General features: G+C 44.3%; 2 protein-coding genes across 2 annotated transcripts; both read right to left on the bottom strand.

Annotated features, from left to right (window-relative positions):
- Positions 1-2,057: 2,057 nt before the first annotated feature.
- On the bottom strand, positions 2,058-6,456 carry LOC140721331 (uncharacterized). The gene is made up of 2 exons (XM_073036177.1): positions 5,201-6,456; positions 2,058-5,116 (listed from the first exon to the last, which is right to left on the bottom strand). Exons 1-2 carry the CDS (start codon positions 6,209-6,211, stop codon positions 4,502-4,504), a joined length of 1,626 nt encoding a protein of 541 aa, XP_072892278.1. The 5' UTR covers positions 6,212-6,456; the 3' UTR covers positions 2,058-4,501.
- Positions 6,457-28,368: 21,912 nt separating this feature from the next.
- On the bottom strand, positions 28,369-116,911 carry LOC140721332 (uncharacterized). The gene is made up of 5 exons (XM_073036179.1): positions 116,887-116,911; positions 109,473-111,763; positions 105,779-106,257; positions 64,233-64,536; positions 28,369-29,618 (listed from the first exon to the last, which is right to left on the bottom strand). Exons 2-5 carry the CDS (start codon positions 111,350-111,352, stop codon positions 28,385-28,387), a joined length of 3,897 nt encoding a protein of 1,298 aa, XP_072892280.1. The 5' UTR covers positions 111,353-111,763; positions 116,887-116,911; the 3' UTR covers positions 28,369-28,384.
- Positions 116,912-144,179: the final 27,268 nt, after the last annotated feature.

The following is a 144,179-nucleotide window of genomic DNA, read 5'->3' as shown; positions in this document are numbered from 1 at the left end:
TTATTGTTTACTAATCGGAAAATATCTTGGGTGGGACGAGGATCCGGATCCTCACGTCCTTACTTCCAACAATACTTCACATAATACTGCAGTCTTTCCTACTTGATCTTGCCGATGCCGTCCTTTCTACCCGGTCATGGGCCAGGAGGCTCAAAGCGGATCACCCAACGGGTAGCTAACTCGAAGTTGCCATTCCCACCCACAGTTACTCCATCGTTCGAAACCATTTTGTTGGCATCCTGCTTAACTAAGGCAAATTGTCAGAGATGTTAAAGAATCAAGTTCAGTTGGCAAATCTTTTATTTAACATGCTATCACGGAGAGTCCACATGCGTGGAACTCTAAGGTACAAGTATAATGCTTCTCTTTATATCTAGTAGCAGAGAGGTGTGTGAAATCTCAGCAGAACAATGGAGTTAGTTCACAATGTTTATTTTCATGATTTATTGTTAAACTCATGTCATTTGCGCAGCTGTATTATGGTTCTGAGGAACAGCAGTGACAGGCACGATATTATTTCGTGGAAAACGCAGAAGTCCACAATCTCACAAAGCTTAAGCAACATACAGCCCTGTAAACCTTATATTCGGAAATTTCATCCACAGGGATGGCGGTTGGATGTCAGAGAGACAGAGCGAGGGTGATGGTGGTGAATAATGTTCGGAGGGAGGGAGAGCGTGAATGCCGGTTAGAAGGAGTGGCGTCAAGGAAAGGTGTCACAAAGACGGGAAAACTTTGTCCAGACCCGATTCCTGCCTGGGCACAGGCTGTCTAGGTGAGGATATAGACTCTGAGATTCCTCACCTTTCTTTTGTTTGGACATGGTTTGGACAGTCAGTCTATGTTTTTCTCGGAGGTTGGTGTGGCCTAGCTACCTCCAGTCGAGTTTACTGTCATTTAATAACACACATGCACACCGACAAACTAGACAAGGTTTCTCCGAGCCGGGTTGTAAAGAACAGCAGCACAAACAACACACAGAACACACAACTACTTATGAAAGAAAGGACAGCATCCTCCGATGAGCCACGCACAGATAAACAAAGTAAATCAAAACACGTTATTATATTCAGATTCAGTTTATTCGTCATTTAGAAACCACAAATGCAATGCAGTTAAAAAAAAAATGAGACAACGTTCCTCCAGAATGATATCACAAAAGCACATGACAAAACAGACTACACCAGAAAATCCACATAACGTTTGGCAATCCCCAATCCAGGGTCCGGAGAGAATGCTGCGTATTAATATTGCACTACTGTCTTAGCACGTTACCCAGAAAGGAGCTCCAAACCTACCAGACAAAACAAGACCAAAAACTAAAGCTACAAAACCTGCACGAAACCACGTAGTTACAGCAGTGCAAACAATAGCATAATTCATTAAAAAAAAACAGACCATGGGCACAGTAAAAATAGTCCAAAGATGTTAAAAGACTATAAGTTCAAAAGAAACCACCACACAGTTTCCACAAGTCCTCAGGGTCCCGATAGACTCGTCATCCCACGCAGGCAGCAGAAGGGAATACTCCCGCTATGGACTTCCACGGCGCCGCCCGACTCAGCCTCGCAGACACAACACACAGTGAAAGCGACCTGACCGCAGCGGACTCCATGTCCGGCGAACCTCCGCGCCTCCGACCATCCCCTCCGGCACAGCTTCTCCGAGCACCATCCTCTGCCGAGCGTATTAAGACGGCCCCGCCAACGCGACCCAGAGGAATGGGGGCCTGTTCTTCCCAGCTGAGTCCCGGATCTCACAGCAGCAGCAGTAACGAAGAAGGTCTTCCTGGAGATTTCCTGATGTTCCTCCGTGCTCCCACGTCCGTTTTTCATCCGATTCTGATTGCGCACGGCACCCCGCTTCACAAATAACAGATAATCAGCTCCGGAATGGCCGCTGCAAGCTCCGTCGCGCCGCCATCTTGGATTACAGTTGAATTTGAACACGATTCAGCACTCCATATGTGTACATGCAATTGTGAAAAGAAATACAGACCAGAAAACTTAAATGAGATGCTACCTCAGAAAAACAAATCATCACTGTGGAAGAAAACATTAACCAGTGGAATGAGAATGACCTTCCATGGGAGACATCCCAATGATCTGAGCAGAATAGATGTTGACAAGGAAGCACCGAGCACCTGGACTGAGAGTTGGAGACCTCTTCCCAGAAACAGAGGGGTTCCTTGCAGAAATACAGGACAAGGTGGTTAGCAAAAGGGGAAGAAAATCACAAATACATACAATACAAACAAGGCAATCAATGCAGAAAATGCTAAGAGAAACCAGACACAATCCAACACATTCCAGGATCCTGCGACAGTTGAACTCAATCTGATTAATTATACAGCTGCAATCAAGTGGCAAATATCATTCACCAAAATCTTGCTTTAAAATACAAACGGATGAATGACCATGTTAACCTAATTAAGGTACAATAAATTCCAGCCTGATCCACTTAGTCAAAATCTCACAATTTATATGATAATTGATACATTATTACAGATAGGACAATCCATAATAACCATCCGGATATAATATTACAGGATAAACAAGCAAATCCCTCGATAGATATAACAATTCTGAACACACACGTTCCCTGACCAGTGGAGCACCTCACCACAGGTATTGTTTGTGTCATTAGTCAGACAAACAAATGATTTTCTCTGTAAATCAGCTTCCAAATGTTGCTACTCTGTCATTCATTGCCACACCCCGCTGCTGATTTCCTTCTCCTCATCATACGTTCTTACCTCGACCATCGTCCAGAGCCCCAAACTCTGCCCTGTGCAGACTCACCTCTGGTTTCTGACCCTGCTCCTTTGAACATCCAACCAATGTTTTCGCATTCTGCTTTCAGTCTTTAGAGGACAGTGGTGTTTTCTAACAACCCTTTAGAAGCAGGGAAAATGACCCATAATGTGGAAATGAGCCATGAATAAGGAGAGTAAATCCAAATGTCATTCTTCCTCAGCTCAGAGATTTCAGGGGCAAAGAACATCTCAGACAGAACTGCAGTCAGCACAACTTCTTCAGTCTGGAGAAAATTCAAGGGGAACCTTTTCACCCACAGAGTGGTGACTGTTTGGAACCCGTCCCACAGGGGGAACAAGAGGTGAACAACAGGGGAGGATTTAAAAGGACTGTCGTGGGACAGAATCACTGGCAGGGTCCAGCAGGCCTGAGTTGACTCTCTATTCAGTTTAAGATAGTACTTAGGGCCAATATGTCTAAAGATAAATTGGCGCATATATTTCCTAATATAAGCACTATTTGTGACAGATATAACGTAGAAGTAGCTGCTCTAAGAGATGTGTTTATAATATTATCTAAAGTTATAGATGTGGATGTTCAACCCAATTTCTCTTACGGCAATTTTTGGGATTATTCCAGAGGAAATAGGGAGAGTATCTGCTTCTGCTCAACATGAAAAGGCAAATTCTGCCTTTTCAACTTTACTGACTAGGAGTACTATCTTGTTATATTGGAAAGAATCTAATCCTCTACTGTTTTCTATTGGCTCACCTCCATTATGTCATATCTAAGCTTGGAGAAAATTAGAAGCTGGACGTTTGATACATCTTTTAATTTTGAGCAAGTCTGGTGACCCTTTATTCAATATTTTCATATCATTTAATTTATTTTTTCTTTATTCTCTTTAGGGAAAATCCTTATCTGTGAAGGTTTGGAGGTGACTGGAAGGGTGCCTTTACTGTTTGTTTTTCTTCTAATTCTATCCTCAATTGGACTGCCCAATCTCTTTTCTTATTTAGTTTACTGTTTTTTTCCTGCATATAAATAACATTTTCCAATTTTTTTAACGATTTGTTAAGAGTTGTGTTTTTTTGATTACACTGTATATATAACAGCATAACATTAAACCTATCTGACTTTGACAATATATACTTTTCTTTATTGCTGTTTATGTCTTTTGTATTATCTGTTTGCTAAACCTCTCCACTGATTTGTATTTTTTTACTGGAAATCAATAATAAAATTGAAAAAATGAAAAGGACTGTCCTGGAACAGAACCACTGGCAGGATCCAGCCGGCCTGAGTTGACACTCTACTGTACGCTAGGTGTGTTATAAATTCACCAAGTACTGGAGACAGAGTTTAAAATAGAACTGACTTACTTCTCTCAGATCCAGAATATTAAACTCCAGTCCCATTAAATGTGAATGTGCAGCAGAAGAAACTCCTCCCATGCCCAGTGACCAGGGTGCAGAACTGGGTGTGGTGATCAGCAGCAATAATTTATGAGTCACTCTTGAAATTGCATTCAGCAATGGTGATGGACAAATATCCAGCATGCAGCTTATTTAAAGTTTCTCCCCAGTGTGAATCCAGTACTGTGTCACAAGGTTAGATTACTGAGTGAATCCTTCCCCACATTCACAGCAGGTGAACGGCCCCTCCCCAGTGTGAACTCAATGATGCACATAAAGTTGAGATGACTGAGAGAATCTCCTCCCAGAGTCTAAGTAGGTGATCAGCCTCTACCCAGTGTGAACTGACTGGTGTCCCAGTAGGTCAGATGACCGAATGAATCCCTTCCCACATTCTGAGCAGGTGAATGGCCACTCCCTTGTGTGAACTCGCTGATGTACCAGTAGGGTAGATGACAGAGTGAATCCTTTCCCACATTCTGAGCAGGTGAATGGCCTCTCCCCAGTGTGAACTCGCTGATGTACCAGTAGGTCAGATGACCGAGTGAATCCCTTCCCACATTCTGAGCAGGTGAATGGCCTCTCTCCAGTGTGAACTCTCTGATGTACCTTCAGTTCAAATGGCCGAGTGAATCCCTTCCCACATTCTGAGCAGGTGAATGGCCTCTCCCCAGTGTGAACTCGCTGATGTACCAGTAGGTCAGATGACCGAGTGAATCCCTTCCCACATTCTGAGCAGGTGAATGGCCTCTCTCCAGTGTGAACTCTCTGATGTACCTTCAGTTCAAATGACCGAGTGAATCCCTTCCCACATTCTGAGCAGGTGAATGGCCTCTCTCCAGTGTGAACTCTCTGATGTACCTTCAGTTCAAATGACCGAGTGAATCCCTTCCCACATTCTGAGCAGCTGAATGGCCTCTCCCCAGCGTGAACTCGCTGATGTAACTTCAGTTTACATGACCGAGTGAATCCCTTCCCACAGTCTGAGCAGGTGAATGGCTTCTGCCCAGTGTGAACTAACTGATGTACCTTCAGATGGGATGACCGAGTGAATCCCTTCCCACAGTCTGAGCAGGTGAATGGCCTCTCTCCAGTGTGAACTCTCTGATGTACCTTCAGTTCAAACGACCGAGTGAATCCCTTCCCACATTCTGAGCAGGTGAATGGCTTCTCCCCAGTGTGAACTCGCTGGTGTACCAGTAGGGTAGATGACAGAGTGAATCTCTTCCCACAGTCTGAGCAGGTGAATGGCCTCTCTCCAGTGTGAACTCTCTGATGTACCTTCAGTTCAAATGACCGAGTGAATCCCTTCCCACATTCGTAGCAGGTGAATGGCCTCTCTCCAGTGTGAACTCGCTGATGTACCAGTAGGTCAGATGACTGAGTGAATCCCTTCCCACAGACTGAGCAGCTGAATGGCCTCTCCCCAGCGTGAACTCGCTGATGTAACTTCAGTTTACATGACCGAGTGAATCCCTTCCCACAGTCTGAGCAGGTGAACGGCTTCTCCCCAGTGTGAACTCGCTGATGTCTCTGTAGTTTGGATGGATCAGTGAATCCCTTCCCACAGACTGAGCAGGTGAATGGCTTCTCCCCAGTGTGAACTAACTGATGTACCTTCAGTTGGGATGACCGAGTGAATCCTTTCCCACAGTCTGAGCAGGTGAATGGCCTCTCCCCAGTGTGAACTAACTGATGTACCTTCAGATGGGATGACCGAGTGAATCCCTTCCCACAGTCTGAGCAGGTGAATGGCCTCTCTCCAGTGTGAACTCGCTGGTGAGCCATTAGATCAGATGACCGAGTGAATCCTTTCCCACAGTCTGAGCAGGTGAATGGCCTCTCCCCAGTGTGAACTCGCTGGTGAGCCATTAGATCAGATGACCGAGTGAATCCTTTCCCACAGTCTGAGCAGGTGAATGGCCTCTCCCCAGTGTGAACTAACTGATGTACCTTCAGATGGGATGACCGAGTGAATCTCTTCCCACAGTCCGAGCAGGTGAACGGCTTCTCCCCAGTGTGAACTCGCAGGTGAGCCATTAGATCAGATGACCGAGTGAATACTTTCCCACAAATTCAGCAGATGAGCAACCTTTGCCCAGTGTGATCTGACTGGTGTGTCCACAGGTGGGAAGACCGACTGAACCCCTTCTCACTCACAGAACAGGTGAATGGCCTTGCCCAGTGTGAACTTGCTGATAAACCTTCAGATGAGATGACCGAGTGAATGCACTCCCACTGTCTGAGCAGGTGAATGGCCTCTCCCTTGTGTAAAATGATGGGCGTGCCAGTTGGTCAGATGACCGAGTGAATCCCTCTCCACAGTCTGAGCAGGAAGGATGATCGAGTGAATCCCTCGCTCCACTTCTTAAATATCTAGAGCGAGACATCAAAACTGGTGTGCTGTGTTTGAATTTCCATTGACAAATTCCTTGTCATTTTTAACCTGAAAAGATTTAAAAATTCATCAGTGGGTGAAGGACAACATTTCAGATGAGCTCACTTGAGTTGCCAACGTGTGATCTGATATCACACTGTTACAGTGTGGTTCAACCCAAGTTGGAGAGAGAAATCACCTTCTAACTGGGCAAAGTGTTGGTATCTGGAATGACCATCAAACTCTCTGATGCGCTATAAGTATGGGGCATTTCTGCCATCTCCAGTCTGTTACTTGGCTCAGTTTGACTCTCTCCATTGGTAATATTCCCCGTTCCCCCTGAGCGGCATGGGTGCCTAGCCCCACAGTAACTGAAACACTCTCACGCAAGTAGCTTTTTTGTTGACATACAGCTGGGATTTTCTTTTATGTACTATTAATTTAAAGTGCCATAGACTTAATGCCATGTAAATATCTCCTAACCTTGTTTAGTTCCACATTGGAGATAAATGGTTTGTAATTCTGAGATTAGTTAAAACCCGAGCAGAAGGATATAAATAAAGGAATTTAAACCATTGAATAAAATCAGGCCCAAAATTAAATTTTCTGATGTTTTAAATAGATAATTCCATTCAACCCAATCAAAGGCCTTCTCAGCACCTAAGGATGTCACACATTCCAATGTCTCTTTAGAAGGAGAATAAATGACATTTAATAAACAACAAATAGTGAAATGAGAATATTGATCTTTAATAAATCCAGTCTGGTCCTTTGAGGTTGTCCTTTGAGTCCTTTGATCTTTGATCTGGCCTTAGAACACTTAGCTATTGCCTTTAGAGAATCTCACTGTATCGCTGGGATATTAAGGAGAGGTATTATTCACAAAGTTTTGTTCTATGCCGATGACCTACTACTTTATATTTCTAAGGTCGAAACCTCTGTGCTTTCTTTACTTTCTTGTTTCAGCCAATTTTTAGGATATAATCTAAATTTACATAAGACTGAACTTCTTCCTTTGAATAATTTGGTACCCATTCATACTAACCTTCCTTTTAAAACTGTAAGAAATCAATTAACCTATTTTGGTGTAATAATTACTAAGATTTATAAGCTACTATTTAAAGGAAGTTTTTTCACTCTATCGGGTTACATTAAACGGACACTTTCAAAATGATTGCCTCTTTCATTATCGTTGATTGGCCAAATCAATTCTATTAAAATGAATCTTACCTAAATTTATATACCTTTTTCAGGCCTTACCCGTCTTTATTCCTCAATCCTTTTTTGATTCTCTTGACTCTACCCTATCTTCCTATATATGGAAACATAAACTTTCTCGACTAAATAAATTTCATTTTCAAAAAGCAAGAAAGAATGGAGGTTTAGCTTTACCAAATTTTATGTTTTATTACTGGGCAGGCAATATATGGAAACCTCACATTTTGGTCATACTATATTAATCATGAGGACTGTCCTGCTTGGGTTTCTATAGCTAATTCTGTTCATAAATTCTCTATTATTTCTCTTCTTGGATCTTCACTTCCTTTATCTTTAAGTAAACTAACTGACAGTTTGGTAGTTAAACATACTTTGAGGATTTGGATACAATTTAGAAAATATTTTGTTTTAATGAGACATTCTCTATCAAGTCCTATTTTTTCTAGCTATTTTTTAAACCTTTTTGATCGATGTAGTTTTTAAAGAATGGGATAGACTGGGTATTAAATGCTTCCAGGATTTGTTAGTTGGAGGAAATCTTTTCGCTTGAGCAATTGTCAGCTAAATATAGCTTACCAAAAAACTTTTTTTTTTAACTGCAAATTAGGGAATTTCTGCAGTCTCAATTGCATACATTTCCAAAAAGTCCAGATAAGAATTTATTAGATGTAATTTTTAATCTGAAACCTTTTCAGAATGGTTCAATATCCAATATTTATGGCATGCTGTTGAGAATGAGAAATGTTCCTTTAGACAAAATTAAAAATCTCTGGGAACAAGATTTGCAGACTTCAATCTCTGAGGAACCTGGAATGAAATTTATAAATTGGTTAATACTTCATCGTTATATGCCTGCCATTCCCTCCCACAATTTAAAGTAGTCCATAGGGCCCATATGACTAAGGATAAGCTCTCTCCTTTTTATTTGGATATGTCTCCCTATTGTGACAGATGCAACTATGGATTAGCTTCATTGATTCTTATGTTTCGGATATGGCCGAGTCTTCAAAAGTACTGAAAGGAAGTATTTCAAACCTTTTCTGCACTTTTTAAAGTTAATTTTAAGCCTAATCCTTTGACTGCCTTATTTGGTATTGTTGGAGGGCAAGATATGATTTTGGACATACCTGATCAGTGGCTACGTGATGTTACGTCATGCTTAAATTTCGAAAAGATTCGGTGTTCAATTTCTGAATCAAAGACTTTCAAACATAATGGGGACCATTTTTGAATTATTTTCAAAGCATTTGATTTGTTGTTACGTACGGCTGTTGGCTCATATTATCATCTATTTCTTTATAATGATAAGGACGTTTTTCTTTTTTTTTCTTTTTTTTACCAAGCAGCTTTTTGTTGGTAGCGGATTAGATTTTTTTTGTATAATGATAAAATTAGAAGATTTCAATATTATGATTTAAGTCAATTTACATGAATATAGGGTATTCATGATTATAAGTGTGTTTCTAATATACGGTATTTGGTACCATTTTATCATTTTTGATAGTTTATATATATACACACAATCAATAAAAATATTGGAAAAAAATCTCCGGATCTGGCTGGTGGTAACAGTGCCGGACTTCAGGATGAACCTGAATTTGAATCCAGCCGGCTCCCCTGCACACTTTCCATCCATGCCGGGTTACGGGCTGCTGATTTCTTTGGAACCTCTGCTGTAACTTGCCTCGTACGCGGTTGCCCACGACGCCAGAGAGGCTTGGAGGGAAATCGTCCGCTAACCGGAGAAACTCCGGTTGCAGCGTACCCCCACGACGCCAGAGAGGCACGGAGGGAAATCGTCCGCTAACCGGAGAAACTCCGGTTGCAGCGTACCCCCACGACGCCAGAGAGGCACGGAGGGAAATCGTCCGCTAACCGGAGAAACTCCGGTTGCAGCGTACCCCCACGACGCCAGAGAGGCACGGAGGGAAATCGTCCGCTAACCGGAGAAACTCCGGTTGCAGCGTACCCCCACGACGCCAGAGAGGCACGGAGGGAAATCGTCCGCTAACCGGAGAAACTCCGGTTGCAGCGTACCCCCACGACGCCAGAGAGGCACGGAGGGAAATCGTCCGCTAACCGGAGAAACTCCGGTTGCAGCGTACCCCCACGACGCCAGAGAGGCACGGAGGGAAATCGTCCGCTAACCGGAGAAACTCCGGTTGCAGCGTACCCCCACGACGCCAGAGAGGCACGGAGGGAAATCGTCCGCTAACCGGAGAAACTCCGGTTGCAGCGTACCCCCACGACGCCAGAGAGGCACGGAGGGAAATCGTCCGCTAACCGGAGAAACTCCAGTTGCAGTGTACCTTTCCCAAAACCATTGCCTCATCCAATTGACTGTCTCATCTTGAATGCTGAGTGACTGAACCAACCTCCCATATGTGACTTTGTCAAGTGTGGGCCCATGTAGAAAACATCAGCTGCCTTGCCTTCATCCACTTTCCTGATAGCTTTCTCCAGAGACTCTATAAGATTGGCTAGACATGACCTACCATGCACAAAACCATGCTGTCTATCCTTAATCTGTCCACATCTATCCAAATATTTACATATCCGGTTCCTGCACATATGTTCTAATAACTTTCCCACTACTGATGTCAAGCTCACTAACATAAAGTTTTCTCATTTATCCTTAGAGCCTTTCTTGAACAGCAGAACAACCTTGGCTGTCCTCCAATCCTCCAGTATCTCACCTGTCACTAAGGATGATTTAAATATCTGTGCTTGGGCCCCCACAATTTCTGCACTTGTCTTCCGCAGGGTCCTGGGGAACAACTTGTCAGGCCCTGGGGATTGATCCATGATAATTTGCCTTAAGACAGCAAACACCTCCACCTCTGTAATCTGTACAGGGTCCATGAAGTTGATGCTGATTTGTCTCACTTCTATCGACTCTGTGTCCATCTCCTGAGCAAATACGGATGCAAAACAACTATTTAAAACCTCCCCCATCTATTTTGAGTCCCGTATAGGTCACCATTCTGTTTGTCCAGAGTGGGCATGTTTCTGTTCTGACCTTCTCCACGTTTCTGTGACAGAGAAGCTGGCCAAACCTGACTGGAAGGGGAATCTGGTAGGAGTGACGATGGAGCAGCAATGGATGGAGTTTCTGGGAGCAACTCGGGACCTGAGTGATCACTACATCCCAACGAAGTGGAAGCATTGGAAAGGCAGGAGGACTCAACCGTGGCTGAAATGAGAACCCAAAACCAACAAAAAAGCCAAAGAGAGGACAAATAAGCTTTTAGAAACCAGGAGAGGACAACTAAAGAAAGTCAGATGAGCTCAGGGTGTGGAAATATAATATTGTAGTCATTAATGTGTCTTGGTAGCACCCAACAGCCTGAAGAATTTAGAGGAACAAAATATCCAGGGCCTCGATATCTCTTGAAAACAAAGGTTCCCTGCACCAGTTACCTTTCACCTTTTATTTTGGTAGGCACATACAAACTCTACACCCTCAAAATTTCACATCTGAAGAACTCCCACTCACCAAGTACTCCTTTGCCAGAAAACAGCCTGTCCCAGTCCACACCTGTCAAATCCTTGCAAATACCATAAAATTGATATTTCTCCAATTTAAAATCTCAAGAGAGGTCCAGGCCTCTGTTTTTCCATATTTTCTTGGAATCTCATGGCATTATGATCACTAGACACAAGGTGTTGCCATAAACTAATTTCTGTCACCAGCCCTGGATCGTTTCCCAACAGCTTATTGCACACTTCTACGCCGGATGTTTTACGTACTGATTAAGGCTCATTTGACAAACTCGACCCCATCTAGTCCTTTTACAGTATGGGAGTCCCAGTCAATATATGGAAAGTTAAAATCACTTACTATATCAACTATTGTTTCTTGGTGTAGTCTGTGAACTCTCTACAAATTTGTTCCCCTACATCCCTCAGACTGTTGGGTGCAACCAATTCCCAGTAATGCCTACGATATCACAATTCCATGCCCTGGGCTCATCTGGCTTTCCTATGATGCTTCTTGCATCGTGATTTCCACAGCTCAACACATTCATCGCACCATGCTCAAGCATTTGGTGCTGACTCTGTCTGAGCTCTGAACAACATCTGTCTGGTGTCAAGAAAACAACCTCTCCCTCAATGTCAGAAAAACCTCTGACGCTGAATTTTGTGGTGAGGACGCAGGAAAGGTTTTCTTCTGATGACTCTTACATGAAGGTCATGTTTGTGCAGGTGTTGCTGCACAGTAGAACAGTGCACCACCACTCCAGAGGCTGCTAAATCTTCCTGAAGGTCTTTTTACAGTCAAATGGGGGTTTTGGTTTGCCTTTCTAGCAACCCTACGATCAGTTCTCTTGGAAAGTTTTCTTGGCCTTCCAGACATCAACTTGACCTCCACCGTTCCAGTTAACTGCCATTTCTTAATTACATTACGAACTGAGGAACCGGCTACCTGAAAACGCTTTGCTATCTTCTTATAGCCTTCTCCTGCTTTGTGGGCATCCATTACTTTAACTTTCAGAGTGCTAGGCAGCCGCTTAGAGTAGCCCATGGCTGCTGATTGTTGGGACAAGGTTTGTGGAGTCAGGGTATTTATAAAGCTTTGCGATTTGCATAACCTGGCCTGTCCTAACGATGACTGTGAACAAGCCATTGTCCTAACAAGCTAATTCAGGTCTGAGACCTTGGTAAAATTTAACTGAGAGCTCAAATCTCTTGGGGTGCCCAGACTTTTCCTTGGTGCTCCTTTCCTTTTTTTCCCCACTCTAAAATTGTACAAAACAGAAATAATACACTAAACTCCTGATGAAGGGTTTCAGCCCGAAACATTGTCACTACCTCCTCCCATAGATGCTGTCTGGCATCTGTGTTCTGCCAGCATTTTGTGTTTTTAATAATACACTAATCTTGCTTAAAATGTTGAAAAGAATGTTTTGTCTTTAATTTTATGACTTTTGGAGACCAGTTCACCTTCTACTCACTTAACTATTCACAGTAACAGGAAGTTTGACCAGTGGAGCCTAACCATTTGCATACCACTGTATGGGATGGGGTGGAGAGCGCAGGGTGTGATAGGGAGGAGGAGTGGGACTGGCAGTGAGCGAAGAGGGAGAACGCGAGGGGTGAGTGGTAGATTTAGAGGGAGAGAAAAGAGGGGAAGACAATGTGGGATACGGGAGCCAGCAGGGAGAGTGTTTGAGAGAGGGGGAGTGTGGGATGTAGGGAGAGAGATAGATAGAGAGGGAGAGAGCTGGAAATGGAGGAGGTTGCAGAGTGGTGGAGGTGAGTGAGTGAGAGAGATGAGATTGAGTGAGGTGAGAAGGTGCGTGAGAGAGGAGGAGATGGGAAGGTAGAGGGTGACTGAGATGGCGAGTGAGATGGTGGGTGATAGGGGTAGGGACAGCGATTGAGGGATGGAAGAGAGAATGGAAGAGTAAGAGAAACAGAGGGGATAGAAGGGGAGAACGGGAGAGAGTGTGAGAGAAATGAAGAGAGGCATGAGAGAGTGAAGAGATGAAGAGAGACGAGAGGGGAGTACGATTTGTTAATAGAGTAGAGAGAGTGGTGATAGAGAAGCAGAGCGTGAAGAAAGGGGTGAAAGAGAGTGGGAGACTGGTTGAGTAGCAGTGTAACAGGTGGATAGAGAAGAGGGAAGCGGGAGGGGAGAGGTGGGGACGAAGCAAGGATGATTGAGAGGGAGCAAGAAGGGAGGGCTGAAGTAGAAGGCCCTATGAGGAAGAGGAACTGTGAGGAGGGTGTGGTGAGGGAAATGGGGTAAGTAGCTAGGGGTGAGTGAGAAAGGCAAGGAGATTGGTGTATATGATTTGAATTGTTAGATGAACTAATTATTCAGTCCCCAGTTGCAGGGTCATTAATCACATATGTTCACAAGTCATCGGACAAATCCACTGTGGGATTACGGTTCCATGCTGGGAATTATGAGTGTGAGGGCAGCTTGCTGTTCTCGGTGTCGGATGTGGGAGGTCCCGGAGTCTCCTAGCCTCCCGGATGTTCACATCTGCACCAGGTGCACCGAGCTGCAGCTCCTGAGGGACTGAGCCAGGGAACTGGAGATGCAGCTCGATGACCTTCGTCTGGTCAGGGAGAGCGAGGAGTTGATGGAGAGGAGTTACAGGCAGGTGGTCACACCAGGGCCATGGGAGGCAGACAGATGGGTCATGGTTAGGAGGGGGAAGGGGAAGAGTCAGGTACTAGAGAGTACCCCAGTGGCTGTACCCCTTGACAATAAGTACACCTGTTTGAATACTGTTGGGGGGGGAAGACAGCCTACCTGGGGGAAGCAACAGCGGCCGTGCCTCCGGCACAGAGTCCGGCCCTGAAGCTCAGAAGGGTAGGGAAAGGAAGAAGAAGGCAGTAGCAATAGGGGTCTCAATAGTTAAGGAGTCAGATAGGCGATTCTGTGTACGCAGTCAGGAGACCCGGATGGTAGTTTGCCTCCCTGGTGCCATGGATGTTTCTGATCACGTCCATGATATCCTGAAGTGGGAGGCTGAGGAGCTAGAGGTCGTGGTACATATAGGTACCAATGACATAGGTAGGAAAAGGGAAGAGGTCCTGAAAGGAGAATATGGGGAGTTAGGAAGGGAGTTGAGAAGAAGGTCCGCAAAGGTAGTAATCTCGGGATTACTGCCTGTGCCACGCGGCAGTGACAGTAGTAATGGAATGAGGTGGAGGATAAGTGTGTGGCTGAGGGATTGGAGCAGGGGCAGGGATTCAAGTTTCTGGATCATTGGGACCTCTTTTGGGGCAGGAGTGACCTGTACAAAAAGGACGGGTTGCACTTGAAACCCAAGGGGACCAATATCCTGATGGGGAGATCTGTGAAGGCTACTGGGGAGACTTTAAACTAGAATGGTTGTGGGGGTGGGAATCAAATTGAAGAGACTAGGAGAGAAGAGGTTAGTTCACAAATAGAGAAAGCTTGTAGACAGTGTGAGGAAATCTAGGAATAATGGTGCATATTTCCCTGAAGGTGGAATCTCATGTGGTGAAGAAAGCTTTTGGTATGCTGGCCTTTATAAATCAGAGCATTGAGTATTGGAGTTGGGATGTGATGTTAAAATTGTAGAAGACATTAGCGAGGCCAGATTTGGAGTATTGTATACAGTTCTGGTTACTGAATTATAGGAAAGATGTCAATAGAGTACAGAGGAGATTTACCAGAATGTTACCTGGGTTTCAGCACCCAAGTTACAGAGAAAGGTTGAACAAGTTAGGTCTTCATTATTTGGACTGTAGAAGGTTCAGGGAGGACTTGATAGAGGTATTTAAAATTATGACGGGATAGACAGAGTTGACATGGATAGGCTTTTTCCATTGAGAGTAGGGGAGATTCAAACAAGAGGACATGTGTTGAGAGTTAAGGGGCAAAAGTTTAGGGGGTAACACGAGGGGTAACTTCTTTACTCAGAGAGTGGTAACTGTGTGGAACGAGCTTCCAGTGGAAGTGGTAGAGACAGGTTCGATTTTGTCATTTAAAAAAAATTGGATAGGTATATGTACAGGAAAGGAATGGAGGGTTATGGGCAGAGTGCAGGTAAGTGGGATTAGGTGAGAGTAAGCGTTCAGCACCGGCTAGAAGGGCCAAGATGGCCCGTTTCCATGCTGTAATTGTTATATGGTTTTACCGCATACGATTCTGGTCTCCATATCTGACAGCGGGGAGTTTTTACACATACGGGGACAAACTGCAGGTCACCCCAGCTGATACGGGTGTTTCTCCTGTTCAGATGGCGGTGAGGAGGGTGTTGATCTCGGGTTTGTGTAAATCAAGGGCCGGTTACAGTGGGAAAGGGCCGGGACCGAGCCGGACAGCTGGAGGCTCTGGGCTCTCCAGTCTTTCATCCCTGGTTTTAGTTTTGCACTGAGTCAGGATCGCGTGATCAGTTTGCTCTGGTTCCCCAAGCTGGGAGGGTGGACATGGGTGAAGTTGGTGTAGGGTGAATGGTTAGAAGGGTGTGGGGGCACTGGCAGGACGGAGGGTGGTTGGGGTACTGTGGGTTATCAGATGCAACATGACCTGGGTGGATGGGCAAGGGGTAAATTACGTTGTCAAAGAGGGTGGATGTGGTCCACAGGATCAGACAGTTCAGCTCACGTGTCCTTTCAGGAGGCCACAAGTCTCTCTTCATCTTAATCACTGACTAATCTTCCTGTTAACATTGAGTTTGTTACAGAGTCCCAGAGTCTGGGAATGGCTGGGTGGTAGGAGGCACAGGGTGATGGTGAGAGGCTGTTTCTTGGACTCAAGTCCCGTGCTTAATGACGTTTTCTGGGGTTACGCCCATTGCTACTTGTCATCTATGTACTTGAGAAAGTACAGGGTATGGGTAGAGAGTTTGCAGCAAGTTCAAACAAATACTGTTTTTGAAAGACAGTCAGCATAAATACTCCCCTCTCTTTCCCTCTCCCCACTCAGAACTGACCAAAAGCTACATCAGAGGATGCAAGATCTTGAACTGAGTAACCACTGTGAGGGAATGGGAGTGGTTTCAAAGGGCTGGGCTGCTGGAAGCACATTACCAGACCTGGAGTGATTGCAACTGGGTCTGACAGAGGCATAACTGGTACTTCTGGGCACATTCGGTCTCACTCCAACTATTTCCTACCTTCCTTTGTACAGGTATGTAATGTCTAAAGGACCAGTGTTTGAGTAAATGAGACTCACCAAACTTTCTCCCGACTGAATCACTGGAATCTCTGAGTCAGATGGGTTCTCTCCAGTTGAAGCTCTCAGTCCTCGTGCTGGTTCACTTGTTGCTGTTCCCTCGTCTTCAGTCGTGGTTTGCCTCCAGTTGGGGTATTTCTTCAAATAAATCTCTCACCACAGGTCTAACTTTAACCAGAGAGACAATGAAGCACATTAATAATGAAAAGGAGAACTAAACATTTCTGCTTAATGTTACTAAGAACAAAACTCACTGAAATTTAAACGTTGAAGGCAGATTTAATGATCTCAGTGAACAATCTTTTATTGTCCCTCACATGTCACAGAATGATATGGGATAAGAAGGAGCCATCATTCAGTCACGGTAAGACATAAGACACAGGAACAGAATTAGATGATTCGATCTACTCAACCCACCACTCAACCACGGCTGATTTTTATTCCAACACCATATTCCTGTCTTCCTCCTGTAACCCTGAAGCTACTTAGCAATCATGAATATATTAATCTCTGTCATAAATATACCCAAATCGCAGCCTCAGCCAACCTCTGTGGCAACAAATTCCACAGATCAGACATCTTTTGGCCAAATTTTTTTTTTCATCTGAGTTTTAAGGGGAAGCATCTTTATTCTGAGACTCTGTCAGATCACAGACTCTCAGTCTAATGGAAACATCCTCTCCATGTCGACTGTATCCAGGCTTTTCTGCATTTGGTAGGTTTACTTAACCATACATCCTCCACCACCCCCACCGTCCCTCTGAACTCCATCGAGCACAGGTCCAGAACCATCAAATGCTCCTCATGCATAACACCGATCATTCCTGAGATTATTTATGTAAAGCTTGTTAGCAACAACTCTACTGAACACATTTCCAGGAATAACGGACAAATTGGTACCAGGATAATTTAAAGGGAAACGTTGTGCTTTCTTTACTGTTCTACTATCACATGTGTTGGCACGTGGCCAAGTGGTTAAGGCTTTTGTCTAGAGATCTGAAGGTTGCTAGTTCGAGCCTTGGCAGAGGTTGCCTGTGTGTCCTTGAGTGACGACACCGGTGCCAAGCTGTATGGGTCCTAATGGCATTCCCTTGGACAACATCGGTGGCGTGGAGAGGGCAGACTTGCAGAGTCTAACAGAGGCCTACAAACTATCACAGCCAATTTCATTTCCAGGTTAAGACAGGTCCATTTCATGAAATATAAACCAAGAAATAAAAAGAAACTGGAATTACCAGAAACACTCAGCAAGTAAGGAACAGCTTACAATACAATTCAATTAATAACATTTCATCAGAATGACTTCAAATATTTTCAGTTTTTAGTGCAGATCTTTAGCACAGCTGCCTGATTTCCACTGTGTGACAGTGAGGGGGGGGGGGGGGGGGGGATTTCCAAACACAGTTTGAACACCAAACTCAGGGTCTATTTCTACTGTTGTAAACACGGAACAGCCCATTTACTCACAGCCTCTCCCTGTGAGGGATGGAATGGGAACTCATGCTCTCTTCAGATAGGGAGTCATTGCTTCCAAAGGAACTCCAGAAACAAACATCTGATCCCAGACCAGAAATACTCGATCAACACCTCACAAGCCCAAGCAGCTCAATCCCGGGTCCACTTTACCTGGATCAAAAACCGTGATCTCCCAGGACCCAACCTCACAGACTCACACAGCTGAACCTGCCACTCACCGACCCCGAGAGTCTGACACATCGTCCCCACATCTTACACTGGGTAGTGCAATCTAGGATTTCACCACAAACAATGTCCAGCTGCTCGAAATTTCTGCTTCATTGCAGGACGAGCATCCAGCCCCTTCTGTAGAAGCTCAAACCAAAGTCAAAGCCAAAACACCAGCAGTTTCATTTGCCTGGAATGCCAATCACAGGATTAGAGCCCAAGCACCAACTCTCCCAGTACTCTTTGCTGCCAGTAAAATGCTGCAGTGTGTCAGCCCGTCACTGTTCATAAACTAGCACCTCCACACCAATGCACAACACAACTGGGACCTGATGACCCTCTGGCATTCCAGCTAACAATAACCGATTCTGGAAATGACTCAGCGAGGCCAAAGGTACAAAAGAACACTTCACAATGAAGACAAGGGTTGGAAGAAAGTTTGCTGATATATAACATTGAGGAGGTGGGATACAAGGTGGACTGAGGATGACCCAGATGGTTGATGTATATCACTGAAGCGGGGTTGGGTGGTGTGAGGAGACTGGACAGAGGTTGAACAAGATGAGCAGATGGAACCAGGTGGGAGAAGGGATCAAGGACAATCACTGATGGTCCTCCAGCAACACATAGGTACTGAATGAATAGTACATACTATTGTATAAAAGATTCTAAAATGACAGAATTAGCAAAAATAACAAGAACTTTGCCAGATATACTTTGACCCTCACCAAAATTTTTATCAACACACCGTAGAAAGTTTCGCATCCGGACACTTCATGCTTTGCATGGTAACTACTCTGCCCGTGACTGCGAGGAACTGGTAAGACCTTTGGATCCAGATCAGCACATCACAGAAACCATCTTCCCCCCGAGACTTCCCAGTCCCTCGGTAAAGCAGGCAGTGAAATCAAAGATCCCCACAATCTGGGACGTTCTCCTTTCTCACCCACCCCAGTCCGGGAGAAGACACAACCGCCATAAAGCTCCAGGACAAATATGAGGAGCCTCAGGAAGCGAGGCGAGTTCGGGGGAAGTTGACGGGACTCAGTGGCCAACATCAGATTTCCCAACACAACATGGAGGATGCGTGACCACCCACCTGGAGATTGTGAACATGCACAAAGAGATTGTTACATCTGCGGTTAAATGGGAGGGGCAAATGGGATCACGTGACCGGTGGGGTATAACACCCCAGGCATAGACTCCAGCTTCCCAGCATTCTGTGGAAATAAACAGATGCGCCTCACATCTCCTCTCACCTTAAATGTGTCAGACATTTCAAACCCCCAGGAAAAAACATACCCTCTGTCCACTCTATCTATTCCTCTCGTAATCTGATCAACATCCATCCAGCCTCACCCCAGCCTGCGCCGTTCTGGAGAAAACAACACAAGTTTGTCCAGCCTCCCGTTATAGCTCATGCTCTCTAATCCAGGCAGTGTCCTGGTAAACCTCTTCTGCGCCCTCTCCAAAGCCCCGACATCCTTCCGAGAATGGGAGCGACCAGAACTGTATGAAACACTCCAGATGTGGTCTATCTAGTTTTACAAAGCTGCAACACAACTTCATGACTTTTGAACTCAGTGCTTCAACTAATAAAGACAACCGTGCCATTTGTCTTCTTAACCACCCGATCAATCTGTGCAGTCTCTTTCAGGGAGCGATGAACTTGGAGTCTAAGATCCCTCTGATCATCGACACTGTTCAGGATTTTGCATTTAACACTGTACTGTCTCATACATTCAGGGGTGCAGTGCTAGCAAAGCTCACCGGAGCGCTGCGCCGACACCTCTGTAAAAAAGTCAAAATAAACAAGCACGGAATTTAACAACCCCGGATATTAAATAGAGGGAATTTTACGGAAGCGGGGTTGTTGGCTGGTGGGGAAAAATACCACTAATAACATTAGGATATTTGATCGTTTTTGGTGAAATCCTGGAGCTGTGACTGTTTTTAATTTAGGTACTTGTGAAATTCCTTCTCACTCGACCCGTTATCCAAGGAAGCTGGGGAATACCTGTACACAAATGCGAGCATTTTTCCGCTCTTTCCAATTTGTACCATTGGATACCAGGAAGGAGCTATATTAAGCACGGAATGAGCATCGAAACCTATGTTTAAGAGTCGAAAATAATGAAACAAAAATTCACTGCTCGCTCATCTTTGGCCTGATTTTGATGAAATATTCAAGGTAATCATCCAAAATCCTCTTCTACACCTGGATAAATTTAGTTTTGTTTTGGAAGCCAAATGGAAAAAAAAAATTCTAGGCTACAAGCTAGTTTTACGTCATTTCATATCATTAGTAGCTGATTAACTCCTTGGCCTCGCTCCACCAACTGTAGTTGATTGAAAAGAGGCTCTTTTTCTCTTTGTGTTGACAGGAAAAAGAGTAATTTAGTGAGGCAATGAACGAGATGAAATGCATTTCCAAATCTCCCAAATGGTTGTTCTCCTCCCATTAACATTTGCCACTTCCACAATACAATATTTTCTATTCGTATATTGCGATAATAATTTATGTAAAGATTCAAGCTTCTTTAACTTTTTATATATTTAAACACTGAACAGGATGTACAAAGTTCGAACCATGTAACACCTGACGTCAGAGGATATTTTGAGTATCGACACTCACAGGTACACTTCAATATATTCAGAAAGGTATGGAGCAGTGGACCCAGAATGAAGTGATAAGCAGGTGAGAGGACGTACAAAGACAGAGAGGATGAGAGGGAGTGGGAGGGAGGGGTGTGAGGTAAATTTGTTCACCGGAGGGGGAAATCGATATTCATGCCATCAGGTTGGGTGGGGGCACCCAGACGGAATATAAGTTGCTGATCCTGCACCCTGAGGGTGGCCTCAACTTGGCAAGGGATGGGATGACACGTCGGAACGGGAATGGGAATCGGAATTGAAATGTTTGGACATCGGGAAGTCCCGCTCGGAGTGGATAGTTCAAAGGTTAATTTATTACCAAAGCAGGTATTCATAAATAACGCTGAGTTTTTTTCTTCTCCAGAGAAGCACGAAACAAAGAAAGCATGAAAGTCGTTCAGAGAGAAAAAAAATGAAACTCCCTCCACACCCCCCGCATCAAAAAGGACGGCATCCCGATCATCAACCCCCAAAACCCACCACTCCCGCACAAAAGGGTAGAAAAATATCGACACCCGTTATAAAACATTCCTACCCGACACAACTGCGGAGGAGCCGGTGTCACCAGTGTCGAGGCGACCGCATCGGGAGCAGCGGACACAATGGGCGACCCCGGAAGATTCACAGGTGAAGTGTCGCCTCACCTGGAAGGATGTTTGGACAACGGAGAGAGTTCGGCCGTCCGGCCCTTTCACTGTGACACCCCGAACTCCACATCAAATCCGTCCAAACGAATCTGGGCGAACTTTAATGACCAATAAATATAATTCCTCTCAGCGATCAGCTGTCTGAGTGATTCCCTGACTCTGAGAGGAAGGGGTATCTATGGTCCATACTGTCAGGGTGTTGAGTTTACCAGGAGACAAAGACTGCAGGGACGAGAGGTTTTCTGTTGACTAATACAATGTGTGTGGACCCCGCTGGCAATTCTGGTGTTGTGACCCGAATCGAGACAAACACCACGCTGCCCATTCCACTAACACGGCACAGCCGGACACATAACAGGGGACTTTACATCTCACAACACTGGATTCCGTGATTAATGTTTTTGTCTCACCGAAAAGTCCATTAACCCTAGCCCTGCAATATGGTGTAAAATCCCGCTCCCCATATTAACACGGGTTATACAGACCAAAGAACAAACTGCCGGAGGAACTCAGTGGGTCGGACAGCATCTGTGGAGGGAAATGGACCGTCAACATTTCGCGCCGAGACCCTCCCTCTGGACTGAGAGTGGACGGGAAATAGTCAGAGAAAAGAGGTGAGGGGTGGGGATGGGGCAAGAGCTTGGGAGTGAGAGGTGGATCCAGGTGAGGGGGGAGGTGGAAGGTGAAAATAGTGACAAGGGTGGGAGGTGAGTGGTGGGGGCAACACGGGGCTGCAGAAGATGGAAATTAATTCCATAGAGGATGAACAAAGAGGTTAGAGAGTATTTGTTATAGAGAGTGCAATGAAGATTCACCTGACTGATCCCTGGAGCGGTGGGGTCATAACCTGAAGAAAGATCAAATGTGATAACTCTAAATGTCATTTAGAGAGTCGAGGACTGAGAGGTGAACACATCGAAATGCAAAGCATCTTTACCGGTTGAATCAGGGATCCCAGTCTCTGAAAAAGGGAATGGGAATCGAGCCCGTGACTCTGTGACCTGGGGGTGGAGGGAAAGGGATCGGGGTAGATATGGTGTGGAAAAGTAGACATGTATCTGGTGTAAATATGGAATAACGTGGGGAATGCGGCGGATGGGTCGGGCAGTGTGTGAGGGGAGAGGAGCAGAGTCATCGGTTCAGGTCGGAGTCCCTCCACCCGTCACCTGATCCCGTTTCCTGTTCACGTTTTTCTGCAGATCTGCAGCATTTGCGGGTCACTGCTCTACGTGTCCGTGTAGCTTCACCTTTGTCCCCTTCAGACAACGCAGTGAGATCCGGATCAAATAGTTCCACACAATTAGAATAGTTTATTACATTTTTTTTCTATTTTTGTACTATATATATACTTATTTTAAATCACAATTGTTAAAATCTTTTGTTAAGAATTAGGTTCTACTGCTACCGCAGAGACAACGAATTTCATGGCATATTCCGGTGCTATTAAACTTGATTCTGATATTAATATGGGAGACCCACCACCGGTCACCTGATTCCATTTACTGCAGATCGTAATGTGAGATTGAAGCATCTTCCATATATTTGCTTTCCACAGAAATGACAACAGGTCAGTTTCCTTCTGTGGTTCCGGAGCAGAAGCTCAGTCTATCTAATATTTCCACACAGTTAAAATGGGGAATTTGTTTATTATCATCACGTACTGAGCTACAGTGAAAATCTTGCCTGATGTACCATCCACAAAGATCGATCCATTACAACAGTACATTGAGCTGATATACAACAGAAAAATAACTGTAACAAAGCATTATGCTGCAGAGAAAGTGCAGTGCAGATATACATATGGTGCAGGGTCACATCAAGTTACATTGTGAGGCCGAGTCCATTTTATCATTCATTTGGCTTATAACCACAGACAGGAAGTCATTCTTCAGCCTGGTGGTACATCAGGTACACCTTTAAGGCTTTTGTATCTCTCTGCCAATGTGGCAGCGGGTTTGCAGCAAGAATGTCCAGGTTGTGAGGATCTTTGAGTACATAGCCTGCTTTTCCGAGGGAGGGGAAGTGTAGGGAGAGTCCATGGAGTGGAGGCTTGTTTCTCTGATGTTCTCTGCTCTCCAAAGTTCTCTGCAGTTCCTTGCAGTCATGGGCAGAGCAGTAGCCATACAAAGGCATGAAGTATCGACAAGGAGCTCAGAGACCGCGGCCTTCACCCTGCCTTGTGTAGCTGGATCCTGGACTTCCTGTCAGATCGCCGGCAGGTGGTAAGAGTGGGCTCCATCTCCTCTGTCTCGCTGACCCTCAGGACACATAACCCACAGGGTTGTCTCTTTTGCCCTGTCATTTACTTTCTGTGCACCCATGACTTATGTTGCCAGCCACAGCTCCAATCTGCTAATTAAATTTGCTCAGAATACTACATTGATTGGCCTAATCTCAAATACTGATAACAATCGATCAAATGCCTCCTGACAAGGTTCAGTCCAAACAAACTTTTCACCCTTCTTCAGGAGATTAATCAGAGGAAGAGCAATAGCAGCAAAGTTCTTACAGAACTTACGATAATATCCATCCATTCCCAGAAATCTTCTAAGAGCCTTCTTAGCAGTCAGAATAGGAACTTGAGAAATTGCCTGGACTTTTGCCTGAACAGGAGCCAACTTGCCTTGACCTACAACATAGCCAAGACAGGTCACAGAGGCATGGCCATATTCACTCTTAGCCAAGTTAACTGTAAGGCTGGCCTGGGAAAGCCTGTCAAACAGCTTCTCTACTGCAGAGATATGCTCTTCCCAAGTGTCATTCCCTGTGACTAAGTCATCAATATAGGCATCTGTGTGTTCTAACCCTCGAATTTCAAAATCAATCATTCTCTGGAATGTTCCTGGAGCATTTTTCTTTCCAAAAGGCAAAACATTGTATTCATACAACCCAGATGGTGTCACAAATGCAGAACTTTCTCTACCTCTGTCCGTCAATGGAACACACCAATACCCTGTCAACAGATCAATCTTTGTAAGAAATTAGCTATTCCAACCTTATCGATGCAATCATCCGCCCTAGGGATAGCATAGGCATCTGTTTTTGTTACTGCATTTACCTTCCCATAATCAGTGCCTCTGAGACCTACTGAATCTGTTTCCACACTTACAACAATTGCTCAGCCAATTTACATTTTCTACGTTCATGCGATATGGGTGTTGTTTAATCGGTTTGGCTTGACCAATATCTGCATCATGTACTGAGACCGTGATTAGCCTGGGAACATCGGGAAATAAATCTTTGAACTTCAGAATTAATTCCTTCAGCTGTTGTTGTTGCTTTGGCTGCAGATGAGACAACTTGTTATCAATGTTTTCTGGAACTAATGTTTTCATTAGTCTAACTGGGACCATGTTTGGCTTGTGAAAAGTCTCAGACGAGTCAATTGTTTCATTCTCAGGGTTGCCAGATTCATATATTTTGACAACAACACTCACAGATGGTGCCTGATTGTCAAAATAAGGCTTTATCATATTTATGTGTACCAGCTGTGTTAGTTTATGTCGGTCGTGTGTTGTAATAACATAATTCACATCATTAAATTGAGAGACTATTTCATACGGTCTATTGAATTTCACCTGAAGTGGATTCGTCAACATAAGGCAAGCACCTTATCCCCCACCTGGTATTTTCTTTCGCAACCTTGCTTATCAAATCAACACTTCATTTTGTTTTGAGAAGTCTTTAAGTTTTGTTTCGCTAGACTACAGAATTGGTGTAGTTTATTTTTGAACTTTAAAACATAGTCTAACAAGTTAACATGTACATCCCCAGCAATCCACCGCTCCTTTTACAAGGTCAAAGGTCACCTCACTCTGCGACCAAATACGAGTTCAAATGGAGTAAAGCCCAATGATTCCTGAACCGACTCTCTTACTGCGAACAAAAGCAAATGTATTCCTTCATCCTAGTCGTTTCCATTTTCAACACAGTATGTCTTGATCATTTCATGTCTTGAGCGTAGAGTGAAATTTTTCTAAAGCCCCTTGTGATTCCGGATGGTATGTAGATGATGTAATTTGTTTTGCTCCCAGTTCTTAAACTACCTGCTGGAATAACCCAGATGTAAAATTACTTCCTCGATCAGACTGGATTTCTTGAGGCAAATCGAATAAAGTAAAAAAAAACTCGGTAAGAGCCTTCGACACATTTTTAGCTTTAATATTTCTGAGAGGCATTGCCTCTGGGAATCTGAATGCAGTACACATAATAGTTAGCAGTGGGGCCACTGGGATGACCTGATTAGGTTTAGCCACAACTTGACAAGTTTGACAAATCCCAGCATTAATTTCTGGTTTACCCTGGTTATCCCTGCTACTCTTTTCGAAACTCTTATTCAGGGTAAACATAACCTTATGAGTTAAAGCAAACTGATCTGCTAATCTAGCAGACTCCTGCATAGTGGCAGCATCATTTCCATCTAAATACATCTTTATGTCATCAGAGACACACTTTTTGAATTCTTCAATTAAAACCAACTCTTTCAAGCTGTTAAAATCATCATTTACATTTTTATATGTGCACCAGCAGGAAATACACACAAATTTCTCATAAGCAAATTCCATATATGTCTGGTTCACAGATTTCTACAAATGTCTAAACTTTTGCCTGTATGCTTCTGGGACCAACTCATAAGCTCTGAGCACAGCCTGTTTCACTAGGTCATAATGTGTGGTGCATGACCAGCTGGTTAAGGTGTTGAACTAGTGATCTGAAGGTCATGATTTCTAGCCTCTGCCAAGGCAGCGTGAGTGTCTTTGAGCAAAGCAGTGAACCACACACTGCTCCTGCACGTTTATAGCCCAGTGGTGCTGATTGGTGCAGTATAAATAATCAGCTGCTTCATCAACTGTCAAAGCAGAATAGGCTTGCTGAGCCTTCCCCTTTGTTATACTTTATGAGACAATTTTCTGTCTGTTTTTCTGCCTCTCCAGCCTCAAACTGCCTCTGCCTTTCCGCAGCCTCCATCTTTAATTTTTCTCACTTGTACTGGAGCTCAAGCTCACTTGTTTACTTTCAGGAAACACCTCCAACTCCTCCACTTTAAACACACTCTCAGAAACATAATGTTCAGCTATTATCCTCTGCATCTGTGCCCTCCTCATTGTCAATTTCACCTTAGCAAGATGTAACCTTTCAGCAATACTCAACAACTCAACCCTTCTGGCGTCCTCTAATACCTCAGAGGTTGGCGCTTCCTGACATCGATCAACAAATTTTCTGCACAGAAATAAATCAAAAGAGATTTCCCCAATGAAATCGATAATTAATCAATCCTCAAATTTGATCATATCCCAGATGCAGGCCCCATTTTGTTATGAACCGTAACGCTTCAGAAACGAACCAGCAGCAATAGACTACTACTGGAGTCTGTTTTTGATGTGAAAACCACAATGCTAATTATATCCACTTATAATATAGTAACTTAGGCAAGTTAAACAACAATTAACAGTGTTATGTGTATGTATGTGTGTAAATATAACTCCCAAACTATTGAGCTCGGGGAAAACAAGACTTGGAGTCTTCAGATCGTAAAGTATGAAAGTTCAGTTCATCCACAAAATAGGTGATGAGAGAGATATTTGTAATTCAGGGTAAATGTCGAGAGAAGACTGTTATGTCAAACAGCAAGGGAGATAAGGCTGAGTACAGAGCTATGGTGGAAATCTTTGTCACATGGTACGAGCAGAATCATCTGCAGCTTAATGTGAAAAAGACTAAGGAGCTGGTGGTGGACCTGAGGAAGGCTAAGGCACCGGTGACCCCTGTTTCCATCCAAGGGGTCAGTGTGGACATGGTGGAAGATTACAAATACCTGGGCATACAAATTGACAATAAACTGGACTGGTCAAAGAACACTCAGGCTGTTTACAAGAAGGGTCAGAGCCGTCTCTATTTCCTGAGGATACTGAGGTCCTTTGACATCTACCAGACGATGCTGAGGATGTTCTACGAGGCTGTGGTGACTAGTGCTATCATGTTTGCTGTTGTGTGCTGGGGCAGCAGGCTGAGGGTAGCAGACACCAACAGAATCAACAAACTCATTTGTTATGCCAGTGATGTTCTGGGGGTGTAACTGCACTCTCTGGCGGTGGTGTCTGAAAAGAGGATGCTGTCCAAGTTGCATGCCATCTTGGACAATGACTCCCATCCGCTCCATAATGTACTGGTTAGGCACAGGAGTACATTCAGCCAGAGACTCATTTCACCGAGATGTAACACTGAGCATCACAGGAAGTCATTCCTGCCTGTGGCCATCAAACTCTTCTAATCTTCCCTCGGAGTGTCAGACACCCTGAGCCAATAGGCTGGTCCTGGACTTATTTACACTTGCAAAGATAAACTTATTATTATTTAATTATTGATGGTTTTATATTGCTATTTTTCTACACTATTTTTGGTTGGTGCGGCTGTAACGAAACTCAATTTCCCTCAGGATAAATAAAGTACGTCTGTCCGTCTGTCTGTTCTACAGGTTCCACAGTGTTAAAATGAGAGAACAGTTGCTGTAGATTTTATCCGTCATCTTTACAAATCTACATACGAATTTTCACCGAAAGTGACTTGTCATGAGGGGTATCATCTTCAAATGAATGACCACATCACACCCAGGCAAGGGTTAACACATAAGTGGTCTCCATAGGATATCCCAAATCAGATCCACTCCTATGTGTTAAATGAGGTGACAGCCACACATTCGATGTATGGTGAATCGATAATTAGCCCACCCTTGTGGGCAAAGGAAAGTTCCAAACAGTGACCCTTGGCCACTAGTTCCCTGGTTTCGATTCTTCCATTTTTCATCCGTCTCCATCTGACTCTGAGTGTCTGTGTCCTCAGTTAAAACTAAACAAGCTGCACGCGATGTAAACAAGCTGCAAGTCAGACTGATTCACCTTCTTAATCTCTATCTCTCTGTCTCTTAAAATGACAGTCCATATCAAACAAAACCTAGGGATTCATAACAATGGTCACTCCCCACTATGAACTGACTTGTGTTCCAGTATTTGGGATGACTGAGTGAATCCTTTCCCACCGACTGAGCAGGTGAACGGCTTCTCCCTAGTGTGAACTTGCTGATGTCTCTGTAGGTTGGATGACCGAGTGAATCTCTTCCCACAGACGGAGCAGGTGAACGGCTTCTCCCCAGTGTGAACTCGCTGATGTACCAGTAAGGTGGATGACTCAGTGAATCCTTTCCCACATTCTGAGCAGGTGAAAGGCCACTTCCCAGTGTGAACTTGCTGGTGTGCCAGTAGTTGAGATGACCGAGTGAATCCCTTCCCACACTCTGAGCAGGTGAATGGCCTCTCTCCAGTGTGAATTCGCTGATGACTATGTAGGTTGGATGAGTGAGCGAATCTCTTCCCACATTCTGAGCAGGTGAACGGCTTCTCCCCAGTGTGAACTGACTGGTGTTCCAGTAGGTGGGATGACTGAGTGAATCCCTTCCCACATTCTGAGCAGGTGAATGGCTTCTCCCCAGTGTGAACTCGCTGATGCTTCTGTAGGGTGGATGAATCAGTGAATCTCTTCCCACATTCTGAGCAGGTGAACGGTTTCTCTCCAGTGTGAACTCGCTGATGTACCAGTAGGGTGGATGACCGAGTGAATCCCTTCCCACAGACTGAGCAGATGAAAAGCTTCTCCCCAGTGTGAACTCGCTGGTGACTCTGTAGGGTGGAAGAGTCAGTGAATCCTTTCCCACACTCTGAGCAGGTGAATGGCCTCTCACCAGTGTGAACTCGATGATGTCTCTGTAGATTGGATGACTGAGTGAATCCCTTCCCACACTCTGAGCAGATGAACAGCTTCTCCCCAGTGTGAACTCGCTGATGTCTCTGTAGGGTGGAAGAGTCAGTGAATCCCATCCCACACTCTGAGCAGGTGAATGGCTTCTCTCCAGTGTGAACTCGCTGATGACTCAGAAGGGTGGATGGATTAGTGAATCTCTTCCCACAGACTGAGCAGGTGAATGGCCGCTCTCCAGTGTGAATTCGATGATGTCTCTGTAGATTGGATGACTGATTGAATCTCTTCCCACATTCTGTGCAGGTGAATGGCTTCTCCCCAGTGTGAACTGACTGGTGTTCCAGTAGGTGGGATGACTGAGTGAATCCCTTCCCACATTCTGAGCAGGTGAACGGCTTCTCCCCAGTGTGAACTCGCTGATGCTTCTGTAGGGTGGAAGAATCAGTGAATCTCCTCCCACATTCTGAACAGGTGAACGGTTTCTCCCCAGTGTGAACTCGCTGATGTACCAGTAGGGTGGATGACCGAGTGAATCTCTTCCCACAGACTGAGCAGATGAACGGCTTCTCCCCAGTGTGAACTCGCTGATGACTTTGCAGGTGGGATGACTGAGTGAATCTCTTCCCACAGACTGAGCAGCTGAACGGCCTCTCTCCAGTGTGAACACGCTGGTGTGCCATCAGGTCAGATGACTGAGTGAATCCTTTCCCAGAAATTCAGCAGATCACCAGCCTTTGCCCACAGTGAACTGACTGGTGTGTCAACAGGTGGGAAGACCAACTGAATCCTTTCTCACACACAGAACAGGTGAATGGCCTTGCCCAGTGTGAACTTGCTGATGTACCTTCAGTTGTGATAAACGAGTGAATCCATTCCCACTGTCTGAGCAGGTGAATGGCCTTTCTCCTGTGTGAAATGACGGGTTGCCAGTTGGTCAAATGACCGAGTGAATCCCTCCCCACAGTTTGAGCAGCAAGGATGGTCGATTGAACCCCTTGCTCCACTTCTTAAATATCTGGACAGAGACAACCAAACTGGTGTGCCGTGTTTGAACTTCCTGGAGACAAACTCCTTCTTGTTTTTAACCTGTAAAAAGATTTACAAAATCCATCAATGGGTGTAGGACAACATTTCAGATGAGATTACTTGAGTTACCAAGGTTTGATCTGGTATCACACTGTTACAGTGAGATTCTACCCAAGTTGGACACAGAAATCATCTCCTGACTGGGCAGAGTGCTGGTATCTGGAATGACCATCAATTCCCTGATGCTGTTCCTGTTTCTATAAGAATGGGGCATTTCTGCCATCTCCAATTTCTACCTTGGCTGAGTTGGAATCTCTCCATTGGTATTATTCCCTGTTCCTGCTGAGCTGCATGGGTGCCTGGCCCCACAGTAACTGAAACAGTCTCACGCAATTAGTCTTTCTTGATGTGCATCTGGGATTTTCTTTTATGTATTACTAACTTAAAGTGCCACAGTTTTAATGCCATATAAAAAATTCCTGTTGAGGTGAATGGTTGGTCCACACAGCTGTTAAAAAGACAGAGTGAATTTTTGTAATATTTCACATTCTTGTAGAAAATTACAACACAGAAACATGCCCTTTGGGCCATCTAGTCTGTGCTGAACTATTTAATCTTCCCACTCCCATACCCCTACCATGCAGGTACCTACATGAACCTCTGAAATGTTGAAATCGAGCTTGCATGCACCACTTGAGCTGGCTGCTCATTCCACACCCGGATGACTGTCTGTGTGAATGAGTTTCCCTTCATGTTCCCCTTAACATTTCACCTTTCACCCTTAACCCATGGCCTCTGGTTGTACTCCCACCCCATCTCAGTGGTAAAAGCCAGCTTGCATTTACACTATCTATGCCCCTCTATCACAATCAAATCTCCCCTCAAACTCCTACAGTCCAAGGAATAAAGTCTTGACCTGTTCAATCTTTCCTTATAACCCAAGTACTCCAGACCTGGCAACATACTTGTGAATTTTCTCTGAACTCCTTCACAGTCCTTACAGCTTTCCTGTAGGTTGGTGACCAAAACTGCACCCAGTACTCCAAATTAGGCCTCACCAATGTCTTCTACAAGTCAACATAACATCCATCTATTGTTGTCAGTACTTTTGTTCATGAAGGCCATTGGGCTAAAATCTTCCCTTCTGTCTCTATCTAACTGTGATACCACTTTCAGTGAATTAAGGACTTTCTTCTACAACAGGTCCCTTTCTTCTACAACACTCCTCCGTGCCCAACCAGTCACTGTGAAAGACCTCCCTTGGTAGGTCAGACCAAAGTGCAACAACTCACACTTGTCTGCATTAAATTCCTTTTTCCTTTTCTCAAACCATTTTGCCAGCTGGTCCAGGTCGCACTGCAAGTTGAAATGCTTTTTTGGCATTGACTAGATGGGCCAAAGAGCCTGTTTCTTTACTGAGCTTCTCCATGTTTCTATGGCAGAGAAGCTGGCCAAACTTGTTTGGAAGGGAAAGGGTAGGAGTGACAATTGAGCAGCAGTGGCTGGAGTTTCTGAAGCAATTCGGGAGCTGAGTGATTCCACAGAAGTGGAAGCATTAGAAAGACAGGAGGACACAACTGTGGCTAAAATGAGAAGCCAAAGCCAACGTAAATGTCAAAGAGAGGGCAAACAAAAGAACAAAAACTATTCGGAAGCTTTGAGAAACCAAAAGAAGACAACAAAAAAATTCAGATGAACTCAGTGCGTGGAATCATGATTTGTAGTCATTAATGGGTCTTGGTAGCACCCAACAGTCTGAGGCATTTAGAGGAACAAAATATACGAGGCTTCAATTTCTTTTCAAAAGCAAGGTTCCCTGGACCAGTTACCTTCCAACTTTCATTTTGGCAGGCAAATACAAACTCTGCATCCTCAAAAATTCACATCTGAACGCCTCCCACTTACAGGTACTCCTTTGCCAGGAGACAACCTGTCCCAAACCACACTTGTCAGATCCTTTCTGATACCATCAAAAATGACCTTTCTCTAATTTAGAATCTCAACCCGTGGTCCAGACCTCTCTTTTTCCATATTTACTTTGAATCTCATGGCATTATGATCACTAATTTCTGTCACCAGCCCTGATCATTTCCTAACAGCTTATTGCACACTTCTACATTGGGAATTCTACTTATTGATTAAGGGCACATTTGACAAACTCTACCCTATCTAGTCCTTTTATAGTATGGGAGTCTTCGTCAATATATGGAAAGTTAAAATCACTTACTGAATCAACCTTTTTGTTTATTGGCATGGTCTTCAATCTCTCTACAAATTTGTTCCTCTAAATCCTTCAGACTGTTGGGTGTGAACAAGTCCCAATATTGGCCTGTCCTGAGCTCATCTGGCTTTCCTACGATACTTCTTGCATTGTGATATACACAGCTCAGCACATTCATTGCACCAGGCTCAACCATCTAACTGCTGAATCTATCTATGATCTGAACATCTGACTGGTGTCAAGGAAACAAACCCTCCATCATTTTCACAAAAACAAAGGAGCTGATTGTGGACGACAGGAGGAATGGAGACAGGATAACCCCTATTGACATCACTGGATCTGGGGTTAAGAAGGTGAACAGCTTTAAGTTCCTCGGCATAAACATCACCAAGCACCTTACATTGTCTGTACATACCGGCTGTGTTGTGAAAAGAGCACAACAGCACCTCTGTCACTTCAGACAGTTGAAAAAGTTGGGGATGGGGACCAAAATCCTGAGGACTTTCTACAGGGACACATTTGAGAGCATCCTGACTGGCTGCATCACTGCCTGGTATGGGAATTGTACTTCCCTTAATTGCAGGAAACTGCAGAGAGTGTTGCGGACAGCCCAGCACATCCGTAGTGGTGAACTTTCCACTATTCAGTACATTTACACAGACAGGTGTATAAAAAGGGCCCAAAGGATATCAGGGACCAAATTCACCACAACCACAAACTGTTCCTGCTGCTACCATCCAGGAAATGGTACCACAGCAAAAGGAGCAACAGGCTCCGGGACATCATCTTCCACCAGGCCATCAGACTGATTAATTCATGCTGATACAATTGCATTTCGATGTTATATTGACTGTCCTATGTACAAACGATCTGTTATAAATTACCATAAATTACACATTGCACATTTAGATGGAGAGATAACATAAAGTTTTCTACTCCTCATGTTTATGAAGTAGGTATCTAATAAAGTCAATTCAATTCAATTCACCCTCTCCATTATCTGTTTGGTCATTCTGGCTCCCATTCCCCTTACAGCTTATTTTAACCACATCACCCGCTCCACCCCTACTAGCACTAGCATGCCTTACCACTTGGATATCAGTCCCCTCTTGTTCTGTTCCCCTAACTAATGAATCCCCTATCACCCCTTTGACTTTTCTCTGTCAGGTAATCCCCTTCACCACCAGTTTCTAAAGTGGTCTACCTTTTGTTGTGTTTGATGGGCACAAGAGTATTCTGCAATGGCTATTTAACCTCATTCCCCTTCCTGACTCTCTCCCGGTTTCCTGTGTACGGCACCTTGGGTGTAACTCACCTCTCTTCATGTCATATCTATCACCCCCTCCAACTCCCGGATGATCTGGAATTCATCCATTTCAGGTTCCAACTCCTTAACGTGCAGGGTGCACATCTTGTAGGTGAGGGCATCAGGGACACTGGAGGTCTTACCATCTTCCCACCAATGTCCCCTGTAATCTGTAATGACCAGTGTGCACATAAATCATGTACTGTGCATTTTTTTTTTTAACTCAGTGACATGTGCACAGTGAATTTTATACAGAGAGGTAATCGTTTTCACGGCTAGCAAATCACTGTTGATAAGTACTTTGATCTCCCCTGGGTTTGATCGAGTTCATCTGCACTCTCACACAACCTATGTAGCGGGCCTGTAACGGATAATGAAGGATTTTCTCACCAAAGCTTTTGCATATTGTCCATATGTGGTTTGCTTGCTAAACTATGCTTTAAAAAGTCAGATTTGCAAATATTACTCCACTTCTTCCCACTTACAAATTCTCCAGCACCTCTTGCATTGCCAGAATACACACAGGTAACACCAGGTTCTATATTGGGCATAAATATTTCCCCTGAACCCTCCTGACGAATTGAGGGTATATAAAAAAATTCATTTTGAACCTGTGTAACCTCTGGCTAAAAGAATAATTGGGAGTGAATAGGAATTTTGAACTGAAGTGAACTCAGTCTTCAGCGTTTAGCTAAGACAGACTCATTACCAGTTCTCTGTGGCTTGCAGAGAGACACATTGAGAGCTGATAATATTATACATTGTATCCTCGTTTGAGTAAAGGGAGGAGGACTCACTGATAAGGACAGGAATAAACATCTGTTTGTAATTAAGTCAGGGCCTTGCAAAGGGAATAACTGATAAGGACTGGACAGTACATCCATCTATAATTAAAACCATTTAGCAAACTCTGTTATCTAAGTAATTAAGTTTTGCACCAACACACTTAGTGGGCGTGCCAGTTCAAATAACAACTTGCAATATTAATATATGGGATGTACTATGTATAAATATACGGCTGTAACCCAAGTCATTCGACTTGTCAGAAGGTGGCAGTGCTTACGTGCCTTCCCTTTGACAACTGGGACTCAAACTCCTGCAGGCATTTGAATGCACAATAAACCATGGTGTCGATAAGAAGCTGGTCTCCTGAGTTTTATTCAGATTCAACTTTAACATTTGGCATCACGAACAGGGTCCCAATATAGGGAGTGCCAAGCAGACGGGCTGAGCAAGCAGCTGGACCACTCTGGGGACTGCGGAGACCGAACGGAAGCCCAATGGGTATTTTAAATTTGTCACTCACCGTTAGTTCCTTTGGACATACGGTGCCTCACCCAAGGCTGATCACATACCTTGACAGGATTGGGAAAGAAATTGTTGGGAGATTTGTATAAGGTAGGCAAAATTTTACTAAGTGGCCAGGAGGCAGACATGCCAGGTAAATTCATCATTTAAGCAGGAGGTGCCAGCCGGGTAAATTTATCTCATTGTTAATTGAGCAGGAGACTTTGAGCCCAATAAATTACTTAGAGACCATCGGTCAATTGCAGTCGATTGATACAAGTGGGCCAGCAGCAGCCCGACACAATTTGTGTGAGAGTTCTCCAGACAAGGAAAAATATTTGTGAATGTTGAGTGCAGTGCTGAATAAGAAATTGGGGAACAAAATGTGGCCACGGATGGGAGAGGGTGCAGGAGCCTGGGTTATTACCTCATGAGAACAAGCAGTAAATTTGATTTGGAAAAAGAACTGAGGAAAGAAGTGGAAATTGTTGAAAAGGGAATGGAAGGGAAAGGCAGATGTAAAATGGAACTTTGCCGGCTATGCCACTGGTGGCCTAGTGGCTTCAGTGTTGGACTTCGAGGTGAGAGGTCCCGAGTTCGAATCCAGCCGACTCCCTTGCACACTTTCATCTGTGCTGGGTTAGAGCTGGTGAACAAAACAACTCACCCAGCAGAAGGCAATGGCAAACTACTGCTGTAACTTGCCTTGTACATGATTTCCCAACACCACACAGCGGCGTGGAAGGAAATCCTCGGCTAACCGGAAAAAATTCTGGATGTGACCTACCTTTAAAGTGGAACAGTATATTATCAGCAAGTTGGAGGAATAATGCATGTGATAAAGGGATAGAGTAGCGGTCACCAACCATTTTAAGCCCAAGTTTCCCCTACCTTGGCCTTTGTAAAATGCAAGATCGACCCAGATCAATTAGTTACACGCATGCGCACCAGGGCAGAAAAGACCGGAAGTAAAACCCCACAACCTGGAAGTAGAAATAATGTATAAACACTGGGGCACCCGCCCCTTTTTTGCACCGCAGACCGGTTTAATATTGACAATATTCTTGCGGACCGGCCGACAGGGGATGGGGTGGGTGGGGTTGTTAAACACGATAGGAATACAGTGATACGGGAAGCAGGTTCCTTATGTCCAGTCTATTCTGTAAATTAGTTTATGTGGCTCTCGGCACTTAGCTTCTGTCCCGCGCTGCTCATGTTTTCTCCGCTGAAAAAACTCAACACATTTGCATTTGAGTGCAGGGTGCTTGGACTAGGGGTACCGAAGCAGTTTTGAGGGCTTCATTGCCTCACTGGACAGCCTCCTGCCCGCCCACCGCCAGATGCCTTGGCTTGGTTTGGTTGGTCGTGGGTCGGGTGAGAGGACAACGTCAGGGCCGGAGGTCCCTGTGCCGGGGCCGCGGCAGTCACAGTCCGGAGAGAGTGACCAACCGAGCAAGGAGTGTGACAGGGCACGAGCCCGCCCCCTCTTGTAGGACCTATCAGCCGACAAAAGTTTGTTTCAGTAGATCACAGCACGGTAGCTGCTCTGATACCTATGAAACACTGAGCCCGAATTAGGTCGTCTGCGAATATTTTAGCACCGGATTCCCCACAAACATTCAGTGTGCTAAACAGGTTTAGAGGCAGCACTCCAGGCCAGTAGTGACGGCACTTCCCACCGGCCGCCCGAGGCCAACTGGCGATCTCTGGCATGAGGGTGTCACTGCGGTTAGGCGACTGATGACCTCGCGTGCACTCAAGTTCAACAGTGGGCTGACAGGGAATGAGGAAAGGTGCAGCTGACTCATGTTGTTTCCTCGTGGCCCAGTGGTTGGGGACACTGTGTAGTTACACGCATGTAGAAAGAATGGAACTAAAACCCCACAATCCAGAAACAATCTTTCAACAGTATTTGTGTATTTATTTTTCTTAGTTTTTGGGATCTACTGGAAAAGTCTCAAAGATAGACTAGTCGATCGCAATCGACAGGTTGGCGACCACTAGGATAGAGGTAAGTACTGCAGAAGGAACACCAAAGGTTGGGAGACGTTAAAAACAGAGCATGAATGGATGGATGGGCGCCGAAAACGACAGCAGGAAAAACAACGTAAGCAAACCAAGGCCGGTCTACATAGGAGAGAAGGGCAGGAATGTGTGTCTAAAGTTAGAACTGATAGGGAAACATGGGATCCCAAACCCGTGTCTGGCATATCGACCCTGTATGAGTTTTGTGGCCTGCTACAGCACTTTCGCAGGAGACCAAGCCTTTAATGATGGGAATCTGTCCCCCCAATTTATTGTCTTACTGCTCCAATGCTTACCAACTAAGTTAGCCAACATCATTAACAAATAATATGGATTGGCCTGACAATGACCAAAATCGAATGCAACGAGCTTTGACATATCATTGGAACAGGGCTTTCGAATGCCAATCAACCCCGAAGGGAACTAATAGTACAGGTGAATGGAGACTCCCTCTGTCTGTCGATGGAGTAGCACTAATTCTGTGCTGCTCTTAGTTTTCTCTCCCGCCCACAGCTTAAATGTTGAATTTTAAGTTTTTAATTGCTGATTCTTGAAGGAGAGTGATATGTCTATGTCTACGAGAAGTGGAAGAATCTGCATGAATCTACCTGCTATTGAAACAGCACACAGGCTGTCTACTTCGAAATTTAAAGACTCAGCCAGACCAAGATTTATTTTGGTTTGTTTTCATCACTTTAAAATTAAAGATCAAATAATGCGACAGGCAAGAAAACAGAGTTTTCAGATTCAATGAGTCTGAGCTCCGTTTTTATGAAGATTATCCAAGAGAAGTAATGGAACAAAGAGCAAGATTTGCTTTGGTAATGAAACAAGCATATGATAAGAAACGATTTCCCTCTTTGAGTTACCCGACAAGAATGAAAGTTTTTCCTCCTAATTCTTCCCCATGTACTTTCTTTGACACAAAAGTCGAGCTGGATTTTGTCCAGGCTATACCTGTCACCACCACTGACGTTACTACTGAATAAACTATGAAAAGCTGTTTGATTATCTGTATATTACTCACACTACGAAAAGAAGATATATGAAGGCTATTTGGATATTTCATTCACAAATTAATAAAAGAAGAAAAGAAAACCTGCTCATCATTACATCCTATTGGATTTTTTTTTGGAAAGAAGATTTACGGATCAAGTTTGACTATTTAAATGGTTAATTACATATTTGACTGAGAAAAGAGGATAAAAGGATTTGTTCCTTTTATCCAATATTTGGTTTAATTTTTTTTTGTTGTTTCTTAAATTACTAACTGGTAGTTTTTTTTTCTACCAACAGGGTTTCTTTTTATATATTTATCTGAGAGGGTTAAGTTACTATGATTTTACTAATTAATATTTCCATCAATTTAGTTCAGTTAAGTATACTATTAACTTTTTTTATTCTGTTTTATTATAGTGCCCTGTAACTGAATTTAAAGTTTTCTTAGGGATTTAAAGCTAAACTTAAGATGGGGCTGGTTTTTCTCTATAAGAGATTATATTATTTTGGTTCTTTTTCGTTTAACACATGATAGAATGTAAACACTCCTTTGTTGAGACTTTACTGTCTTTCTTGCAAGGTCATTTTATTTATTTTATGTTCTGGCTCGGGGGAGGTAGAGAGGAGAGGCAGAGTGGCCCATGTCTTCGCATCTATCTTAGTTCACTTGCCTTTTTTTTAGGCTTTTGGGAGGGTGGGTGGGTTTAGAGTTAGGAGTTTTTTCCCATTGGGTGGTTCTGGAGCATGTGTGTTTTCTATATGGCTTTATTCTTCATTACTGCCATCTTTGATAATTCCGTATTGGTATGTGTTCTGCGGATGTATAAAGTAAATAAGAATAAAATTATAGTATGGCAGTTAAATGGATTAATGTAATAATTTGGAATATATGTGGTTGGAATTATCCTATTAAACAAAAAAGACTTAAAATTATTAATCGATTCCAATCTGATATAATTTTTGCTCAGGAGACGCATATCAAGGTAGGAGATCAAAATAGATTTTTTTCGCTGGCGGAATGGAAAACAACTCCATGCTACTTCTCAGAGCAAAACTAAGGGTGAGTCTATCTTTATTAAATCTAATATATTTACTCAAGAGGATATTGAGTCAGATTCTAATGGTAGATTTTTAATTGTTAAAGGAGTGATTTGTAATAGAAAGGTTGTTCTGGTTAATTTGTATGGTCCTAATTTCGATGATCCTGCTTTTTAAAAAAAAAAATATTTGCTTTACTGCCAGATTTAAATGAGTATATGTTGTTAATGGGTGGGGATTTTAACTGTTGCTTAAATCCTATGATTGATAAGAGCTCAACTAATCAACGACTTCCAAATCATTTTGCGTCAGTTATATGGCCTCATATGGAGCCAGTGATCATTAATGGAGAATGTGTGGAGCAGGTTAAGACCTACAAGTATCTGGGAGTACAGTTAGACGAGAAGCTAGACTGGACTGCCAACACAGATACCTTGTGCAGGAAGGCACAGAGTCGACTGTACTTCCTTAGAAGGTTGGCGTCATTCAATGTCTGTAGTGAGATGCTGAAGATGTTCTATAGGTCAGTTGTGGAGAGCGCCCTCTTCTTTGTGGTGGCGTGTTGGGGAGGAAGCATTAAGAAGAGGGACGCCTCACGTCTTAATAAGCTGGTAAGGAAGGCGGGCTCTGTTGTGGGCAAAGTACTGGAGAGTTTAACATCGGTAGTTGAGCGAAGGGCGCTGAGTAGGCTACGGTCAATTATGGAAAACTCTGAACATCCTCTACATAGCACCATCCAGAGACAGAGAAGCAGTTTCAGCGACAGGTTACTATCGATGCAATGCTCCTCAGACAGGATGAAGAGGTCAATACTCCCCAATGCCATTAGGCTTTACAATTCAACCGCCAGGACTTAAGAACTTTTTAAAAGCTATTATTAATGCTTTTTGAGATAGTGATTTAGATGCATATCATATTTTTTTTTACTGAGTTAAGTATTGTATGTTATTAGTTTTGCTACAACAAGTGTATGGGACATTGGAAAAAAAGTTGAATTTCCCCATGGGGATGAATAAAGTATCTATCTATCTATCTATTAACTCTTTTTTGACCAATTTTGGGTTGATCGAATTATGGAGGCATTTACACCCTGATAACAGAGAATATTCTTTTTTTTTCCATGTTTATAAAATATATTCAAGGATTGATTATATTATAGTTGATCCCTGTCAATTGCCTAATGTTAAAAACTGTGAATATGACGCTATTGCTATACCTGATCATGCGCCTTTGAGTTTGTCCTTTGAATTTGACGATGACATTTTTGGCCGTCCACCATGGCACATGTCTCAGACTTTATTGCAAAGCTCTGACTTTATTAGTTTTATCGAAAGCCAGATAAAATAATTTTTTACTTTTTAATGATATAGGAAGTATGTCTAAATTAATTATATTGGATACATTCAAAGCATTTTTATGTGGTCAGATTATTTCTTATTCAACTAAACTTAAAAAACAGACTAAAGCAAAATTAGATAAAATTTCAAAACAAATTAAAGATTTAGATAATATCTATGTGACTTCCCCTAATATTGACATTTTAAAAAAGGGTGGAACTTCAATCATAATATAACCTATTATTAACTCATTCAATTGAAGGTTATCTACTTAAGATAAAGACCCAATTTTATATGTTTGGAGATAAAAATAATAAACTACTTGCATCTCAATTAAAATCAGCTGGAGCCAAGATGCAAATTTTGAAAATTCGTAGAAAAGATGGCACCCTGGCTCGGGATTATGAAGAAATTAATAAGATTTTTCAAGACTTTTATACTGAACTTTATAAATCTCAATGTCCAGTGAGATTGAGATCATTTCAGTCTGATCTTCTGAAATGACTGTTGTTGTTGTTTTTTTTTTACGAACGATTGCTTTTCCTAAAATTTCTGTTGAGGATCAAAAAATTCTAGATGCCTAAATTACTGAATCCAAAATTCATAAAGCTATTTTCTCAATGCAATCTGGTAAGGCCCCAGGACTTGCTGGTTATCCTGTAGAATTTTACAAAAAATTTGGAAAATTGCTTTCTCCATATATGTTGGAGATGTTTAAAGAATCTTTTGTGAAAAGTGATTTACCCTCTACTTTTTATGAAGCTTCTATTTCTTTAATTCTCAAAAAGGATAAAGATCCTTTTGATTTTGCCTCATACAGACCTATTTCATTATTGAATGTTGAAGCTAAGATTCACTTAAAGATGATGGCCAATCCGTTGGAGAGTATTTTGGGTAAAGTCATTTTTAAAGATCAAACAGGCTTTATAAAGGGTCATTTTTCTTTCTCAAATGTTCGGAGATTATTTAACATTATACATTCACCTTCTTCTAAAACTCCACAATGCCTTATATCTTTGGATGCTGAAAAAGCATTTGATTGAATCGAATGGAAATATTTATTTAATACTTTAGAAAAATTTTGTTTTTGTATTAATTTTAATAATTGGATTAAAATGATATATAAAGCTCCTATTGCTACTGTTGTCACTAATAACTGTAGGTCTCCTTTTTTCAGCTATCACGGGGACCAGCCAAGGTTGCCCATTAAGTCCTTTGTTATGTAACTTAAGATTAGAGCCCCTTGCTATTGCTCTTTGTGAAGCCGAAAATATTCATGGGATTTTTGTGAATGAGACCATGCACAAGATCTCTCTTTACACTGATGATTTATTGATATATATATCCAAGCCTGAATAATCTATTCCTGCTTTGCTAAAATTATATGACAAATTTGGAGACCTTTCAGGATATAAAATAAATTTTAGTAAAAGTGAATTACTTCCTTTAAATGAATCTGTCTCTATATATGATAATATTCCTTTTAAAGTTATGGATTCTTTTAGATATTTAGGTGTTATAATTACTAAAAAATATCAGGATCTTTATAAAGCCAATTTTCCTCCTTTAGTGGACTTTTTAAGATTTGTTTTTACAAGAGTGTTTAATGTCTTTTTCACAGTTAATGGACAAATATGATATCTCTAATACACATTTTTCAAATATTTACAGGTTGGGAATTTTTTACGTGATTTTTTACCAATTTACCCCTCAGCCTGCTCTATAAATTTGGCTTATGCTATTTTTCAGTTTAAACCTTTTCAAAAACAATTCATAGCAATCCTTTATAAACAGTTAATGAATGCTCGCATGTCGCCTAATGATAGGGTTCAATGCACCTGGGAAGTACAACTTCAACATTCACTTTCAGATAATCAGTGGAGTAAAATTTATTATTTAGTCAATAATTCACCTATCTGCACACGCCATATCTAAATTCAGATTAAGATAGTACACAGGGCCCATATGTCCAAAGATAAATTGGTGCATATTTTTTCTAATATAAGCCCTATTTGTGACAGATGTAATGCAGAAGTGGCTACTCTAACTCATATGTTTTGGTCATGTGTAAGTTTAAACAATTTTTGGAGGGATGTGTTTGGAATATTATCTAAAGTTATAGATGTGGATGTTCAACCTAATCCACTTACAGCAATTTTTGGGATTATTCCAGAGGAAGCAAGCAAAGTGTCTGCTTCCGCCCAACAAAACTTTTATATTTATTTCAGAATATTCCTGTTTTTGTTTACTAAGAAGTTATTTGATCGGATTGATTCTATTATTCTATCTTTTATTTGGGATAATAAAAGACCAAGAATTGGTAAATGTCATTTGCAAAAGTTGAAAAAGGATGGTGGTCTCACTTTGCCTAATCTATGAATGTATTATTGGGCTGTTAACTTCTGGTATGTCCTTCTGGTTATATTGGGTTGATAGGAATGAACAGCCAATCTGGGTAGACCAGGAACTGAGAGCTGTGAAACAGTTTTATTTAACTTCGTTATTAGGAGTTACTCTACCTATACAATTAGCTAAAGTTGCTAATTTAAACCTATATCCTGTGGTTAAGCACTCTTTACAAATTTGGAACCAGTTCCGCAATTTTTTTTAATCGTAAAAAAGTTAAACTTTGTAGTATAATTTACCATAATTACTTTTTAAACCTTCTTGGAGTGCTCCAATTTTTTTTACTTTGGGAAAATAAAGGTATTAATTCTTTTTTGGATTTATTTAAAGAAGGCAGATTGATGTCTTTTGAACAATTTGTCGATAAGTATTCTCTCTTATATTCAAATTTTTTACAATATCTTCAAGTTAGAAATTTTTTACAAAAATATTTAAGTAATTTTCCTTACATATTGGAGGCTGATTTGTCAGATACTATTATGAATATGAACCCCTTGTTGAAAGGTTCTATTGGAAGAATTTATCATTTATTATTACAAAGGGATAAGCGTCCTTTACTTAAGATTAAACAGGATTGGGAGAAGGAACTCAATTTCCCTTTTATATGGGAGGATTGGACATGGATTCTGAAGCTGGTTAACTCTTCTTCGATCTGTGCTAGTCATTCACTGATTCAATTTAAAATTGTACATTACCATTTGACGAAGGAGAGACTTCCAAAAATATTTCCCAATGTTGACAAGTATTGTGATAGATGTAAAAATGAGATAGCCACACTGACACATATGTTCTGGTCATGTCTATATTAAAACAGTTTTGAAAGTCAGTCTTTTCGACAATTTCTAAAGCACTCAGAATCAATTTACAACCTAATAAATTGACTATGCTTTTTGGAATAATTCCTCAAAATATCCATGGTATTTCTGTGGCTGACCAACATGTTTGTTACATTGATAGCTAGGAGGGCCACCTTGTTGAAATGGAAGGATATATCAGCTCCTACTTTGTCACAATGGCTCTCTCAGGTGATGCTGTGTCTTGGAGAAAATTAGAAGTCGAACCTTTGTACCTTTATTTGATTTTGAGAAAAGATGGGGATCATCTGCTCATTATTATCATTTCAGTTAACTGATAGATTTCCTCCACGATCTAAATGTAAATTTTTTTGATATATCTTTTCTTTCTTTTTGGTGGTTTGATGTTTATTTTTAGAAGCTTTTTGTATGACGCTTGGCTCTGGGGTTGTACCTCCAATGGGTTTCTTCTTTTTTCCCCTCACTTTTCTTTTTAGTTTAATTCACAAAATTTTCAATCCTCAAGATAATTTCCTCTTTTATGAGGCATTGTAAGTGTTGTTACTTCGATGCACTTGTGCTATTTTTGAATAATAATAATAATAATAAAAAGATATGAAAAGAATATTAAAGGTGAATATGTTCAGTGGGAAGGAGGATGCGAGCGGGCTATATCTGCGGATCAGAAATGGGAACAACAACCTACCAAGGGACAGGTGGGGACAGCAACCCGTTTAGAAATTGACAAGCAAAGATGCTTCCTACCATGAGTACCAGCCCTCAGGAAGAGCCCAATGTAATATTGACAGTTGCTGCTATTCCAGTTCCGTTTATGATTGATATGGGGGCAACTACAACCACTCTAAATCGGGAAATAGTATCGGAAAAGGGATTGCAGTTATCAGACACAACATTCACTCTGTCTGGGTTTGAAGGCACGGAACGTACGTATTCACATAACAGTCGGGGGTGTAATCCAGCAGGGAGAGACTTGCTCTGTCTGTTGGAAGTCGAGATTCTCTGCACAGGCAATGGTGTCACCCTGTGACAGGTGAACAACTGATAGCTTCCCCAATTTCCGACCTCCCAGTGGTGGGCATTTAATCTGGACTCCACTGCGTCTGAACCCCTTCTGCCAGTGGTCGACCCCCATGAGACTCTGTGCTGTGACATTACGGGGTGCTCAGCTAAGGAAAGTCAATATTATGCACCCCTCGAGGGACAGAAGTTCCCAGTCATGATGATTGGAGAGATCCCCAATCCACTGTTAGTGTTTGCCCTGGGTTCAAGCCAAAGAGCCCAGAGTTCATTGCCTACACCTTGCTGAAACAAGCCTCCAGCACCGAGGGAGACTGGCAAGACTTGGCTGCGGTCCAACTCCGATACTGGAAGGAGTCTGAGGTGAAGGCGGGACATTTGGTGAGACACACTTTGAATATTGACCGATCCCAAGACGCTGTACCCCATCTCTGAGCAAATTCAGGCCATGAAGTCGGTCGCACCAACTATCCCCCTGTCCGGATCACCGTGAAGGAAGGACAGACTCTCCCATCCATTCTGCAATATCCCCCTCTAGCCCGAAGCAATTTTATGAGGATGGAAGCTCTTTTGTGGATCCAGCAGGGAAACGATGCGATAGTGACGGACAGTGAAGTAATTGAACAGGCCTCTTTTGAAGCAGCTGTCTCCGCCCAGAAGGCTGAGCTGTTTGCTCTGACTCGTGCCTGTATCCCAGCAACAGACTAAAGTGGGAACGTTTACACAGACTCCCGTTATGCATTTGGAATTGTACATGACTACGGAGCTCTCTGGGAACATGGGGATTCCTGACTTCCTCTGGCCATCCCATTAGCAATGCCACCTTTGTAAACAACTTACTCACCGCTCTGCAGCTACCTCGCGTTCTGGCTGTTATTAAATGTGCGGCCCACACGCATGTCCGACTGTGTCACTAAACACAATGCTCTAGCAGATCAGACAGTGAAAAGTGCGGCACAATCCTCAGTAGTTGTAGCCTCCTCGCGTTCCCGTCAAGCAACCCTCCATGACTAAAGCAGAACGGGTTTGCAGGACATGTGGGAGGTACGTAATTTTCAGGGGGACGCCTCTGAGGAGGAGCACAAACTGTGGTCCCCGATGGGGTGCCAGAAAGACCCCGACCTAGGTTTTTGGATCACCCAGTGGGACAGGTTTGTGTTCCCACACAGTTTTTATGAATATTGGCCAATTATATACATAATTGTACACACCTGGGAAAGGAGGGAATGGTTGGTAACCTGTACCCTGCACACCGGGTACAACTCCCTTGACAGGTGGATCCTTTTCTGTGTCTACAAGTTGATTTTATTGAATTGCCTAGAGTACATTGCTATAGATACTGCTTAGTTATTATAGATGTGTTTAGTAGATGGATTGAAGCTATTCCAACTACCATTAATACTGCTATGACTGTTGTGAAGGTATTATTATGGGATATAATTCCCAGGTACAGCCTGCCAGAGATGCTGAGCTCTGACCATGGCCCACACTTTGTGGTGAAAGTAAACAAAGGAGTACGTAACGAACTAGCTATCAAGCAACAATTCCACTGTCTACACCACCCATGGGCCGCTGGCAGAGTGGAAAGAGCCAATGGCACTCTGAAGAGTAAACTGGCCAGACCAGCAGCGGAGACTGGACTCACTTGGTTGAAGTTCCTACCGTTTGCCCTATTCCATGAAGGATACCCCATAGGGGAAAGCGGGGTTGTCACCAGTTTAAAACATTTATGGATGGCCCATGAGGATATCCTTGCGACCAAGACCTTGTGCACCGTTGCTCCCAGAAAGCCTACCAGCAAAATTAGATATTGGAAGAGATGGGGAAATAAATATGCCAACTAACCAAAATTTTCCAAGCGTTACATTCATAGGTATGACAGGCTTACAAGGAAGAGAACTACCCTGCAAAGAGGAGTGACTATCCCACCATAGAACCTGGGAATTTATCCTGATCAGGAACTGGGATTGAGGGAAACTCAGACCTCAGTGGAGAGGACCATATCAAGTGTTACTGACCACTCCGACAGCTGTGAAACTGAAAGGGCAATCTCGGTGGATACATCGAACAGACTACAAACGTGTTACTGAAGGAAATGAGTAGAAGGAATCTCTCGGACTAAAGGAAATTGTATTGGTTGATAGTAGAGAGTGATGAACCTCTCGGTTTCTTGCTGTGGACTGTCATTTTAACAGATATTGCCTGAGTGATGTCAGCCACCAGCTTTCTCAGCTCCTGTTTGATTCTTACAAAGAGAGAGAGAGAGGGCTGGAACTATTTGACCATGCAGTGTGTTTACACTTGCTCGCAGCTTGTGTTTACATAGCTCAAAGTTTGTTTTATTTAAGCAAGGACACACAGTCAGCCAGAGAGAAAGAAAGAAGATGGAAAGTTCGAAACAAAGGACCTAGTGGCCAAAGGTCACTGTTTGGACTCTCCTATGCCCACAAGGGTGGGTTAATTATTGATCCATTGTATACCGAATGTGTGATTGTCACTTTGTTTGATCCATTGGAGTGGATCTGTTGGTTTGGGAGTATCCTGTGAGGACCACTTGTGCTAACCCTTGCCTGGGGGTGGTAATCACTTGAAGAGGATACCCCTGTGACCAATCACTGTTGGTAATAATTTGTATAATGCAAATGGGGATTTTGTTGGAGTATCTCGTGGCTACCACTTTTGTTAACCTTTAGCCGGATTCGGGTGTGTTATATGGTAAACACTTGTGAGAAGGGATACTCTGTGGAAATCACTGTCAGTAATACTTTGTGTGTTGGATCTGGATTGGGAGTACCTTGCGGAATCTACCTGTGTGTTAACCCTTGCCTGGGTGGTAGTTCCTTCTGAAGACAGTACTCCTGTGATAAGCTACTTCTGGTGATAATTCGTATGTGGATTTAGAACAACGACGGATAAGACCTACGGCGACTGTTATCCCGTTTTACCACCGTGGAATTTGTGGAATTCAACGTAATTGTCTTCTCTCGACATTCACCTTGGATTACAAATATCTCTCTTGTCATTTATTCCATGGCTGAACTGAACTTTCATACTTCACCATCTCAAGACTTTAAGCTCGGTATTCCCTGAGCTCAGTGGATTGGGAGTTATATTTACACATATGTGTACTCATAACACCTTTAACTTTAGATTATTTTGCTTAAGTTGTTATACAAGTAGATACTAATAAAGACAGTACTTTTAATATCAAAACCAGACTCCAGGTGTGGTCTATTGCTGCAGGTTCATTTAAACCATTACAGTGGTGTTTGTGTTTATGTCTTTGAGAGGGCTCACCCCAGCATCCAGTTACGATCTTTCTGTCTCTGTCACACTTATGCCACACGGGTAGAACTAGGGGCCCTGACAGACACAGTGTTTTGACAGATGTATCTCAGGCTCCCACCAAACAGAACTTCCTACACTGGGTAACATGCATCGTGGCCATACTTGCAGGTGCCCAGCAGCGGAGAGGAATAACTGAGACTGAGCGATCTTTGATGATAGTTTTTCTCTCCTACGAAGTAGCCGGGAATTCACGAGAGATAATCAATTTGGCTACAGCACTTGAGCAGCTGGCCACAATACTGCAGGGGCCCTGACAGAAACACAGGCCCAAGTAACAGAAAAATCCACTGAAATGATTGCAATCTGGCAAACAGTCCTATAGAATCTTACGGCTTTATATTTTATCCTAGCTGAGAAGGGGGAACCTGTGCTGTTATTGACACAGAATGCTGCACCTATATCCCTGATGAGTCTACTAATGTTACATCCCTCTCCGAGCACACTGCCAAGGAGACTGACAGCATCAAGAGAGTAGGGCAGGATTTACACGGGTTCACCGAAGGGTCGAAATGGTGATCTTTGAAGGCCTGTTTGGTAATATGTGGGGCATGATATTGTATTATGTCCTAATAGTTGTACATATCATTGTTATAGTTACTGTTGTATGCCGTTTTTACCCACTGATAGGTCAAAGCTGTACTCGATTGCTTTCTCTGTAAAAAAATACTGTTTTGTTGCTCATGTAACAATCAAAAAAAGGGAATGATGAAGTATGGTTTCACACTTCGTTAAAAAATAGCAGCCTGTTTTTCTGAAAGAAACTGATGATCAACAGATGTACTAAGCCATGCTGAGCCATATTTCTTCTTGAGGGTAGCTAGCTAGGGTTTCAGGACGCTCATTGCCTTGTGTGTTCATGCATACAGATAGGACAGCTTCAGTCTGTTGTGTGTGTGTAAGCCATTATGACTATTTTGTAGTTTGTCTTTAGGGGCTCCAGCCTGTCATGTAGTAAATATCTTTGGCTCCAGCCTGTCTTGTGTGGGGGTATCTGGACTGATATATCTGTGGTGAAGGGGAATTGTTAGTCAGTTAGTGGATTGGGTGGGAACAATCATTGACTGTTCCTGTTTGAGCGACTAACTGAGTAAGCCCCGGGTGCTTGGAATACAGAGTTTGTACCGTACGGTCTCTGAGTGACTTTATCCAGATTCGACTTCCACAGAATGGGAGTGGTTTTAAAGGGCTGGGCTGCTGGAAGCACAGTACCAGACCTGGACTGATTGCAACTGGGTCTGACAGAGGCATAACTGGTTCTTCTGGGCACATTCAGTCTCACTCCAGCTGTTTCCTACCAGTGTTTGTGTAGATGAGACTCACCAAACTTTCTCCTGACTGAATCAATGGAATCTCCGAGTCAGAAGGGTTCGCTCCAGTTGATGCTTTCAATCCTCAGGCTGGTTCACTTGTTGCTGTTCCCTCGTCTTCAGTCGCGCTTTGCTTCCAGTTGTGGTTTTTCTTCCAATAAATCTCCCACCACAGGTCTAACTTTAACATGAAAGATAATGAAGCACATTAACAATAAAAAGGAGAACCAAACATTTCTGCTTAATGTCACTAAGAACAAAACTCACTGAAATTTAAACGTTGAAGGCAGATATAATGATCTCAGTGAACATCTTTTATTGTCTCCACCATGACACAAAAGAATATGGGAGCCATCATTCAGTCATGGTAAGACATAAGGAACAGAATTAGGTGATTTGATCCATCTGGTCTGCTCCACCATTCAAACATGGCTGATTTTTATTCCAACACCATATTCCTGCCTTCCTCCTGTAACCCTGAAGCTACTTAGCAATTAGTATATTAATCTCTGCCATAAATATACCCAAATGACACCCTCAACCAACCTCTGTCGCAACAAATTCCACAGATCAGCCATCTTTTAGCTGAAGAAATTTCTCTCATCTCAGTTTTAAAGGGAAGCATTCTAAGACTGTGCTGTCAGATCACAGACTCCCCGTCTAATGGAAACATCCTCTCCAGGCTTTTCTGCATTCGGTTGTTTACTTAACCACCCCGTCCCCTTTCACCCCTGTCTGAACTCCATTGAGCACAGCCCCAGAACCATCAAATGCTCCTCATACATAAAGCCGATCATCCCTGAGATTATTCACGTGAACCTTGTTACTAATCCCTCCACCACCCCCACCGTCCCTCTGAACTCCATTGAGCACAACCCCATAACCATCAAATGCTCCTCATACATAAAGCCGATCATTCCTGAGATTATTCACGTGAACCTTGTTACTAATCCCTCCACCACCCCCACCGTCCCTCAAAACTCCATTGAGCACAGCCCCAGAACCATCAAATGCTCCTCATACATAAAGCCGATCAGTCCTGAGATTATTCAAGTGAACCTTGTTACTAATCCCTCCACCACCCCCACCGTCCCTCTGAACTCCATTGAGCACAGCCACAGAACCATCAAATGCTCCTCATACATAAAGCCGATCATTCCTGAGATTATTCACGTGAACCTTGTTACTAATCCCTCCACCACCCCCACCGTCCCTCTGAACTCCATTGAGCACAGCCCCAGAACCATCAAATGCTCCTCATACATAAAGCCGATCATTCCTGAGATTATTCACGTGAACCTTGTTACTAATCCCTCCACCACCCCCACCGTCCCTCTGAACTACATTGAGCACAGCCCCATAACCATCAAATGCTCCTCATACATAAAGCCGATCATTCCTGAGATTATTCACGTGAACCTTGTTACTAATCCCTCCACCACCCCCACCGTCCCTCTGAACTCCAGTGAGCACAACCCCATAACCATCAAATGCTCCTCATACATAAAGCCGATCATTCCTGAGATTATTCACGTGAACCTTGTTACTAATCCCTCCACCACCCCCACCGTCCCTCTGAACTCCATTGAGCACAGCCCCATAACCATCAAATGCTCCTCATACATAAAGCCGATCATTCCTGAGATTATTCACGTGAACCTTGTTACTAATCCCTCCACCACCCCCACCGTCCCTCTGAACTCCATTGAGCACAACCCCAAAACCATCAAATGCTCCTCATACATAAAGCCGATCATTCCTGAGATTATTCACGTGAACCTTGTTACTAATCCCTCCACCACCCCCACCGTCCCTCTGAACTCCATTGAGCACAGCCCCATAACCATCAAATGCTCCTCATACATAAAGCCGATCATCCCTGAGATTATTCACGTGAACCTTGTTACTAATCCCTCCACCACCCCCACCGTCCCTCTGAACTCCATTGAGCACAGCCCCATAACCATCAAATGCTCCTCATACATAAAGCCGATCATTCCTGAGATTATTCACGTGAACCTTGTTACTAATCCCTCCACCACCCCCACCGTCCCTCTGAACTCCATTGAGCACAGCCCCATAACCATCAAATGCTCCTCATACATAAAGCCGATCATCCCTGAGATTATTCACGTGAACCTTGTTACTAATCCCTCCACCACCCCCACCGTCCCTCTGAACTCCATCCAGCACAGCCCCAGAACCATCAAATGCTCCTCATACATAAAGCCGATCATCCCTGAGATTATTCACGTGAACCTTGTTACTAATCCCTCCACCACCCCCACCGTCCCTCTGAACTCCATCCAGCACAGCCCCAGAACCATCAAATGCTCCTCATACATAAAGCCGATCATCCCTGAGATTATTCACGTGAACCTTGTTACTAATCCCTCCACCACCCCCACCGTCCCTCTGAACTCCATTGAGCACAGGCCCATAACCATCAAATGCTCCTCATACATAAAGCCGATCATCCCTGAGATTATTCATGTGAACCTTGTTAGCAACAACTGCACTGAACACATTCCCAAGTATAACAGACAATCAGGAAATTTCAACCATTCCAGAGTGAATGTGATAAAAAGAAACTGGAATCACCAGAATCGCTCAACAGGTAAGGAACTGCTGTGGGAACAGCAACAAATTTAAGGATTCAGGTTCACAATCTTTTATCCGAATGGATTCAGAATTTTTCATTTTTAGTGCAGATCTCCAGCCACTTGAGTTTCTGTTTGATTTCCACTGTCTGACAGACAGGTGACAGTGAGGAGGAATTTCCAAACACAGTCCGAACACTGAACACCCCCCCAGGTTTATTTCTACTGGTTCAAACACAGAACAGCCCATTTACTCACAGCCTCTCCTTGTGAGGGATGGAATGGGAACTAATTCTCTCCTCAGACTGGCAGTCATTGCTTCCAAAGGAACTCTAGAAACAAACATCTGATCCCAAACCAGAAATACTCACTCAACACTTCATACACCTGGGCAGCTTGATCCCCGGGTCCATTTTACTTGGATCTAACAGGGGTGCAGTGCTGCCAGAGCTCACCGGAATGCCACTCCAGCACCTCTGTAAAAAACAGTCAAAATAAACAAGCGGGGAATTTAACAGCGGCCGCATATTAAATAGATGGAAACTTACAGAAGTGGGGCTTGGGGAGAGGGGGTGGTGGCTGGTGGGGAAAATACCACTAATAACATTAGGATATTTGATTGTTTTTGGTGAAATCCAGGAGCTGTGACTGTGGTGATCCGTGGATTACTTGCTAATACAAAACTAAATTTATCTCACAAACAACCCTATGGCTTCTAAGCAAACGTTAACTTGCTTGATAATTATATTTTGTGATAATTAGTGAATGTAACCATGTGCTACTTTGTCATATTATTAAATTAAGTATTATATGTTTTATTGTACCAGTTATATACTTAAATGTTGTGATTGGCTATAATCTTAACTTATGTCTTAACTATCACTATATTTCTGTGGAGCTCTGGAAATCATATATATTTCTTTCATCTTGGTATAGTGCTCGACATTATAAAAAGGCATATTCTCATATATTTGTATATATACACACACACACACACATATACGTGTGTGTGTGCGTGCGTGACACCCAATTTGTGTACCTGCTCATTACATATATGTTACGTGAATGGGGCAAGGAAGTTGTTCAGTACATGAAATGAGCAGGTACAAAAATTGGGTGTGACATACAAGGGGTGATTGATAAGTTCGTGGCTGAAGGTGGAAGAAGTGAATTTTACAAAACCTTTCCAGCATCTGCAGATTTCCTCGTGTTTACAAAAACCTAGCTATTTTCAATTATCTGAAACAGACATACCACAAAAGTTATTAATTTCAAACTTTCTGCATAATCACTCCTCGAGTTGAACGACACGTGCAGGTACCGAGAGCTGTATAACTTCAGGCCTTCTAACTTAGGCCACGAGCTTATCAATCACCCCTCGTACAGCTCCGGCAGCAAAAATTTGGCAATGCACCCCTGCTCCAGCCGCAGAGCTCAATGCAACCGGCCCAGATTCACACAATCTCGGAATCAACTCCGACTCACCCCCGCTCGAATCGGAGAACCGCCAACAACAGATGCAGTGAGCAAACCGCATGCGTTTAGCAGGATGTTCTCCGCACCGCCACCGGTGCCCGGAGGTCTTCACATCGTCGCCGGTGGCCGGAGGTACTCACAGCGCCGCCGGTGGCTGGAGGTCTGCACATAGTCGCCGCTTTTCCGGAGGTACACACAGCGCCACCGGTGCCCGGAGGTCTGAACATAGTCGCCGGTGGCCGGAGGTACGCAGAGCGCCAGTCTCTGGAGGTCCATGCAGCGCCACCAGTCTCTGGAGGTCCATGCAGAGCCACCACTGGCCGGAGGCGGGAGGGACAACGGAGAGGTAAATCACAGCCACGACAAAGTCTGAAGATGCTGGAAATTCAGAGCAACACAAACAAAATGCTGGCGGAACTCAGTAGGCCGGGCAGCATCTATCGTAAAGAGTCAACAGTCGACGTTTCCAGTTGAACCCTCCTTCAGGACTGAGATGGAATGAATAAAATCGGGGCGGGCGAGGAAATGTCTCGCTGGAAGGTGATAGGTGAAGCCAGGTAGGTGGGAAAGCTCAAGAGCAGAAGAAAATAGAGTCTAATAGGAGAGGAGAGTGGAGAATAGGAGAAAGGGATGGAGCAGTGGACCCAGAGAGCAGAGATAAGCAGGTGAGAGGATGTAAAAAGTCAGAGAGGGAGTGGGAGGGAGGGGTGGGAGGGAAATTTATTCACAGGAAGGTGTAATCGATACTTATGCTATCAAGTTGGGGAAGGGGGTACCCAGACGGAATATGAGGTGCTGATCCTGAACCCTGAGGGTGGCCTCATCTTGGCACAAGAGGACACGACGGGTTGACATGTCGGAACTGGAATGGGCATCGTAATGAAAATGCTTGGACACTGGGAAGTCCTGCTCGGAGCGGAGTGTTCAACGGTTAATTTATTATCAAATCAGGTATCCATAAACAACTGCAAGTTTTTTTTTCTTCTCCTGAGAGCCACGAAAGAAAGAAAAAACATGAAAGTCTTTCAGAGAGAAAAATCAAATTCTCACCTCACCGCCCGCATCAAGAAGAACAGCATCCCTATCATCAACCCCCAAAAAACACTCCTACCCCGCACAACTGCGGAGGAGCCGGTGTCACCAGTGTCGAGGCGGCCGCATCGGGAGCAGCGGTCACAACAGGCGACCCCGGAAGATTCATGGGTGAAGTGTCGCCTCACCTGGAAGGATGTTTGGACAACGGAGAGAGTTCGGCCGTCCGGCCCTTTCACTGTGACACCCCGAACTCCACATCAAATCCGTCCAAACGAATCTGGGTGAACTTTAATGACCAATAAATATAATTCCTCTCAGCGATCAGCTGTCTGAATGATTCCCTGATTCTGAGAGGAAGGGGTGTCTATGGTCCACACTGTCAGGGTGTTGAGTTTACCAGGAGACAAAGATTGCAGGGACGAGAGGTTTTCTGTTGACTAATACACTGTGTGTGGACCCCGCTGGCAATTCTGGTGTTGTGACCCGAATCGAGACAAACACCACGCTGCCCACTCCACCAACAACACGGCACAGCCGGACACATAACAGGGGACTTTACATCCCACAACACTGGACTCAGTGATGAAACCCGTGATTAATGTTGTTGTCCCACTGAAAAGTCCATTAAGGTGCTTTTAAATGCCAGCGCAATCCCACAGCTCCTCCCCACACGCGCCTGACGTCACACATGGGCTCCCCCACCGGGATCTGAACCTCACGTGCGCGGTGTCTTACGTCACTCACGCGCTGCTGTGCTCGAGCTTTATCGGTTTAACGGCTGGGCTAATAATCACGTGACCAGCCCCTCCCGCACCGCTGTCAACAGAGGATTCAGGAGCTGCGCTATTCCCATTGGTGCGAAGCGATGTCAATCACTGATTACAACCAGTCGCGGAGGCGGACAAGCCGAGTGGGCGTTACCCCGCTCAAGTGACAATTATTTGTGTTTTGTTGAGATTGTACCTGGAATATGGTGTAAAATCCCGATCCCCATACTAACACGGGTTATACAGACCAAAGAACAAACTGCCGGAGGGTCGGGGCAGAGTGACAATTATTTGTGCTTTGTTGGGATTGTACCTGGAATATGGTGTAAAATCCCGATCCCCATACTAACACGGGTTATACAGACCAAAGGACAAACTGCCGGAGGGTCGGGGCAGAGTGACAATTATTTGTGTTTTGTTGGGATTGTACCTGGAATATGGTGTAAAATCCCGATCCCCACACTAACACGGGTTATACAGACCAAAGGACAAACTGCCGGAGGGTCGGGGCAGAGTGACAATTATTTGTGTTTTGTTGGGATTGTACCTGGAATATGGTGTAAAATCCCGATCCCCATACTAACACGGGTTATACAGACCAAAGAACAAACTGCCGGAGGGTCGGGGCAGAGTGACAATTATTTGTGCTTTGTTGGGATTGTACCTGGAATATGGTGTAAAATCCCGATCCCCATACTAACACGGGTTATACAGACCAAAGGACAAACTGCCGGAGGGTCGGGGCAGAGTGACAATTATTTGTGTTTTGTTGGGATTGTACCTGGAATATGGTGTAAAATCCCGATCCCCACACTAACACGGGTTATACAGACCAAAGGACAAACTGCCGGAGGGTCGGGGCAGAGTGACAATTATTTGTGCTTTGTTGGGATTGTACCTGGAATATGGTGTAAAATCCCGCTCCCCACACTAACACGGGTTATACAGACCAAAGAACAAACTGCCGGAGGGTCGGGGCAGAGCGACAATTATTTGTGCTTTGTTGGGATTGTACCTGGAATATGGTGTAAAATCCCGCTCCCCATACTAACACGGGTTATACAGACCAAATAACAAACTGCCGGAGGAACTCAGTGGGTCGGGCAGCATCTGTGGAGGGAAATGGACCGTCAACATTTCGGGCCGAGACCCTCCCTCTGGACTGAGAGTGGACGGGAAATAGTCAGAGAAAAGAGGTGAGGGGTGGGGATGGGGCAAGAGCTGGGGAGTGAGAGGTGGATCCAGGTGAGGGGGAGGTGGGAAGGTGGAAACAGTGACAGGGGTGGGAGGTGAGTGGTTGGGGCAACACGGGGCTGCAGAAGATGGAAATTAATTCCATAGAGGATTAACAAAGAGGTTAGAGAGTATTTGTTACAGAGAGTGCAATGAAGATTCACCAGACTGATCCCTGGAGTGGTGGGTCATCATATGAAGAAAGATCAAATGTGATAACCCTTTCATTTAGGAAATCGAGGACTGAGAGGTGAACATATTGAAATGCACAACATCATTACCGGCTGAACCAGGGATCCCAGTCTCTGAAACAGGAATGGACTGTCTGGGACTGAAATGAGGGGAAATGTCTCCACTCCAAGGGCGGTAAATAGAAAGAAACATGTGGATAAGAGCAGCCGCCATCTTGTTGATGGTTACAGGGGCCGAATGGCCACCTCCTGCTGTTTCTCACTTGAGGTTTCAGTGTTCCTGTCCACTGAGTCCGGAGGAATGTGAACAGAAATTAGTGTTTATAAACACAGAACTGATTTAAATGAAACGTGAACATTTCCTGTTTGGGTCTGAATTATGTTTTGGACCTGGATGGGAATTGAGCCGGTGACTCTGTGACCTGGAGGTGGAGGGAAAGGGATCGGGGAAGATATGGTGTGGAAAAATAATCATGTATCTGGGGTAAATATGGAATAATGTGGGGAATGTGGTGGATGGGTCGAGCAGCATGTGAGGGGAGAGGAGCAGAGTCACCGGTTCAGGTGGGAGTCCCTCCACCCGTCACCTGATCCCCTTTCCTGTTCGTGTTTTTCTGCAGATCTGCAGCATCTGTGGGTCACTGCTCTATGTGTCCGTGTAGCTTCACCTTTCCCCATTCAGACAAGTCAGTGAGATCCGGATCTGTCACGTCCTCTCGTTGTGGGTGGACAATGTTTTTTTTTCTGCAATAGTTTCTGTTGTTTCATTCCACTGTTTTGAGGTGCTGAAGTGCAGCCAATGTTTCTGGGTGTCTGACCCTTTATGTGAGAATTTAGCCATTTGTATTTATCTGAGCTTCTCATAAATGTGTAAAGTTTAGTTCAGCTTCACTTCAGAATTTCCAAAGCAACACCCAGTCAGTCAAATTGCTCCACACAATTATAATAGCTTATTACATTTTTTTTTTCCATTTTTGTACAATATATATGTATATTCTTATTTTAAATCACAATTGTTAAAATCTATTGTTATGAATTAGGTTCTACTGCTACCGCAGGGACAACAAATTTCATGACACATGCCGGTGCTATTAAACCTGATTCTGATATTGATATGGGAGACCCACCACCGGTCACCTGATCCCAGTTACTGCAGATCGTAATGTGAGATTGAAGCATTTTCCATATATTTGCTTTCCACTGAAATGACAACAGTTCAGTTTCCTTCTGCGGTTCCAGAGCAGAAGCTCAGTCTGTCTAATATTTCCACACAATTAAAATGGGGAATTTGTTTATTATCATCATGTACTGAGCTACAGTGACAATCTTGCCTGATGTACCATCCACACAGATAGATATATTACAACACTACATTGAGCTGATATACGACAAAACACTCACTGTAACTAAGCATTGTGGCTGCTGTTACGAACCCGTAACTGGGTCACTTACCAACAAAGATAGAGAGGTCTGTTGAAGTCTGATGGCACTATTTTTAAAAGTCTTTATTCATAAAGGGGAACAAAAATAGGATTAATACAAATAATCAGATAATATATGTCGTCAATACTCAATCTAAAGCGCGGGTATAATCATAATCATCAATAAGAAATAACTCTATCGTTTGTCTAGGGGTTACTGTATTGTCCGATGAAGAAATAAAAGTCAATTGTCATTAAAGATGCAGCTCTTTTTCGGGTTGGGGAGAGAGACTTGCCCGGGTCTTTTGATGAGGCCAATCCGTTGAGTCGGGGGAGTTGGTTCCCCGTTGTTAGTTCAAAGTCGTTTTCTGTGGTATCAGCCACCGGTTCCCAGACAAGGGAACCGAACGCATGTGGCTTCCTTCAAATGGCTTCCCGCTATTACGGGATCGCTAGCGTTTCTTCTGGTGCGTCTGAGGGGCCGTCTTTACAGCCCCTCTTTATCTTGACTCGCAGGGTAGTAGATGTCAATCAGGATGGGGGTGATGCAATCTCTCTCTCAACCAGCCCACTTTGCCCGAGGGCTTGCACGTATCCTAGTCCCCAATCCATAAATGTGTCTCCAAGAGACAATGGCCAATGTTGCGTCATTTTGCATCGCTGGGGAACGAGGCATTCAGCACGTCTCTCTCTCATTTCCTGGGTCCACTGACCCAACCCACTAGTGCCCTTGCGATTCTCACAAAGGAGGGGGCTGCGGGCATAACACTGCAGAGAAAGTGCAGTGCAGGTAGACATATGGTGGAGGGTCACGTCGTTACACTGTGAGATCGAGTCCATTTTATCATTCATTTGGCTTATAACTGCAGACAGGAAGCCATCGTTCAGTCTGGTGTTACGCACTTTAAGGCTTTTGTATCTCTTCCCCGATGGGGGAGCGGGTTTGCAGCAAGAATGTCCAGGTAATGAGCTTCATGACCTGCTTTTCCGAGGCAGGGGAAGTGTAGGAAGAGTCCATGGAGGGGAGGCTTGTGTCTCTGATGTTCTCTGTTTTCGAAGTTCTCTGCTGTTCCTTGCAGTCATGGGCAGAGCAGTAGCTATACGAATTACATTGTTGTGATATGAAGGCGTGAAGTATCGACAAGAAGCTCACAGACCTCAGCCTTCACCCTGCCTTGTGTAGCTGGATCCTGGACTTCCTGTCAAATCGCCAGCAGGAGGTAAGAGTGGGCTCCCTCACCTCTGTCTCTCTGACCCTCAGCACACATACCCCACAGGGTTGTTTTTTTGGCCCTCTCGAATACTCTCTGTGCACCTATGACTTGTGTTGCCACCCACAGCTCAAAATCTGCTAATTACATTTGCTGACAGCATTACATTGATTGACCTAATCTCAAATAATAACTTTCAATCGATCAAATGCCTCCTGACAAGGCTCGGTCCTAACAAACTTTTCACCCTTCTTTAGGAGATTGGTCAGAGGAAGAGCGATAGCAGCAAAGTGCTTACAGAACTTAAGATTACATCCATCCATTCCCAGAAACCTTCTAAGAACCTTCTTAGCAGTCAGAATAGGAACTTGAGAAATTGCCTGAACTTTTGCCCGAACAGGAGCCAACTTGCTTTGACCTACAACATAGCCAGGACAGGTCACAGTGGCATGGCCAAATTCACTCTTAGCCAAGTTAACTGTAAGGTTGTCCTAGGAAAGCCTGTCAAATAGCTTTTCTACTGCAGAGATATGCTCTTCCCAAGTGTCACTCCCTGTGACTAAGTCATCAATATAGGCATCTATATGTTCTAACCCTCAAATTACAGAATCCATCATTCTCTGGGATGTTCCTGGAGCATTTTTCCTTCCAAAAGGCAAAACATTGTATTCATACAACCCAAATGGTGTCACAAATGCAGAAATTTCTCTACCTCTGTCCATCAATGGAACACACCAATACCCTATCAACAGATCAATCTTTGTAAGAAATTAGCTATTCCAGCCTTATTGATGCAATCATCCACTCTAGGGATAGGATAGGCATCTGTTTTTGTTACTGCATTTACCTTCCTATAATCAGTGCAAAATCTAACACTATCATCAGGTTTGGGCACAATAACGCAGGGTGAGCTCCAAACTGATGCTGAAGGACTAATAATATTATTTTCCAGCATATATTCAATTCCTGCTCATCCAATTTACACTTGTCTACGTTCATGCGATATGGGTGTTTAATCGGTTTGGCTTGACCAATATCTACATCATGTACTGCGACCGTGGTTTGCTTGGGAACATCAGGGAATAAATCTTTAAACTTCAGAATTAATTCCTTCAGCTGTTGTTGTTGCTTTGGCTGCAGATGAGCCAAACTGTTATCAATATTTTCTAGAACAACCGAGTTCATTAGCCTAACTAGGACCATGTTTGGCTTGTGAAAAGTCTCAGATGAGTCAATTGCTTTATTCTCAGGGTTGCCAGTTTCATATGTTTTGACAACAACACTCACAGATGGAGCCTGCTTGTCAAAATAAAGCTTTATCATATTTATCTGTACCACCTGTGTTAGTGTACGTTGGTCGGGTGCTTTGATAACATAATTCACATCATTAATTTGAGAGACTATTTCATACAGTCCATTGAGATTCACCTGAAGTGGATTTGTCAACATTCTTTAACATAAGGTAAGCACCTTATCCCCCACCTGGTATTTTCTTTCGCAAGCCCTCGTATCAAACCAACACTTCATTTTGTTTTGAGAAATCTTTAAGTTTTGTCTCGCTAGACTACAGGCGTGTTCAAAACATAGTCTGACAAGTTAACATGTACATCCCCATCAATCCACTGTTCCTTTAACAAGGTCAAAGGTCTCTATGACCAAATACAAATTCAAATGAAGTAAAGCCCAGTTAATCCTGTACCAACTGTCTTATTGGGAACAAAAGCAAATATATTCCTTCATCCTAGACCTTTCCATTTTCAACACAGTATGTCTTTTTTTTGGTATGTGCATGCGTGCGTCCGATGATGTCTTTTTCAAGCCTTTACAAGGCATGGAGTGAGAGAGAGAGAGAGATTGTGTGGTACACAGTTTGTCTTAATCATTGTTTTGAGGGTAGAATGAAATCTTTCTAGAGCCCCTCGTGATTCTGGATGGTATGCAGACGATGTAATTTGTTTAGCTCCCAGTTCATAAATTACCTGCTGGAGTAATCCAAATGTAAAATTGCTTCCTTGATCAGACTGGATTTCTTTAGGAAAACCAAATAAAGTAAAATACTTGGTAAAGCCTTCGCCACAGTTTTAGCTTTAATATTTCCGAGAGGTATTGCCTCTGGGATTCTGGATGCAGTACACATAATAGTTAGCAAATACTGATGGCCAGCTTTAGTCTTTGGCAATCGGCCAGCACAATCCACTATAACTTTCGGAAAGCTTTCACCGAATGCAGGTATAGGCCGCAGTGGGGCCTCCTATCAAACTGACACCGACTTGACAAGTGTGACAGGTTCTGCAAAAGGTCACAACATCTTTCCCCAAATTAGGCAAGTAGAAGTATTTCATAATCCTGTTTACAGTTTTATTCACTCCAAAATGTCGTCCTAAGGGCATACTGTGGTCAAAGTTAACATTTCAGTCCCATAAACCTTAGGAACTACAACTTGGTGAACAATTGCCCATTCATCACTCGCAGGTATAGCCGGTGGCCTCCACTTCCTCATTGACACTCCATCCCTGAGATAATACCCTACTGGCACTTTCTTAATCTCATCATCTGAGAGAGTTGTTTCTTTTAAAGCTTCAATCTCAGGGTCTCAGTTCTGTTCTGCTATAAACTCCTTCCTAGACAGGGATAGATCTTTCTCATCAGACTTACTACCTGAATCCTGATGAAACAATGAAGGCAGAAAAGTCCCTGACAAGTCATCATAACCTGAATCCTAATTTTGGCTATCATGGGTGTCAGTCATGCTGCACAGAACTGTCTGCATCGGCAGACTTTTTAGCCATACTTCAAGTTACTGTGCAGGAAGGATAAATGTTAAAATCCATCTGCCGGTCGTCAGTGGTTGGCTTAGTTGTCAACAGCACTGCAGGAACAACGTTACCATCTGCCAGGTTATTCCCTAATAGCAAGGTAACATCTTCCACCAGGAAACTGGAGAATAATCCAATTTTAACAGGTCCCGAAACCAACCCTGACTGTAAAGTTAACTTGTACAATGGCACGGAAACCACACCGCCCCCAATGCCTTTAATAAGATTTACCTCACCATTTTCAGTCTCATCACCAAATTTCTAAACTTTTGTCTGTATGATTCTGGGACGAACTCATAAGCTTTGAGCACAGCCTGTTTCACTATGTCATAATCAGCTGCTTCATCAACTATCAAAGCAGAATAGGCTTGCTGAACCTTCCCCTTAATTACACTTTGTAAGAGAATAGGCCTTTTTTTTATTTGTTAAGAGGAGTTGTGGTTTCTTGATTATATTTTTAACAGCATAACATTCTACTTCAAGTCCAGTCAAGTCACTGTTATTGTCATTTCGAACATAACTGCTGGCACAGTACATAGTAAAAATGAAACAACATTTTTGAGGACCATGGTGTTACATGACACAGTAAAAAGAAACTTATCTGATTTTCACAATATATAGTTTTTTTTTGCTGTTTACACCTCTTTTGTGTAATCTCCTCTGATTTGTATTTTTTTATTGGAAAATCAATAAAAAGATTGAAAAAGAATGAAATGAGAATAGGCCACTTTAAACTCTGAGCAACCTTCTCAAAACGCTGAAAATATTTAACAACCTCTGCCTCGTCAAACGCAGGTACCAATTTAACTTCCCGACTGGCCTCAAACATCACCAGAGTACCTTTCCTGCAATTTTTCTATCCTTTCCAGCTCGAGCAGCCTCTTTCTTTCTGCTTCCTTGCTGTTTTTCTGCCTCTCTACCCTCAAATTGCCTCTGTCTTACTGTAGCTTCCATCTTTAATTTTTCTAACTTCTACGGGAGCTCAAGCTCATGAGGTTTACTTTCAGGAAACACCTCCAACTCCTCCACTTTAAGCACACCCTCAGATACATAATGTTCCGCTATTATCCTCTGCATCTGTGCCCTCCTCATTGTCAATTTCACCTCACAAGTTTTAATGTTTTAGCAATACTCAACAACTCAATCCGTCTGGCATCCTCTAATGCCTCAGAGGTTGGCGCTTCCATAAACCTATCAGCATCCGCTGCTGATTTTCCACACACAAATGAATCAAAACGGGATTTCCCCAATGAAATTGATCATCAATCAATCAAAACGCCCCAAATTTGTTCATATTTCAGATGCAGGCCCCAATTTCATTACGAACCATAACACTTCAGAAACAAACCAGCAGCAAATAGAGTTCACACTGGAGTCTGGCTTTGATGTGAAAACCCCCCTCTTTATTAGTACCTACTTACTATGTAGAAACTTGTGCAAGATAAACAAAAGTTAACAGAGTAATGTGTATATATGTGTATAAAGGTAACTCTAAAACTATTGAGTTTAGGGGAAACAATGGTCTTGAGATGGTAAAATATGGAAGTTCAGTTCATTCATGGAATAGGTGATGAGAGAGAGATATTTGTAATCCAGGCTAAATGTTGAGAGAAGGCAATTATGTCGAATTCCACAGGTTCCATGGTGGTAAAATGAGAGAAAAGTCACTGTAGATTTTATCCATCGTAATTCCAAATCCACATACAAATTATCACCGAAAGTGACTTGTCACAAGGAGTATTGTCTTCAAGTGAATTACCTCACCACAGCCATGCAAGGGTTAACACATCAGTTGTCTTCACAGGATATCCCAAATCAGATCCACTCCTATGGATCAAACGAGGTGACAAACACACATTCGATGTACGGTGAATCGATAATTAACCCACCCTTGTGGGCATAGGAAAGCTCCAAACAGTGACCCTTGGCCACCAGTTCCCTGGTTTCAATCCTTCCATTTTTCCTCCTTCATCTCCGTCTGACTCTGAGTGTCTGTGTCCTCGGTTAAAACTAAACAAGCTGCGAGCGATGTAAACAAGCTGCAAGTCCAACTGATTTGACTTCTTTATCTCTCTCTCTTAAAATGACAGTCCACGGCAAATGAAACCTCGGGATTCATAACAATGGCAACTCCCCATTGTGAACTGACTGATGTGCCAGTAGTTGGGATGACCGAGTGAATCGCTTCCCACATTCTGAGCAGGTGAACGGCTTCTCCCCAGTGTGAACTCGCTGATGACATTGTTGGTTGGATGACTGAGTGAATCCCTTCCCACAGACTGAGCAGGTGAATGGCTTCTCCCCGGTGTGAACTCGCTGATGTCTCTGTAGGGTGGAAGATTGAGTGAATCGCTTCCCACATTCTGAGCAAGTGAACGGCTTCTCCCCAGTGTGAACTCGCAAGTGACTCTGTAGGTTGGATGACTGAGTGAATCCCTTCCCACAGTCTTGGCAGAGGAATGGCTTCTCCCCAGTGTGAACTCGCTGATGTCTATGTAGGTGGGATGACTGAGTGTATCCCTTCCCACAGTCTAAGCAGGTGAACAGCTTCTCCCCAGTGTGAACACGCTGATGTACCAATAGAGTGGATGACTCAGTGAATCCCTTCCCACAGTCTGAGCAGGTGAATGGCTTCTCCCCAGTGTGAACCTGCTGGTGTCTCTGCAGATGGTGTGACCGAATGAATCCCTTCCCACACTCTGAGCAGGTGAATGGCCTCTCTCCAGTGTGAATTCGCTGATGAATCTGTAGTATGGATGACTGAGTGAATCTCTTCCCACAGACTGAGCAGGTGAACGGCTTCTCCCCAGAGTGAACTCGCTGGTGTCTCCATAGTGTGGAAGAGTGAGTGAATCCCTTCTCACAGTCTGAGCAGGTGAATGGCTTCTCCCCAGTGTGAACTGACTTGTGTACCAGTAGGACGGATGACCGAGTGAATCCCTTCCCACAGTCTGAGCAGGTAAACTGCCTCTCCCCAGTGTGAACTCCCTGATGTACTTTTAATTTAGATGAGCAAGTGAATCCCTTCCCACAGTCCAAGCAGGTGAACGGCTGCTCCCCGGTGTGAACTCGCAGGTGAGCCATTATGTCAGATGGCCGAGTGAATCGTTCCCCACAAATTCAGCAGATGACCAGCCTCTGACTGGTGTGTCCACAGGTGGGAAGACTGACTGAATCCTTTCTCACACACAGAACAGGTGAATGGCCTTGCCCAGTGTGAATTTGACTGATGTATCTTCAGTTGAGATAACCGAGTGAATCCACCCCCACTGTCTGAGCAGGTGAACGACCTTTCTCCTGTCTAAAATGACGAGTGTGCCAGTTGGTCAAATGACCAACGTAATCCCTCTCCACAGTCTGAGCAGGAAGGATGGATGATTGAATCCCTTGCCACACTTCTTAAATATCTAGACAGAGACAGCAAAACTGGTGTGCCGCGTTTCAGATTCCCGGCGACAGATTCCTTCTCATTTGTATCCTGTGAAAAGATTTACATAATTCATCAATGGGTGTAGGGCAACATTTCAGATGAGATTACTTGAGCTGCCAAGGTTTGATCTGGTATCACACTGTTACAGTGAGGTACAACCCAACTTGGAGAGAGAAATCATCTCCTGACTGGGCAGAGTGCTGGTATCTGGAATAACCATCAATTCTCTGATGCTCTTCCTGTCTCTATAAGAATGGGGCATTTCTGCCATCTCCAATCTGTGACCTGGCTCAGTTTGACTCTCTCCATTGGTATTATTCCCTGTTCCTCCTGAGATGCATGGGTGCCTGGCCACGCAGTAACTGAAACAGTCTCACGCAAATTGTCTTTCTTGATGTGCAGCTGGGATTTTCTTTTATGTCTTATTAACTTAAAGTGCCACAATTCTAACACCATATAAAAAAATCCTGTTGATGTGAATTGCTGGTCCGCACAGCTGTTAAAAGGACAGAGTAAATTTTTGTATTATTTCAGGTTCTTGTCACAGTTATAGAAAATTACAACACAGAAACAGGCCCTTTGGGCCATCTGGTTTGTGGTGATCTATTTAAACTGCCCACTCCCATACCCCTATCTTCCAGGTACCTATACAAGCTTCTTAAATGTTGAAATCGAGCTCACATGCACCACTTGTGCTGGCTGCTCATTCCACACCCGGATGACCATCTGTGTGAAGAAGATTCCCCTCATGTTTCCCTTAACATTTCACCTTTCACCCTTAACCCATGGCCTCTGGTTGTAGTCCCATCCCCAGCTCAGTGGAGAAAGCCAGCTTGCATTTACACTATCTATGCCGCTCTGTCACAATCAAATCTCCCCTCAATCTCCTACAGTCAAAGGAATAAAGTCCTGACCTGTTCAATCTTTCCTTATAACCCAAGTACTCCAGACCTGGCAACATCCTTGTGAATTTTCTCTGAACTCTTTCAAAGTCCTTACATCTTTCCTGTAGGTTGGTGACCAAAACTGCACTTAGTATTCCATATTAGGCCTCACCAATGTCTTGTACAAAGTCAACATAACATCCATCTCCTGTACTCAGAACTTTGGTTCAAGAAGGCCAATATGTCAAGATCTTTCTTTCCGTCCCTATCGAACTGTGACACCACTTTCAGTGAAATATAGACCTGTATGTCCAGATTCCTTTACTCTACAACACTCCTCCATGTCCGACCAGTCACTGTGTAAGATCTACCCTGGTAGGTCCTACCAAACTGCAACCCCTCACACGTTTCTGCTTTAAGTTCTACCTTCCATTTCTCAAACCATTTTTCCCGCTGGTCCAGATCTCACTGCAAGCCATGATAGTCTTCCTCGCTGTCCATTAGACCACCAATCTTGGTGCTGCCCACAAATTTGCTGATCCAGTTAACCACACTATCATCCACATTACTGATATAGATGACAAACAACAACAGATCCTGCACTGATCTCTGTGGCAACCACTAGTCACAGGCCTCCAGTCAGAGAGGCAACCATCTGCTACCACACTATGGCTTCTCCCAAAGACAGTGTCTCATCCAATTTACTGTCTCATCTAGAATGCTGAGTGACTGAACCTTCTTGACCAACCTCCCATATGAGACTTTGTCAAGTGCCTTGCTAAAGTCCATGTAGACAGCACCTACTGCCTTGCCTTCATCCACTCTCCTGATAACTTCCTCGAGAGACTCTCTAAGATTGGTTAGACATGACCTACCATGCACAAAGCCATGCTGTCTATCCTTAATCAGTCCACATCTATCCAAATACTTATATATCAGGTTCCTGCACACACATTCCAGTAACTTTTCCACTACTGTTGTCAATCTCACAAATGTAAAAACACCTCCACCTCTGTAATCTGTACAGGATCCATGAATCTGATGCTGCATTGCCTCACTTCTACAGACTGTGTTCATCTACTGCAATAATAGGAAGCAAAAAAAAATCTCCCCCATCTATGTTGCCTCCTCATATGGATTACCATTCTGATCTTGCAAAGGATTAATTTCATCCCTTGCAATCTTTTCACTCTTAACATATCTGCAGAATCCCTGAAGATTCTCCTTCACCTTGTCTGCTGGGGCAAACTCATGCCTTCTCTTATTTCTTCATAAGTGTTCACTTGAATTTCCTGTATTTCATAAGGACCCCATTTGTTCCTATCTGCCTGCACCTGGTATGCACCTCCTTTTTATTGATCTGGGAGAGGAAAGCCAAAGGGGTGATAGAGCTGCATGGTGGGAGGTGGGGGTAGAGGGGTTAATCGAAAGTTGCAGGGGGAACGGGAGCCTGAATAATGCGAAGTTAACCAAAGTTGTTTTGCTCCTTAACATATAACAGTGATACCTACAGCACATTACAGGCACTTTGGCCCACAGTCCTGTGCCGACCATGTAACCTACTCTAGAAACTGCCTGGAACTTCCCCAGCACACAGCCCTCTATTTTTCTGTGTACCTATCTAAGAGGCTGTTAAAAGACCCTATTGTATCTGCCTCGAACACGGCTGCTGGCAGTGCATTACGCACATCCAGCACGCTCTGCGTAATAAACTTACCCCTGACATCCCCTCGCTATCAATTTCCAAGCACCTTAAAAGACTGTATGCCCCCATATTAGCCATTTCTGCCCTGGGAAAAAAAAACCTCTGGCTATCCACACAATCAATGCCCCTCATCATCTGATACACGTAAAAAAAGGCTCTGAACATAAACAAGGAAATAATACATTGCTTTGAGGATTTGTTTGAGGTATAGAAGATAGTTTTTTTTTTCTCACACAGAGAGTGGTGAGTGCATGGAATGGGCTGGCAGCGGCCATGGTGGAGGCGGAAATGAAAGGGTCTTTAAGAGACTCCTGGATGGATACATGGAGTTTAGAAAGTTAGAGGGCTAGGGTTAAGCCTAGGTAGATCTAAGGTAAGGATATATTTGAGCCAAAAGGTCTGTATTTTGTTGTAGGTTTTCTATGTTTCTGTGTACACAAAATATAACGGTACAAAATGGGTAAATGCAAGCAGGCTTTTTCAACTGATTTTAAGTGTGACAACAACCAGAGGTGATGGGTAAGTGGGGACGTGAAAACTTATGGGGAACAAATTATTGGCCATGAGGGTGTGGAATGAGATGCCAGCACAAGTGGTGTATGGTAGCTCGATTTCACAATTTAAGAGAAGTTTGGATGGGTATCTGGATGGTAGGTGTATGGAGTGCTATGGTCCTGGTGCAGGTCATTGCGTTCCACAGCTTGAATGTTTTTCCAGCATTGAGAAGATGGGCCAAATGGCATGTTTCTGTACTGAACTTCTCCATGTTTCAATGACAGAGAAGCTGGCCAGACTTGATTGGAAGGGATACTGGCAGCAGTGACAATGGAGCAGCAATGGCTGGAGTTTCTGGAGCAATTTGGGAGCTGAGTGATGGATACATCCCCAAGTAGTGGAAGCATTGGAAAGGCAGGAGGACACAACTGTGGCAAAATGACAAGCCAAACCCAACATAAAAGCCAAAGAAAGGGCAAACAACAGAGCAAAAACTATTGGCAAGCTTTTAGAAGCCAACAGATGACAACTAAAAAAAAAGGTCAGATATGCTCAGGGCATGGAATGATGATATTGTAGCCATTAATGCATCTTGGTTGCACCCAACAGCCTGAGGCATTTAGAGGAACAAAATATATGGGACCTCGATTCCTCTTGAAAACAAAGGTTCCCTGACCCATTTGCATCTCAATTTTTATTTTGACAGACACACACAAACACCACACCCTTAAAATTTCACTTCTGAAGGCGTCCCACTGACTAAGTACTCCTTTGCCAAAAAACATTCTGTCCCAAATCACACTTGTGAAATCCTTTCTGATACCTTCAAAATTGACCTTTCTCCAACTTAGAATCTCAACCTGTGTTCCAGACCTCTCTTTTTCCATATTTATTTGGAATCTAATAGCATTATGACCTCTGGATACAAAGTGTTCCCATACACTAATTACAGTCACTAGCCCTGGATCGTTTCCTAACAGCTTATTGCACACTTCTACATCAGGAATTCTACGTCCTGATTAAGGGCACATTTGACAAACTTTACCCCATCTAGTCCTTTTACAGTATGGGAGTCCCAGTCAATATATGGGAAGTTAAAATCGCTTACAATCTCAACCTTTGTTTCTTGACATAGTTTCATGTTTCTTGGTATAGTCTGTGATCTCTCTACAAATTTGTTCCTCTAAATCCCTCAGATAGTTGGGTGTACTCTGCTCCCTGTAATGGCTATAACATCATAACATAACATGCCCTGGGTTAATCTGGCTTTCCTACAATGCTTCTTGCATTGTGATATACACAGCTCAGCACATTCATATCACCATGCCCAACCTAGAAAACAACATTGTCACAAAAACAAAGGAGCAGGTTGTGGACGACAGAAAGAATGGATACAGGATAAACCCTTCTAACATCAATGGATCTGCTGTTCAGAGGGTGAACAGCTTTAAGTTCCTCAGCATACACCTTACCGAGGATCTCACCAGGTCTGTACATACCGGCTGTCTGGTGAAAAAGGCACAATAGCGCCTCTTTCACCTCAGACAGTTGAAGAAGTTTGGAATGGTTCCCCAAATCCCAAGAACTTTCTACAGGGGCAACTTGAGAACATCCTGAGAGTTTGCATCACTGCCTGGTATGGGAACTGTACTTCCCCAGTTGCAGTTCTCTGCAGAGAGTGGTGTGGACAGTCCAGCCCATCTGTATATGTGAACTTCCCACTATCCAGGATATTTACATTATTGTGTAAAAAGGACCTGCAGGATCATTGGGGAGGTCAGTCACCCCAACCACAGACTGTTGCAGCAGCTGCCATCCGGGAAACAGTACCACAGCATAAAAGCCAGGACACCAGGATCCGGGACAGCCTCTTCCACCAGGCTATCAGACTGATTCATTCATGCAGATACAATTGTATTTCTGTTATCTTGAATGCCCTGTTGTACATATTGTTATAAATAGCTAGAAATTGCACATTTAGATGGAGACATAACTTAAAGATCTCTACTCTTTAGATAGATAGATAGATACTTTATTCATCCCCATGGGGAAATTCAACTTTTTTCCAATGTCCCATACACTTGTTGTAGCAAAACTAATTACATACAATACTTAACTCAGTAAAAAATATGATATGCATCTAAATCACTATCTCAAAAAGCATTAATAATAGCTTTTAAAAAGTTCTTAAGTCCTGGCAGTAGAATTGTAAAGCCTAATGGCATTGGGGAGTATTGACCTCTTCATCCTGTCTGAGGAGCATTGCATCGATAGTAACCTGTCGCTGAAACTGCTTCTCTGTCTCTGGATGGTGCTATGTAGAGGATGTTCAGAGTTATCCATAATTGACCGTAGCCTACTCAGCGCCCTTCGCTCAGCTACCGATGTTAAACTCTCCAGTACTTTGCCCACGACAGAGTCCGCCTTCCTTACCAGCTTATTAAGACTTGAGGCGTCCCTCTTCTTAATGCTTCCTCCCCAACACGCCACCACAAAGAAGAGGGCGCTCTCCACAACTGACCTATAGAACATCTTCAGCATCTCACTACAGACATTGAATGACGCCAACCTTCTAAGGAAGTACAGTCGACTCTGTGCCTTCCTGCACAAGGTATCTGTGTTGGCAGTCCAGTCTAGCTTCTCGTCTAACTGTACTCCCAGATACATGTAGAAAAAGAGTATGAAGGATGTACATAATAAAGTCAATTCAATTCAACCTCTCCACTATCTGTTCTGTCATTCTGGCTCCAATCCTCCCTGCAACTTTAGTTTAACCACCCACCCCACAGGGGAGCACTAGCAAGCCTTACCACTAGGATATTAGGCCCTTTCTAGTTCTGTTCTCCTAACTAACAAATCCCCCATCTCCCCTTTGACTTTCCCCCATCAGGTAATCCCCCCCCACTGCCGTTTCTAAAGTAGTCCACCTATTCTTGTGGGGGATGGCCACAACAGTACTCGGCGATGGCTATTTAACCTCATTCACCTTCCTGACTCTCACCCAGTTTCCGGTGTCCTGCACCCTGGGTGGAACTCACATCTCTTCATTTCATATCCATCACCCCATCCGACTGCCAAATGATCTGGAATTCATCCATTTCAAGTTCCAGCTCCTTAACGTGCAGGGTTACAAGCTGCAGCTGGATGCACATCTTGTTGGTGAGGGCATCAGGGACACTGCAGTCTCCACACCTTCCCACCAATGTCCCCTCTGATTTGAAATATGTGTGCAAAAACCTTGTGCTGTGCAATATTTAGCCAATGACAACAATATGGTGTGCACTGAATTTTACATTTTGAGGTATTCATTCAACAATTAGCAGATCACTGTCAGTAAGAACTTTGATCTCCTCTCAGTTCGATCAAGTTCATCTGCACTGTCACACAGCCTGTAGCTGGTAATGAACGATGTTCTCGTCAGAGCTTTTGCATACTATCCATATCTGATTTGTTTGCTAAATGATGATTTAAAAACTCACATTTCCAAAGATTACTGGACTTCTTCCCACTTGCAAATTCTCCAGCAACTTTTGCATCATCACAATACACACAGGGGACTCCACTTTCTGTATTGTACATATATATTCCCCCTAAACCCTCCCCCAGGGGACTGACGGTGATGAACTCAGTGATGGTAATCCCAATGAATATGAAGGGAAGGGCAGTAGACTGTCTCATTGGAGTCTGGCACATTTGTGATCTGAAAGCTAGTTGTTGGCCAGGACAAAGGTGTTTGATATCATTATGTAACCAGAGAGAATGGGTTGAAGCATGTTCTCACCGGTAGAAAATTCCAGAACAAGAGGTGGTAGAACAAGGCACACACACAAAATGCTGGAGGAACTCAGCAGGCCTGGCAGCATCTATGGAAAAGAATATTATTGCAGTAGTGATATCACGTGTCAGAACGTAATGTTTCAGAGTTCCGAGCATGCACAGTAATGAAAAATGATCGAAAAGCATGGTAGCGTAAAACGTGGTTTTGTTTCTGTTAAATAGAAGGTCAACTCTTCTAGAATATTATTTGTTATGAGTAACCCACTGTACGTATAAAGCACACAACACCCCTGACATCTCCTTCCAACCGGCTTCCAAGCACCCTAAAACTGTGCCCTTTCCATAGATTTTCTCTTTTTTTATGAGTGGAGGTAGAACAAAGGTGATTTTCTCAACTGCTGCTGTAAAAGGTTTTGTTCCCGTTCTCCAAGTTCCTAATCCTTGCACTTAGATAGCTGGAGCTCAGCTCTGTCTGAGAGATCCATCGGTTCCCATTCCCTCATCGGCCGGAATCTCCCTGGGGCTGAGAGAGAGGGAAGAGAGCAGGACTGTGCCGGGATTGCGGGTCACAGTGTCCGAAGCTCAGAGAAATTTCCCTAAATCGGTGTTGCAGACTTCACGTGGCGAACACTCTTACCTTATGCTGATCCTTCCGTTTGTGCACTGCGCGCATGCGTGATATCCGGGTAAGTGAACAACGCTGACGCCTGCGCATTCAATCGGTCCTTCAGTGAAAGCGAAATTTTTAACGCACAGATTTATGGGTAATTACTGTGCCATTGAAAGTTTCTGCAAACACCGGTTCCATGACAATACTTGTTTTTTTTTGTGTGGCGGCTCCCATAAACAATATATTCCATATCAGCAGGCACTTTGTGTAAGAAAAAAAACCCACCACACTAGTGCTGTCATCATCTCTGTACCAACTTCCACGCAACTTAAACTTAAACCTATGCTCCCTCGTGTTAGCCGTTGCAGCCCTGGGGAAAAGCCTCTGACTATCCACACGACCAATGCCTCTCATCATCTTATACACTTGCATGTTTTTCTCCAGGCTGAATAAGATGATGGCCAAACTGTGGTTCTCAAGTTCTTCAGTGCTCCGGGCTAAGGTGGTTAAACTACTTCTTCCCTGCTCTTTTGAACGGTTTGGGTCACTTCACTAATTTCAAAGGACTGTGCCTCAGACAGCTGGGTTGTTGCAATGTGCCTCTAAAGCCTGACAGCAGACTAGCAAGTCAATCTTCGATGGAGAAGAGTCAGAAACCAGAGTTGCCAGCCTGAGTCAGCGCTTTGTGGCTCCAGAAACAAATGAGGCCTGGAGTTTACGATGAATAGGAGGAAGAGGAATCACACCAGCAGGATGTGGCTGCAAATGAAAGATCAGAAACATTGTGAAAATGTTTGATTGAAAAAAGGTGGTTAATTTCTGCAAAGTACTGGAGGAAATCAACAGTTCAGGCCGCAAATGTGGAGAGGAATAAATAGATTACGTTTATACCGAGCCCCTTCAGCATGCCTAGACTGTGTGCTCCTCTGCTTAGTTGCTGCCTGAACTGCAGAGTTCCTCCAGCATTGTGTCTGTGCATCTCTCTATCTCCAGCAACTGCAGAATCTCTTCTGTTTCATATCTGAATTTGCAAGAGGATTCTACTTTGGCATTAGATACACGGATTTCCTGTTAGTATTGACGATTTTGTTTATGGGAGCCGCCAAACCAAACAAAACTGAGCTGTGGACATGCAACTGGTACTGCAGAAACTTTCAATGGCACCGTGATTACCTATAAATCCATGCGTCAAAAATTTTGTGGTCGCTGAAGCACCGATGTAATGCGCAGGCGTCAGCGTTGTTAATGTACCCGAACATCACGCATGCGCGCAGTGCACAAACGGAAGTATCAGCATCCAGTAAGAGTGTTTGCCACGTGGAGTTTGCAACACCATTTTAGGGAAATTTCTCTGAGCTTCGGACACCGTAGTCCGCAATTCCAGCACAGTCCTGCTCTCTTCCCTCTCTCTCAGTCCCATGATCCGTACACGGGCCCCGGGGAGCTTCCGGTTGATGAGGGAATGGGAACCGATGGATCTCTCAGACAGAGCTGAGCTCCAGCTATCTAAATGCAAGGATTAGGAACTCGGAGAAAGGGAACAAAATCTTTTACATCACCAGTTGAGAAAATCACCTTTTTTTCTACCTCCAATCACAAACAAGAGAAGACCTGTAGGGAGGGCACAGTTTTAAGGTGCTTGGAAGCCTGTTGGAAGGAGCTGTCAGGGGTGTTGTGTTCTTTATACGTACCGTGGGTTACTCATAACAACCATATTCTGGAAGAATTGACCTTTTATTTAACAGCAACAAAACCACGTTTTACGCTACCATGCTTTTCGATCATTCTTCATTTCTGCGCATGCTCGGTACTCTGTACCATCCCTTTCTGACACGTGATATCACAACGAGGGGGGGAGTTTTTTTTTACGCAGAGTGGCGAGTGTGTGGAATGGACTGCCGGCGACTGTGATGAAGGCAGATACGATAGGGTCTTTTAAGAGGCTCCTGGATAAAAACATGGCACGTAGAAAAATAGGAGGTTATGGGGAACTCTAGGTAATCTCGAAAATAAGTAATGTTCAGCAGAGCATTGTGCACCAGGCCTGTATTATGCTGTAGGTGTTTTCCAGGGGGGGTGGTTTCTATGTTGGAGATCCAAGAAACACAAATGCTGGAGGAACTCAACAATAATATTCTTTTCCATAGATACTGCCCGGCCTGCTGAGTTCATCCAGCATTTTGTGTGTGTTCCTTGTTGTTCTGGAACCTCTTGTTCTGGAATTTTCTACCAGTGAGAACATGCTTCAAGCCATTCTCTCTGGCTACACAATGATATCAAACACCTTTGCCCTGGCAACAAGTAGCTTTCACATCACAAATGTGCCAGACCCCAATGAGTCAGACTACTGCCCTTCCCTTCATATTCATTGGCATTGCCATCAATCAGTTCACCACCTTCAGTCCCCTGGGGGAGGGTTCAGGGGGAATAATTATGTACAACACAGAAGCTGGTGTTACCTGTGTGTATTGTGGTGATGCAAAAGTTGCTGGAGAATTTGCAAGTGGGAAGAAATTGAGTAATACTTAGAAATCTGACTTTTCAAAGCATCATTTAGCAAGCCAATCAGATATGGACAGTATGCAAAAGTTCTGGTAAGAAAATCCTTCATTACCTGCTACATAGGTTGTGTGAGAGTGCAGATGAACTCGATCAATCCCAGAGGAGATCATAGTTCTTATCGACAGTGATTTGCTAGCTGTTGAAATGAATACCTCAAAATATAAAATTCAGTGCACACAATATTGCTGACACGGGGTAAACATTGCACAGCAGAAGGTATTTGCGCACATATTTCAAATTGGAGGGGACATTAATGGGTAGATGGGGAGACCTCCAGTGTCCCTGATGTCTTCACCTACAAGATGTGCATCCAGCTGCAGCTTGTAATCCAGCACTTTAAGGAGTTGCAACTTGAAATGGATGAATTCTGGATCATCCAGCAGTTGAATGGGGTGGTAGGTATGACATGAAGAGAGGTGAGTTCCACCCAAGGTGCAGGACACAGGAAGGAAGGAAGAGTCAGGAAGGGGAATGAGGTTAAATAGCCATCACAGAGTACTGTTGTGGCCATCCCCCACGAGAATAGGTGGACTATCTTAGAAACTGTTGGTGGGAATTACCTGGCAGAGGAAAGTCAAAGGGGGTGATAGGGGATTTGTTAGTTAGTGGAACAGAACTAGAAGGTGACTACTATCCTAGTGATAAGGTTTGCTTGTGTTTCCCTGTGGGGTGGGTGGTTAAACTAAAGTTGCAGGGAGGATTGGAGCCAGAATGACAGAACAGATAGTGAAGAGGGTGAATTGAATTGAATTGATTTTATTACTTACATCCTTCATATACTTAAAGAGTACAAAATCTTTACGTTATCTCTCCATCTAAATGTGCAATTGATAGTAATTTATAATAATTAATATGTACAACAGGACATTCAATTGTATCACCATGAATTAATCAGTCCAATGGCCTGGTGAAAGAAGCTGTCCCGGATCCTGTTGGTCATGGCTTTTACGCTGAGGTATCGTTTCCCGGATGGTAGCAGTGGCAACAGTCTGTGGTTGGGGTGACTGAGCTCCACAATGATCCTACGGGTCCTTTTTACACAATAATGTAGATAGATAGATAGATAGATACTTTATTCATCCCCATGGGGAAATTCAACTTTTTTTCCAATGTCCCATACACTTGTTGTAGCAAAACTAATTACATACAATACTTAACTCAGTAAAAAAAAAATAATACCCTGTATTAATGTAAATGTAAATACCCTGGGTAGTGGGAAGTTCACATCTACAGATGAACTGAGCTGTCCACACCACTCTCTCAGTTCCCTCAGACTCTCAGGATGTTCTCAAGTGTGCCCCTGTAGAAAGTTCTTGGGATTTCGGGAACCATTCCAAACCTCTTCAACCGTCTGAGGTGAAAGAGGTGATGTTAAATCGAGGGATAGACTTTAAGAAATGTGATGTAATGATGCAGCTCTGTAAAGCTCAGGTTAGGCCACACTTGGAGTACTGTGTCCAGTTCTGGTCGCCTCACTATAGGAAGGATCTGGAAGCATTGGAAAGGGTACAGAGGAGATTTACCAGGATGCTGCCTGGTTTAGAGAGTATGGATTATGATCTGAGATGAAGGCAGCTAGGGCTTTACTCTTTGCAGAGAAGGAGGATGAGAGGAGATATGATAGAGGTGTACAAGATATTAAGAGGAATAGACAGAGTGGACAGCCAGCACCTCTTCCCCAGGGCACCACTGCTCAGTACAAGAGGACATGGCCTTAAGATAAGGGTAGGGAAATTCAAGGGGGTTATTAGAGGAAGGTTTTTCACTCAGAGAGTGGTTGGTGCATGGAATGCACTGCCTGAGTCAGTGGTGGAGGCAGATACACTAGTGAAGTTTAAGAGACTACTAGATTTAAAGTGTTTAAGGAATTTAAGGTTGGGGGTTATATGGGAGGCAGGGTTTGAGGGTCGGCACAACATTGTGGGCCGAAGGGCCTGCAATGTGCTGTGCTATTCTATGTTCTATGTACACGTGTATTGTGATGATAGAGTTTTAGTGAGAAAGAGCCCAGTGAACATACCTGTGTCTATTATGACTCTGACTGTTGTTGGTCGATTGTCGTCTTCTTGTCTGCCCTCCGGGTAGAAGAAAGCACCACCTGCTGGCGATGACCTGAATTACACAATAAACCAGAGCGTGTCAGTTACTCTGCCCTTCATAATTTAAAACACTTCTGTAAGATTGCTGCTCAGTCTCCGACATTCCAGGGAGTAAAAACATAGAGTGGACATTCTCTCCCCAGAATGGAGATCTCTGACCCTGACAACAGACTCACAAATCCCTGCACTCTTTCCACTTTAACCAAGCCTTTTCAAACATATAGCGGCCAGAACCATACTTTGTACTCCAAACACAGTCTCACCAACGACTTATACAATGGCCTAAGCCTTTACAGTTTGAACGACCTGGATGCAATCCCCCCCGCTGCCAGTAAGAGTTTGCAGGTTCTCACTGTGATCGCATGGGTTTCCTCCGGGTGATCCGGATGCCTCCGTCCCCACACAGTAGGCAGGTTATTTGGCCATTGTAAATTGTCCTGTGACAAGACCAGGATCAAATCGGGGGACTTAACAAGCAGCATGGCAATAGTCGGGCCATAGCATCACCGCAAATCCTTACAAACGTGCTGTGTCTCCAGTGCTACCTAATGCCATGATCGGGCTGGAGATAACCGGAGGCCCCGTGACTCAGCCCCATTCGGCTGAGCCTGATCCCGCTTCCAACGGCATGGAGCCACTCACAATGTTTCTTATGAATCCGTATTTGTTGCACAAAAGGAGAAAACCAAAAATAAAATTTTCCTGCAGAGGGCTATAATGTACACTCTAAAAATATTGTGACATATTGCGATAGCCTTGTCAATTGGCTCGTCTCTCAATACGTAGCTGCAAAACTTCAAAAGATACTTACCTTCACCCAATTGACAGATCTTATTCTGGGGTCTATGACACTGTACCCATAACAACCACAAAATGCTGGCAGAAATCATAGGTCACACAGCATCTACGGAGAATAGGCAGACGACGTTTCTGGTCGAGAGATTCCTCTCCATCGATGATGCCAGGCCTGCGGACTTCCTCCAGCATTTCGCGTGCGAATCTCTTTTTTCCACATCTGCTGGATCTCTATTGTTTACGATCTCCGGATCCCCCTTTTCACTGCTGTTAAGTATATAAAATCACACTTATTGTGCATTAATACTACCTCTATATCTTGAATTAAGAACATTCGGATTCCTTAGTTAACATCTACGCAGATTTTTCCCCTTTGAGCTGCTGTTCTTTCACAACACTGTGTAATCTGTAATAATGGACATCTAGACCCGGTCTTACAGTCACATCTCTGTAGCACTGTTAGGCTGGTGTCATGGAGAGTGGAATGCCTGCCAGGCAAGAGACAACATGTGGGAATAAAAGGGGGCTTTTCTGGCTGCCTGCCCATGATTACCGGTGTTCCTCAGGGGTCAGTAATGGGATCGCTGCTTTTCACATTGTTTGTTAATGATTTAGATAATGGAATTGATGGCTTTGTGGCAGTGTTTATGGATGATAGGAATATAGCCGGAGGGGAAGGTGGTGCCGAGGAAGCAATGTGATTGCAGCAGTAATTAGACAAATTGGAAGGATGGGCGAAAAAGTGGCAGATGGAATAAACTGTTGGGAAATGTATGACAATGCGTTTTTGGTAAAAGAAACAATAGCACAGACTATTATCTAAATAGGGAGAAGTTTCAAACATCAGAGGTGTAGGGGGATTTAGGCGTCCACGTGCAAGACTCCCAGAAGGTTAATTTACAGGTTGTGTCTTTGGGAAAAGGTAAAAACAATGTTGGCAGTTATTTGAAGAGGAATAGAATATAAAAGCAAGGAGATTGTGCTGAGTCTTTATAAGAGACTAGTCAGGTCGCATTTGGAGTATTGCCAACAGTTCTGGACATATCTCAGCATGGATGTGTTGTTATTGGAGAGTCCAGAGGAAGTTCACGCATATGATTCCGGGAATGAAGGGGTTAACATAAGAGGAGCGTTTGACGGCTTTGGGCCTGTACTCACTGGAATTTGGAAGAATGTCTGGGGATCCAATTGAAACCTACTGAAAGTTGAAAGGATTAGTTAGGATAGGATTTTTCTGATGATGGAGGTATCCTGAACTAGAGGGCACAGCCTCAAAATTGAGGGGCAACCCTTTAGAACAGAGGTAAGGAAGAGTTTTTTTCATTGCTAGAGAGCAGTAAATCTGTGGAATACTCTACCATGGACTGCAGAGGAGGCCAAGTTCATGCAGATATTTATGGTGGAAGTTGATCGTTTCCTGATCGCTGTGGGTATTAAAGGATTTGGCAAGAAGGCAGGTGTGTGGGGTTGAGTGGAATCCGGGATCAGCTATGATGGACTAGCAGAGCGGACTCGATAGGCTGAATGGCCTGATCCTGCTCTTCTGTCTTATGGTCTGAGGTTCAGGGGCTTGGAGATGCTGGATGTGGTGATACATTGGTTTGGCCATCGGCTTCGCGGGAGAAGCCAGCAAATGCTGAAAGATGGTTGAACTCTCTGACTGGAGACCAGTGGGTAGTGGGATGCCCCATGGACCGGTGCTGGGTCTATTGTTGCTTATCATCTATGTCAACACCCTGGATGATTTAATTGCGGCTTTAGTTCGGCGACAGGTAATTTACATGTGTTATGGGCCGTTTGCATTAAATTGATTTACAATGACTGTAGTCAGAGCTTTTGTTGTGAACATACCACGCAGAAATTGGCCACTCAGCCCATCGGGCTTTCTGCGCACACAGTGAAATCATGGTTTTCGTTTTGTAATACCACCTGCCGCTTTCTGTAACTGTTTCCCCACCCCCACCTCCAAATGTTCTCTATGTATCGAGGCCTGAAGCAAAATCAAAGTCTTTGCTTCTACATGACGCTGAGGAGATCAGCTCGAAACACCCAGAATAAACACAGTCACAAACAGGAAAGAACACACATTCATCTGAAATGACAAGTTTGGAAACGGAACCCGTGTTGGCAAAACAGCTTTTCACACGCTGGCTTTGAAACCGTAACCTCTGGTTCGAGAACTGTTTTTAAGCTGGGCATAAACTGTGTAAAATCTCACCCGTGCAGACGGCAAACTGCAGGGTCACTGACACCACCACCGCCAGAGGAGGGTTACTATAGAACTGATGACTTCTTGATCAGCGATCCAAAACACAGACAACGCGCTGATTGGGAATAAAGATCCGGGGGAAAAAAAACAGAAGCTGAGTTAGTCTCACCTCAATTCAACAAGAATGTTCTGTCTCCGTGTCGGTATATTTTCAAGTCGTTTGCTGCTAACTTCAGTCCAACCAGTCCAGCGACAGATATTTAGAAGCTGCGGGGGAGGGGCTGGTGTTGCTGTTCAGTGAGACTCACAGCGCGATTTTCCGTGTACAAGCTGCTGCCTGTCCGCAGGGCGGATTCTCTGCTGAAACCACACAGACCAGTTCGACACTCCACTTCAACTGTGCAAAAAGGTGGATTAATGTTGTATTTAAGTATTTCTGTTACAGGAAAATAAAACAATAAACACACGTTGATATATAAAAGAAAGTTCCCCAGTGTCTGCAATCTGAATGACTACTGGTTATAATTGCTACCAGACTTTGTGAGATTCCAATATTTAATTTTACTCCAAACTCTCTACATTTATAGTTTTAATATCATTTTTTTGCAATTTATTTAAATAAATTGATCTTTGACATTCTCCAGAGCGACTGTCCGAGTAGTAAAACAGCAAAATCTCACGGTCGCTCTGTTATTCTGAGTAGTTAGTTTTTATTTTGTGTGAGTGCGTGTGTGTCTCTCTGCGTGACAGAGTGAGAGAGAGAGGGCGGGAGGGGGAGAGAGGGAGAGAGGGAGAGAGGGGGAGAGGGGGAGAGGCAGAGAGTGAGAGAAATCGAAGAAGGGACCTGTGGGACATTTTAGATGTCATTCTCCGTGGGCAAGGTTCATCTGCACTGACTCAGTAGAAACCACCGTAGAAAATGTGTATGACAGAAGGGAACGTCGTCGTTTCTTGTAACGGATCTGGTCAACAATTAATTTGTTAACTTGACCGTCTCCCTTCTCCCCTTGTATTCCCTCCCGACCCCGACAAAAGCCGAGCCCCGCTGTAAACGCTCACTGATTTGCAGAATCGGAGACAACATTTACCTCTGATGTTGATACCGGACGGGGTACAGTGGCGGTCCCAGATGACAAACATGCCGACCATGCACCGAGAATTCAGTCTGTACTGCTGCTGCCGATGCTGTTATACAGTGTCAGTCGCTGATTACAGATCCGGATGAGCCGGGGTTAATGAGGCTGTCCGCAGTTCTGATCCCTCACCTGCTCGCCGGTCTGGTACAGGTCGGTCAGCGGGAGGAGAGGGAACCAGGACAAATGCAGCAAACACAGACAGAACTACAGAGACTTTGTGAACCTTCCCTCGCGGTCGCATATAGTTTCTGTCTGGATTTCCGTGCAGATCTCACTTTTCCTCCTTAATCCTCTGACGCAACCAGCGGGGCGGAGATTCTCTGTTTTATTCGGCCAGTCTCAGGCTGTGAGTTTGATCCTGCTGGGTTGAGGCTCCACCCTGTGTGTGAACGGGACTGTCCGGCGCAGGGCCAGAGAAAATGTCACGGCAGTGCTCCGTCAGGACAGACTGCAAACAGGACTAGTGAGGCGTCCTGTGTGGAACTGGGAAATAAGAAAGGTATGGCCACTTTAACGGGACTGTGGCGACCCATTTCCTAGCACACTCGAACCGGCTCACAATTAGCCAGCGTGCAGGCACAAAGGCTAGGTCCGCAACAAAGGGAGAAAAGCCTGCGGGGGTTTGTGAGTACGTGTCTCTTGGAGCATCCGCGCCCGGGGAGGGCGGGATGAGGGAGGCTTTAAAGCAAGGCTGTGGAGTTCGAATAAAACAAGGGTGTCAAACTCATTTTAGGTCACGGGCCGGATTGAGCAAAATGCAGCTTCATGCGGGCCGGATCAGTCGGACGCGTGCGAACGCAGCTTTCGTTGCCTCCGTTTTTTCAGCCTGCTCTCATGTGTCTCAGTCTCTGCTATAACTACAAAGTGTTTCACTTTACAAATTCCGTTTCTTATGAAGAAGACTGCCGTATAAACACTAAAAACCCTGAAAACCTGGTACCTGATTAAACTCAGCATTAGCCATATCATACGCCATAGGCTCTTCGATTACTGGGGCCAGCTTTAATAGTAACTAGATATTATCTCGCGGGCCAAAGATAATTCCACCGCGGGCCGGATTTGGCCCGCGGGCCTTGAGTTTGACCTATATGCAAATGGACAAGGGAGGATAGAGTTTGTCAAATGTGTCGAACAACTTTTCCTTCATCAGTACCAAAGGTCCCAACAAGCGAGTATACAGTATTGAATCTGTTATGAAGGAATGAGGCAGGGCAGGGGACAGAAGTTTGTGCATAGGAACACTTTGCATCCAGTGACCACGATGCCAAAAATATGCACTTAAATATGCAAAACTTAGGCCTGATCCGTGCGTTGAGATTCTGAATTGGAGAAAGCGCAATTTTGATGGTATTGGAGTGGATCTGGCAAGTGTGGATTGAGACAGGCTGCTGCTTTGTGGCAAAAATGTACTTGGAAGGTGTGAGACCTTCAAAAACAAAATTTTGAGACTACAAGCTTGCAAGTGCCATGCAGAACTAAAGGTAAGAATAGCAAGTCTAGGAACGCTGATATGCAAGAATTATTGAGGCGCCCGTTAAAAGAAGAAAGGAGGTGAATGGCAGAGAATGGCAAGTAGGATCAAATGAGGTCCTTATGGAGTCTAATACATGCAAAAGAACGCTCAAGAGAGAAATCCGGGCGGCTACAAGAAGGCATGAAGTTCCTCTAATAGACAAGGTGAAGAGAAGTATTGAGGATTCGCTGGAATTCAGAAGGATGAGGGGGAATCTCATTGAATCCTTTCAAAGCTGAAAGGGCTAGACCGAGTAGATGTGGAAAGGACGTGGAAGAGTCTAGGACAAGAGGACACAGCCTCAGATAGAGATCGGTGCTTGTCCCTTTGTTGTTTGTCACCTATATCAATGATCTGGAGGATAATGTGGTTCACTGATGAGCAGATTTGCGGATGGCACCACCTTTGGGGCTGTAGTGCACAGTGAGGACAGTATCATGGCTTGCAGAAGGATCTGCATCAGTTGTAAAGTGGGCTGAAAAATGGCCGATGGAAATTAATGCAGAACAGAGCAAGGCTTCGCACTTCTCTCAGACCTACCAAGCTATGTCTCACACAGTGAACATTGGGGCACTGAGGACTGTGAATAAACAAAGAGATCTAGGGACACAGGTACATAATCCAGTAAAAGTTGTGCCACAGGTAGATAGGGTCCTAAAGAAAGCTTTTGCCACGTTGCCATTCATACGTCGATGTATTGAGTACAGGAGACAGGCTGTTATGTTGAAGTTGTATAATACGGTGGTGAAGTCTAATTAGGAGAACTGTGAGCAGTTTTGGTCACCTACCTACAGGAAAGGTGTAAACAAGGTTGAAGGAGCACAGAAAAAATACCAGCATGTTGCCAGGTCTGGGGGACCTCTGTAATAAGGAAAGATTGCGAAGGGTAAGACTGGATTCCTTAGAGAATGGAAGATTGAGAGGGGATTTGATAAAGTTAAACACAATTGCAAGGGGCATAGATGTGGTAAATGCAAGCAGGCTTTTTCTATTTAGGTTGGGTAGGGTTACAATCAGGGTGAAATGTGAGAAGTTTATGGGGAAAGTGGAGGGAAATATAGAAACATAGATAACCTACAGCACAATACAGGCCCTTCGGCCCACAATGCTGTGCCGAACGTGTACTTACTTTAGAAATTACCTAGGTTTACCTCTAGGCAATTCGTCTTCATTCAGAGCGTTGTAACAGTATGGAATGAGCCTGCAGTACAAGTGGTGCGGGCGAGCTTGATTTCAATGTTCAGTTGAAGTTTATATCAATACATGGGTAGTAGGGATATGGAGGGTTATAATCCCGGTGTATGTTGGTGGGGGTAGGCAGTTTAACCGGTTTTGGTATTGACTAGATGGGCTTAAGGGACTGTTTCTGTGCTGTCGTTTTATATGACTCTAGGATCCGGGGCACGCAATTTCATCCTTTCTACTGGAAACAATCAAAATCCGATCTGCCCATGTACAATTCAGGGATGTTTATGACTATTCATTTATTGACTCCAGCATTAACTGATTATTGTATTTCCATCCGGGCAATTCTTGCCACAGAAAAATCTTCACCCTCGGTTAACCAGCGGGTTGTTGAGTCTCACGGCGTCCGAAAGATTTGAGAAATTTATTTTTCTTAACAGACGCCCATTCTAAATGGCCAGAAATTTTGCCCATGTCGGGAGTTAGAGGTTGTTTGGAAATAGGCGCTATTGAGGGAGTGACGCATGAACTTGAGATGGGCGTCCTCGCTGTTATTGGAATGGCCGTCGGGGAGAGAGAGACGGAGAAGCTGACTATCTTCACCGCAGTTAACCCGGCGGTCAGGGTGGGAATGACTGATTTATTAAAAATTAGAACCAGCCAGGGAGTTGTGTGGTAGGAAAAATGGGAGTCAGGAAGGGAATCATTTCCAATTTTAAAATACTTAAGGGAGTGCAGACAAAAGCGCTGATGACATTCGCAAACTGATAGGCTATGGTCTATGGCAGAGAGAGTGAGTGGAGAAGACAGGGACTGTGGTGAATGGAGAGAGTGGGGGAGGGAGAGAGAAAGGGAGGAGAGAGAGACACACACACACACATATAGATGGAGAGTGAGGAACTCCCGGAATTGGTGACAGAAAGCAAGAGGGGGAGTAGCTGAAACAGGAAGGGAGAGAGGAAGAGAACGCTGGGGAGAGAGAGGGCGAGAGATTGGAAAACAGTTAGCTTCAAGGAAACAGTTTGCAGCATGGGATACGGAGACCTATACTGGGCGTAGGAAACCCCCGTTGTGGCGTAAGGAACAGAGAAGAGGTACACACAATTCTGAAGGGTATAGATCGGGTTAATTCAAGCAGGCTTTATCAACTTAGGCTGTGTGTGACTGGACCTAGAGGTCATGGGTTAAGTGTGACGTGGAAGGTGAAATATTTAATATGAAAATAAGGGGAAACTTCTTCGCTCAGAGGGCGGACAGAGTGGGAACTAATGGAAGTTGGATTGGGTTTGATTTCCGGTAACGAGACACAGATTCACAGAGACATAGAAGTACAACACAGAAACAGTCTGTTCGGCCCATCTATTCTGTGAAAAAATCTGCCTATTCGCATCGACCTGCCTCGGACCACAGCTGTCCATGCCCCTGCCATCCAGGTACCTATCCAACCTTCTCTGAAACGTTGAAAACGGGCTCGCATGCAACAACTGCAGTAGCAGCTCGTTCCACACTCTCACGATCCAGTGAGTGAAGAAGTTTCCCCTCACTTTCCTCTTCAGCTTTTCAAATTCCATCCATCACCCATGACCACTGACTGTAGTCTCGCCCAACCTCAGTGGAAAAAGAAACACTAGAAAATCTGCAGATGCTGGAAGTCAAAGCAACATGCACACAATGCCGCTGGGACTCAACAGGCCAGGCCGCATCTATCGAAATGAGTTAGCTTTATAAAGATCTTTTTTTTCCTTTTCCATCTTTTTATTATCATTGTTAATAACAACAAAATAAAATTGATACATAGATAATGAGATTACACGCATATATATTTCAACTAACTATAAAAGATTACAAGAGCAATGATTACAGTATAAATGAGTATTCCCACTTCGTAAGTGATACAATATACAAATAGATAAGGCAAACCTAAGTGTATCATAATATAAAATGAAAAAAGAAAAAGAAAATAAGAAAAAAAATTATTATGCAAAAAACTAATCTAAAAATCTAATAATAGAAGAGAAAAAAAAGAGAAAAAGAAAAAATAGAAAAGAGGAAAAAAAAGGGCTGTTTATAATATCTCACACAAATACAAAACATCAGTGTCGTCTACTCCGATCCTCTTGACATATATGCAATCAAAACTGGAAAATCAAATAGGCCTGGAACAGGGTCCTATTACATCATATGAAAATATTGAATAAATGGTCTCCATATCTTTTCAAATTTAGTAGAAGTGTCAAATACACCACTTCTAATTTTTTCTAAATTTAAACATAACATAGTTTGAGAAAGCCAATGAAATACAGTAGGAGGATTAATTTCCTTCCAATTCAACAACATTATTATTCCTATTGAGAATTGGGATAAAATTCTTCAATTAGTTAATACATCATCTATACGTGCTAAACATTCATTAATGCAGTTTAAGGTTGTACACAGGGCTCATATGTCCAAGGATAAATTGGCTCATTTTTATTCCTATATCAATCCTATTTGTGATAGATGTCAATCTGAAATAGCGTCTCTAACCCATATGTTCTGGTCGTGTCCGCTTTTGAAAAAATATTGGAAAGATATTTTTGATATTATCTCTGCGGTATTGAACATTGATTTACAACCCCATCCTATTACCGCAATTTTTGGTTTACCAATGATGGACTCACTTCATTTATCTTCTTCCGCTTGTCGAATGATTGCATTTCTTACACTAATGGCTAGAATTCCCCTTTATTGAAGTTTATATCCTGAAAATTTACCAAAATCTTTTAGTGATTCCAAAAGATTAGGAATTGATTCCACAGGGTTTGAAATAAAAACCAAAAGATCATCTGTGTAAAGAGAAATCTTATGTACGGTTCAATTCATAGAAATACTATGAATATTTTTAGCTTCACAGAGTTTTATGGCCATAGGCTCCAGTACAAGATTAAATAATGAAGGGCTTAATGGAAAACCCAGTCTTGTGCCATGTAAAAGTGAAAAAAAGAGGACCTGAAATTATTAGTAATAACTGTGGCAATAGGATTCTTATAAATCAGTTGAATCCACCTATTGAAATTATTACCAAAATCAATTTTTTTCTAAAACTTTAAACAAATATGACCACTCAACTCTATCAAATGCCTTTTCTGCATCGAAAGAGATAACATATTGGGGTTCCTTAGGTAGTGATGAATATATAATGTTCATCAATCTCTGAACATTGGAGAAACAGTAACAGCCTTTAATAAAGCCTGTTTGATCCATCGAGATAATTTCAGTTAACATATTATCCAAGCGGTTAGCCATTATTTTAGAGAGAAATTTTGAATCCACATTTAATAACGAAATAGGTCTATATGATGAACATTCAGTAGTATTTTTATCTTTCTTAAGGATTAAGGAAATAGAAGCTTCATAAAAAGGTGAACTACCCTTCTCAAAGGATTCATGAAATATTTCCAAAAGGTATGGAGAAAGTAACCTTTCAATTTTTATGTAAAATCCTACCAAATACTCAAGTCCAGGAGCTTTACCTGACTGCATTAACAACATAGCTTTCTGAATTCCATGCTCAATAATTGGAGCATCAGGCATCTGCTGATCTTCAACAGTAATTTGAGTAAATTTAATCTTATGTTTAAAAAAAAGCCTTCATTTTGGAGGAATCTGCAGAAAGTTGAGATCTATAAAGATCAGAATAAAAATCCTGAAAAGTATTATTGATGTCTTCATCGTTACTTGATATATCTCCATTATTTTTACGAATCTTTAAAATTTGTCTTTTAGCTCCAGCTGCCATTAATTGGGAAGCGGTGCTTATTATTTTAATCCCCAAAAATATAAAACTGACTTTTCAATTAAGCAAATATCCTTCAGTAGGATATGTTAGTAATAAATTATACTGTGATTGTAATTCCACTCTTCTTTTAAACAAAACAACACTTGGAGAGGTAGCACTGATTCTTTAATTTGTTTAGAGATTTTCTTTTTCAATCTTTTTATTAGTATTAATAATATTATGAACAAAATACAATTGATATATTAACAAAGGGATTACACACATACAAATTCCCATTACACATGAAAGAATACATAAGCAATGAATACAGTATAAATAAGTTTTCCCGAAACATGAACCATATAGTATATATATGAACAAGGTAAATCAAGATATTTCATAATATATAATATAAAACGAATATATATATATGCAAAGTTGACTAATCTACTAATCTAGTATCTAAGGGAAAAACGGAAGCAAAAAAAGAAAAAAAAAGAAAAACTAAAAAAGAGAGAGAAAAAAGGGCTGTTTATATTATCTTACAAGAATACATAAACGTCAATGTCGTCAACTCCGATCCTCTCAACATAAATACGATTAAAGCTGAGAAAACCAATAAGCTTGGAACGGGGTCGTATTACATCATATGAAAATATTGAATAAATGGTCTCCATATCTTTTCAAATTTAATAGAAGTATCGAATACACCACTTCTAATTTTTTCTAAATTTAAACATAATATAGTTTGAGAAAGCCAATGAAATACAGTGGGAGGATTAATTTCCTTCCAATTCAACAAAATAGATCTTCTAGCCATCAAAGTGAGAAAAGCAATCATTCGACAGGCGGAAGGAGATAAATGAAGTGAGTCCATCATTGGTAAACCAAAAATTGCGGTAATAGGATGGGGTTGTAAATCGATGTTCAGTACCGCAGAGATAATATCAAAAATATCTTTCCAATATTTTTTCAAAAGCGGACATGACCAAAACATATGAGTTAAAGACGCGATTTCCAATTGACATCTGTCACAAATAGGGTTTATATAAGAATAAAAATGAGCTAATTTATCCTTGGACATATGGGCAAGGATGTACAACCTTAAATTGTATTAATGAATGTTTGGCACATATAGATGATGTATTAACTAATTAAAGAATTCTATCCCAATTCTCAATAGGAATAATAAGACTGAGCTCTCTTTCCCAATCCTTTTTGGTCTTATCAAGGGGCACTGAACGTATCTTCATAATTATATTATAAAGTTTTGATATAAGCCCTTTTTGAAAAGGGTTTAATTCAAACAAACTCTCCAAAATATCTGAAGACACCAAAATTGGAAACGTAGGAAGTACCGTACTTAAAAAAATGCCTAACCTGTAAGTATCTAAAAAAATGAAATCTAGGCAAATTATATTTATTAGATAATTGCTCAAAAGACATAAAACAATTGTCCGAAAATAAATCAGAAAATCTTAATAAACCCTTAGTTTTCCAAGCCAAAAAAGCTTGATCTATAATTGAGGGGTGGAAAAAACAATTAGATACAATAGGAATATTTAAAACGAATTGAGTCAACCCGAAAAATTTCCGAAATTGAAACCATATACGTAAGGTATATTTAACTATCGGGTTGTCAATTCGTTTCGGCAATTTAGAAAGAGCAAAAGGGAGAGAAGTCCCTAAAATAGAACCCAAAGCATAACCTGGTACCGATTTAATTTCCAAACTCACCCAATGAGGGCCAAACGGACCATCCCATTCTTTCAACCAACATAACAAATATCTAATATTAACTGCCCAATAATAAAATCTGAAATTGGGTAATGCCAACCCACTTTCCTTCTTTGTCTTCTGTAAGTATGTTTTACCTAACCTGGTATTTTTATTCTGCCATATATATGAGGAAATTTTTGAATCAACATTAGTAAAAAAGGATTTCGGAATAAAAATTGGTACCGCTTGAAAAATATATAAAAACTTAGGTAAAATAACCATCTTAATAGCATTCATCCTACCTATCAGAGATAAAGATAATGGTGACCACTTAGTAAACAAGCCATTAATCTGATCAATTAAGGGTAGAAAATTAAACCTAAATAATTCTTTATGGTTTTTTGTAATTTTAATCCCTAAGTAAATAAAAGAGTCATTAACTAATTTAAAAGGTAAATTACCATAGCTTGTCTATTCAAAGGAAACAATTCACTCTTATTAAGATTTAACTTATACCCAGAAAACTCACTAAATTGAGCCAACAATGATAAAACTGCTGGAATAGATTTCTCAGGGTTAGAAATGAATAATAATAAATCATCTGCGTACAAAGATACCTTATGAATATCTGTTCCACTGTTAATACCCAAAATATCCTGTGATTCTCTGATGGCAATTGCCAAAGGTTCTAAAGCAATGTTAAATAGTAATGGGCTAAGAGGACAACCTTGTCTAGTGCCCCGAAATAAACGAAAGAAGGGAGATCTTTGATTATTAGTAAACACCGAGGCTACTGGAGTTTGATAAATCAGTTTAATCCAAGAAATAAAGGTCGGACTAAAATTAAACTTCTCCAGCACATAAAATAAGTAAGGCCATTCAACTCTATCAAATGCTTTCTCCGCATCTAATGAAATAACACATTCTGAAGTGCTATGTGAAGGAGTATAAACAATATTCAGTAATCTCCTAACATTGAAAAAAGAATAGCGATTTTTAATAAAACCGGTTTGATCTTCCGAAATAATTTGGGGTAATACCTTCTCCAGCCTGGAAGCCAGTAGCTTGGAAAAGATCTTGGAGTCCACATTCAATAAAGATATTGGTCTATAAGATGCAGTCAGTAGGGTCTTTATCTTTCTTCAGTATTAAGGAAATGGAAGCTCTATAAAAAGATTGTGGCAAATTCCCCAATCTAATTGCTTCTTCAAAAACCTTGCATAACCAAGGAGAGAGAGTAGCAGAAAAACATTTTAAAAATTCTGCTGTATACCCATCTGGACCTGGTGCTTTCCCAGAATTCATTGAGGAAATAACCCCTTTAATTTCCTCATCCGTGATCGGAGTATCTAATACTGAAAGTTAATCGGATGATAATTTTGGAAAATTCAATTTCCCAAGAAAATCACACATGGTATTATGATCCTGAGGGAATTCAGATTGATACAGGGAGGTATAAAAGTCTTGAAAAGACTTATTTATATCATCATAGTTAACTGTCAAATCACCATTCTGCTGACGAACCTTAGTGATTTGACGTTTAACCCAAACATTCTTCAGCTGACTAGCTAACAGTTTTCCCGATTTATCAATATGTGTATAAAAATCAGATCTGGTTTTCATTAATTGATTTTCAATCGGAGATGTAAGTAATAAACTATGTTCCATTTGAAGTTCAACCCTTTGTTTGTAAAGCTCCCTACTAGGAGTGGTCGAATATTTCTTGTCAATCTCTTTAATTTTATCAACCAATAAAAGAGTTTCCTTCTTAATGCGTTTTCTCAGACCAACAGAGTAAGAGATAATCTGTCCACGTATATACACTTTAAAAGTGTCCCAAAGGGTTCCGCAAGAGATATCTTCTGTGGAATTAGTTGAAAAGAAGAAATCGATCTGCTCCTTCATAAATTTAATAAACTCCGGATCTTGCAATAAGGTAGAGTCAAATCGCCATTGTCTAGCACTTGAAGCTGTATCCGTAAAAGTAATAGAAAGTTTTAATGGAGCATGGTCAGAAATAGCTCTAATATGATAATTACAACCAATTACCGATGGAATAAAACAAGAGTCAATAAAAAATAATCAATTCTCGAATAGGAATGATAAACATATGAGAAAAAAGAAAACTCTTTGTCATTAGGATGGCGAAATCTCCAAATATCAAAAACTCCATTATCAGTCAAAAAGGAGTTAATACAAGTGGCCGACTTATTGGGTAAAGTCTGAATAGATATAGATTTGTCCATCAAAGGATTCAAACAACAATTAAAGTCACCACCCATTATTAACTTATATTCATTTAAATTAGGTAAAGAAGTAAATAAGGACTTAAAAAAAATCAGGACAATCCACATTTGGAGCATAAACATTAACCATAGCAACCTTTTTATTACAGAGTAAACCCGTAATTAACAAAAATCTACCATTCGGATCCGAAAGGATATCATGTTGAACAAATGCAATAGAGGAGTCAATAAAAATTGAAACTCCCTTAACTTTGGCATTCGAATTCGAATGATACTGTTGATCCTGCCAAGACCTAAAAAAGCGATATTTGTCCTCCTTCCTCACATGAGTTTCTTGTACAAAAATGATATGAGCATTAAGTCTTTGGAATACTTTGAAAATCTTTTTTCGTTTAATCGGATGGTTTAAACCATTAGTATTCCAAGACACAAAGTTAATGGTTTGAGCCATGCTTCTAAAGTCAACCCTTTGGTATAGAAAGGGTTAACCAAATTATAAACTCATGCACCCGGAAGAGTAACAAAAATAAAGAGCGGACCCGGAAGTGACGACATCGTAGACATATTTGTAGTTCAAAAACAGCCCGAATGAAAAAACTGAAACAAACTGATAAAAGAAAAATAAAAAAGGAAAACAGACCAACCCCCACCCCCACAAGAAAAAGAAAAAAGCCAAAATATGGCTAGAAAAAGGAAAAAATGAGACTAATTCTACCCCCATATCAGCGGCACACCACTCCGTATTTAAAGGATATATAAAAAAAAACCACACCAACTTTAAAAATTATGATTACAATACTAAAATCTACGCTTCTTAATATGCTTAGTTGTAAAAAAAAGAATACAATCACTAAAAGTTTATAAATCGGGATATAACCCAAACAAATCAAGAAGTATTTAAACTATGATAAGCGATGCATTATAGGAAGAAGACGAAAGAAGAAACAATAACGCCATCTTAAACAAAACCAAGAATATTTTTGCAAAAAACCACCATCTTGATAATAAAAAAATATCCATTCGAAAGGTTAAAAATATACCTTCAAGGGAACAAAAATAATAGTCAAAAATATAGTATAGTGGTTAAAGTGTATAAGACAGAACGGTTAATATAACGAAAACACACTTTAACTTAAATATGAAGTATAGGATAAACCTACACCAATAACCAGAGACTAACCCTGGTTTGAGGAATCGAAAACCATCTTACACAATCAGAATCACTCATTTATTAGGGATTAGTGTCTATAGCAGTAGGGAAGTTCTCCTCCAGATACTTTCTCGCTTCAAATGTAGAAAGAAAAACCTGGCGTGGAGCATTCGACGGAGATATTCTAAGCTTCGCAGGGTATAAGAGCGCAGGTTTTAGTTTTTTCTCATAACATTCAGACATCAGAGGTTTAAAAAGAAGCCTTTTTTTCATAAGTTCAGGACTAAAATCTTCCACCAAACGGAAGTAGTAATTTTGAAATGTAATCATCCCAGCCCTCCGAGCCTCACGAATAAGTTGTTCTTTGTCGTGTACATAGTGAAACCGGACAATTACCACCGGGGGTTGAGCTGAAGCACTCGATGAACGACTCCAAATTCTATGTGCTCGGTCAAGTAATGGGGGGGGGGGGGGGGGGGGTTCTCTGGAAAAACAGACGGAAACGCATCTTTTAAAAGTTGAGCAAAATATTTCGAAGGATCGCCTTTTTCTATGCCGTCTGGGAGACCAAGTACACGTAGGTTCTGTCTTCTGGACCGATTCTCCAAGTCGACAATCTTGGCTTCAAATGTTTCCACCAGTTTATTGGTCGAAATCAAATCCTGTTGCAATTTTTCGATTGTCAAATCTCGTTTCCGAGCTTCTTCTTGCAGAGACGCGATAAGAACTTGCTGCTGGTTAATTACTGAATCCGTCTTAACCATATAATCTTGAAAAGCCTTTATATCTTGTTTAAAAACTTGTAGTTCATCGAATTTTTTTAATCCAAAACCTCCATAAGCAGTTCATAAGTTAACTCAGTGCGTTGCGGTTGAGCTTGCTTCTTTCCATTACCGTTCGGGTTACGCCCCGGTTCTCGTCCTTTGGATCTAAGAGCCATTTCTGTTTGCATATCTTCAAAAATTCACAATAAACTCTTAACGATAAGCCCGAGAAAATAGCAAGAATCTTTTGGTGTAAGCGTAGAGGATGCATATAGTGCATCCCCGCTGCCTGCACTGGGGAAAGCTGATCACAACCTGGTTTTGTTACAGCCCAGATATAAATCAATTGTGATGAGGCATCCCACTACCACACGCTCTTTTAGAAAGTGGACTCCTGAAGCTGAACAGGCCCTGAGAGACTGCTTCGGTACTACTAACTGGGATGTACTGCAAGGGGGGCTCTGTGGGGGCGTTGAGGAGGTCACTGAATGCACAACGGACTATATTAATTTTTGTGTGGATGCCGTTGTTCCTGTTAGAACTGTTCGCTGCTATCCCAATAATAAGCCCTAGATCACTAGTCACATCAAAGGCCTCCTAAACCAGAAGAAGAGGGCCTTTAAAGATGGTGATCGGTTGGAGCTTAAAAGAGTTCAGAAGGAACTCAGAGTACAGATAAGGGGGGCAAAGGAGCAGTATAGGAGGAAGCTAGAACAAAAGCTGCAGAAAAAAAGCATGAAGGAGGTGTGGGATGGGATGAAGATCATCACCGGATGCGGTGCAAAGCGGGGGGCAAACATAAATGGAGATGTGGAGAAAGCGAACCAGCTGAACAACTTCTTCAATAGGTTCGACAGCACAATCTCATCCTCACCGCAGAACTCCACACCAGGCTTACTTCCCTCACAGGAAAATAGCCACTCACAGGAGACCTTGCCCACGCCCAGGATTACGGCTGCACAGGTGGAAGGTCAACTGAGGAAGATCTGTACCAGCAAGGCGGCTGGACCGGATGGAGTTTCCCCACGATTACTGAGGGCCTGTGCGACTGAGCTGGGAGAACCACTACAGCGCATCTTCAACATGAGCCTAGATCAGAGAAGAGTACCCAGACAGTGGAAAACATCCTGTATTGTCCCGGTACCGAAGAAACCACAACCAAAGGAGTTGAATGACTTCAGACCTGTTGCCTTGACGTCGCACGTGATGAAGACCATGGAGCGGCTGATAATACAGAATCTGAGGCCACAAACCAGGCACGCCCGGGATCCGCTTCAGTTTGCGTATAAGGAGAAGGTGCGAGTGGAGGATGCTATCACGTATTTGCTGCACAAATCACTCTCTCACCTAGATGGGGTCAGTTGTGCTGTGAGGATTACATTCCTTGACTTCTCTAGTGCCTTTAACACCATCCAGCCCAAGATCTTAAGGCACAAACTAACGGAGATGGGAGTAGACTCTCACATGGTGGATTGGATAGTGGACTACTTGACAGATAGCCCTCAGTATGTGTGGTTGGGAGACTGTAGGTCTGACTCGATGGTCAGCAGCACAGGAGCGCCGCAGGGAACTGTACTCTCTCCGGTCCTGTTCACCCTGTACACATCAGACTTCCAATATAACTCGGAGTCCTGCCATGTGCAGAAGTTCGCTGATGACACGGCCATAGTGGGGTGTGTCAGGAATGGACAGGAGGAGGAGTATAGGAAACTGATACAGGACTTTGTGATATGGTGCAACTCAAACTACCTGCGTCTCAATATCACCAAGACCAAGGAGATGTTGGTGGACTTTAGGAGATCTAGGCCTCATATGGAGCCAGTGATCATTAATGGAGAATGTGTGGAGCAGGTTAAGACCTACAAGTATCTGGGAGTACAGTTAGACGAGAAGCTAGACTGGACTGCCAACACAGATGCCTTGTGCAGGAAGGCACAGAGTCGACTGTACTTCCTTAGAAGGTTGGCGTCATTCAATGTCTGTAGTGAGATGCTGAAGATGTTCTATAGGTCAGTTGTGGAGAGCGCCCTCTTCTTTGTGGTGGTGTGTTGGGGAGGAAGCATTAAGAAGAGGGACGCCTCACGTCTTAATAAGCTGGTAAGGAAGGCGGGCTCTGTCGTGGGCAAAGTACTGGAGAGTTTAACATCGGTAGCTGAGCGAAGGGCGCTGAGTAGGCTACGGTCAATTATGGAAAACCCTGAACATCCTCTACATAGCACCATCCAGAGACAGAGAAGCAGTTTCAGCGACAGGTTACTATCGATGCAATGCTCCTCAGACAGGATGAAGAGGTCAATACTCCCCAATGCCATTAGGCTTTACAATTCAACCGCCAGGACTTAAGAACTTTTTAAAAGCTATTATTAATGCTTTTTGAGAGAGTGATTTAGATGCATATCATATTTTTACTGAGTTAAGTATTGTATGTAATTAGTTTTGCTACAACAAGTGTATGGGACATTGGAAAAAAAATGTTGAATTTCCCCATGGGAATGAATAAAGTATCTATCTATCTATCTCTCTATCATATTCACATTTCTGAACATTAAATAGAAATCGGGGGTCGACTATAAAATAGTCGATTTTCGAATATTTATTATGAACATGTGAGAAAAAAAGAGTATTCACTATCACTAGGATGCATATCCCTCCAAATGTAATTATGCCATAATCAATTGAAAAGGAATTAATAAGTGATGCAGAATGATTAGGGAGTTGATGTTCGGATGATAGAAACATAGAATATAGGTGCAGTAGTAGGCCATTCGGCCCTTCGAGGACGCACCACTATTCAGTATGATCATGGCTAATCATCCAACTCAGAACCCTGTACCTGCTTTCTCTCCGTACCCCTGGTCCCTTTAGCCACAAGGGCTATATCTAACTCCTTCTTAAATATAGGCAATGAACTGGCCTCAACTGCTTCCTGTGGGAGAGAACTCCACAGATTCACCACTCTCTGTGTGAAGAAGATTTTCCTCATCTCGGTCCCAAAATGCTTCCCCTTTATCCTTAAACTGTGACCCCTCGTTCTGGACTTCTCCTACATCGGGAACAATCTTCCTGCATCTAGCCTGTCCGATCCCTTTAGAATTTTACACGTTTCAATAAGATTCCCCCTCAATCTTCTAAATTCCAGTGAGTATAAGCCCAGTCTTTCCTCATATGAAAGTCCCGCCATCCCAGGAATCAATCTGATGAACCTTCTTTGTACTCCCTCTATGGCAAGAATGTCTTTCCTCAGATTAAGGGGACCAAAACTGCACAAAATACTCCAGGTGTGTTCTCACCAAGGCAACTGCAGGAGAACCTTCCTGCTCCTGTACTTGAATCCTCGTGCTATGAATGCCAACATACCATTTGCCTTTTTCATCGCCTGCTGTACCTGCATGCCCACTTTCAATGACTGGTGTACAATGACACCCAGGTCTCATTGCACCTCCCCTTTTGCTAATTGGCCACAATTTAGATAATAATCTGTTTTCCTGCTCTTGCCACCAAAGTGGAGAACCTCACATTTATCCACATTAAATTGCATCTGCCATGAATCTTCCCACTCACCAAACCTATCCAAGTCACCCTGCATCCTCCTCACAGCTAACACTGCCACCCAGCTTCATGTCATCTGCAAACTTGGAGATGCTGCATTTAATTCCCTTGTCTAAATCATTGATAAATATTGTAAACAACTGGGGTCCCAGCACTGAGCCTTGCAGTACCCCACTAGTCACTGCCTGCCATTCTGAAATGTTCCCATTTATTCCCACTCTTTGCTTCCTGTCTGCCAAACAATTCTCTATCTACATCAATACCATACCCCCAACACCGTGTGCTTTAAGTTTGCACACTAATCTCCTGTATGAGACCTTGTCAAAAGCCTTTTGAAAATCCAAATATACCACATCCACTGGTTCTCCCCTATCCATTCTACTGATACATCCTCAAAAAATTCTGAAAGAGTTGTCAGACATGATTTTCCTTTCACAAATCCATGCTGACTTTGTCCGATGATTTCACCGCTTTCCAAATGTGCTGTTATCACATCTTTGATAACTGACTAGCATTTTCCCTACCACCGACGTCAGGCTAACCGGTCTATAATTCCCCGGTTTCTCTCTCCCTCCTTTTTTAAAAAGTGGGGTTACATCAGCCACCCTTCAATTTTCAGGAATTAATCCAGAATCTAAAGAGTTTTGAAAAATTATCACTTCCCTACTAACATGTATTTCCCTCAGTTCCTCCATCTCACTAGACCCTCGGTCCCTTACTATTTCCGGAAGATTATTTATGTCCTCCTTCGTGAAGACAGAACCGAAGTAGTTATTCAATTGGTCTGCCATATTCCCCATGATCAATTCACCTGTTTCTGACTGTAAGGGACCTACATTTGTCTTAACCAATCATTTTCTTTAAAAGCCTATAAAAGCTTTCACAGTCAGTTTTTTATGTTCCCTGCCAGCTTTCTCTCATAATCTTTTTTCCCTTTCCTAATTAATCCCATTGTCCTCCTCTGCTGGACTCTGAATTTCTCTCAGTCCTCAGGTGTGCCACATTTTCTGGCTAATTTGTATGTTTCTTCTTTGGAATTGATACTTGTCAGAAACGAGCCACGCTCCCGAATAATGGCTTCAAGACAAATTCAAGGAAACAAAGTTTATTAACAGTTCTGCAGAGCTGGGCCCCTTCAGAGAAGGGAACCCTGAACCTTACAGGGCAGCAGGTTTTATCCTTCTTCCTTACCACCCCTCCTCCCTGACTCGGGAGGTACATAGTCTTATCCCATTCCATATTTGGAGTTGTTTTTTTACACGTTTCTGTAAAACAATAATCCATATCTCAGGACTTCAATGATTCCACAAACAGTTAATTTTGTCAAGGCTTCTGCATTCATAATTAGATCACACTTGTTTACAGACTTTAACCCAGACATAATTAAATCACAGTTGTCCTTTGACTTTAACCCGGACCTGTCAGAAACGCACATCTTAATTTTGAATCTTACAATACCACCCTTTTTCTTTTTAAGATGTGCGTTTCAGCTAGCATTTCTCTCACTCCCAGGGGGCCCACTTTCTTCTTTAATAGCATAAGTTTTAGCTCGTTTGTCCCATGATGGGGTATCGCTACTGCCTGGAGCTGGAATATACTGCGCCTGATCAGTGCTCGTATACAAGGAATCAAACACGGCAAAAGTAAGAGAATCATTAGACCCCCGCCTGCTACTAGGAGAGCGGTGTGCCACCAACTACCTCCCAGTAGCCCGTCTAGCCAACTCATGTTCCCCAGGGATCTCCAGGTTTGTACTGGCACGTGGGCCAGTTTCCGAATTTTGTCGGATATTTTTAACACGGCCTTTCCACTGTCGTCTATCTTAAGGCAACAGTTTGTAAGATTGAACTTCCCACATACCCCGCCTTCAGAGGCCAATAGGTAATCCACAGCCAGTCTGTTCTGGTATATTGCTGTTCGCATCTGACTCTGCTGTTTTGCCAACAGCTCCAATGCCAGTGCCGTTTGATTGGTTATCACTTCCACCACCGCCTGCAGTCTAATAATTCGGTTTAACATGTAGACAGGAGTGCGATACCCCCAAGACCCATCCTGGGCCCAGGTCGCTGGCCCATAGTATTCAATGATGCGAGCCGGTGGCCACTCATCACCCCACTCGCCCACCTTTATCTCCCGTGTTTCTCTCCTTAATGAATCAAACAGCTTAATTCCCAGCTTCCGGTCACCCTCCTGATGCAGGAGGAAGAACTCCGGTCTTTCCTGGGACAGCTGAGACTTCTCATGGTCCCCCCCGTCCCATGTATCCTTTATTATAGACTTGGTAATAAGGTTTACTATTCTCCCAACATGTTTCTCTCTTGCTTAGATCATAGCATCGATCATTCACATGCGAGTGGGACACAAATGATCCTGGGAACACCCTCTGCCCCACTCGTACCACGGTTCTGCACTTGTCACATTTCCCTTCAATTTCCCCGACATATAGAATCAAATATATTACAGTCAATAATGTTACAGTCCACATAGAGTTCATTTTGGCTGCCTTTTTAGCCTCACCACCATCGGTTCTTCACCGGGAACACAGGTCCACTCAGTGCGGCTTTCGGGCTTCACCGGTCCTTTTACCCTGGATGCGTGTGTCCACCCTTTTTCTTTTGTCCGTACAGCCGCCTCTGTTGTTAGCAGGACCTGGAAAGGGCCTTCCCACTGTGGCTGTAACTTCTCCGGATTCCAGGTCATTACCAGAACCCAATCTCCAGGCACGATCTGATGTAAAGCAAAATCGAGCAGCGGAGTCTGGGCCAAGAGACCCTTTTTCCGCAGTTCTGCAAAGGAACGGGACAGTGCCAGTAAATTGTTCTTTACAAATAAATCACCCCCCCCCCCTGTAGTGTGGGATACCCCTCTATTTTATTCCAATATGGCAGTCCAAAGAGCATCTCATAAGGAGATATTCCTATATCCTTGCGGGGTGCAGTTCGTATTCTCAGGAGAACGATCGGCAAACACTTGGTCCATGGTAGCTTGGTTTCCAACATCAACTTGGTTAGCTGTGCCTTCAGGGTGCTGTTCATTCGTTCTACTCTTCCCGAACTCTGGGGATGCCACGGGGTATGGTACTTCCATTCGATATCAAGTGCATCACAAATTAACTGGTGCGTATCTCCTTCTTGGTACGTGGTAGTGACATTCCCGTTATTCCAGCTATCCTTTCTGGAGTAAAGGACCGCTGTCCTTTACTGACCCGGTGTCCCAGATACCTTACTTCCTTTTCTACAAATTGTAACTTTTTCTTTGAGACCCGTAGCCCCTGCTTCCCCAGGAAGTTCAGTAGTCTGATGGTGTCTTCCTGCACCCCTTCCTGTGTTGGCCCGGATAGTAATAGATCGTCCACATACTGTAGCAGTTGGCTCTCTGGAGCACATTGGAATTCTGCTAGTACTTGCTCCAAGACCTGCCCAAATAGGTTAGGTGATTCGGTGAACCCCTGTGGCAGGACCGTCCACCGGAGTTGTCTTTTCCGCCCCGTCGTAGGATTTTCCCATTCGAACGCAAACATGTCACGACTGCTCTCTTCTAGCGGGCAACTCCAGAAGGCGTCTTTTAGATCTATTACACTGAACCATTCATGGTCAGGGGAGATCTTACTCATCAGTGTGTAAGGGTTGGGCACTACCGGGTATCGGGTTTGGACTACTGCATTTAGGCCCCGCAGGTCTTGTACCATCCGATAAGTCCCATCTGGCTTTAGCACCGGGAGTATTGGGGTATTATACGGTGACATACATTCATCCAGTAGTCCGTCAGCGATCAGTCCTTCAATCACCGGCTGCAGCCCTTTTCTTCCTTCCATTGAAATAGGGTACTGTTTTCTCCGCACTGGTGAACTGTTAGGTAATAGTGAGATTTGCAAGGGGAGACGTTCAAACCCCCCCCGGTTCCCTTCCTGGTACCATACCTCCGGGCTTATTTTCCTATCGTCTTCTTCCCTGAGGGCAAACAGCTGTACCATTATCTTCCCGTTCCTGGGCACAGTCCCGATGCCTAGCCTGACTTGCAGATCCCGCCCGAGCAGGTTGAATCTCGCAGAGGGTAACAAAAGTAGGTCCTGTCCCGTTACCCTATCCTCATGTTCAATTTTCACGTTTTCTATAATAGGTACTTGTATTATTTTGCCTCCAATACCGGATACTCCCATTACCTTTGTTCCGGTTCGGGCGCGGGAGGTATCTGGATTATGCTAGATCTTTCGGCACCCGAATCTACCACAAAGGTTGTATCTGACCCTTGGGGACCTACTTTTAAATTTACCAGGGGTTCCTGCCGATAATTCATCCCCAAGGGGTGGAACCCCCGACCTCCCTAGTCTTCATCTTCCATCATCCCGGACGAGCCCCCAAGTTGTCAGAAACGAGCCACGCTCCCGAATAATGGCTTCAAGACAAATTCAAGGAAACAAAGTTTATTAACAGTTCTGCAGAGCTGGGCCCCTTCAGAGAAGGGAACCCTGAACCTTACAGGGCAGCAGGTTTTATCCTTCTTCCTTACCACCCCTCCTCCCTGACTCGGGAGGTACATAGTCTTATCCCATTCCATATTTGGAGTTGTTTTTTTACACGTTTCTGTAAAACAATAGTCCATATCTCAGGACTTCAATGATTCCACAAACAGTTAATTTTGTCAAGGCTTCTGCATTCATAATTAGATCACACTTGTTTACAGACTTTAACCCAGACATAATTAAATCACAGTTGTCCTTTGACTTTAACCCGGACCTGTCAGAAACGCACATCTTAATTTTGAATCTTACAATACTATCCCTAATTTCCCTTGTCAGCCACGGGTGCACTACCTTCCCTGGTTTATTCTTTTGCCAACTGGGATTAACACTTGTTGTAGTTCATCCATGCGATCTTTAAATGCTTGCGATTGCATATCCACCATCAACCCTTTAAGTATCATTTGCCAGTCTATCTTAGCTAATTCCTGTCTCATACCTTCAAAGTTACCCTTCTTTAAGTTCAGAACCTTTGTTTCTGAATTAACTACGTCACTCTCCATCTTAATGAAGAATTCCACTATATTATGGTCACTATTACCCAAGGGGCCTCGCACGACAAGATTGCTAACAAACCCTTCCTCATCGCTCAATAATACTCAGTCTAGAATGGCTTGCTCTCTAGTTGGTTCCTCAACATTTTGGTTCAGAAAACCATCTCACGTACATTCCAAGAAATCCTCTTCCTCAGCACGCTTACCAATTTGGTGCAGCCAATCTATATGTAGATTGAACTCACCCATTATAACTGTTATTCCTTTATTGCACACATTTCTAATTTCCTGTTTAATGCCATCCCAAACCTCACTACTACTGTTAGGGGGCATGAACACAACTCCCACCAGCGTTTTCTACCCCTTAGTGTTATGCAGCTCTACCCATATTGATTCCACATCCTCCAGGCTAATGTCCTTTCTTTCTATTGTGTTAATCCCCTCTCTAACCAGCAACGCTACCCCACCTCCTTTTCTTTCCTATCTATCCCTCCTGAATATTGAATATCCCTGGATGTTGAACTCCCATCCTTGGTCACCCGGGAGCCATGTCTCTTTGATCCCAACTATATCATATTCATTAATAACTATTTGCACATTCAATTCATTCACCTTGTTACAAATGCTCCATGCATTGACCCACAAAGCCTTCAGCCTTGTATTTAAACACTCTTAGCCCTTATACAATTATGTTGAAAACTGTCCCTTTTTGATTTTTGCCCTGGATTTGCCTGCCTGCCACTTTTACTTTTCACCTTACTACTTTTTGCTTCTACCCTCAGAAGTGTGAGGCTTTGGAAGGTGAAATCTCCAAGGCAGAGTACAAAGTAAATGGTAGGATACTTGGTAGTGTGGAGGAGCAGAGGGGTCTGGGGGTACATGTCCACAGATCTCTGAAAGTTGCCTCATAGGTAGATAGGGTAGTTAAGAAAGCTTATGGGGTGTTAGCTTTCATATGTTGAGGGATAGAGTTTAAGAGTCGCAAGGTAATGATGCAGCTCTATAAAACTCTGGTTAGGCCACACTTGGAGTATTGTGTCCAGTTCTGGTTGCCTCACTATAGGAAGGATGTGGAAACATTGGAAAGGGTACAGAGGAGATTTACCAGGATGCTGCCTGGTTTAGTCAGCATGTGTTATGATCAGAGATTAAGGGAGCTAGGACTTTACTCTCTGGAGAGGAGGAGGATGAAAGGAGACATGATAGAGGTATACAAGATATTAAGAGGCATAGATGGAGTGGACAGCCAGCACCTCTTCCCCAGGGTACCACTGCTCAATACAAGAGGACGTAGCTTTAAGGTAAGGGGTGGGAAGTTCAAGGGGGATATTAGAGGAAGGTTTTTTTACTCAGAGAGTGGTTGGCGTGTGGAATGCACTGCCTGAGTCTGTGGTGGAGGCAGATATAGTGCAATTCAAAAGGCTACTAGACAGGTATATGGAGAAATTTAAGGTGGCGGGGGGGGGGGGGGGGGATATATGGGAGGCAGGGTTTAAGGATTGGCACAACATTGTAGGCCGAAGGGCCTGTACTGTGCTGTACTATTCTATGTTCTATAATCAGCTGCTTCATCAACTGTCAAAGCAGAATCGGCTTTCTAAGCCTTCCCCTGAATTACACTTTGTAAGAGAATATGCCAACCCTCTCTTGGCCACTTTAAACTCTGAGCAAACTTCTCAAAATGCTGAAAGTATTTATCAACCTCTGCCTCGTCAAATGGAGGTACCAATTTAACTTCTTGACTGGCCTCAATTTATCACCAGAGTCCAACGCTAGACCCCTTTGCTGCAATCTCTATCTTTTCCAGCTCAAACAGCCTCTGTCTTTCTGATTCCTCCCTCTGTTTTTCTGCCTCTCTAGCCTCAAACTGCCTCTGCCTTTCCACAGCCTCCATCTTTAATTTTTCTCACTTGTACTGGAGCTTAAGCTCACTAGGTTTACTTTCAGGAAACTCCTCCACTTTAAACACACCCTCAGATACATAATGTTCAGCTATTATCCTCTGCATCTGTGCCCTCCTCATTGTCAATTTCACCTTAGCAAGTTTTAACCTTCTGGCAGTATTCAACAACTCAATCCTTCTGGTATCTTCTAATGCCTCAGAGGTTGGTGCTTCCAGACATCTATCAACATCCATTGCTGCTGATTTTCCACAAAAAAATAAATCAAATGGAATTTCCCAAATGAAATCGATAATTAATCAATACACCCCCAAATCTGTTCATATTCCGGACACAGGCCCCAATTTTATTCTGAATTGTAATGCTTTAGAAACGAACCAGCAGCAATGGAGTCTGTTTTTGATGTTAAAACTATCTTTAATAGAATCTACTTATAATATAATAACTTAAGGAAGATAAACAAAAGTTAATAGTGTCATGTGTAAATATAACTCCCAAACTATTGAGCTCGGGGTCTTGAGATGGTAAAGTATGAAAGTTCAGTTCATCCACAGAATAGGTGATGAGAGAGATATTTGTAATCCAGGGTAAATGTCAAGAGAAGGCAATTATGTTGAATTCCACAGGTTCCATGGTGGTAAAATGAGAGAACAGTCACTGTAGATTTTATCTGTCGTCATTTCAAATCCACATACGAATTATCACTGAAAGTGACTTGTCACAAGAGGTATCGTCAAGTGAATTACCACACCACACCCAGGCAAGGGTTAACACATCAGTGGTCTTCACAGGATACCCCAAATCAGATCCACTCCTACGGATCAAACAAGGTAACAACCACACATTCGATGTACGCTGAATCGATAATTAACCCACCCTTGTGGGCATAGGAAAATTCCAAACAGTGACCCTTGGCCACTAGTTCCCTGGTTTCGATCCTTCCATTTTTCCTCCTTCATCTCCGTCTGACTCTGAGAGTCTGTGTCCTCGGTTAAAAATAAACAGTCTGCGAGCAATGTAAACAAGCTGCAAGTCAGACTGATTCACCTTCTTAATCTCTCTCTCTCTCTCTTAAAATGACAGTCCACAGCAAACAAAACCTATAGGGATTCATAACAATGGCCACTCCCCATTGTGAACTGACTGGTGTGCCAGTAGTTGGGATGACTGAGTGAATCCCTTCCCAAATTCTCAGCAGATGGACGGCTTCTCCCCAGTGTGAACTTGCCAATGTCTCTGTAAGCTGGAAGAGCGGGTGAATCTCCTCCCACATTCTGAGCAAGTGAATGGCCTCTCCCCAGTGTGAACTCGCTGATGAGTCTGTAGGTGGCTTAACTGAGTGAATCTCTTCCCACAGTCTGAGCAGGTGAATGGCTTCTCCCCAGTGTGAACTCGCTGATGTCTCTGTAGGCTGGAAGAGCGGGTGAATCTCCTCCCACATTCTGAGCAAGTGAATGGCCTCTCCCCAGTGTGAACTCGCTGATGACTCTGTAGGTGGCTTAACTGAGTGAATCCCTTCCCACATATTGAGCAGGTGAATGGCCTCTCCCCAGTGTGAACTCGCTGATGACTCTGTAGGGTGGATGACTGAGTGAATCTCTTCCCACAGTCTGAGCAGGTGAATGGCTTCTCCCCAGTGTGAACTCGCTGATGTCTCTGTAGGCTGAATAACTCAGTGAATCCTTTCCCACATTCTGAGCAGGTGAATGGCCTCTCCCCAGTGTGAACTCGCTGATGACACTGTAGGTGGGTTAACTGAGTGAATCCCTTCCCACAGACTGAGCATGTGAATGGCCTCTCCCCAGTGTGAACTCGCTGATGTACCAGTAGGGTGGATGACTCAGTGAATCTCTTCCCACAGATCGAGCAGATGAACGGCTTCTCCCCAGTGTGAACTCGCTGGTGTTTCCACAGGGTGGAAGAGTGAGTGAATCTCTTCTCACAGACTGCGCAGGTGAATGGCCGCTCCCTGGTGTGAACTCGCTGGTGAGCCATTAGGTCAGATGACAGAGTGAATCCTTTCGCAGAAATTCAGCAGATGACCAGCCTCTGCCCGGTGTGGTGTGAACTGACTGCTGTGTCCACAGGTGGGAAGACCGACTGAACCCCTTCTCACACACAGAACAGATGAATGGCCTTGCCCAGTGTGAACTTGCTGATGTACCTTCAATTGTGATAACCGAGTGAATCCATTCCCACTGTTTGGGCAGGTGAATGGCCTTTCTCCTGTGTAAAATGATGGGTGTGCCAGTTCGTCAAATGACCGAGTGAATCCCTCCCCACAGTCTGAGTAGGAAGGAAGATCGATTGAATCACTTGCTCCACCTCTTAAATATCTAGACAGAAACAGCAAAACTGGCGTGCCGAGTTTGAGATTCCTGGAGACAAATTCCTTCTCATTTTTAACCTGTAAAAAGATTTTCAAAATCCATCAATGGGTTTAGGACAACATTTCAGATGAGATTACTTGAGTTGCCAAGGTTTGATCTGGTATCACACTGTTACAGTGATGTACAACCGAACTTGGACAGAGAAATCATCTTCTGACTGGTCAGAGTGCTGGTATCTGGAATGACCATCAATTCCCTGATGCTCTTCCTGTCTCCATAAGAATGGGGCATTTCTGCCATCTCCAATTAGTTCCTTGACTCAGTTTGACTCCCTCCATTGGTATTATTCCCTTCTCTTGTTGAGCTGCATGGGTGCCTGGCCCCACAGTAACTGAAACAGTCTCACGCAAATAGTCTTTCTTGACGTGCAGCTGGGATTTTCTTTTATGTATTATTAACTTAAAGTGCCACAGTTTTAACGCCATATAAAAAATTCCTGCTGAGATGAATGGTTGGTCTGCACAGCTGTTAAAAGGGCTTAGTGTGAATTTTTGTAATATTTCAGGTTCTTCTAGAAATGTACAACACAGAAACAGACTAAAATAATAGATAGGGATGGGGGTAAGGGTGGGGGGGCAGGGGTATCAATGGAGGTCAGTGAATTGGACATTCATCCAGCAGGAAGGAGGCTGCCTTGGCGGGAGATAAGGTATTGCTCCATCGATCTGCGTGTGGCCTCATCTTGACGGTAGAGGAGGCCATGGACAGACATGTCAGAGTGGGAGTGGTCTGTGGAATTGAAGTGTGTGGCCACAAGGAGATCCCGCCACTGCTGGAGGACCGAGCGCCGGTGTTCCGCGAAACGGTCTCCCAGTCTGCGGCGGGTCTCCCCAATGTATAAATGGCCACATCGGGAGCACCGGATACAGTATATCACGCCAGTTGACTCGCAGGTGAAGTGGTGCCTCACCTGAAAGGACTGTCTGGGGCCTTGGACTTCATTAACTTCGCCTCCAACTTTCACCCCACCCTCAAATTCACCTGGTCTATTTCCGACACCTCCCTCCCCTTTCGAAATCTTTCTGTTTCTATCTGTGGAGACACCCTATCCACCGACGTCTACTACAAACCAACTAACTCCCACAGCTACCTAGACTATTTCTCCTCCCACCCTGTCTCCTGCAAAAATGCTATCCCTTTCTCTCAATTCCTCCGCCTCCGTCGCATCTGCTCTCAGGATGAGGCCTTTCATTCTAGGACAAAGGAGATGTCTTCCTTTTTTAAAGAAAGGGGCTTCCCTTCATTCACTATCAACTCTGCCCTCCATCGCGTCTCCCGTATTTCATGCACCTCTGCCCTCACCCCATCCCCCTGCCAGCCCACCAGCGATAGAGTCCCCTGGTCCTCACCCATCACCCTACCAGCCTACAGATCCAACGTATAATCCTCCACAACTTCCGCCACCTCCTACGTGATCCCACCACCAACCACATTTTCACCTTCCCCCTTCTCTCGGCTTTCCGCAGGGATCGCTCCCTACGCGACTCCCTTGTCCATTCATCTCCCCCATCCCTCCCCACAGACCTCCCTCCGGGCACTGATTCCTGCAAACTGAAGAAGTGCTAAACCTGCCCCCACACTTCTTCCCTCACCACCATCCCGGTGCTCCCATTGTGGCCATTTATACATTGGGGAGACCCGCCGCAGACTGGGAGACCGTTTCGCGGAACACCGGCGCTCGGTCCTCCAGCAGTGGCGGGATCTCCCTGTGGTCACACACCTTCTACCTGCCGGCATGAACATCCAAATCACTGACCTCCGTTGATACCCCTGCCCCCACCCTTACCCCCATCCCTATCTATTATTTTAGTCCGGTTCTCTTTCTCTCTCTTTTCCCCCCTCACTATAATCTCTCCCCCCAGCCCTAACTTTCTTTCTCTTTTATTTCCCATAATTCTCCACCTTCCCCCAGCCCATCACTTCCAAGCTCTCTACTTCATCCCTCCCCCCACTTCTTATCCTCCACCGACCATCCCACGTTACTTCACTCCTGATGAAGGGTTTCGGCCCGAAATGTCATTATTACCTCCTCCCATATATGCTGTCTGGCCTGCTGAGTTCTGCCAGCATTTTGTGTTTTTTTATTTATTTCCAGCATCTGCAGATTCACTCACATTGAACACAGAAACAGGCTATTTGGGCCATCTGGTTTGTGCTGAACTATTTAAACTACCCACTCCCACACCTCTACCATCCAGGTACCAACACAAACCTCTTAAATGTTGAAATCGAGCTCGCATGCACCACTTGTGCTGACTGCTTAGTCCACACCCGGATGACTGTCTGTGTGAAGAAGTTTCTCCTCATGTTCCCCTTAATATTTCACCTTTCACCCTTACCCCATGGCCTCTGGTTGTCGTTCCACCCAAACTCAGTGGAGAAAGCCAGCTTGCGTTTACACTATCGATGCCCCTCTATCACAATCAAATCTCACCTCAATCTCTAACATTCCAAGGAATAAAGTTCCTGTTCAATCTTTCCTTATAACCCAAGTCCTCCAGGCACACAATACTTCAAATTAGGCCTCACCAATGGCTTCTCCCCAGTGTGAACTCGCAGATGACTCTGGAGGTTGGATGACTGAATGAATCCCTTCCCACAGACTGAGCAGGTGAATGGCCTCTCCCCAGTGTGAACTCGCTGGTGACTCTGTAGGTGGGATGACTGAGTGAATCCCTTCCCACATTCTGAGCAGGTGAACGGCTTCTCCCCAGTGTGAACTCGCTGATGACTCTGTAGGTGGGATGCATGAGTGAATCTCTTTCCACATTCTAAGCAGGTGAACGGCTTCTCCCCAGTGTGAACTCGCTGATGACTCTGTAGGCTGGATGACTGAGTGAATCCCTTCCCACATTCTGAGCAGGTGAATGGCCTCTCCCCAGTGTGAACTCGCTGGTGTCTCTGTAGGGTGGAAGAGTCAGTGAATCTCTTCCCACATTCTGAGCAGATGAACGGCTTCTCCCCAGTGTGAACTCGCTGATGAATCTGTAGGCTGGTTGACTGAGTGAATCCCTTCCCACAGTCTGAGCAGGTGAACGGCTTCTCCCCAGTGTGAACTCGCTGATGACTCTGTAGGTGGGATGACCGACTGAATCCTTTCCCACAGACTGAGCAGGTGAATGGCTTCTCCCCAGTGTGAACTCGCTGATGTACCAGTAGGTGGGATGAATGAGTGAATCTCTTTCCACATTCTGAGCAGGTGAACGGCTTCTCCCCAGTGTGAACTCGCTGATGTACCAGTAGGGTAGATGACAGAGTGAATCCTTTCCCACATTCTGAGCAGGTGAACGGCCGCTCCCCAGTGTGAACTCGCTGATGATTCTGTAGGTGGTATGAATGAGTGAATCTGTTCCCACAGACTGAGCAGGTGAACGGCTTCTCTCCAGTGTGAACTCGCTGATGTACCAGTAGGTTGGATGACTGAGTGAATCCCTTCCCACAGACTGAGCAGGTGAACGGCTTCTCCCCAGTGTGAATTCGCTGATGACTCTGTAGTTGGGATGACCGAGTGAATCCCTTCCCACAGACTGAGCAGCTGAATGGCTTCTCCCCAGTGTGAACTCGCTGATGTCTCTGTAGGGGGTAAGATTCAGTGTATCCCTTCCCACATTCTGAGCAGGTGAACGGCTTCTCCCCAGTGTGAACTCGCTGATGTCTCAGTAGGTGGGATGAATGAGTGAATCCCTTTCCACAGTCTGAGCAGGTGAACAGCTTCTCCCCAGTGTGAACTCGCTGATGTACCAGTAGGTGGGATGACTGAGTGAATCCCTTCCCACAGACTGAGCAGGTGAACGGCTTCTCCCCAGTGTGAACTTGCTGATGTACCAGTAGGCGGGATGACAGCGTGAATCCTTTCCCACAGACTGAGCAGGTGAACGGCTTCTCCCCAGTGTGAACTCGCTGATGTACCAGTAGGGTAGATGACTGAGTGAATCCTTTCCCACAGACTGAGCAGGTGAATGGCTTCTCCCCAGTGTGAACTCGCTGATGTACCAGTAGGTCAGATGACTGAGTGAATCCTTTCCCACAGACTGAGCAGGTGAATGGCTTCTCCCCAGTGTGAACTCGCTGATGTACCAGTAGGGCAGATGACTGAGTGAATCCCTTCCCACAGACTGAGCAGGTGAACGGCTTCTCCCCAGTGTGAACTCGCTGGTGTCTCTGTAGGTGGAATGACTGAGTGAATCCCTTCCCGCAGACTGAGCAGGTGAACGGCTTCTCCCCAGTGTGAACTCGCTGGTGTCTCTGTAGGTGGGATAACTGAGTGAATCTCTTCCCACAGACTGAGCAGGTGAATGGCCTCTCCCCAGTGTGAACTCGCTGGTGTCTCTGTAGGTGGGATAACTGAGTGAATCCTTTCCCACAGACTGAGCAGGTGAATGGCTTCTCCCCAGTGTGAACTCGCTGGTGAGCCATTAGGTCAGATGACTGTGTGAATCCTTTCCCAGAAATTCAGCAGTTGACCAGCCTCTGCCCGGTGTGGTCTGAACTGATTGGTGTGTCAACAGGTGGGAAGACCAACTGAACCCCTTCTCACACACAGAACAGATGAATGGCCTTGCCCAGTGTGAACTTGCTGATGTACCTTCAAATGTGATAACCGAGTGAATCCATTCCCACTGTCTGAGCAGGCGAAAGGCCTTTCTCCTGTGTAAATTACAGGCATGCCAGTTGGTCAAATGAGCGAGTGAATACCTCCCCACTGTCTGAGCAGGAAGGGTGGTCAATTGGATCCCTTGTTCCACTTCTTAAATATCTAGACAGAGACAACAAAACTGGTGTGCCATGTTTGAGCTTCCTGGAGACGAATTCCTTCTCATTTTTAACCTGTAAAAAGATTTACAAAATCCATCAATGGGTGTAGGACAACATTTCAGATGAGATTACTTGAGTTGCCAAGGTTTGATCTGGTATCACACTGTTACAGTGAGGTTCAACGAAAGTTGGACAGAGAAATCATCTCCTGACTGGGCAGTGCTGGTATCTGGAATGACCATCAATTCCCTGATGCTCTTCCTGTCTCTATAAGAATGGGGCATTTCTGTCATCTCCAATCTGTGCCTTGGCTCAGTCTGACTCTCTCCATTGGTATTACTCCCTGTTCCTGCTGAGCTGCATGGGTGCCTGGCCACACAGTAAGTGAAACACTCTCACGCAAATAGTCTTTCTTGACGTGCAGCTGGGATCTTCTTTTATGTATTATTAACTTAAAGTGCCACAGTTTTAACGCCATATAAAAAATTCCTGCTGAAATGACTGGTTGGTTCGCACAGCTGTCAAAAGGGGATAGAGTGAATTCTTGTATTATTTCAGGTTCTTGTCACGATCAAAGAAAATTTCAACACAGAAACAGGCCCTTTGGGCCATCTGGTTTGTGCTGAACTATTTAAACAGCCCACTCCCACACCTCTACCATCCAGGTACCAACACAAACCTCTTAAATGTTGAAATCGAGCTCGCATGTACCACTTGTGCTGGCTGCTCATTCCACAGCCGGATGACCGTCTGTGTGAAGAAGTTTCCCCTCATGTTCCGCTAACATTTCACCTTTCACCCTTAACCCATGGCCTCTGGTTGTCGTCCCACCCAATCTTCGTGGAAAAAGCCAGCTTGCATTAACACTATCTGTGCCTCTCTATCACAATCAAGTCTCCCCTCAATCTTCTACACTCTAAGGAATAAAGTCCTGATTTGTTCAATCTTTCCTTCTAACCCAACTCCTCCAGACCTGGCAAAATCCTCGTGAATTTTCTCTGAACTCTCTGAACTTCTTTTACAGCTTTCCTGTAGGCAGGTGACCAAAACTGCACAGAATTCTCCAAATTAGGCCTCACCAATGTCTTCTACAAGTCAACATAACATCCATCTATTGTCAGTATATGGTTCATGAAGGCCAATGAACTAAAATCTTCCCTTCCGTCACTATCTAACTGTGATACCACTTTCAGTGAATTAAGGACTTGTATTCCAGGGTCCCTTTCTTCCACAACACTCCTCCGTACCCGACCAATCACTGTGAAAGACCTCCCTTGGTAGGTCATTCCAAAGTGCAACAACTCACACTGGTCTGCATTAAATTCCATTTTCCATTTCTCAAACCATTCTCCCAGTGGGTCCAGATCGCACTGCAAGCCATGATAGTCTTCCTCGCTGTCCACTACCCCCAGTCTTGGTGTCACCCACAAATTTGCTGATCCAGTTAACCACACTATCATCCAGATTACTGATATAGATGACAAACAACAACAGATCCAGCACTGATCCCTGTGGCAACCACTAGTCACAGGCTTCCAGTCAGAGAGGCAACCATCTGCTACCACACTCTGGCTTCTCCCAAAGACAGTGTCTCATTCAATTTACTGTCTAATCTTGAATGCTCAGTGACTGAACCTTCTTGACCAACCTCCCATATGAGACTTTGTCAAGTGCCTTGCTAAAGTCCATGTAGACAACATCCACTGCCTTGCCTTCATCCACTTCCCTGATAACTTCCTGGAGAGACTCTATAAGATTGGCGAGAGCCATGCTGTCTATCCTTTATCAGTCCACACCTATCCAGATACTTACAGTATATACTTGGTTCCTGCACACACATTCCAATAACTTTCCCAGTACGGATGTCAAGCCCACAAACATATAATTTCCTAGTTCATTTTTACAGCCTTTCTAGAACAGCAGAACAACCTTGTCTGACCTCCAATCCTCCAGTACCTCACCTGTCACTAAGGATGATTTAAATATCTGTGCTAAGGCCCCAATAATTTCTGCACTTGTCTTCTGCAGGGTCCTAGTGAACAATTTGTCAGGCCCTGGGGATTAATCCACATTAATTTGCCTCAAGACAGCAAACCCCTCCTCCTCTGTAATCTGTACAGGGTCCATGAAGTTGATGTGGCTTTGCCTCACTTCTATAGACTCTGTGTTCATCTCCTGAGTAAATACGGATGCAAAAAAAATCTCCACAAGTCTATGTTATCCCTTCATATGGATTACCATTCTGATCTTCCAGAGAATTTTTTTTTTCCTTTGCAATCTTTTTGCTCTTAACATATCTGCAGAATCCCTGAGGATTCTCCTTCACCTTGTCTGCTGGGGCAACCTCATGCCTTTATTTCTTTCATAAGTGTTCACTTGAATTTCCTGTATTTCATAAGTACCCCATTTGTTCCTATCTGCCTGTACCTGGTATGAACCTCCTTTTTATTGATCTGGGAGAGGAAAGCCAAAGGGGTGATGCTTTGAGGTGCATGCTGGGAGGTGGGGGTAAGGAGGGTTAAACTAAAGTTGCAGGGGGAATGGGAGCCTGAATAACAGAACAGATATTAGAGAGGTTGTGGAGACAGATGTTGTTCAGGCCTCAGACAAAGTCAGGAATGAAAAAGTTGAGCATGGTGCAGTGAATATGCTGAGCCCTGTATATTTCAATACAAGGAGCAGCGTAGGAAAGGTGGATGTGTTCAGGGTATGGATCAACACCTGGAATTAAGATACTAGGATCTGGCAACTGTGGATTGGGACAGGCTGCTTTATGGCAAAGGTGTGCTTGGTAAATGGGAGGCCTTCAAAGCAAAATTTTGAAAGTAGTAAGCGGGTATGTCAGAATAAAAGGTAAAGATAGAAACTGTAGGGAAACTTGGATTGCAAGAGATATTGAGACCCTGGTAAAGCACAAAATGGAATTGCATAACAGGGATAGGCAGTCAGTTTCTTATGGAGTATAAGAAATGCAAGAGAACACATAAGAAATAAATCAGGATGGCTAAAAGATGGCATGAGGTTGCTGTCACAGAAAAGGTGAAGGATAATCCTCAGGGATTCTAGTGATAGGTTAAGAGCAAAAGGATTGCAAGGCACAAAGTTGGTCCTCTGGAAGACCGGAATGGCAATCCATGTGTGGAAACAAAGCAGATGGGAGAGATCTTAAATATTTTTCCATCTCTATTTATTCAGGAGATGGACAAAGGGTCTATGGGAGTGTGGAAAAGTGGCATTAACCATTTCAACCCTGGGAAAATAAAAAAACACTACTCTGGCCACTCACACGCTCAATACCCCTCATCATTTTATACACCAAAAAATGTCTCTAAATATAAACAAGGAAATTATACATTGCACAATCTACTTTCCACGATTCAGTACATTTACACGGACAGGTGTGTAAAAAGGGCCCAACAAATATCGGGGACAAACAGGCCTAATTCACCAGAACCACAAACTGTTCCTGCTGCTACCATCCAGGAAACGGTACCACAGCAAAAGGGCCCACAGGCCTCGGGACATCATCTTCCACCAGGCCATCAGACTGAATAATTCATGCTGATACAGTGGCATTTCGATGTTATATTGACTGTCCTATGTGGAAACTATCTATTATAAATTACTATAAATTACACATTGCACATTTAGATGATGTAAGGTAAATATTTCTACTCCTCATGTTTATGAAATATGTATCTAATAAAGTCAATTCAATTCACCCTCTCCATTATCTGTTCTGTCATTCTGGCTCCCATTCCCCCTACAACTTATTTTAACCACATCACCCCCTCCCCTGTTCACTACCACTAGCAAGCCTTACCACTAGGATATTCCTCCCCTCTTGTTCTGTTCCTCTAACTAACGAATCCCTAATCAGCCTTTTGACTTTCCTCTGCCAGGTAATCCCCCCCAACAGTTTCTAAAATGGTCCACCTGTTGTTGGGGATGGCCACTAGAGTACTCTGCGATGGATATTTAACCTCATTCCCCTTCCTGACTCTCACCCAGTTTCCTGTGTCCTGCACCTTGGGAGTAACTCACCTCTCTTCATATCATATATATCACCCCCTCCAACTGCTGGATGATCTGGAATTCACCCATTTCAGGTTCCAGCTCATTGAAGTGCAGGGTTACAAGCTGCAGCTGGATGTACATCTTGCAGGTGAGGGCATCAGGGACACTGGAGGTCTCCCCTCCTTCCCTCCAATACCCCTCTAATTTGTAATAATCTCCCCTCTAATTTGTAATAACCAGTGTGCAGATAAATCTTGTACCCAATTTTTACCCAGTGACAAGATGTGCACAGTGAATTTTATATAGAGAGGTATTCATTTTAACATCTAGCAAATCACTGTCAATAGGAACTTTGATCTCCTCTGGGTTTGATCGAGTTCATCTGCACTCTCACACAACCTATGTAGCAGGCCTGTAACAGGAAATGGAGGATTTTCTCACCAGAGCTTTTGCACATTGCCCATATGTGGTTTGCTTGCTAAATTACGCTTTAAAAAGTCAGATTTCCAAATATCACTCCACTTCTTCCCACTTGCAAATTCTCCAGCAACTTTTGCATCACCCAAATGCAAACAGGCATCACTACTTTCTGTATTCTACATAAATATTCCCTCTGAACTCTCCCCCGGGTGACTAACGGTGGTGAACTCAGTGAATGCAATGCCAATGAATATGAAGGGAAGGGCAGTAATCTGTCTCATTGGAGTCTGGCACATTTGGGATGTGAAAGCTACTTGTTGCCCAGGGCAAAGGTGTTTGATATCATTACGTACCCAGAGAGAATGGGACAAAACATGTTCTCACCGGTAGAAAAGTCCAGAGCAAGAGGAGGTAGAGGAAGCAACACACACAAAATACTGGAGGAGCTCAGCAGGCAAGGCAGCATCTATGGAAAAGAGTACTAATGCCGATTTTCTGAACTGGTGATGTAAAAGATTTTGTTCCCTTTCTCCGAGTTCCTTATCCTTGCATTTAGATAGCTGGAGCTCAGCTCTGTCTGAGAGATCCTTCGGTTCCCATTCAACCGGAAGCTCCCCGGGGCCCGTGTACAGATCGTGGGCCTGAGAGAGAGGGAAGAGGGCAGCACTGTCCCGGGATTGCTGGTCAAGGTGTCAGAAATTCAAAGGAATTATCCCGAAGTCGGTGTTTAAGATAAAAACACAGAGAATCGCTCTTACCTGCAACCGACATTTTGAAAGTCTTCTGTGTACTGCGCGCATGCGTGATACTCGGGGACGTCCTCAGCCTGACGCCTGCGCATTTCATCGGCGCTTCAGCGCCGGCGAAATTCTTAACGCATGGCCCTATGGGTAATCACGGTGCCATTAAACATTTCTGCAAGCACCAGTTGAATGTCCATACCTCATTTTTTTTTAACCGTGTGGATAGAAAAATCTGCAGCTGTTTTAACGCAGAAAGCGGCTCCCATAAGCAACATACTCAATATCAACGTGTATCTAATGCCAAAGTAAAATGCAGATATAAAACACAGGAGATTCTGCAGTTACTGGAAATACAGAGACGCACACACACAAAACGCTAGAGGAACTCTGCAATTCAGAGAACAACTAAGCAGCGAAGTACACAGGCTAAGCATGCTGAAGGGGCTCTGCCTAAACGTTTTCTATTTATTCCTCTCCAAAATTTCTTCCTGATCTGTTTATTTCCACCTGTGTTTTGCAGAAATTAACCACCTTTTTTTCGATCAACCAGTTTCCAAATGCTTTTAATCTTTCACTTTTGACCACATCCTGCTGGTCTACACAGGTTGCTATCGATGCAATGCTCCTCAGAGAGGATGAAGAGATCACTACTCCCCAATGCCATTCGGCTTTACAATTCAACCGCCAGGAGTAGGATATGTTAAAGTGCCGGGGTTAGGACTGAGCTTAAGTTACCATTCAATGTATTTAAATAGTTAAGTATTGTATGTAATTAGCTTTGCTACAATAAGTGTATGGGACATTGGAAAAAATGTTGAATTTCCCCATGGGGATGAATAAAGTATCTATCTATCTATCTATCTATCTTATTCGTCCTCCTGCTCTGAACCCCATCTCTCTCTGGAACCCCTGACCCAGGCTGGCAAATCTTCGGTTTCTGACTCTGCACTATCGAAGATTCACTCGCTAGTCTGCTGTCAGACTTTAGAGGTGCTTTGTGTTACGAGACCGCAGGTTCGTTGACTGTGAGTGTCGCTTTAAGTGCCTGAGTAAGGCGGGGCTCTGACGTCAGACACAAGCTGCGGCAGCCTGAGGGAGCGGGAGAGGGAGAGGGAGACAAGCTGTTGGAACTTCAGCGTGTGACTGCTATAGGCTGCAACTCTTCCATGCCCAAAAGGTTGGGTTGATCTGATCATCGGCACGCAGTGCACAACGGATGTGTGACTGTCACTTCGTATCATCCATATGTGTGGATTTGCTGGAGTATCCTGTGGTATCACTTTTGTTGGCCCTTACCTGGAATCGGGGTCTTCTGTGGTAACCACTTGAAGACGATATTCCTGTTACCGTCACCTGGTGATATTTCTAAGTGGATTTCGGAACTAATCGACGGATAAGATCTTCGGCGACAGTTATTTCGTTTACCCAGCGTGGAATGTGTGTGGAATTCTTCGTAATTGCCTTCTCTCTACATGTTCGTGTGGATTTACAAATCTCTCCTCTCACTCACTTATTCCGTGGATTACTGAACTTTTCCACTTTACCATCTGAAGACTTTAAGCATTGTTTCCCAAGCTTGATAGTTTGGGAGCTATATATAGGCAATACACTGTTAACTTCTGTTTATTTCGTTTAATCTTTTATATTTGGAGTAGATACTGTTACGTACCCCGTGACCGGTCAAAGAACCAGCAGAAATAGAAAACATCGTGGAGTCTGGTATTGCTATAAACTAATGCTATTTATCAGTAACTACGCGATACAGCAAGATAAATGCAGATATATCAAACAGGTTAGCAATTTTTGTGTGTGTGTGTGTGTGTGTGTGTGTGTGTGTGTGTGTGTGTGTGTGTGTGTGTGTGTGTGTGTGTGTGTGTGTGTGTGTGTGTGTGTGGAAATAGGAAAGCCAAGCTTCTTCACGCCTCGGGGTGAATGGATACCGTCTTACGGAGATGAGTGAAGTTCAGTTCAGTTCGTGGGATTGAGTCGAGTAGTGATGGAGAGAGAGAGAGGGAGAGGTTTGAGTCTTCAGGTAAGCTGACGCCGTCAATAGTCCCGTCCTCCTCCGAAATCCTTTGGAAGTCACCGACTGTGACACTGCAAACGGGACCGTTCTTCTGTGGTGGAGTTATTAACCCAGGCGAGGGATGGGCATACGAATAACTCCCCACCGGTCACAGCCTTTTCACACTGCGAGAGCCACTGATCGATCTTCCAAAACCCACCTTTTTCTGTGGACACAACAAAGATCATTCAGTGTCCAAAACCATGTGTCTGGAGGTCTATCAGCGGACCTCCTACTTATCTCACCGTGCTGAGCCCCAGCTGTCCATCAAACAGTTCCTCCCTTCTCTCTCTGTAACACAGAAGCTGACAGTGTCCTTGTAAAAGTGTAAACAAGCTTGCAGAGAATCTCTCTCCCTCTCTCTCTCTCTCTCTCTCTCTCTCTCTCTCTCTCTCTCTCTCTCTCTCTCTCTCTCTCTCTCTCTCTCTCTCGCTCTCTCACTCTCTCTCTTCCCCCCCCCTCCCCCCCCTCTCTCCAACAAGGTGTTCGGTGTTGAACAACAACTCCCTCTCTCTTTTCAAAAACACAGTTCATAGGGGTAATTCAGGACCCCGTTACAATACTAATGAAGATAGTCGTTTTCACATCGAAACCAGACTCCATTAGTGATCTAATGTACTGGTACGTAACAATTGCAACAACCCAGCTGTCTGAGACACAGTCCGTTAAAATTGGTGAAAATGACCCAAAACGTTGAAAAGAGCAGGGAAGAAGGAGTTTAACCAACTTCATCCAGAGCCCTGAAGAAAGTCACAACCACAGTGAGCTCATTGTCTTATTCAGCCCGGAGAAAATCATGCAGGAAATTCATGCAGGTGTATAATATGATGAGAGACATTGGTCGTGTGGATAGCCGGAGGCTTTTTCCCAGGGCTGAAACGGTTAACACGAGGGGGAATAGGTTTAAGCTGCTAGGAAGTAGGTACAGAGGAGATGTCAGAGCTATTTTTTTTAAGCAAAGAGTGGTGTGTGTGTGTGGAATGCACTGCCAGCGACGGTGGTAGAGGCGGATACAATAGGGTCTTTTAAGAGACTCTTAGATAGGTACATGGAGCTTATTAAAATAGAGGGCTTTGCGGTAGGGTAATTCTAAGCAGTTTCTTGAGTAAGTTACATGGTTGGTACAACATTGTGGGCCAAAGCATCGGTAATATGTTGTAGATTTCTGTGATTCTATGAAATTCAAGGGGAATCTCCTATCCCACGGAGTGGTGACTAGTTGCAACCTGTCATCTCAGGGAGGATGAGAGGGGAATGGCAGGGATAGATTTTCATATACTGATATGGAACAGAAACATGGGCAGGGACCAGCTGGGCCGAGTGGCCTCTCTAGTGTACATTGTGAGTGTGGTAGAGACAGTAAGTACCTGACACATGGGATTTCATACAGAACTGATTTATCTTTCACAGCCCCACAATATTAAACACCAGTCTAGTTTAAGGCTAACATCAGCAGAACAGACTCCTCCAATGCTCAGTGACCAGGGTTCAGTCCTGGGTGCGATGAGCAGCCGCAAGAACTGCAGAATCTGACAGTAACAGTCCCTCATGAACCTGCAGCTGCCTTCAGTCACCGTGATGGTTAAACATTTAACACAGAGCTGATTTGAACTTCCTCCCTGATGTGAAGTTGCTGGTGTTGCAGCAGCTGGGATGATTGAGTAAAACTCTTTGCTCACTCCGGACAGAAATGTGGCCTCTATTTATTGTGAACTCACCGGAGCATCACAAGGTGGGTTAACTGAATGAGTCTCTTCGCACAGACGGAGCAGGTGAACGGCCGCTTCCCAGTGCGAAGCTGTTGGTGTATCTGCGATGACCGATGGAATCCTTTCCAAAATGCGAGCCAGTGAATGACGTCACAGTGCTCTGAACGTCATGGCGATGTATCCAATCAGATCACGGACATTGTCACGTGTTCGGGCTCTCCTTGTAGCGAGTGAGGCGCTGTCTTCTCCAGCATCTTCGCCCCCACATTCAAGGATCGGTGGCATTCAAACGCTGGTAAAGGCAACACGTACAACACACTGGAGGAACTCAGCAGGTCGGGCAGCATCCATGGAAATGTTGCGTAGAGGGGGTTTCTTATTAAGGGAAAGGGGTTTCTTCTTTGTGAGGTTTCTTTTCTTTTTTGTTACTCTATATGTTAATCAAAATGGCTTCTTTGTTTTGTTAAAAGTAGGAATTGCTTCTTTGTTGCAAAAGAGTGCTGGAAGCTTGTTTGGGTTAAATTTACTGATAACGAGAATTGTATTCATTTGTTAACCAATTGGAATTAATGTTATTCTCTCTTCTGGGTCTATAAGCTATTGTTGGCGGGCTTTTGGGGAGTCGGCGAGAGGGGCTGAGAGAGAGAGGACGCGATGCTGTAAACTGGGTGAGGAACGGACCCCGAGTGGGGGTCCGAGGCCAGGATGTTCGGCGAGGAGAAGAGACGAGGACAGATGTGCTTGGTTGATCACTTCGGGTGGTCCCGAACTACGAGTCGAGGAGTTCGGAGGGGATCAAATGGTGACCAGAAGATTTTGTTAATTGAGCTCCAACAGTTGTGCACGAAGTGGTTTGGACTTTGATAAGTTTGGCGCCTTTTCTTTATTTTCTTTTCCTTCATGTATACTGTATCGTTATAAATCACTTAGTTATAGTAATATCTATAAACTGTAATCATTTAATCGCATATGGTGTACTGTCTGTTATTTGGCGGGGTGGGGACATCGCACAGCATCCACACAGGTTGGCTACCCAGTTTGGCGGGGCCGAAGGCTGCTCCCCCTAGACGGAAGCGAACTGAACGAGCCTAAGGCCTGCCAGGGGACTACATTGTGGGGGCTCCTCCGGGATTGAAATTAAGCGGGAGCTGTGTGATCCCCCTTCTTTAACCTATGCGTGCTGCGGGGATGGAATGCTGTTGTGCCTCTGCTGGTGTGCGATTGCTGGTTATCACTGTGTGCATGTTGGGTGGGGTGGCTTTTTGTAGCCTGGAGATCATTGTTCGAGTTCAGACTAGCGCTGACGAAATGGTGGTGGGACCATGGGCTGTCCATACTGTTAGGAGAGTGAGGAATGACAGGTTGGGATGTTTCAGCTATGGTAGGCTCCGCCCGGTTGTTGGAATAATATCCAGCCCTAAAATGGCGGAGGCGTGGGTGGAGCGGACCTCTCAGATGTTAGGCGAATGGCAGTGCTTGGCTGAGGGAAAGCGACAGGGATTGGTTGAGAGTTTGAGTAGGCGGGCTTGTGACGTTGTTAGAACTGTCTGTTCCAATTACCTGGAGGTGACAGCTGCCAGTTATGGGAAACCGGGGGGATATGCGTTTGGTTCGACTAGAATTCAAATGCCACAGCTGGGGCGCTTACCATATCTGTGGCGGGAGATTGGTGGAAAGTTTCCAGAGTACCTTCTTTGGCTGGGGGGGGGGGGGGCAGATAAATTGCTTGCGGTGCCAGGGGGATCTGTCAAGGGGATCAGCTCCTCCCTCAATTGTTCAGTTGATCCTAGATTGTCGAGAAACTTAGAGGCCCAGTGGGGGAACGGCTTGGGGTCTCTGGGGGAGCACGTTCCCAGCAATGTACCAAGGAACTCCCGAAAGGAACAGACCCTATTCCTGAAGGCTTAGAGGGACCACGCACTCAGGTGTCGTTACGGATGGATGGAAGCCAAGTTAAAGCCATCCTCGACACCGGGGCGCAGGTCAAGTTGCTCTACAGTTCGTTTTACAACCGGTATTGGAAGCATTTACCCTTGACGACGATGAGGGCACTGGAGATTTGGGGTACCAGTGCCGGTGATTATCCAGACGACGATTATTGTTCAGTGAAAATGGAGTTCTTAGAGGCCAATGCGGGGTGACTGAGGTTCGTGAAATGTTAATGCTGATGTGTTGGGACATTGTTGAGACGGGTTGCGTTTCGATTCTGGAGGGGACCAACACCCTGCTGGTGTGCAGGCGCCTGGGGGCCTGCCCGGAGGAGGCAGGTGAGAGCTGTTTGGAGGCATTGTCGATGCACCCAGAGTTTCGAGCTGCTTGTGAGGACTTGTGTAATAGCATTAGGCCGGTACCGAATTCAAACAAGAGCCGGTGGTGGTACGGCCTGGGGGAAGTATCTGAGGGTGAGACCCTCTTAGTGGACGCTGCGAAAAACCACGAGGGAGGGGAGTTGACCGCTGAAGACACCTCGGTGAGAGAGAGAGAGGTCACGGCGACTGGGCCCTGAGGCCGTAGGAGACGTAGGCAGCGTGTGTGTGGATTATATTGCGCTGAAGAGGCGCACTGTCAGTGACCAGAATACGGCCCTGAGGGCCGAAGAGACGATGGCCTGTCTGAGTGGTGCGAAGTGGTTTAAGGTGCTGGATCTGAGGAGTGGATGTTGCCAGATCCCGATTAGTGAGGCCGACAAGGAGAAGACGGCCGTTATAGGTCCCCTAGGATTCTTCCCGTCCGGAAAGATGCCACAGGGCATATCCGGAGCCCTTGCAACCTTCCCGCGGGGCATGTGGAAGACCATGGGGGATGTGGAGGTGTCTGGAGTTTTGGCGTATGTGGATGTTCTCCTGGCATTTGGAGTTGCCTCGGGAGAATCTGAAGCGAGACTGTTGCAGGAGCGACTGAGAACTAAAGAGGTAAAGCTTTCTCTGGTCACGTGTCAGGTCTGGCGAAGGTCGCAGCTCGTGAGTGACTGTCTCTACGGAATCAAGTTTGATGTGGAGATGCAGAGGACAAATTCTCATTAGAGACCGGAGAAAGTGATCCGGAATCAGTTGGAAGACCAAGAAAATTATCTGATTAAGAGTAACAGCAAACCGAGAGCCCGGAGAGGCGGAGTGTGAGGAGGTGAAGCAATTGCGGACAGATCTTGGAAGAGGGAAGCGGAAGTTTGAAGGGAACCTGAAGATGACCATCGACAGTCCAAATGAAGTGGAAACCCTGAAGGTTGACCTTGAAGAAGTCATCAGGAAGGAAAAGCTGGAGATAAGTGCAGTGAATACAGAATTGTTGAGACTGTGGCGGGAGTTGGAGGAGCCAGAGAGGAAGCTGATGTCTCGATTGCGGGAGGCTGAAGAGGCTGGGGGAGCAGTGCAGGCCACGTGCTTTCATTTGGAGAAGATCACACAGCAGCTACTGATCGCAGAAGTGAGGAAGAATACGGATTCGAACGATGATGCGCTGGATGTGTGGTACATGCTGACTTTTGCTAACTTCCCCTCGATTGAGGAAGAGAACTTTAGCCCTTCTACCGCTGAGTCAGGTGTAGTGGGGAGGGTTAGCTGTGGACAGCAGGGGGCTCAGAGTTTCAAGGGGTTATGAGTGAGAGATTGAGAGAGGAGTTGGCAAGCGGACCCGAGGTATCCCCGGTTGTGTCCGGGCCTGGAGGGTTTTGCTGAAGGGGTACGGAGGTCTCGGAGGGTTAAGGAACTCCCAGATAAGTTGACCTATGTAGCGCCTGAGGAACAGGGCGTGAGGTCTACTGTTTGGGGAGCAATGTCACTGTTTGTGCCTGGGTTAGGATGTGTATTGACAGGAATGGTTGGGGAGTTATTTAGAAGTCATGAGGACATGACTTTTATCTGGAAGCTTGTTTGGGTTAAAATTTACTGATAGCGAGAATTGCATTCATTTGTTAACCAATTGGGATAGATAGATAGATAGATAGATAGATACTTCATTCATCCCCATGGGGAAATTCAACTTTTTTTTTCCAATGTCCCATACACTTGTTGTAGCAAAACTAATTACATACAATACTTAACTCAGTAAAAAATATGATATGCATCTGAATCACTATCTCAAAAAGCATTAATAATAGCTTTTAAAAAGTTCTTAAGTCCTGGCGGTTGAATTGTAAAGCCTAATGGCATTGGGGAGTATTGACCTCTTCATCCTGTCTGAGGAGCATTGCATCGATAGTAACCTGTCGCTGAAACTGCTTCTCTGTCTCTGGATGGTGCTATGTAGAGGATGTTCAGAGTTTTCCATAATTGACCGTAGCCTACTCAGCGCCCTTCGCTCAGCTACCGATGTTAAACTCTCCAGCACTTTGCCCACGACAGAGCCCGCCTTCCTTACCAGCTTATTAAGACGTGAGGCGTCCCTCTTCTTAATGCTTCCTCCCCAACACGCCACCACAAAGAAGAGGGCGCTCTCCACAACTGACCTATAGAACATCTTCAGCATCTCACTACAGACATTGAATGACGCCAACCTTCTAAGGAAGTACAGTCGACTCTGTGCCTTCCTGCACAAGGCATCTGTGTTGGCAGTCCAGTCTAGCTTCTCGTCTAACTGTACTCCCAGATACTTGTAGGTCTTAACCTGCTCCACACATTCTCCATTAATGATCACTGGCTCCATATGAGGCCTAGATCTCCTAAAGTCCTCCACCATCTCCTTGGTCTTGGTGATATTGAGACGCAGGTAGTTTGAGTTGCACCATATCACAAATTCCTGTATCAGTTTCCTATACTCCTCCTCCTGTCCATTCCTGACACACCCTACTATGGCCGTGTCATCAGCGAACTTCTGCACATGGCAGGACTCCGAGTTATATTGGAAGTCTGATGTGTACAGGGTGAACAGGACCGGAGAGAGTACGGTTCCTGCGGCGCTCCTGTGCTGCTGACCACCGTGTCAGACCTACAGTCTCCCAACCGCACATACTGAGGTCTATCTGTCAAGTAGTCCACTATCCAATCCAACATGTGAGGGTCTACTCCCATCTCCGTTAGTTTGTGCATTAAGATCTTGGGCTGGATGGTGTTAAAGGCACTAGAGAAGTCAAGGAATGTAATCCTCACAGCACAACTGACCCCCTCTAGGTGAGAGAGTGATTTGTGCAGCAAATACGTGATAGCATCCTCCACTCCCACCCTCTCCTTATACGCAAACTGAAGAGGATCCTGGGCGTGCCTGGTTTGTGGCCTCAGATTCTGTATTATCAGCCGCTCCATGGTCTTCATCACGTGCGACGTCAAGGCAACAGGTCTGAAGTCATTCAACTCCTTTGGTTGTGGTTGGGATTAATGTTATTCTCTCCTCTGGGTCTGTAAGCTAGTTTTGGCGGGCTTTTGGGGAGTCGGCCCGAGGGGATGAGGGAGAGAGGACGCGATGCTGTAAGCTGGGTGACGGAACCGAGGCCAGGTTGTAGATGTACATCTGTACAAAAATGACAGGAAGAATATAAATGGACCGTGAGCAATGGCTACAACCGCGACAGCGCAGGGATCTACCTGCAAATTCACTGTGATTGTGTAGGTAGCTCATTGCATTAGTTTCCATTCAATAGTACCGATTACAGAAACAACATACCATCTCGATTTCAGACAAAACCTAGGTTCAGCAGCAGATTCTATTGGTGCCAGATATTGTTTCAATCAGAAACTATTTCTGCCCAATCAATTCTAAGTGCTGACTATAGACAGCGCAATGCGACAGATTATGTGAACACAGGACAGGGCCTTTCTGTGAAGTTTCTGTCCATATTCCACTTCAATCGACCGCTTAAACGTCCAAGTTTCGCAATTCCCGCGATGTGCTCTTCGGTCAGATTAAAGAATGTTTCAGTGTCGTCAGGGACAGTGAATATGGAGCACAGAAACAGATATAACGGCGGTCTGAAGTTATTTATTTATAAGTCAATTTGCCAGATATTTAAAATATCCATTTTAGAAATGCAGTGAATAATGTTCCATGTTTCCCGGAGCATAGAGAGCAGGTGTTACTGAGGTTAAAGTAATGGAGAGCCCCGTCTGTTTACCTATGTCAGTCACCGAGGGATATACTATGCCCATGATTGTAAGCAGGTTCCTCAAAGTCGTTCTGCACAGCAGCCGCTTCATGTGACGTCACCGCCGACTGTGCGGTGAAGCTCCTGAAGTTTTGAGAGGTAGTTATGTTTCTCAGAATGCAGAATTCTGAGCAGCGCCAGTGTGACCACGGAGTTAATGTTACAATCCGCAGCCGCTTGCCATACTACAATTACCTATCATGGAGCATGAGAGTCTGTGAAACGCTCTGCTACAGTCTGCGGTGGAGGACAAGTCTTGCTTACATCTCAAGCGCAAGTCTATCGTTTCCTGAACGGTCAGGGCATCAAAGGATATAGTGTGAAGACAGGTGTATGGGGTTGTGTGGAATCCGGGATCAGCCATGAACTGGCGGAGCAGACTCGATGGGCTGAATGGCCCAATTCTGACATTTCGTCTTCTGATCTTATGGTCCTCTGGAGCTAGAATTGGAATATGGAGAGTCCTTCATATCCCTCCCGTCCATGTGTATTTGGTATTAGATTAATAAATCGGGAAGATGGGGAGTTAGAATCTCTGCTGAAATTAGAGAAAACACGTTCGACAATTTACTCCCACTCAACAGGAACAAATGTTGTCAATTATTTTCTCAGTGACTCTAGAACTAAAGGAGTCTATTCACGTTCATTATTTAATACAAACATTAAGAGATTATTGCCATACCATCCGGACAACTGCTGTCGCAGGAAACCCCCTCCTCCGCGGTAAACAGCGGGTTTCATTTCACAAGCAGGGGTTGTTGCCCCCACCCAACCGGAATCATTTGTGGAATTTGTCTCCCTGAAAGTCCACAAGACAAAATGACCATGAGACAGGGGTGTCAAACTCATTTTAGGTCACGGGCCGGATTGAGCAAAATGCAGCTTCATGCGGGCCGGATCAGTCGGACGCGTGCGAACGCAGCTTTCGTTGCCTCCGTTTTTTCAGCCTGCTCTCATGTGTCTCAGTCTCTGCTATAACTACAAAGTGTTTCACTTTACAAATTCCGTTTCTTATGAAGAAGACTGCCGAGCAAGACTGCCGAATAAACACTAAAATCCCTGAAAACCTGGTACCTGAATAAACTCAGCATTAGCCATATCATACGCCATAGGCGCTTCGATTACTGGGGCCAGCTTTAATAGTAATTAGATATTATCTCGCGGGCCAAAGATAATTCCACCGCGGGCCGGATTTGGCCCGCGGGCCTTGAGTTTGACATATATGCCATAAGACATCGGTGCAGAATCAGCCCATCAGATCCATCGAGTCTGCGCCGCCATTTCATCATGACTGATTCCGTTTCCGTCTGAGCCCCAGTTTCCTGCCTTCTCCGTGCATCCATTCATGCCCTGACCAATCAAGAGTCGATCAAACTCTTCCTTAAATACACATAAAGATTTGGCCTCCACAGCAGCCTGTAACAAAGAATTCTACACATTCACCGCTTCCTGGCAAAATAAATGCCTTCCAGAAGGACGCCTCTCCATTGTGAGGTTGTGCCCTCTGGTCTCAGACTCTCCCACCAGAGGAAACATCCTCTCCGCATCCACTCCGTCAAACTCTTCAGTCAGGCTTCAATGACGTCACCTCTTATCCTTCTGAAATCCAGTGCATACAGGCCCAGAGTCAAACACTTTTCATATGACAAGCCGTTCAATCGCAGAATCGTTTTCGTCAACTTCGTCTGAACTCCTTCCAGGTTCACAGCACTTTTTCTAAGGTAATGGCCTGAACTGCTGACAGTGCGGCCTCACCAGTGCTTTACAAAGTCCCAACAGGACATCTTTGCTTTTATATTCTATTCCTCTTGAAATGAATGCTAATATTGCACCTGCCTTCCTCACCACGGACTCACCCGGAAATCTCACCTTTAGGGAATCCTACACAAGGACTCCCAAGTGCATTGGCGCCCTCGTGTTTTTTCGTAATTTCCCTCCGTTTCGAAAATACTCAATCCTTCCACCTCTTCAACCAAAGTGCCTGACAGTACATTTGCAGACACTGTGTTCCAACTGTCATTTCTTTGTCCACTCTCCTAATCTGGCTGTCCGTCCCCCTGTACCTCCTCAACTTCCTCAAAACTACCTGTCCCTCCACCCTTCTTCATCTCACCTGAAGCTTTTCAACAAGGTAATCAGTTACCTGATTCTGGTGTACAACGCAAAAAGAAGCAGTCCCAACACCTTTCCCCGTGGAACACCACTAGCCATCGCCAGCTAACCAGAACAGGTTCGATTTATTCCCGCTCTTTGCCGCCTACCAATCAGCCACTGATTTATCTATGCCAGAATCTTTCCTGTAATACCACGAGTTCATAACTTGTTAAGCAGCCTCACTATAGGAAGGATGTGGAAGCATTCGAAAGAGTACAGAGGAGATTTACCAGGATGCTGCCTGTTTTAGAGAGTATAGATGATGATCAGAGATTAAGGGAGCTAGGGCCTTAGTCTTTGGAGAGAAGGAGGATGAGAGGAGACATGATAGATGTGTACAAGATATTAAGAGGAATAGATAGAGTGGATAGCCAGCGTCTCTCCCTCGGGGAACCACTGCTCAGTACAAGAGGACATGGCTTTAAGGTAATGGGAGGGAAGTTCAAGGGGGATATTAGAGGAAGGGTTTTCACTCAGAGAGTGGTTGGTACGTGGAATGCACTGCCTGAGTCAGTGGTGGAGGCAGATACACTAGTGAATTTTAAGAGACTACTAGACAGGTATATGGAGGAATTTAAGGTGGGGTGTTATATGGGAGGCAGGGTTTGAGGGTCAGCACAACATTATGGGTCGAAAGGCCTGTAATGTGCTGTACTATTCTATGTTCTATGTATGGAATCTTGTCAAGGGCTTTCTGAAAATCCGAGTACACAGTTTCGATCGATTCTCCTTTGCCTCTCCTGCTTGTTATGTCTTCAGATAATTCCAACAGATTTATCAGTCGAGATTGTCCTTTGAGGAAACCATGCTGACGACGGCTTATCTTATCACGTGCCTCCAAGTACCCTCAGATTTACTTAACAATAGACTCCAACACCTTTCCAACCCGAGGTCAGCCTAACTGGCCTACAATTTCCTTTCTTCTGACTCTTTCCCTTCTGGAAGAGTGGAGTGACACATGCAAACTTCCAGTGTTCTGGAAACTTTCCAGATCCTAGTGCTTCCTGAATGATCATCACTAATGCTTCCACAATCTCTTCAGACACCTCTTTCAGAATCCTGGGATCTACACCATCTGGTCCAGGTGGCTTATCTTCCTTCAGACCTTTTAGTTCCCCAGCAACCTTCGCTCTAATGATGGTAACTTCACACACTTCATGAACCATGACACCGGGAAATTCCACCATATTGCTCGTGTCGTCCACAGTGAAGACTGATGCAAAATACTCAATCAGTTCGTCCGCCATTTCCTTTCCCCATTACTATCTCTCCAGCGTCTTTTCCCAGCGTCCGACACCTAGTCTCGCATTTTGCTTCCGACTGTATATTTCGAAAGAAACTTGTGATATCCTCTCGGAATGTCGCTTATTCCAAAGGGCCAAATGATTTAACACGGGAAAGAGTGATGGGCTGATCCAAAATGGGAACCATGGAGGGAGTGAGGGAAGAACTTCAGTAAAAAATTGTTGTCAGAATGTCGTCTGGGAGGGAGAGATGCACTCACTGAAAATTTTCACCTGTGTTAAAATGCCCGAAGGGAGGGTATGACGACCTAATTGACAATCAGCGAAGGACTGAGCCGCGGATTGACAATGGCCACCTGTGATGAAATGCACTGACCTCTTCAGGCTGTAGACCGGGGAAGGTGTCTTCAATGGATTTCTGTGCCAACTGGAGGCGAGGTTTAAAGGTGCGAGTTCGTTAGCGTCAATGAAGACCATCTTCTACAGGGGACATGGAGAGCGGGAGTGGGTGATGGGAAGAGATTGGGGAAGGGAATGGGGAAAGCGAAGTGGAGAAGAGGAGGAAAGATGAGTGAAACCATCATCACCCCTGTGTCCTCCATCTCCACTTACCCTTCACATTTCTGTCCCTCTCTCCACCAGTCTTTCCACTCACTCTGCACTCTCTCAACCCCCTCGCTCTCCGCCCACACTCTCGCCTCTAGCTCTGCACCGCTCCGTCAGAACCCCCTCACCACCACTATACTCTCCTCTGCACATCCTTCGTCCTTCATTCCCTTTTCCCCCGGTCTATCCCTCTCTTCCCATCCCTCCGATCCATTAACCCTACGTGTAAGCCTCATAATTTGTATAATCTCTATCAAATGTCCCGGAAATCTACATTCCAAGGAATAAAGTCCTAACCTATTCAATCTTTCCTTATAACGTAGACCCTCCAATCGCGGCAGCATCTTTGTAAATTTTCAAAGTATGCTTACAAACCTATTTACATATTTCATGCAGTTAAGTGACCAAAACTGCAGACAATACTCTACATTAGGCCTCACCAACTTCAACATAACATCCCATCTCCTGCACCCAGTACATGAAGTTCAATGCGTCAAAACATTTCTTTACGATCCTATCCACATAGGACGCCATTTCCAACGTATTGTGACCTTGTATTCCCCGAACCCATTGTTGTACACACTCATCAGTGTCCTACTTTTAATCTGTAAACCCTAGCCTCCTGGTTCCTACCGAAGGTCCATTTGCTATTTATCCAGCTGATCCAAATCCCTCTGCAAGATATGATGGCCTCCTTCGCTGTCCAATATACACTCACTTGGTGTACATACAGAAACTTGGTTAAGTACATGGATGGGAGGGCATGATCTGACGGATTTACAGTTCGACACAGTGATCGGGAGCAGTGCGTGGAAATCGAAATACCCCCAAACCCCGCCTCAGCCCACAACACCCCCTACTCCACCCCAGCGTCGGGTTGCAGAACCGGGGCCATGTGCGGTAAAAGTTTCGCTGTGGGATTTCGAGACGTGGGCCACAATCTCAACCATGACTTACATATTCGCCACTGTGGATAAATAACTGGTTAGTCTAATCATTCTGACCAGACGCACCACCTCTCACTCATCCATGTCTCCTCACTGCCGCTCCCCTTCACAGTGGACTCTTCTTCCAGCCTCTCCCTCTTCCCTTCCAAATCGCTCCACTCTCCTCGCCACCCAAAACACTGAACCCTCCATTCCACGAACCCGGTCAGTTTACCACACCCTCCACACTGCACTCATTCACTCATTTACGCTGCAAACTCGTCTCCCCCTCTCCTTTCTCTTGACGCCATTTTCACTCACTTCACCTTCCTCGCCACCCCTATAGCTCACCCCCACCACCTCGGTATCCTGCACACCCATCCTCATCCCTTTCTGTAGCCCACCACGCCGCCTCCCCCCCCCCCACCAATTCCACCTTTCCATCCCAGTCTCCGTAAAAAAAAATACCCTCCCACTCCCTTTCTTTTAGCCCTCTATCCCTTTCTCTCTACCTCGCTCTCCTCACTCTCCAGCTCTCTCCCCTGGCTCCAACCATCTCTAAATCCGCCTCTCTATATCCCCCGTGACTGTCCACTCTCAACATCATACATTGCCAGGTGTGATGATGCGGCCATCACTGAATCGTGGCTGAAGGATGATTGTAGATGGGAGCTGAATGCCCAAGGTTACATGTTATACAAGAAGGATAGGAAGGCTGGCAGAGTGGGTAGTGCGGCTCTACTGGTAAAGGTAGGGTGATGTTACAGAGGACCGGAAGATGTTGAATCCTTGTGGATTGAGTTAAGAAACAGCAAGTGTAAAAAGACGCTGATGGCAGTTATATAGAGGCCTCTAACAGTGGCTGGGAGGTGGACCACAGGTTACAACAGGTAATAGAAAAGGCGAGTCAAAAGGGCAATGTTATGGCAGTCATGGGACATGTTAACATGAAGGTCAACTGGGAAAATCAAGTTAGTAATGGATCTCAAGGGAATGAGTTTGTTGAATGCCCGAGGGATAGCCTTTCAGAGCAGTTTGTCGTTGAGCCTACTACGGAATCAGCTGTACTGGATTGGGTGCTATACAATGAACGGGAGGCGATTAGGGAGCTTAAAGTAGAAGAACCTTTGGAAAATGTGATCACAACACGAGTGCGAGCAACTAACATCATCAGAAGGGAAAAAGATGAAATATGAAAGCAAGCTGAGAAATAATATCAAAGTGGAATAAAAAAGTTTTTCCCCAAGTGTATATTAAAAATAAAAGAGAAATTGGAGTGGATCAAGGACCGCTAGAAAACGAGGCAGGAGAAATAATAACCGGGTACAATGAGATGGCTGATGAAACTAATTGAGTATTTTGCATCAGTCTTCACTGTGGAAGACACTAACAACACGCCTGATGTTGTGGTGTGGGAAGGAAGAGAAGTGCGTGCAGTTACTATTACAAGAGAGAAGGTGCTCAAAATACTGAAAGACCTAAAGGTACACAAGTCACCGTGACCAGAAGAACTGCACCCTGGGGTGCTGAAAGAGGTAGCGTTAGAGATTCTGCTGGCGTTAGAAATTATCTTGCGATAATCATTAGACTCCAGCATGGTGTCGGAGGACTGGAAAATTACAGATGCCACTCCACTCTTTAAGAAAGGAGGAAGGCAGCAGAAAGGCAACTATAGACCAGTTAGTCTGACCTCAGTTGTTGGGAAGATGTTAGAATCAATTGTTAAGAGTGAGGTGATGCAGTACCTGGTGACACAGGACAAGATAATACAAAGTCAGCATGGTTTCCTTCAGGGACAATCCTGCCTGACGACTCTTTCGGAATTCTCGAAGGAGATTACAAGTAGATTAGATAAAGGTGATGAATTGGATGCTGTACATTTGGAACCCCAGAAGCCCTTTGACCAGGTGCACACACATGAACTGCTTACCAAGTTAAGAGTCCATGGTATTACAGGAAATTCACTAAAGTGGTTAGAGCATTGGCTGATTGGCAGGACGCAGGGAGTTAAAATAAAAAGGACCCTTTTCTGGTTGTTTGCCAGTCACTAGTTCCACAGGGGTCAGTGATGGGACCGCTTCTTTTTATGCTTTATACAAATGAGTTAGATAATGAAATAGATTGTTTTGTTGCCAAGTTTTCAGATGATGCGAAGGTTGGTGGAGGGGCACCAGTGTTGAGGAAACAGGAAGGATGAAGAAGGATTTAGTTTAGGAAAATGGGGAAGAAAGTGGCAAATGAAGTTCAATGTGGGCAAATGCAGGGTCATGCAATTTGATAGCAGAAACAAATGTGCGGACTATTTTCTAAACGGGGAGAAATTCCAGGAATCTAAGATGCAGGGGGAGATGGGAGTCCTTGTGCAGAACACCATGAAGGTTAACTTACAGGCTCATTCGGTGGTGAGGAAGGCAAATGCCATGTTAGCATTCATTTCAAGAGGTCTAGAATACAAGAGCAAGGATGTGATGCTGAGGCCTTATAAGGCACTGGTGAGGCCTCACCTTGAGTATTTTGAACAGCTTCGAGCCCGTCATCTGGGAAAAGATGTGCTGCCATTGGAGAGGGTCCAGAGGAGGTTCACAAGGATGATTCCAGGAATGAAATGGTTATCACACGAGGAGCGTTACATGGCTCTGAGTCTGTATCGCTGGAATTCAGAAGGATGAGGGGGAATCTCATCGAAACCTTTCGAATGTTGAAAGGCCTGGACAGAGTGGGTGTGGAAAGGATGTTTTCCATCGTGGGACAGTCTAGGACAAGAGAGCACAGCCTCAGGATAGAGGGGCGTCCTTTCAAAACAGATCCGGAAAAATTTCCCGAGCCAAAGTATGTTGAATGTGTGGAATTCGTTGCCACATGCAGCGGTGGTGGCCAGATCATTGGGTATGTTTAAGGCAGAGATTGACAAGTTCTTGATTAGACATGGCAATGAACATTACGGGGAGAAGAGCGGGAACTGGGATTGAGGAGGAGGGGAAAAGGTTTAGTCATGATTAAATAGCGGAACAGACTCGATAGGCCAGATGGCCTCATTCTACTCCCATGTCTTATGGTCTCTCTTTCTCCTCCTCTTTTCCCCACCATCTCTCCACACACTCACTTTCATCTGCAGCTACCCGCTCTGCACTTTCCACACACAACTTTCTCAACACCTCACTCTCCTCCCATTCCTCAGCAATGGAGGGAGGTAGCGTTCTACCTCTACCTCCACCCTCATATAAAGATCACTTAACAAGTCAGTAGCTCTGTAACCACGAACGCTGCAGATTCCAGATTCTCCGTAATGTCCGTTATATTGAGGAAATCACAGTTAGGGCTGGTTTATGTATGTTGCCAGCGGGGGGAGGGGGGGCGCTGGTAGTGGATCCAAATGCAAGACACAGACACTGAAGTACTGGGAGCAGGGCTAAGATTATCCAGAATGCAAGGGAAGTCAGGAGGAAAGGATGCTGGACATGGATACAGGCCCTGGACGAGACAAGCACACCGAGCCGGGTCTAGGACTCAGACTGTGAAAGCGGGACCTGGATGAGGAACTTGGAACTAGATGTCTGGACTAGGACTCCGAGACAGAGACTGGACAGTGACCCGGAACATGGGTCTTGATTCGGGCTCGGAACCCGGATCCAGTCGAGGACTCGGGACTAGGAACAGACTAGACACAAGATAGCACTGGGATCACAGGGACGTGGCTTGGACTAGACCAGGATCTTGGACGTGGCTAGGGCTGGACGAGGAATCCCCAGCACCAGGCTGGGCGAGGTACTCCTGGGCTCAGTGAGGCACCAGAACTGGATGAGGACACGAAGCTCGGACTTGGACGGGGCTGGAACACGGCGCCCTGACTTGATCTTGGAACACAGAGCCTTTGTGTTGGAGTACAGGGTCACAGAGCCGGGACCCCTCCTTGGGAACAGGTCTGAGAGCCGGGGTTCTACACAGAACACAGAGCCGGGACCACTCCTTGGGAACAGAACTGAGAACCGGGGTTCTACACAGAACACAGAACCAGGACCCCTCCTTGGAAACATGTCTGAGAGCCGGGGTTCTACACAGAACACAGAGTGGGACCCCTCCTTGGAAACAGGACTAAGAACCGGGGTTCTACACAGAACACTGAACCAGGACCCCTCCTTGGAAACAGGTCTGAGAGCCGGGGTTCTACACAGAACACAGAGCCGGGACCACTCCTTGGGAACAGGACTGAGAACCGGGGTTCTACACAGAACACTGAACCAGGACCCCTCCTTGGGAACAGGACTTAGGGCCGGGGATCTATACAGAGTCAGGACCCTCCTAAGGCCGGGACTCTTTCCTTGACGGACACTAAACACAGGGACACAAAGAGACAGATCCAAACTCAGTAATAGATACATCCATATCTTGGCATGGCGAGGCTCCAGTCTCACTCCGGCGGTTGAACTTGACGGCGATACAGGCAAGGACGCAAGCGAGGTTACAGGCAAGGTAGCAGGCGCAGGAAACTGACGAAGATTAGTGCAAAATAACTGTTGAGATAAGATGCCGAACTAACTGCCAGAATTTCAGAAGTGCAGGGACAGGAAGAAAGGAGAGAACAGTCCAGCAGACGGAAGATGAATCCCGAAGCTATTTATGGAGCCAGCACAAAACGAGAATCAGGTGCCTCAATTAAGGCAGCCACTGGACCCAGGGAAAACAGGAAATCCCGGAATGAGGATCGATGAACCGGACCGTAAACTGGAATGCGGATTTCACGGATCGGACCATGACACTCACTCCAGTACAATCGCATGTTTATTGTGATTCTTTTTCTCAGTTAATCTGAGAGGGGGTAAGTTCAAAGAAGATGTGAGAGGCAAGTTCATTCACACAGAGATTGGTGGGTGTCTGGAATGCCTGGGGTGATGGTAGAGGCAGATATATTAGAGACTTTTAAGAGTCACTGAGACAGGCACATAAATGTGAAGAACATGGAGGGAGATGGACATTGTGCAGGCAGAAGGAATCAGTTTAGTGGCCATTTGGTTGCTAATTTACTTGGTTGAGCTCAACATGATGGGCCGAACTTTGTTGACGTACTTTGTTACGTCAGCAATATTTCAATGTTATTTTCAGTTCGGTGCATTGTTTTACCGTACCGAGCTGCAGAAATTCTTTCAGCCTTTTGTCCAACTTTGCCAACTCATTCCTGATTCCCACATCACTCTCTGGGACTGCGAGCCTTTCCCCATCACCAGGTCTGAGGAAAAGCAGGGAATCCTCTGTCACGGTTTCCTTCTCTGTGTGCTCTGTGATTTCCTGTAAACATGGAAGGTGTTGAGTGATGGACTGAGTGAAAGAGAATGGAGAAGACATTATCTGCTCAATGATGAGACGTCCCAGTGACTTTGATCAAGGGAACAGTCACTGGGCAGCCTCTACACCCATGCTGTAAATTACTGGGTTCGATAATTAGCAGCAAAGCACATGACTGTGGAAATTACATATCAGAATATTATTAGAGTCACAGAGCCCAGCAGCACTGAAACAGGCATTTCGGCCCTTCTAGTCAATACCGACCCGTTTGTGTTTTTACTGCCAACTACCTACATACACTTCCCATCCATGTCCTTACCCAAATTTCTCTTTAGTGTCTAACTCGAACCCACATCCACCACTTCCACTGGCAACTCATTCCACACTCTCACCAACCTCTGAGTGAAGAATTCCCCTTCAGATTCCCCAAAAATATTTCATCTCTCACCCTGAGATATCAAGTGTGACAGTGGGAGAGTGGGTATGGAACCGGAGGAAATAGCAGAGGTACTTAATGAATACTTTACTTCAGTATTCACTATGGAAAAGGATCTTAGTGATTGTACTGATGACTTGCAGCAGACTGAAAAGCTTGAGCATGTAGATATTGAGAAAGAGGATGTGCTGCAGCTTTTGGAAAGCATCAAGTTGGATAAGTCGCTATGGATATGAACATTTGGAGAGGTATAATGTGATTAGTAATAGTCAGCATGACTTTGTGAAGGACAGTTCGTGCCTTACCAGCCCGATTGAATTTTTTTGATGATGTGACTAAACACATTGATGAAGGAAGAGCAGTAGATGTAGTGTATATGGATTTCAGCAAGGCATTTGATAAGGTAACCCATGTAAGGCTTATTGAGAAAGTAAGGAGGCATGGGATCCAAGGGGACATTGCTTTGTGGATCCAGAACTGGCTTGCCCACTGAAGGCAAAGAGTGGTTGTAGCTTGGTCATATTCTGTAGGGAGGCCGGTGACCAGTGGAGTGTCTCAGGGATCTGTTCTGGGACCCCAAGTCTTTGTGATTTTTATAAATGACCTGGATGAGGAAGTGGAGGGATGGGTTGGTAAGTTTGCTGATGACACAAAGGTTGGATGTTTTGTGGATAGTGTGGATGGCTGTCAGAGTTTACAGCGGGACATTGATAGAATGCAGAACAGGGCTGAGAAGTGGCAGATGGAGTTCAGCACAGGTAAGTGTGAAGTGGTTCATTTTAGTAGGTCAAATATGATGGCAGTGAAAATGTCGGGACTGAGATGAGGGGAAATGTCTCCACGCCGAGGGTGGTGAATGTCTGTAAATCCACACCACAGAGGGCGGTGATGACTCGGTGATCGTCCTCACATAAAACAGAGGCAGGCAGATTTGTGGAGACCGAAGGGATTGAGAAAATGAGGATCGGTAGAAGCATGTGGCTGAAATGGGAGAGTAGCCTCCATCTTGCTGATGGTTAAAGGGGCCGAATGACCTCCTCCTGCTGTTTCTCACTTAATGCTTCAGTGTTCCTGTCCAGTGAGGCCAGAGGAATGTGAATAGAAATGAGTGTTTATAAACATAGACTGATTTAAATGACAAACACGAGGAAATTTGCAGATGCTGGAAATTCAAGCAACACACACAAAATGCCGGTGGAACGCAGCAGGTTAGGCAGCATCTATAGGGAGAAGCGCTGTCCACGTTTCGGAACGGTTCAGGACTGACGAAAGGTCTCGGCCCGAAGCGTCGACAGTGCTTCTCCCTATAGATGCTGCCGGACCTGCTGCGTTCCACCAGCATGTTGTGTGTGTTGACTGATTTAAAAGAAACCTGCTCATTTTCTGTGTGGGTCTGAATTGTGTGTCGGGATGGGAAGTGAATCAAAACTATAACTCTGAGAACTCTGTGACCTGGGGCTGGAGGGAAAGGGATCAGGGAAGATATGGAAGGAAAATCTAAATACGTATGGAAATGATATAGGGAAATAATGAAATAATGTGGGAAATGCGGCGGTGGGTAGGGCAGTATGTGAAGGGCGAGGAACAGTCACCGGTCACATGGGAGACCCTCCAGCGAAACGTGATCATGTTTTACCGCAGATCGGCAGCATTTGCGGGTTTGTTTCCGTGGCCCCGCCCACCACCTGTGACGCAAAAGAAGCACAATGCGCATGCTCACAGGCCCGAGCCGGGCAGTGATGTTTTTTTCGTTCTTTGTGTAAGTGGGTCAGCGGTGGATCCGGGTTCGGGTTCGGGTTCGGAATCGGGAGGGGGTCCTCGCCCCCTTGGACGGGGAGCCGGAGACGGATTATTCTCTGCGGGGCAACACCAACAATTTCCCTTCGGTGAGTATTGAAGCCGGTTCCGAGCGGGGAGGTCTGACGTTGAGTGGTGAGTTAACTTTCCCGAACTCAAACAAGAGAAAATCTGCAGATGCTGGAAATGCGAGCAACGCGCACAAAATGCTGGAGGAACTCAGCAGTCCGGGCAGCATCTAGGGGAAGAATACAGTCGACATTACCGGCCGAAATCCTTCGGCAGGACCGGAGAATAAAAGGTGGGGGTGGGGAGGGGAGAGAGAAACACAAGGTGATCGGTGAAACCTGAAGGGGGAGGGGATGAACTTTCCCGAACTGGCGGCCTCGCCTCGCTTCCTTCACAGAATCTGCCGGGGTCGGTCCGGGTTGTGAGACCTTCACACCGAACCGTCTGAGATGAGCCGCCGCTCAGCCCCTGTTGTTCTGGTCCTATTAGAAGGATGAAGTAAAACATGTTTCTATCTTGTTACTGACAGAGAATTGTATAATCTGTGTTCCGTGTGTTATCTGAATGTACTTGCCTGTGATGCTGCTACAAGTCAGTGTTTCTCTGTCCCTGTACCTTCCCGTACTTCTGCACTTGGTAATAAATTCAACAGGACCTGAGAAATCTCAGTGAGATTTGATTAGTGATGATCATCTTGGCAGCTCGGTAGGTCGATTGTATGAGACAGTACCCTGTTAAATGCAAAACCCTGAACAGTGTCGATGATCAGAGGGATCTTAGACTCCAAGTTCATCGCTCCCTGAAAGAGACTGCTCAGATTGATCGGGTGGTTAAGAAGGCAAATGGCATGGTTGTCTTTATTAGTTGAAGCATTGAGTTCAAAAGTCGGGAAGTTGTGTTGCAGCTTTATAAAACTAGTTAGACCACATCTGGAATGTTTCATACAGTTCTGGTCGCTCCCATTCTCGGAAGGATGTCGGGGCTTTGGAGTGGGCGCAGAAAAGGTTTACCAGGATATTGCCTGGATTAGAGGGCCTGAGCTTTAACGGAAGGTTGGACAAAATTATGTTGTTTTCTCCGGAGCCTTGCCGGCTGGGGTGAGACTGGATAGACGTTTATAAGATTACCAGAGGATTAGAAGCCATGTCTCAGAAAGGCAGCGTCCATTATCAAGGACCTCCAGCACCCAGGGCATGTGGTTTTCTCAATGTTACCAGCAGGTAAGGAGGTACAGAAGTCTGAAGGCTCACACTCAGTGATTCAGGAACAGTTTCTTCCCCTCTGCCATCCGATTGCTAAGTGGATATTGAACCCTTGAACATTACCTCACATTTAAAATATGTAGTATTTCTGTTTGTTGCACGATTTTTAATTTAGTCACAGAAACATAGAAAACCTACAGCACAATACAAGCCCTTCGGCCCACAAAGTTGTGCCGACATGTCCCTACCTTAGGAATTACTATGGTTACCCATAGCCCTCTATTTTTCTAAGCTAGTATTTCTTTATTTTTCTCCAGTATCTCCAGGTACCTATCCAAAAGACCATATTCTACCCACCTCCACCACCTTGCTGGTAGCCAATTCCACACACTCACCAACCACTCCCTGAGTAAAAAAACTTTTCCATAACATTTCCTCTGCAACTACTCCCCAGCACCTTAAACCTGTGCTGTCTTTTCATAACCATTTCAGACCTGGGAAAAAGTCTCTGACTATCCACACGATCAGTGCCTCTCATCATCTTATACACCTCTGTCAGGTCACCTCTCATCCTCCGTTGCTGCAAGTAGAAAAGGCCGAGTTCACTCAAACTCTTCTAATAAGGCATGCTCCCCAATCTGTGTAAATATCCTCTGCACCATTTCTATGGTTTCCACATGCTTCGTGTAGTGAGGCAACCAGAATTGAGCACAGTGGGGTGTGACCAGCGTCACATATAGCTGCAACATTACCTCTCGGCTACTAAATTCAATCCCACGATTGATGAAGATCAATGTATCATATGCCTTCTTAACCACAGAGTCAACCTGCGTAGCAACTTTGAGTGTCCTATGGAGTGGGACCCCAGGATCCCTCTGATCCAAGAGTCTTACCATTAATGTTATATTCTGCCATCATGTTTGACCTAACAAAATGAACCACTTCACACTTATCTTGTTTGAACTCCATCTGCCACTTTTCAGCCCATTTTTGCATCCTATCAATGTCCCACTGAAACCTCTGACAGCCCTCCACACTATCCACAACTCCCCCAACCTTTGTGTCATCAGCAAACTTGCTAACCCATCCCTCCACTTCCTCATCCAGGTCATTTATTAAAATCACAAAGAGTAAGGGTCCTAGATATACTGTAAATGATTTAGTTGTTTATTTTTATTATTTTATTTTGTTTTTTTTCCTTCTATAATATGTATTGCATTGAACTGCTGCTGCACAGTTTTCAAATTTCATGACACACACCGGTGATAATAAACCTGATTCTGATTCTGAGTGGACAGACAATCTATTTTTCCTGGGGGTTGAAATGTCTCATATATTTAAGGTGAGAGGAGATGTAAGCAGTAAGTTTGTTTCTTTACACAGAATGGTGGGTAGCTGGAAAACTCTGCCTGGGGTGGGAGACCCCACTGGTCACGTGATCTCGTTTGCCCCTCCCATTTAACAGCAGATGGGCAGCATCTGTGCATCTGTTTCCGAGGCCCTGCCCTCCGGATGATGTGACACTCACTTCGCGCATGTTCACTGTCTCCGGCCGGGCGGTGTTTTCTTTTCCGCTCAGTGCTGAAGTGCATCATCTGTGGGATCGAGGGAAGGGTCCTCACCTCCTGGGTGGGGGAGCCCGGGGTCGGGATCACTGTCTGTGGGCAGAAGATATTGCGTTCCCATCGGTGAGTATTGAGACCGATCCCAAGCTGGGAGATCCGATGTGGGCCGTGAGCCCCAAACTGATGACCAATTACTCATTTATTTTCCGATTATCCGGGCTGGTCAAAAATCTGTAGACTTCACTTAATCTGCATTGAAACCTGGAGCCCAGGCAGTCTATTTCCGCAGAGTTGAAATGGGAGACCCACCAACAGGTCACGTGAGGCTGTTTACTGTTGATCTGCCCTGCCCTTCACTTTGTGATGCAAGATAACGTGGTGTGTGCTCAGAGTCCCCGGATGGGTCAGGATGCTTCCTCTATGTTGTGTTGGGGGATCTGACATTGGTCACTGAGTCCCGTTAACTTAACCACACATTGCTCCTGCACGTTTATAGCCCAGATGGATCAAATCACCTAATCCTGTTCCTGTGTCTTATGTATTACCATGACAGAATGATGGCTCCTTCTTATCCCATATTGTTTTGTGATGTGTGAGGGACAATAAAAGATTGTTCACTGAGATTATTATATTTGGCTTCAACGTTTAAGTTTCAGTGAGTTTTGTTCTTAGTAACATTAAGCAGAAATGTTTGGTTCTCCTTTTCATTGTTAATGTGCTTCATTATCTCTCTGGTTAATGTTAGACCTGCGGTGAGAGGTTTATTGGAAGAAAAAACCCCAGCTGGAAGCAAACCATGGCTAAAGATGTGGGAATAGCAACAAGTGAACTGGCCCGAGGACTGAGAGCATCAACTGGAGAGAACAACTCCGAATCAGCTGACTTGGAGATCCCAGTGAGTCAGTGAGGAGGAAGTTTGGTGAGTCTCATTTACTTAAACACTGGTCCTTTATACATTACATACCTGTACAATAGAAGGTGGGAAATAGTTGGTGAGACTGAATGTGCCCAGAAGAACCATTTATGCCTCTGTCAGACACAGTTGCAATCACTCCAGGTCTGGTAATGTGCTTCCAGCAGCCCAGCCCTTTAAAACCACTCCCACTCTGTGGAAGTCGAATCTGGATAAAGTCACTCTGAGACCATACGGTACAAACTCTTTATTCCAAGCACCCAGGGCTTACTTAGTTAGTCGCTCAAACAGGAACAGTCTGTGACTGTTCCCACCCAATCCACTAACTGACTAACAATTCCCCTTACACCACAGATATATCCATCCAGATACCCCCACACAAGACAGGCTGGAGCCAAAGATATTTACTACATGACAGGCTGTAGCCCCTAAAGACAAACTACAAAATAGTCATAATGGTTTACACACACAGAACAGACTGAAGCTATCCTATCTCTAAATGTGAATGCGCAAGGAGATAAGCATCTTGAAACTCTAGCTAGCTACCCTCAAGAAGAAACATGGCTCAGCACATCGGTTGATCATCAGCAGTTTCTTTCAGAAAAACAGGCTGCTATTGTTTAACGAAGTGTTAACCATTTTACAGACTTTATCCTTCCCTCCTTTTGATCATTACATTATCAACAACACAGTAACTTCTTACAGAGATAGCAACTGATGACAGCATTGACTTATCAGTGGGTAAAGACAGGGTACAACAGTAATTGTAACAAAGATATGTACAACTGTTAGGACATAATGCAGTATCATGCCCCACATATTACCAAACAGGCCTTCAAAGATCACCATTTCGACCCTTCGGTGAACCCGTGTAAATCCTGCCCTACTTTCTTGATGCTGTCAATCTCCTTTGCAGTGTGCTCGGAGAGGAGTGTAATGTTAGTAGATTCATCAGGGATATACGTGCAGCATTCTGTGTCAATAACAGCACAGGTTCCCTCTTTCTCAGCTGGGATAAACTCTAAAGCTGTATGATTCTGTATGACTGTTTGCCAGATTGCAATAATTTCAGTGGATATTTCTGTTACTTGGGCCTGTGTTTCTGTCAGGGCCCCTGCAGTATTGTGGCCAGCTCCTCAAGTGCTGTATCCAAATTGATTATCTCTCATGAATTCCTGGCTACTCCATAGGAGAGAAAAGTAATCATCCAAAATCAATCAGTCTCAATTGTTCCTCTCGGCTGCTGGGCACCTGCAAGTATGGCCAGGATGCATGATTCCCAGTATTGGAAGTTCCGTTTGATGGGGGCCTGAGACACCATCCCTCAAA

Source organism: Hemitrygon akajei, unplaced genomic scaffold (genome assembly GCF_048418815.1).
Source record: "Hemitrygon akajei unplaced genomic scaffold, sHemAka1.3 Scf000054, whole genome shotgun sequence".
NCBI lineage: Eukaryota > Metazoa > Chordata > Chondrichthyes > Myliobatiformes > Dasyatidae > Hemitrygon > Hemitrygon akajei.
This window is presented reverse-complemented; position numbering and strand designations above follow the sequence as displayed.

Coding starts and splice junctions, on each gene's coding strand:
- LOC140721331 (XM_073036177.1), bottom strand. CDS start 6,211: ATGGCTCACCTGCGAGTTCACACTGGGGAGAAGCCGTTCACCTGCTCG. Junction 5,117..5,200: donor CTCGGTCATCCCATCTGAAG/GTACATCAGTTA, acceptor TGTAAACTGAAG/TTACATCAGCGAGTTCACGC.
- LOC140721332 (XM_073036179.1), bottom strand. CDS start 111,352: ATGGCTCACCAGCGAGTTCACACTGGGGAGAAGCCATTCACCTGCTCA. Junction 106,258..109,472: donor CGAGTTCACACTGGGGAGAA/GCCATTGGTGAG, acceptor CACTGGGGAGAG/GCCATTCACCTGCTCAGAAT. Junction 29,619..64,232: donor ACCTGCTCAGAATGTGGGAA/GCGATTCACTCG, acceptor AGAATGTGGGAG/GAGATTCACTGATTCTTCCA.